Genomic DNA, 144,179 nt, shown 5'->3' with positions numbered 1-144,179 from the left:
GATTCAAAGGCATGTGAAGCCACACCCAGCTTAAAAAAAAAAAACGAACTCTTATCTGAACTACAAAGTTGGAAGATAAAAATGGCTTGAGCTCATCTTGGGATGCTATGTAAATCTGTGACTTTGAAGCAGAGCGTACCTGAACCAATACCTCTCAGACCTTTGACCTCTCAGACTTATGTTCTCTGAAAGAGTTTTAAGTATCAAGATGAGCACTACTAGCTACTCACAAGACAGATGAGCAGCAGAGGGCTGGGAATGCTGGTACAGAATCAAGAGGAAAACAGAAATTAAAAACAGAGACATTTAAAAAATGTAAAAGCTGTAACAGGAGCTGGAGAGATGGCTCAGGAGGTACGGGTGTGTGTTGCTCTTACAGGGGACTAGACTCTGGTTCCCAGCACCCATACCAGACAGATCATAACTGTCTGTAAATCCAGCTCTAGGGTATCTGAGGCCTCTGGTCTCTGTAGGCACTGGTACTCATGTGCACATACCCACATGCAGACATGATACACTCATACACATGATTTAAAATAATAAAACAATTTAATGTTGAAAGCAAGACCCAAGTTGCTTAAAGACATGACAGAAAATGTGGTGAGGCCTGGAAAGTACTGAGCATTTAGCAAGCAATAGCTTTTAAATGTTTTTAAAATTTATTTTTATCGTATAAATGTTTTGCTTGCATGTATGTCTGTTTGATATATGTGTGCTTGGTCCCTGGGGAGGTCAGAAGAGGACATCAGATTCCCTGGAACTGGAGTTATAGACAGCTGTGAGCCACTATATGGGTGCTGGGAATTAAAACCAGGTCCTCTTCAAGAGCAGCCAGCAGCTCTCAAGCTCTGGGCCATCTTTCTAGCCCCTGAAAACAATATTTTTTTGGTTTGTTTATTTGGTTAATTGGGTTTTCAAGACAGGGTTTCTCTGTGTAACAGCTCTGGCTGTCTTGAAACTCCCTTTATAGACCGGGCTGGCATCGAACTCACAGAGATCCTCTTGCCTCTGCCTCCTGAATGCTGGGATTAAAGACGTGCACCAACATCGCCTGGCAAAACAATGTTTTTAAATCATTACCCAATTTTAATTTTTTAAAAATAGATAGACCTGGAAATTAAAATGTATGTTATTGTTGTTCACTTTTGAGACAGGGTCTTGCTCTGTAGCCCGGGCTGGCTTAGAATTCATTGTGTAATAAAGGCCTCCCTCACACATATAGCAGTCCTCCTGCCTCAGCTTCCTGAATGACCATGGGTGTGCCGCCATACCTGGCTTTGACAAGTCCTGTTCCGATCGCCCATATGACACAGATCATAAATATAGAAGAATGAAGAGAAATAAATACTAGATTCAAGTGTGTGTGTGTGTGTGTGTGTGTGTGTGTGTGTGTGTGTGTGTGTGTGTCTGTCTGTCTGACTGACTGTCTGTCTCTGTGATGAAAGTAGAAAGGGAAATATAAGAAGGCGTGCAAAGAACAAGAGAGTCATGAAATAAAGACATTATGAAAATAGAAGAGAGCACTATGGGAAATAGAAAGGGGATCAGCAAGAGGGGAGATGGGACATGGGAGTGTGTTTTGGGTAAGGAAAGAACGTGTGTGTGTGTGTGTGTGTGTGTGTGTGTGTGTGTGTGTGTGTCTATGGAAATGTCACAGTGAAACTCATGCCTTCTGTCTAACCAAAATAGTAATTAAAAAGAATGATCTCAGCTCCTCAGGTGGAAGGTGGAAGGAAGGAAGAGAAGTGAGCGGTTCTGATCCTATTGTGACCCGTGCTTGCAGGAGGAGGAGAGGGAAGACAGCTTTACCCACATACACACCTGCCAGGTTTCATTGCTTGACATTAGCCTGTCTGTACTGTCGAAATTCTTTACAGAGAGAATTTAGAGGAAACTGACCAGAAAAATAAGACATGAGATGTTACTTGTATCGGTGGTATTTTGTACTGTTTGAATACCAAGGAAGAACATATTAGTGGCAACTGATTCAAAATAGGCAAAATATTGCCTGCTGATCGTGTGAAAATGCATCTTCTGAGCTAGAGGTGTAGCTCGGTGGCAGCTCCCTGACCTTGCAATTTGATTCCCACCATGACGACGAACAAACCAGAAAAGTAAAATGCACTGAAATGTCCCTTTGCATTTCAAATCTTGTCTGGTCAAAGTGCTAGTCTTTGTTCACTTGTTCGATTGGCTGATTGAGATGGACTTTTATTATATGGCTGTGGCTAACCTTGAACTCTCAGCAGTCTCCCTGCCTTGGTCTCCAACGTGCTGGGATTACAGGTATGAGACAGCACACTCGGCTCAAAAATGCGTTAAATCTGAAAAAAGAATATTTTCAAGACTGAAGAAGAGACCGAGGGGGCTGAGGCTAGCAACTTCGTGTGAAGGTGTCCCTACTGAGTATTCCTTAAGTGTAATTTCTCACCGTCTTTGCTCTGTATGAGTGTGTGTGTGTGTGTGTGTGCGCGTGTGCGTGCGCGTGCGCGTGTGTGTGTGTGTGTGTGTGTGTGTGTGTGTGTGAGAGAGAGAGAGAGAGAGAGAGAGAGAGAGAGAGAGAGAGAGTGAGCGCATGCACACATAATTCAGAAGACAGTTTAGGAGAGTCCTGTCTCTTTGCTCTACTCTGTGGGGTCCAGGATTGAACTGAGGTCATCCAGCTTGAGAAGGCAGGAACTACTGCTACCTGTGAAGCCGTCTCTCCAGCCCTGACTGAGATTTTTGTTGTTTTTTTTTTTTTTTTTTTTTTTAAAATCTGTGTGCATGAGTGCTTGTGTTTGTGTGTATATGCGCGAGTGTGTATATGTGTGTGCCTGCAGAAACCAGAAGAGGGTATTGGATTTCCCCAGGAGCTGGAGTCACAGGCAGTTGTAAGCCACCAGATGTGTGCTGAGAACCGAACTCCAGGCCCCTGGGAGAACAGCAAGTGCCCTTACCCACTTTACTGGGGATTTTTAAACTGTAATCGATGGTGTCACTGAAGGTTGCACTCGGTTTTCCCTCAGCTGTTTTCCCCTATAAACTACAGATCGGTCACACTGGTTGTAGGGGAGCAGATCACAGGCTTTCTGTAGCAGAGGGAGAAGATGGGACGCTCTTACCAGACACTTGATGTGATCTTGCCAACAAGACTTGAAGGAAGAGTGGAGATGACGGTTCAGATTCTGCAAAGACGGAAGGGACAGAACACGAGCCCCACGCCTTTGTCACGGCACTTTCTCTGCTGTTCCCAAACGACAAAGGATTAAGATGAGGGGGACCAGAGTGATAATTTCTAAAATATTTCTTTCTAAGCCAGAAGAGACACTTTTTTCAGAGAGTTGTGGGGCTGGGTGGTGGTGCACACCTTTAACCCCAGCACTCAGGAGGCAGAGGCAGGCGGATCTCTGTGAGTTTGAGGTCAGCCTGGTCTACAGAGTGAGATCCAGGACAGCCAGGGATACACAGAGAAACCTTGTTTTGAAAAAAGATGAAGAAAGAGAAGAAGGAGGAGGAGGAGGAGGAAGAGGAGGAGGAGAAAGTAGTGGTGTCACATGGATTATATGGTCCAGTCACTGTCCACAAATGTCCCCACCACTCCTTTGACATTATGATTTGCTGTTTAAGATGCTGACCTCACTTCTTCCCAAGTCATCAGAATAAGTAAAAACCATCTTGTGGCACAAGTATGGATGACTATTAACCCATCGGTTATCAGGTAAGACTTTCTGGGAACCACTGCCCAATCGCCTCACCAAGATGGCCAGTTAGGGGCACCAGTACTTCCTCACCTGTCCTTCAGAGGGGAGTGAGGGGGGATGGGAAGCACACACCTCTCGGCAGGGGAAGTAATGAAGAGGGTGAGTTTTGGTGTGCCTGTGAACGAACAATCATGCACAGTTATAGAAAGCGAGGCTTTCACAAGGCCTTCTGTCTGTCATCACCTGGGCTGGGAGACGGAACACTCACCTGAGCCATCCCTCTTCCTCAAGACGTTTCCCCATCCCAACTCTGAGAAGTATAAATAAAGACCACTGGGAAGAGCTTTGCTGTCTGACCTTTAACCTGAAATGAAAATAAAGCTTGGAGAATGTCGTCCTGACTCAAGGATGACAACTCCTTCTCTTACCTGATGACAAGCGCCTGCCAGACCTCGCAGTTACCTTTGATTTAGCTGGAATGGCATCCCCACACATAGCAGAGGTCTGTCCTGTAATCCTTCTGAAGCTTAGGTCAATTTGATGGTAACCCGAGAGCCGTTTCCTGCTTCGAAATGATGTCACTGTCTGTTAACACATACTAGAGTGGCCACCGAATGCTCTCTTAGGGCAGCAGAGCAGTAGAGTTGGAGCTGGCTAAAAATAAACATTATGTGAGCTTTCAAAATGCAAAAGGAGGTTTGAATCTAATACACCAATAAACCGCTAAAAGATATCTCAACAGATGTTTTCAAAGAGCCCAGAGGATTTTATGACTCAGAAATCTGCACCTCAGAGGTCTGAGAGTTTAGTTTTTGTTCAAATGGGTGCAGTTTTAGAACTGGGGTGGAGAATCAGGGACATCAAACCATCCACACCTGTAACTGAAGTTTATTTTACATTTTGCCTTTGTTTTGGTGTTTTCCATAGAAAAGAATGTCCTCTCAGCCGGGCGGTGGTGGCACACACCTTTAATCCCAGCACTCGGGAAGCAGAGGCAGGTGGATCTTTGTGAGTTCGAGGCCAGCCTGGACTATAGAATGAGTTCCAGGAAAGGTGCAAAGCTACAGAGAAACCCTGTCTTGAACCCCCACCCCCACCCCCACCCCCAAAAAAGAAAGAAAAAGATGTCCTTTCTTTTCTAATGGAATTTTTGTTGATGTCTGCTGGAGGGGGCAGGGTATGTGTGTGCCTGCATTGGAGTCCCTCCATATAGCCTGGGGTGGCCTCAGGTTTGGAATTATCCTTCTGCCTCTGTCTCCTGAGTGCTGAGATTACAGGTGGATGCAACAATACAGCACTTCTAATTGATTTGAAATCGTGTTTTTTTTTTTTTTTCCCAATTCAGTGACTTCTCCCCTGAAACTGGCTTGTATCCATACAAGGTACCTCAGGGCTAATATCCAGTTCAGCTAGGTGCTGTAGGGTGCACCTCCAAGCCCATCCCTTAAGAGAAAACGATGGAAGGATCAGGAATTCAAGGGTATGCTCAATGACACAGTGAGTTCAAAGACACCTTTGAGATCTAAAGCCTCAGCTGGGGGTGGGGCATTCCATGTGTTTTTCCTAGTTGTACCTCTGGAATAAACTTAATAAATTGAATAGTAATTTGTGTGGGTAATGGAGATTCTTTTCTGTTGTATTTTGCTCAAGGTATTTCCTCCCAAATAGGTTGAGAACCATGGTATTGAGAAGAGGGACCTCAAAACCAGGGCGACTGAGCACAAGCGGGGGAGAGGGGAGAGGAATGACTGCAACCTGCTCCCAGGGCCTGGAGAAAATTCAAAAAGAAAAAGAAAAGAAAAAATAGGGTTGGACTCCATCAGTCTTCTGCGTTAGTCATCCTGGCCTTCTTCCTCCTCTCCTTCCTCCCCTTCATCTTCATCCCCTTCCTCATCAGGATCTTCCAAGCCTTCCTCTTCTTCACCATCACCATCATCATCTTCTGCCTCTCCTTCGTCATCCATCTCAGAAACCCGATAGCATTGCAAGGGGTTTGGCCAATCGCCGTCTCTGAGGACCTCTCCTAACTCAGCTGCCCCTGCACCAGAGCGGTCCGTCAACTGGTAAAGCAGCTCTCCGGCTCTTCTCTTGGGCTGCCTCTTCCTGCTGGCCTTATTCTGCATTTGACTTGAGCGTTTTGTCAGATCCTTTCCAGACTTCCATTTGATTTCAGTGGGCTTTGAATAACGGTCACCACTCTCATTCAGAGGGAATTCTTTGGAGAGAACTTTATTTCCAAAGTAAGGATTTTCATTGAAATAAGAATCTATTCTGTAACCGGATTTAATGTCTTCAAATTCTGTCACTTCAGCTCTGGTCAAGTGAAGCAGGGCCTCTTCGTCTTCCTCCCCAAGCAGTGCAGACACGTGTGGACGGTTGACAAACGTTGTTATCCAAAATTTGGGGATTTTGGCGATCTATTCTGACCTCTTCTGAAAAAATGGTTGGCGGAGTTTGCTATATTTCTGTTCGACTTTCAAAAATGTCCTCACTGGCTTGTTCATCAAGTCTGTCTGTTTCATGTTCTACTCATTCAATTGCTCCTTCTGCTCTCTTCCTTCCTTCTGCAGGCTGGCAGAGGCCAACTTGTCCTCCAGTTCGGGGCAAGAGCCAATTTGGGTTTCTTGGGCTGAGGCAGGAGCGCACAGATTGCCATTTCGGGGCCATGGCATGAGGGAAGAGGCCAGGAACCAGAGGCCAGAGGCCTGATGTGCATGTGTGTGTGCGTGTACGTGTGCGTGTACGTGTGTATGTGTGTGTGCGCGCGCGCGTGCGTGCGCGCGCTTGCACAGTGTTAACCAGGAGCTTCAAAACCAGCAGCAGACAGGCATCTTTAACACCAGCACTCAGGAGGCCGAGGAGGGTTTTGAGTTCATACTGAGCTTCCCTAACCCATAGGCGCTGGCCTGCTCCTTGTGGAGATGACCAAAAGAACATTGGATTTGGGGTGACTTCACCACAGACCGGTTAAGTTCTTCAAAGAGCAGGAGGTCTCAAGTGTGGAAAGGAAAAGACCTGGAATCCACACAGCCTGGAGGAGAGCACAGGGCATCAGAAATGCTGTCTAAACTGTAATGGGCTGTGAAGGGTGGGCACATCTGGAGCATAAAACACATAACCAGGAGACCTGGGCGCTGCTAATGCTCCTGTCAGATGTGGTGTTCAGGGTTCCTGTGGCTTCACCTGGGACTGGGCTGTGTCTAGACACTAGGTATCTCAATTTTTTGACTGCTCAGTCATTTCCGTTACATCCAGCTGTTGTATATTGAGCCCAGTGGAGTGTGGTCTAGCATCTCTCAAAGGGCTCCATCAACACCACCAACCAGACTGTCCTCTTCTGCAATACAGTTCAACCAATAACTCAGGCCACGGCTTCACACTGTGTCCCTTTCTGCTCTATTTCTTATGACCAGATGTTGTTTCCCTGAAACTGACTAGATCAAACCTTAATGTGTTTGTTTTCTGCAGCTGCTTCTTGCTTGTCTTTTTTTTTTTTTAAAGACAGGTTCTCGCTCTGTAGACCTGGCTGTCCTGGAACTTGCCTGACTCTGGCTACGGAGTTCTGGGATTTAAGGCGTACACCATGATGCCCAGCCCTGCTTGTCTCTAAACTCAGCCAAAGCACGCCTTTCTCACCTCCAGGGCGATCAGTTCCAGGAAACTTCAGAAGCAGATGCGCATGTGACTGCATTTTTCTCCTTCGCGCCCTTCCCAGTCTCTCTCTTCCCTTCCTTGTAGATGGCATGTGTATGTTCAATTTTGAAATGTTCATTGCTAATATATATAAAAACATAATTGCGGTGGTTGTGGTGAAACACACCATATTCCTAGCACTTGGGAAATAGAAGAAGGATTAGAAAGAAGTACAAGATTATTGCCAGTAGTCTAAGGTGGGGTCATCCTCGTAGATTCCTGGAAACTTCCCCAGCACTCTGTTTCTCCCTATTCCCATGATGTCTTCATTTATTATGGTGTCTCTTTCCTTGCTCTCCCACTCTGTCCCTGTTCCGGCTTGAGCCTCCCGTTCCCCTGTGTTCTCATCCCCCATCCTTTGCCCTCCATTAACCACCCCCCCTTACCCCCAGTTTGCTCATGTAGATCTCATCTATTTCTCCTTCGCTGGGCGACCCATGCATCCTTCCTAGGGTCCTCCCTGCTAGCTAACCTGCCTGGAGCTGTGGGTTGCAGTCTGGTTATCCTTTGCTTTACATCTAATATCCACTTATGAGTGAGTACATACCATGTTTGTCTTTCTGAGTCTAGGTTGCCTCACTCAGGATGATATTTTCTAGTTCCATTCACTTGCCTGCAAATTTCATGATGTGATTGTTTTTCTCTGCTGAGTAGTACTCCATTGTATATATGTACCACATTTCCTTAATCTACTCTTCAGTTGAGGGGCATCTAGGTTGTTTCCCGTTTCTGGCTATTATGAATAATGCTGCTATGAACATAGTGGAGAGGATGCCTGAACCAGCCTACTCTGGTGATCAGATGTCTGAATACCCTAACTGTCATCACAGAGCCCTCATTTAGTGAATGATAGAAGCAGATGCATAGATCCACAGCTGGGTACCAGGCTGAGCTCCAGGAGTCCAATTGAGAGAGAGAGAGAGAGAGAGAGAGAGAGAGAGAGAGAGAGAGAGAGAGAGAGGATTCTATGAGCAAGGGACATCAAGATCATGATGGGAAAATGTACAGAGACAACTAGCCAAACTAGTGGAAATGCATGAACTGTGGACCAATAGCTAAGGAGCCCCCATGGTACTAGGCCCTCTGGGTAAGCAAGACAGTTGTTTAGCTTAAACTGTTTAGGGGACACCCAGGCAATGGGATCAAACCGTCCCTGATGCATGAGCTGGCTTTTTGGAGTCCAGTGCCTATAGTGGGGCACTTCGTGCAGCCTTGGTGCAGGGAGGAGGGGCTTGGACCTGCCTCAACTGAATGTACCAGGCCCTGCTGACTCCCCATGGGAGACCTTGCCTTAGAGGAGGTGGGAATGGGGGTTGGGTTGGGGGGGGAGGCTGGGGAGTGGGAGGAGGGAGGAGAGGGGGATCTATGGTTGGTATGTAAAATGAATAGAAAATCTCTTAATAACAATAATAGTAATAAAAAGAAGTACAAGATTAAACTCAGCTACATAGCAAGTTTATGGCCATTTTGGGCTACATGAGGCTAAATCTCAAAAAACAAAACGAAGATTGATTTGTATGTTGCCTTTTTAACCCTATGACTTTGCTAAATTTTCTTGGTTATTGGTACATAACTGTGAGTTCTTTGGAATTTTCCCCACAGGTAATAATGTTATCTATAAAGAACAATTTTTATTTCTCTTTCTCAATATGTATACATTTCATCTCTCTATTATTTTTATCTGTTTACTTATTTATTTGGGGGATTTATTTGGAGGTGGGGATAGTATCTTATACAGTAGTACAGACTGGCTTACAGCTCACTATGTAGCTGGCACTGAACTCACAACAATCCTCCTGCCTCAGCTCCTTGAATACTGAGATTACAGGTATAAGCCATCTATTGGTCATGCCTGGCTCTTCTTTCTCTTGTCTAATTATGCCATATTGGATCTCTAGTCTGATTTTGAATGGGGGTGGAAGTGGATACTATTACTTCTCTCCCTCCATCCCCCAAAACTTAGAGGGAAGGCTTGCAGACTCATACTAGTTGAGGTAGGTGCTGGCTGTGTGTCTCATAGAGAGCCTGAGAATATAGCTCAGTTGGTAGAGTGCTTGCCTACCATGCATGAAGCTCTGATTTGAGTCTATCACATATAAAAATGGCCATGGTACGACTAAGATGAATATGAACACACCATAGAGGATTCTTACCCAAAACAGGTGGTAATAGATAATGAGATCTGTTGGACATACTGGACACTGGTGGACAAGAGGAGTAGAGTGCATGAGAGGCAATACACAGGACAAGTGAGGGCTCTCTCTGCAGGCATTAACCTCTACAAGGAGCAGATTAGCCAGTGAAAGACTCTGATGGCCTACGGATTTGTGAACAAGGACTTTTGACACAAAGGAAGCCCATGAACTGGCCAAGAGTTCTGAGATGCCACTCTCTCGGCCAAGACAAGATCGTGTGTGAAGATGCTTTTCACAGACTGGTAAGGGAGAGTACCAAAGATAAGCCAGTACCAAATGAAAATCATCCCCAACGGTGATGGTGGCACTCCAGGTTGTGACGGGTTGCTCCTGAGTGATGGAGTGAGATACACAGGGAGCTCTGTCATCAGAAAAAAGACACCTGCCCCATATGCTGTTTCTAACTCCGGAGAGGCATCCCGCTGCTCTCTTCCCCTCTGCTCTCTTCCCCTCGGAGGAGCTCCTGCGATATCCCCAAGTCACTACAGATCTCCTCATGAAACTTCCTCACTTGCTTTCTGACCAGATAAGTGCACCTGTTACTCCCCGGGGTTTTTCTCACTTCGGTGTCCCCCCCCCCATCCCCAAAACAAACACCTCTGCCAGCCAGATTTGCAGCCGGCTGCACTCTGACACCGAGAACCAAGCTGTAGACAGGAAAACCTGTTGACAATTGGTCCTTACACTCTGAAATATCAGCTGCTGGTGATTTTTGTTTTCTTGTGGCTGACCTTGGACCTATGCTAATTTTTGGGAAAATGTCACAAACTACTGTTTTGCTGACAACATAGTTAATGTTGGTGATTGGTTTGTTTGTGGTGTGACCAGCTATATTCTAGGCCAGAAAAAGACATCAGCTCCCCTGGAATTGGAATTACCAATTGTTGTGAGACACTATATGGATACTAGAAATTTAACCCATGTTTTCTGCAGGAGCAGCAAGTACTTTTAACCACGGAGCCATCTCTGCAGCCTCTATTTTATTTTTAACTATGCGTCTATATGGGTGGCTGTGTATGGGTATGTGTATGCAAACACCAAGGACATCAAATCACCCGGAGCTGGAGTTACAGGCAGTTGTGAACTGATTGACCTATGTCCTGGGAACCAAACTAGGATCCTTCAGAAAAGCAGTACATGCTCTTAACCATGGAGCCATCTCTCCAGCCCAATACATTCTATTCAACATTCTAATAGCAAGGAATCATTTAATAGGCCCCATCCTGGGAGGGCCCTAATTGACTTTCAGTGTATTTGAAACACAAATATATAGGGGAAATATGGGGGGTATCAGAGGATGCCTCCTGGGAAGATGGCATTTGAATTGGTAGCCACTAAAGAAAGATGATTCATTTAGACCAATGTTTCTCAACCTTCCTAATGCTGTGACCCTTTAATACAGTTCCTCATGTTGTGGTGACCCCCAACCACAAAATTATTTTCATTATTACTTCATAACTATAATCTTGCTACCGTTATGAATTGCAATGTAAATATCTGATATGTGACCCCTGTGAAAGGGTTGTTTGACCCCCAAAAGGGTCTCAACCCACAAGTTGAGAACCACTGATTTAGACCAAATGGATAATATGGACATAAAAAGAGACGAGCCGGGTGGTGGTGGCGCACGCCTTTAATCCCAGCACTCGAGAGGCAGAGCCAGGCAGATCTCTGTGAGTTCGAGGCCAGCCTGGGCTACAGAGCGAGTTCCAGGACAGGCTCCAAAGCTACCCAGAGAAACCTTGTCTCAAAAGACAAAAACAAAAACAAAAAAAACAAACAACAACAACAACAACAAAAAAAAAAAAGAGACGATCTTGTCAGGGGGAATAGAAATGGCAGATGGAGTTGGAAACGGGGGTTACTCTAAATCAGTCAAGGTCTTTCTGTTCAGCAGTGGGGCTGGGTCAACATATCCAGCATCTGCCAGGGCCCATACAGAGATAATATCTTACGTTGTATAAATCTACATTTGATTTGTTATTATTTTTTAAAGGTTATTGAGGTTTCTGCACCATTTCAACAAGGGTGGGCAGTGATCCGTGCACAAAGCAAGCCCGTGAGAAGACTGATCGCCCTGGGAAGCACTCTGTTTATCCACAAACACCTCCCCCCATGCACTGCACGGTGTTGGAGAGCCAGGTGACATGTCAGGAGGGACATGTCAGGAGGGATGGCCTGGTGATGCTTCTCTCAACTCTCTCACCCTCCTTTGTTCTCTTCCTTGGTGTTTCTACAGCTCTGGGTCGGCTCGACTCTCTGTGAGAACGGCACTAACAGAGATCCTGTCAAGGCGTCTCTTTGGGCAGATGTTTGCACCCTACCCAGATATAACCCAGTCTGTTTCAAATCCGGGAAGAGAAATAGGGATAACAGAAGTGCTGGCTAGTTTTATGTCAACTTGACACAAGCTGTAGTCATCTGAGAGGAGGGAGCCTCAGTGGAGAAAACGCCTCCGTAAGACTGGGCTGTAAGCAGACAAGCCTGTAGGGCAGCAGTTCTCGACCTGTGGGTCTCGATCCCTTTTGGGGTCCAATGACCCATTCACAGGGGCCACATATCAGATACTTATATTATGATTCATAACGGTAGCAAAATTACAGTTATGAAGTAGCAACGAAATCATTTTATGGTTGGGGGGGGGTCACCACAGCATGAGGAACTGTATTAAAGGGTCACAGCATTAAGAAAGTTGAGAATCACTGCTATAAGTCATTTTCTTAGTTAGTGACCAGTGTGGGAGGGCCCAGCCCATTGTGGATGGTGCTATCCCTGGACTGGTGGTCCTGGGTTCCCTAAAAAAGCAGACTGAGCAAGCCATGGGAGCACCCCTTCATGGCCTCTGCATCAGCTTCTGCCTCCAGGTTTCTTCCATTCTTGGGTTCCTGTCTTGACTTCTTTGCTGGTGAACTGTGATGTGGAAGCATAAGCCAAATAAACCCTTTCCTCCCCAAGGTGCTTTGGTCGTGTGTGTTTCGTGGCAGCAATAGGAACCCTGACTAAGACACATGCCTTGATATTGCTGTTTCTGGCTGTCATTCGAAGGGATACTTAAGAGCTGGGAGTGTAGGTCGGTGATGGAGCACTTGCCTAGCATGCATGAGGCCTTGGGTTTGGCCTGAGCAATAGAAAAAAACAAGTCCCAAGTACCAAAAGTACTATAAATGTCCTTTTTTCACTTAACCTAGTGTACCTCACAATTTCATATTCAATAAAAAACGGTTTTGTGAGCCGGGCGGTGGTGGCGCACGCCTTTAATCCCAGCACTCGGGAGGCAGAGGCAGGTGGATCTCTGTGAGTTCGAGGCCAGCCTGGGCTACCAAGTGAGTCCCAGGAAAGGCACAAAGCTACACAGAGAAACCCTGTCTCGAAAAACCAAAAAAAAAAAAAAAAAAAAAAAAAAACGGTTTTGTGGACTGGCGAGATGGCTTTGGGGGTGAAGGCACTTGGCACTACAAGGCTGCCAAACTGAATTTGATTCCTCAAGCCCACATGGTGGAAAGACAAACTGTCCTCTGACCTCCACACATGGACCACAGCATACACATGCTTGCACACATAGATCCCAATTTCTGAATGAATAAATAAATACATGTAATTTTGAAATAGCTTAAAACATGGTTTCTATGGTGGCAACTTGCGTCAGTCTCAAGTTCTGAGTTCCAGCTCTAGATCCATTTACGGGTACTAATTGCATAGGTCACACCCTTGCTGCAAAAGCAATCCACCCTTTACCCGAGAAAATAAAAGTTGTAGGCAACGTAGCCATATCTTCAGTTAGCATTTACAGGGAATTTTGAATGCTTCACTTACAGTGTAACATTTCATTGGCAAGTCAAAATTTGATGAGTAACATGGTTTTTATGTTCCCTAAATCACTTAGACATGCATTATGTTTATGTAGAATACACAAAACTCTGGACAAAACTCTGGATTCGCTCTCCAGCATAGCCGCCCCCCCCCCCCCCCCGTGTGTGTGTGTGTGTGTGTGTGTGTGTGTGTGTGTGTGTGATAAAATGAATGCTCACTGATGATCTACTAGGGTGAAGCCCTGGGGTATGTCAGAATTACCATCTGCTTTGTCCAAGGTCACTCACTTAACAAGTGATTCTGCCCTTCAGAGCTGTGCAGAGTGTCAGCAATCCTTCAGATAAGGAAACTCGGGCAGGGCAGAGGATTTACCTATCCCGCCCAAGGTCATACAGGGAGGAAGTAGCTCAGTCCTTGACTCATAACTCCACATGTTCAGCCTCATCTTCCTGGCCTGACCTCACTTTGCATTCGGTCCAGGAGTGCTAGTGCTCTCACTTCAAAAGATGTTTATTCCATCTTTAGCCAAGGCTTCAGTTGCTAACGCTTATCATTATTATTTATCATCATCACAACTTAAGGCTGAAAAAGTAGCACAGAGTATATAATATCAGGGAGAGCTTGATTTTTTTTCTCTTTTTCTTTATTATGTAACTATGGCTGTCCTGGAACTGATATGTAGACCAGGCTAGCCTCAAAGTCACAGAGATCTGCCAGTTTCTGTCTCCCCAGTTCTGGGATTAAAGTTCTGTACCACTACACCCAGGCAAGCTTGACATTTTAACATTGTCATATAATGTTTTAATAAGTATTTGACAACTGCAACACACATGCACACACACACACACACACACACACACACACACACACACACACACACAGAGTTGGTGAGATAGCACCACAGGTAAACACTTGCCTCAGGAGCCTAAGGACCTGAGTTCGATTCCTCAGACCCACACCAAGGTGGAAGGAGAGAATTAACTAGAAAAAGTTGTTCTCCCCCTGTGTATCATGGCATGTACACCCACACCCACATGCGATGTACATATGGACATACATAATACATAATAATTAAAAAACAAAATGAAAATTTAAGAAATAAATTGAAAGGAGCTCTAAGCATGCACAGTACACGCTGTAACTCCAGCACATGGAAGAGGGACAAAACAAGCTGGGGACCAGCCTGACACACACTGTGAGTTCAAGGCAAGAGGGCTGCATAAAAGACCCTAACCAAGACCCAAACAAAATAACAACAGTAGAACCTTCAGTATTCGGTTAGCACCAGATTCTAAAATGGAAAATGTTAGCTCCGTACTCCATCCACCTACGCTTGTTTTTGTTAAGAATCGCTCCAGCCTGCTTTTGCTGTTAGGTAACCCAAACCCACCCGGAAAACTAAAAGCCACAGTTCTAAGCAGCTGCCTACTTAAACTGACACACCAGCAGGGTAAGACCTGGCCTTTCCCCCGAAGAGATAATTAAGCAACTGGGCTGTTTGGGTTTGTGTCAAGAGTCACCTGTCCCCTTGATCTGTACTTCAGCTAAGGTGCACGATAGGCCTCAGAGGTCATGGGAGAAGTGGGCCAGGGCAAGGGAGAAATTTCAGTCCCCCTTGAAGTGCCAAGTGTTTGTTTTCCCCAGGTCGGCTCATCTGACTTCCTCTCTGGTGAAAATCTACCCTCCGTATTCCTTCATGAAAGTACCTTGGCATTCTTCAACTGCCCTTCCGCAAACTTAAAGGAACCCAGCCCGGGACCATGGCTTTCCAAAGGCTTCTGGTGGCATCTTGGAGTCTGTTGGGTTCGGAGACACAATGTAGAGGATTTTTGTTGTTTCTGTGGTTGTTGTTTCAATGTAACAACATGTGTTTTCTGCAGTACAGGGACTTGACATCTTTCACCCTTCAGGGGAACTCTCTACCCATGAACTCTGAATCTAAATACGACATCGCTGCCTGATAAGGAAATTACAATCACAGTCACGTTCACTGGAAGTCACAAGGTTTTCTTCTACTCCTTAACAACTTCCCTTTTTGTTCCTCGCCTTGTGGATAGCATCAAGAATTGAAGATCTAGAAGATTCCATGAATGCAGGACAGGCTTTTATCTGATTTAGGAGTCCTGTCGTTATTTCTATCGGTTTTAAAACCTCCTTCTTATTTTTTCTTTTGTTTCCCTCCATACCACTGGTAATGCAGTGAAACCAGAAATTCTCTTCACAAAGTTTTGGTACCACCCCTAAATGCCACCCCCCCACCCCCCCACTCTCCCCACCTTCCCCACACCCCCACCATGTCCCCACCTTCCCACCCTCCCCACCCCTCCACCTCCCCACTCTCCTCACTCTCCCCACGCCCCATCCTTCCACCTCCCCACCCCTGACCCCACAACCAGGAGCAGAGCTACTATCCTAGGAATTCTGACCACACTCTTATTGATATAAATCAACAGCACTTTTTATCCTGATTAATAAGTCAGGAATCTTAGAAACGAGCAAGGCTGTCACCAACAGCTTCCCACACAAAGGGGCTGTAGACACTCAGGTCGATTCAGTAGGACTCTAGGCTTCAGTTCCCCAGCTAGCGTAATCATGAACCAAATAAGACAGTTACCATTGCATTTTTGTTGTTGTGTTTTGGAGACAGGGTTTCGCCCTGCCTCTGCTCCCCAAATGTTGGCATGAAAGGTGTCAGTTGCCATTACAATTTGACGATGATACTGAGGCAAGCAAGGAGCTACTCCAGTTAGACCTCACAGACTGAAACAAGGAAGCATGGAATTTTGGTTCACAGGTGCACTGGCTTGGGCCGTGGAAGACAAACTTCCAATGGTCTGATGGTTCTTCTCGTAGAGTCAAGGGCAGAAGAGACGTGCTTGATCCTGGCCTCCACAGTTTCTGGTCACTGCAGGTAGCAAAGCCCCTGGGATTCTGCAGACTCCAGTTGCCACCACATTTATGACAATTTCATCTCTGTCCAGAGTAGCTGTACAAAAGATTGCGTGGAAGATGGTGGGCTGGGGAGATGGCTCAGAGGATAAAGCACTCGTCACGGAAGCGTGAGGACTGGGGTTCTGATCCCCAGAACCCACCAGTCGGGTAAATGCCAGTTGGGCTCCCACCTGCCTGAAATTCTAGCTTTGCAAGGCAGAGACTGGATTCCCAGATCTAGCTAGCTAGCAAGACTAGTCATATCGGAGAGCTCTGTTTGGACGAGAGACCCTGCCTTTAATGAGTAAGGTAGAGGGACAGGAGAGGATGATCTTCTCATATCAATCTTAGACCTCCACAAGACCATGTACTTATGTGTGCATGCATATACACATATGCCCACACATATGCAAACCACACATACATGGAAAAAAGGAAAAAAGAAAAAAAAAAAAAAGGAAAATGGGTCTGCTCATTCAGAGGGACCTCTTGCTTCCTCCAAAGCAGCTTACATCTAGAGTAAGCTTTAAGGATAAAGGACTTTCTTGGGCCAAATATGGCAGCACCTGCCTTTAATCCCAGCACTCAGGAGGCAGAGGCAAATGGGTCTCTGTGAGTTTGAGGCCAGCCTGGTCTACTACATAGGGAGTTCTTGGGCAGCTTAGGCAACAAAGTGAGACCCCGTCTTAAAATTAAAAACTGATAATGATGATGATAATAACAATGATAATAATAGGCCTTTCCAACTTCACTTTTGACTCTAGTACCAAAATCCCTTTCCCTCTACCAGAAGGTCTACCCCAGGTCCAAACCAGAGATAGCTTTCACTCTAGGCAGAAGAAACAGGTTTGGATATTGTACCAGCACAGGAGACAAAATTAAAGTATCTCCTGGGCGGCATATATTCTGGCTTAACAGAGAACGACTAAGAGGAGTTTGTTTAAGGAGATCGCAGGGAAGCCAGAAGTGGGCCCTGCAGCTTCTGCCTACATCACTCTCAGTGTCCTTCTGAGGGTCTAGACAAGGAAATGGTTATGACAAAGAGTTGACTTAGGCCCACATTGCACACAGTTCTTTCTTGCTTAGAATGTCACATGGCAATGAGAAGCCGCTAGGATAGATGGAACAGCAGGAGTTCGGAATCCTGCGACAGTGTGTGTGTGCTCTGCAGTGCATTCTCTGGCATCTTTTCTCTTTTCCTTTTGGTACTGGGGATCTTTATCTGAACTTGTCACAAGTAATTTATGAGGAATCTGTGTGATTGAATGTATCAGCAGGATGTCATTGGGCTTCTGTGCTTTGATACGACCCAAAGACCAGTACGTCTCTAGTCTTCCCGTGGGCTTGAGAAGGCTGAAGTGTGAGATGGAATAGAACAACCTGAAGGATGTTAAGAGACTGTTGGGGTAGTTCAGTTTGCATGTGATCGCTAGGGTAGATGATCAGAACTTCTGGTTTTCTTTTTCTTCTTAAAATTTTTACGTCTATTTTTTATTTTTGTGTGTGTGTGTGTGTGTGTGTGAGAGAGAGAGAGAGAGAGAGAGAGAGAGAGAGAGAGAGAGAGAGAGAGAGAGAGAGAGAGAGAGACCATGTGCAAGAGAAGGTCAGAGGACAGCTTCTGAGAGTTAGTAGGTAGAGTTGATCTCAGGGATGGCACTCAGGTCAGCAAGTTTGGCAGCAGGTGTCTTTTTTATGTCTTGCCAGATTTTCTGTTTTTTCAAAAATCTACAATAAAGGACATTTTGTTGTTTTGAGACTGGGTTTCTCTGTGAAGCAGTTGTGGCTCTCCTGGAGGTCACTCTGTAGACAAGGCTGGCCTTAAACTCACAGAGATCTGCCTGCTTCTGACTCCTAAGTGCTGGGATTAAAAACATGTGCCACCATCACCCAGTAGATAAAAGGAGATCCTGATGTGTTATTTCATTTTTAGTTGTAAGCAAATGTATATAGAACTGAAACAGAAAGGAAGAAAAAAAGAAATAGAGAGAGAGTGTGTGCTAGGTGTGATGGCATGTGCCTGTAAGGGAGAGGGAGTCAGAGGATCACAAGTTCAAGGCCAGCCTGTTCTACTTATCAAGATGCTGTTGAAAACAAAATGTCTGGGGCAAGAGCTCAGTGGCTAGAATGCTTGCCTAGCGTGCACCAGTCATGAATTTGATTGCCCAGCACCACATAAAGTGATATGATGCCTCATGCTTGGGGCCCGTACTGGGAGATGGAAGCAGAAGGCTCAGAGTCATTCTTGGTTTTCTATTGAGTTTGAGGCTAACCTGGGCTGCATGAGACCTGTTCTAAGCAAAACAAAATAAAGAACCAACCAATCAGATTGGGAGTTCCAGCCTCTTAACGGGGTGTCCCCATCCAGAGCACTGGGTAGAAACCCTTCCCTGCTCTTGAGTCACAGGCAGAGGCCTTTTGCTGCTTCTTCCACCCCACTCATCCCTGGGAACTCCCTGGCTCCGTTTCTGTGTGCGGCTCACTCCAGCTGAATGGTTCCTACCTCACCCCCTGCCCCCGCAGCCGCCCACCCACGCTGGCCCCGCAGCCGCCCACTCACACTGCTTTCCCTCCGGGTTCCTGGTGAAATGTCACCTCCTCTGAGAGGTCCTCCTTCTGCGCACTATTTTATATGAAATACTTATTTTCTTCCCCGCCCGAATTATGCCTCTTATGACCGTCCTCTCTGTCCTCTCTGTAACTATTAGTGGCGCTCACCCTTGCCTCCAGCATGGTGACCACTGTGCAGCAGGGGCCAACAGAGGAATGAACAAGGAGAAGCCCCGTTGTCTCTGAAGAGGGCACTGTGAACAGCATTGTACTTATGTGTGCAGAACCCGATTCTACAGGGGAATTCAAGGTGCCTTGCAAAAATACAGACAACGCAAAGAAGAAAAAATAAGTAAGCAAGAAAAGATAGAGCTAGGAAAGCTGAAGCAGGCTGAAGAGGGGTCACCTATTTATAGGGTGGAGGGCTGGCCAGACTGCTAGCAGCCTGTTACCAGCAACCTGGAGAATCGGAAACAAAAGGACACAGGAGGAGAAGGGCATGAGAAAAAGAAGTTACCCACAGTCCAGTGGTTTGCAGGTTTTGCAGGGTCTATGAGATTAAAGCCAACCCTGTTGGGTCTGAGAAAGTTAATCCTGTTTCTACGAATTGAAAGAAAACTTTAGCATGGAATTTTCTGAGACGTGGTCTCACTTTGTAGCTCAGGCTGGCCTCGAACTTCCTAAGACAATCCAGGCTAACTAACCCTCTGACTTGTAGAGATTCTCCTACTCCTGCCTCCCTAGTGCTGGAATTACAGGAGTATGCCACCATGCCTGTCTCCTTTCTTCAAAAAAACAAAACCAAAAAACTTTTTAGTTAACATACAATACATTCACCTTTCATTGTGAATGTGTTCATAGATAGCTCACACCACACACACACACACACACACACACACACACACACACACACACACACACACACACACTTTATGTTATACTTTGTTCTCATCTGCTACTCCCACTGCACTCTCCTCGCGTATCTCTCTTCCCTGAATAGTTCCTCTATCTGCTTTCATGACACCTACATCCCATTACCCCTCTTGTTCCCCTTAGCAAGGATCTTAATATTTTTGTTTCCTTGTTGATTTTTTTCCTGAAAATGGTCAGACCGAGGAAAATAACATCAAAGAACGGGACAGAGTCTCCTTGTCCTTTGGAAGCTTGTGTCGCAGAGGAAACAGGGCCCAGCTATTTATGAGGGCCCCATGCACCCCCACACTCTGTTGCATCTTCCTGCTGGAGGACTCAATGAATTGCCCAAGGAGACACAGTTGCCTAGTTGCCAGCAGGCTGAGCCAAGAAAATGAGTGCTCAGCTAAGGGCCTATGGCCTTTCTACCAAACCCGCCCGTCTAGATAACCAGGTGCTGGAATCCAGGCCCCGGAGGACCCCACAACCTTTGCTTATCAGTTAAAATCCTCCGGTTCGAATGAATATCAAAGGGAGCCTCCAGGGAAGTGAATGGTTCTGCAGGGCGGCTCGCCTGCTGAGAAGATGTGAGAGGCGGCCCCTCTCCCGCTCCCTGCCTGGCACTCGGATTCCCTCAGGCATGCAATCCGCCCTACGACCTCCCCTACCTGCCTCCCAACACTGCTTCTGAGTTTGAATCCCTCTGAGTCAGCCCTCTACAGCCTTTCCCCCTCTACAGCTATATTATTTATTTCAATGTAATTAAATTATTATCATTTTAAGGCCATATTTTAAGGCCGGGTCTCATGTAGCACAGGGTTCATGACCAGGGCCTTCTCTTCTCTTCTTCTAATAATTTTATCAAGGGTAATTTTCCACTATCTCCCCACTTCCCCCTGCCCCACCTGCTACCCTGTTTTTCCTAATCTGACCGTTTAACAGCCCTTCCTTGAACTTGCTATGTTCCCTTGAGGTGTCCTTGAATTCTGGATCCTCCTGCCTCCTCTGTTCCAGTGCCTCAGGCCTGCACAACCATGCTTTCCTAGGTGGCCTGGAGAAGCACCCGGTACTGAATCCTGAATAGTCTAGCAGGGCCTGTTAGTCAGAGTATTCAGGAGAATTGCTCAGGGCAGCAGGGGGGTGTCTTCTGCAAGACCCCTATTGTTAGGATCCTGCACCAGCGATGACGTTTACCTGTCACCTATTCTAAAGAGACATGGTGGACTAAGCCTCCCTGCCCCTATTTCATGTCCACTCAGCACCCCAGATGGTGACTTTCTTTGGAAATGGGGCTTTTACAGAGCTATAAGTAAGGTAAGAATCAAGCTGAGGTTATACAAACTGAGGGCAGCCCCTAAATAATACCAGAGCATCATCACAAGAAACAGGAAAGGACAGAGGGGTCCTTGGGGAGGACAGCCTTGCAAAGATAGCCAAGCTGAGCAGAGAAGGCAGCTCTGCCCTCACACATCAAGGGACACGTGGGGATACCAGACCCTGGATGAGGCAAGTGCGGGAGAGGTCTGCACACCTTGGAGTTAGACTTCTGGACTGCAGGACTGTGACTGAACAGGTTTTTTTGTGGTCTTAGACTAGCAGCCCCGGGAAGCATACAAAGACACGCCAGTCCACATGAATTTTTGTTCAATGTTTGTGTGTGTGTGTGTGTGTGTGTGTGTTGCTGAGGGTTGAATCCAGGGCTTCAAACATGTTAGGCATTCTGTCTTACCAATAAGCTACGTCTCAAGCCCTCCTTTATTTAGAGACAGAGTCTCACTATGTAGACCAGGCTGTCCTCAAACTCTAGAAGATCTACCTGTTTCAGCCTCCTGGAGCTGGGAGTAAGGGATCACACAACAACAACTGGCCCCTTCTCCACTTTTTATTTTGATACACGATACAGTTAAACTGTCTCAGCTGTCCTTGAATTCACTCTGGTGTCAAACGATCTTCCTGCTTCAGCCTTTCAAGAGCTGATATTAGGGCTGGTGCCATGGCTCTACGACACTGGCTGCTCTTCCAGAGGACCCGGGGTTCAATCCCCAGTACCCACATGGCAGCTCACAACTGTCCATAACTCCAGTTCCAGGGGATCCAACACTCTCTCTCACACACAGATATACATGCAGGAAAAACATCAATGCACATAAAAAATAAATAGATCTTAAAAAAAAAAGAATCTGCTATGACAGTCACATACCATCAAGTCTGCGTTTTCTTCCTTCCTTTCTTCCTTTCTTCCTTTCTTCCTTCCTTCCTTCCTTCCTTCCTTCCTTCCTTCCTTCCTTCCTTTCTCTCTGTCTGTCTCTCTCTCTCTGTCTGTCTGTCTCTCTCTCTCTTTCTCTCTCTCTCTCCCTTTCTCCCTCCCTCCCATTCTTTCTTTCATTTATTTATCTATTTATTTGTTTGTTTATTTATTTTTTGAGACAGCGTTTCTCTGTGTAACAGCTCCAGCTGTCCTTGTCCTAGCTCTGTAGACCAGGCTGGCCTCAAACTCAGAGATCCGCTTGTCTCTGCCTCTCATGTGTTAGGATTAAAGGCGTGTGCCACCACTGCCTGGCCTGAGGTCGGAGTTTTCTAATGTATGAGACAAGATCTTCCTGTTTAGCCCTGAATTCTTGACCTTCTGCAAGCGCTCACCTTGGGAATCACAGGTGTGCCCCGAGGATCTTTTACTGTTCCAGCCATTGCAGTATACACAGGAGCTGGTTAGGACAGGAAAAATTAATCTGATGCCTCTGAGACTCAATACCCAGGATAGCTGAGGGCCCTAGTGTGGAGAATATACACAAATACACACACACACACACACACACACACACACACACACACACACACACACTCTTTAATAGTTAAGGCATGCAGCCTCATTTTGTAAAGCGAAATGTTCGAAGAAGATCAGATGATCAAGATTCATTACCACCCAGGTGTGGTGGCTTGCACCTGTCCTCCTGACTATCTGGAGTCTAAGCATCGGGCTAGCCACACACTGGAGAGCAGCCCGGGCTGCATGTTGTTGAAATCCTGCTTCAAACTAATGAACAGATGAATGAACTGAACAACTTCTTTATAACTAGAAGAAAATCTACAGCATCTGTGAGCAAGTGGCCTAAGAGGGTGGTACTGGGGGCTTGGGACAAGCTGGGCTCATTGCAGCCTAGAACAGTAGGAAGTGGGACAGGGTCTAGGCAAGAAGTAGATCCAGCCAGATGTGGGGGCACATGCCTGTGACATCAGCACTACAAAGGCAGAGGCAAAAGTAACCGCTGTGAGTTCAAAGGCAGCCTTTACATAGTGAGTTGGAGGTACATATTGAGACTTGGTCTTGAGTGGGAGGGAGGGGAAGAGAGAGGGGAGGGGAGAGGGGGAGAGGGAGAAAAGGAGAGAAGGAGAGAAGGAGAGGGAGAGAGAAAGGCTGGAGAGGTGGCTCAGTGGTTGAGCTCTTAGTGTTTCCTGCTCTTCCAGAAGACCGGAGTTCCGTTCCCAGTTCCCAGCTTCCATGTTGTGCAAGTTCAGAGCTGCCTACAACTCCAGCTCCAAGGGATCTAGTGCCCTCTTCTGGCCTCTTCTGGCACACACAAGACAGACTCACACACAAAGCTACACACATATAAACACAAACCAAAAACAAAACAAAGAGAAGGGAGCCCAGGCCAGCTCTGAGCCTTGCTAAGGCCATCCCTGTCCTGTGAGAAGAAAGTGAGTGGGTATCCTTTCGTGAAATCGATAGGCATATATCCGCTCTGTGTCACCCTTGGAGGCAGCATGGGGTATTGACGGCACATGTGGTTCTTAACTCTCCTATGCTGATGACGACGTACACGGAAAATTTTGGCAGCCTCATGGTGGTTTACAACCATTGTAACTCCAGTTCTGGGAGGTCTGACACCTCCTGACCTCTGCAGCAATGCACATGGCATACAGACATACACATAGGCAAGGCAAAACACTCACCTGAAACGAAACTAAATCTAAAACATTGTTTAAAGATGGCTGCCGTGATTGTGTGTGTGTGTGTGTGTGTGTGTGTGTGTGTGTGTGTGTGTGTGTTTTCTCTAAACGTAGCAAGAAAATGTATTCAAAGGAAAGAGGTAGAGGACAGATACATGTTCAAGAGCAACAGCAGGGGTTGGAGAGATGGCTCTGTGGTTAAGAGCACTGGCTGCTCTTCAGAGGACCTGGGTTCACTTCCCAGCACTCACATGGTGGACCACAATTATCTGTAATCCCAGTTTCAGAGGATCCTACATCCTCTCATGGCTTCCAAAGACACCAGGCACACCCATGGTACACAGATATGCATCTATACATATGAAATACAATTTTTTGTTTTATCAGCTGGGTTTTTCTCTGTGTAAACCTGGCTGTCCCGGAACTCTCTCTGTAGACAAGACTGGCCTTGAGCTCAGAGATCAACTTTCCTCTGCCTCCTGAGTGCTGGGATTAAAGGTGTGTACCACCATAGCTCTAACTTATAATAAATAAATACATAAATAAATAAATAGTGACGGCAGAGCAAGTAGATGAACTATATGTGCGTTTTTTCATGTATATACATATGGCTTTGGTTTTTCTTGGAGAGGGTAGACCTCTGCATCTATTCAGCTTTGCTTTGGAGCAGGTGATCGTGTGTGTGTGTGTGTGTGTGTGTGTGTGTGTGTGTGTGTGTGTGTGTGTGTGTGTGTTTATTTTATTTTATTTTTAATTTCAGGGCTGAGGACTGAACCCAGGGCCTTGCGCTTGCTAGGCAAGCGCTCTACCACTGAGCAGGCATCTTATGTGGATTATTTCTAAACCTCTCACCTAGCCCATTAGAGACATTTTAATTTGCCTTTTCTTTTTCTGAAAATTTAATTGATGTGTGTTGGGGTGGGGGTGTCACAGTACTGGTGTGGCAGTCAGAGGGCTACTCCCACCGTGTGTGACAAGGGTATTCAACTCCTGTCATCAGGCTTTATAGCAAGTGTGTTTACCCATTATCCGTCTCACCCCCAACCCCTTTCATTTTAAAGACAAGGTCTCTCTATGAAGCCCTAGCTGTCCTGGAGATTGCCATGTAGAACAGGCTGGCCTCCCAAATGCTGGGACTGAAAGGTGTGGGTCACCACTCCTGCTCACCAGCCCCTTTATTTGACTTTCCTATAAGAAGACCCAAAACTAAACGGACCACCTAGAATCAAACATGAGAGTGTTAAAGTACTGAGGTTAAACCCAAGTCCATATGCCCTGCATGAAGGCAGTCTGCTTTCCCAAGCCACAACTCTGTACTCTGTTATATTTGTGTGATGTGACAGAGAGATCTTGCCCAAAGGTAGGGCCATATCCTTGTTCTCTTATATGTCCTCAATGACTGGTGTATAGTACATTCTTACTAAGCACTGGAATGAAGGGAGGGAGGGAGGGAGGGAGGGAGGGAGGGAGGGAGGGAGGGAGGGAGGGAAGAGGAGAGAGGAAGGAAGGAGGAGGGGGGGGAATGGTGTAATCTTCGAGGTGATGTTACACATAGATAGCTAGTTGACCTTAACCAATGACACAATTGCCCTCAAGATTTTGTTGAGAAGAAAAAACCCAAGTTTTACCTGTTTATTTTACATATTATAAATGAATGCAAATAAGGAAGGAATCTCTGAAAGTGAGAGACCAAATATACACACATACATATATGCACACACATGTTTAACATCTGAGACATACAGTAGTAAGCGTTTGCTAACAAAGTGAATAAGTAATGCACATGGATCTATGCAATTTTTCTTGGAGTTTTCTTTATATTATTATCACTTTTTTGGCATTATGTTTGATATTGCTGAAATAGAGAGAGGACACCATTTAAGACCAACCTCAAATTATTATTATTATTATTATTATTATTTTTTTTTTTTTTGGTTTTTCGAGGCAGGGTTTCTGTGTAGCTTTGTGCCTTTCCTGGAACTCACTTGGTAGCCCAGGCTGGCCTCGAACTCACAGAGATCCGCCTGCCTCTGCCTCCCGAGTGCTGGGATTAAAGGCGTGCGCCACCACCGCCCGGCCTATTATTATTATTATTATTATTATTACTAGCTGTTGTTGTTGTTCCTCTTCTTCTCTCTGTTTTTTGTAAGTCCTGGAACTCATTGAGTGACCCATGCTAGTCTTGAACTCATGACAGTCCACCTGCCCCTGCCTCCCAAGCACTGGGATCATAGGTGTGAGCTACCACCCGGGCTCTTCTAATTATTTTGTATTCCAAAGTAGTAGAGCAGATCTAGGGTTTCATGTGTGCTTGTCAAAGATGTAATCAGACACAATGATGTCCTGAAAGACAGGACCATGGCAGATACCACCAAGATTGCCTTCTGTTGATTGCAGACTTCAGTGTGCTGAAGAGCTCCCGAAAAATCCCACCGATTTCCAGTTGGGCATGGTGGCATATGCCTTTAATCCGAGTACTCGGGAGGCAGAGGCAGGCAGATCTCTGAGTTAAGAGGCCAGCCTGGTCTACAGAAGGAGTTCCAGGACAGCCAGGGTTACACAGAGAAACCCTGTCTCAAAAAACAACAAACAAAAAGTTAACTTCCATGTCTTTCCCTATCCTTCCCCATAAAATTCTAGTTTGGAAAGATCTGGGCTGGGGCAAGGGAGTCTATACTCTCCCCATCACTGAAGGAGACCATGTGTAAAGACCCTGACTTCCAAAGTTTCTGTGACTCAGTGTCTTTTCCTCAGCCTTCTGTTGCCAGTTCTGTGTTCCGACGTGCAAGCAGGCAGGCTGACCCCAAAGTGACTGGCCAGTCTGTCAACACCGCCCTGGGAAGATGCACCTTTCTGTGCCTTATTCCAACGTGATGGCATAAAGGGAGATGCTCTCCCAGATTACACGTGCGGAGCCAGGGCGAGCACGCAGAGAATGGAGGTGTGACTTACTGATCACCTTGCCCTTTCAACATCTAAATGGCCTGACCCAGCACTGACCCTGGACGCATGGCCCGAAAAGCATTGGAAAGAATTTAGGAAAGTTGACAGAGGAATCAGGAGGCAAAATAAGCTCAGCTAATATATTGCAGTAATTGTTGGGCTAAGCTCTCTTAGGTGCTTTCAGCTCTTCGTGGCATAAACTCCCCTCCGTTATCTCTGCCATCAGCCCCAGCAATAGGTCCTTAGTGACCACCCACAGGACAGACACATCCTACACATTATGGGGTAGAGATCCTGACAGCTACCATTTCCCATTCCATTTCCAAGCTTTCAGGCAGAAAGACCTCGTCCATCTATCTTCAGAGATATCACAATTGCATTTTAATATCTTCATGAAATGGTTTTTCTTCCTCCATAGCAGTCCTTACTTTAACTATCACTAGTATTTTATGGTATGTATGCATCTAAATTATTTTATCAGTTTCTGTTAATGTAGATTTAGGTGCATTCAGGTTCTTGTGATTTCAAGTCATTCCTGTCTTCGCATAGGAGAATCAATTGTTGCTGTAAGACCACATCTAGGAAGCCAGTTGCTAGGTTAAAGGCTTGATTTGGGCTCTTGGCATTTGAGCAGATGACGCCAATCACCTTCAAAGGTTATGCCAGTTAAGACATCTGACAATAATGTATAAGGAAGCAACAGCTTTTTCATTCCAATAGTGGAAACTATATATCAGAAAGTAGGTGTAACTGGGATTGGGTACTTTATTTGAGACAGAGTTCCATTTAGTTCAGGCTAACCTGGAACTCACTTTGTAAGCTGAAGGAGTCCTTGAATTCCTGATCCTCCCGCCTCTACCTCTCAAGTGCTGGAATTAAAAGCATGCACCATCATACCTAGCTTCTTTGGTTGGATAGCTTTTTAAATTTTATCTTATCATTAATAATTAGTATACTGTTATATATATTGATGTGTGTGTATAGTTGAGTATTTATTCACCTGTGTGGTCAGAGAACAACTTTCAAAAGTCCCTTCTTCCACCATAGGAGTTCTGGGTATCAAACTTGGGTCCTCAGGCTTGGCATCAAGTGTCTTTACCCAGAATCATCTCACTGCCCCTGTGATTGGGTTAATAATGTAACCATCAGGCAGGAGCAGTAAGCTAAACATAAAGACACAGCAATCTCCTTTGGTAGAATAGGAAGCTATTTGGTTCATTTGTGTGTCTGTCTTAGACAATGTCCATGCTGGGCTGGAGAGGTGGCTCAGTGGCTGCTCTGGCAGAGGACCTGGGTTCGGTTCTAGCACCTACATGGTGGCTCATAACCATCCAACTCTGGTTCCAGGGGACCTCACACCTTCTTCTGGTCTCTTTGGGCATGAGGCACACAATGCAGTACATATACATACATGCGGACAAAACATTCATACACATAAAATAAAATAAATACATCTTTATAAAATGGTAGTGCCCATGTTTTCTCTATGTTGAGACATACTAATGATGGGGTATTTATTTATTATTTTGCAATACCTAGTATTGAATTGAAGGTCTCATGCACACTAAGCAAGAACTTTATCCCCAAGCATTATTTTTACTCCCCCCCCCCCAAGACAGGGTTTCTCTGTATCCTTGTCTGTCCTGGAACTCATTCTGCAGACCAAGCTAGCCTCATACTCACAGAGAACCATCTGCCTCCCAAGTGCACAGGATTGCCCTGTCTGGCTTGAACTCATTGCGTGGCCCAGACTGTCTTTGAACTTGAGATTCTCCTGCCTCAGTCTCTAGTAGTTGGGATCACAGGCTTGCCTAACCAGGTCTGGTTCTGATACAGATAATCTGTGAGATTAGTTATTCTTGATAAGAAAATACATAAATACGTAGCTCAGTTGTGGATGGCAGGTAACCTTAAGCTAGCCACCTGTTGTGGCTAACTCAGTATAACTGGGCTAAGGGATGCCCAGCTAGCTGGTAATACATTATTTCGGTGTTTTTCTCTGAAGATGTATCCAGATAGTAGTAGCACTTCACACTGCAGACTGAGAGGATTTCCCAGCGTGTGAGCTTTAAATACATTTTATTATGGTCTGTTATTCTCATCTCTTCATTTTATTGTTAGGTGCCGTTTTTAATCCTGCACGGTGTCCAATTTATAGATAATACTTTTATCATAGATGTGTCCAGGTAAAGAGGAACTGTATTTAGGGTGTGGTGCTCAGTAATTCAGGCCTCCACTGGGGTCTCGGGATGTGCCTGTTAGACATTTTATTGAACAATGAAGTGAGAGGCCCTGAATTCTTATGCCTCTTTAATAATTTCAGGGGCTTTTGATAGTATTTTCTCCTCCGAAGTGAGCTCCCCCCCCCCCACACACACACACACCTGTCCTGCATAGTCCAAACTCCTGGAAAACTCTGGGCCTCAGCTCTCTCCTCTAAGGACAGTAGGGGGCGACCGTGACAACACCGTTTCTTGTTTCAGTCTTAAGAATCCTGAGTTGTCGGAGAAGCGTCTTTAGAGTAGATTATTCTCGGGTTGGCACAGAAAAAGATGACGACAGATAGCAGGCCAATATCATGGATCCCAGGCAGCTGTGAAGTAGATGTCCTTTGGCTCCTCCGGGAGAAACCTGTCCTTTGGGGACCGTCAGACTATGCTTCAGGACCGGGAAAGGACAGAGCCTGTGTGCTCCTGGTGCAGCAGCATTGCGTGGGGAACAGACAGATCGCTCTGGACTAACTCTGTCATTTCCAGAACTGTCTCCTTGAACGCTCATGACCCACCACTATGAAATGGCACAGCATCCTCACTAGATAGCACAGCCCCTCCTAGAGATGGGGCAATCTCACGGGGATTTTTAACTAGGTCGCTTCCTCTTGCCCGGCTGTAGTGTCAAAGATCTACCTTACCTGGCTGGTTGTTTTCGAAGTGAGGGGGGCTTAATTTGTGCTGAGGGCCCTGACCGAGGCCCTTCTTTGGGAAATGCCTATTTGATAAAGAGTGCCACCTGCCCGGCCCCAAGGCTCTAGGAGAGGGCGTGGTACTTTGTAATGTGGCCTGGCTGTTTGTGTTTCTGGTGTTCAGGGAAAGGCTGCTCCTAATTAAAGGCGTAAATGCTTTAATCCCTGGCCTGGGGGCTTCCCATGGCGCATTAGCCCTGTTAGGAAGGAAGTGGATTGTAATCCCTTTAATAGAAGCCTGGAGGAACTGGGGCTTCCGAGTTGAGAGAATTTCTTCCTGTGATCTAACAATATTAACAAGCTGAATTTGCATAGACAGAAGTTTGGGGGCCTGGCTCTCCCTTCGGGGTACAGGGGTTGAAGTGGGATTCATGCTAAGAAGGGCTTTGGGAGCTTTCTGCAGCAATAATTAAAGTCCTACAGCATACTAGACCTGGAGTGAAGTAGCTAAATGCACATCACCTCCTTTGCTTTTCACAGTCAAGCCTGTGAGTGTGTATTTGGGCAAGTGTTTTTATCAACGTGGAGGTGATTATTTTCACTGGAGGACGGAGGGGAGGACTGAAGAACAAATGATGTCCTGGGAGCACTGGATCCTGTTCAGGCAGTTTCTGTCGCTCACTCCCCCCATTTTGCAACCTTTTAAACATGGTTTAGTGTAGCACAACCGTGCTTCTGCAGTCCTATTGGTTGCTAAATTTTTATTTAATACATCTTACCCTACACCACACAATGTGCCTCCCACACACACACCCAAAGCGAAGTATCTGGAACCCTAGAGGTCAGGATCAACCTTCAGAATTACAGGAAAAGCTATACAAAACAAAACAAGGCAAAATTTACTTTCCAGCATATTTCCCATCCCTTACAAATGTAGAAAACATGTTTGCATGTTAATAAAGCAGATACTAGAGAGGCGTATAACTCTGGGTGATGGTGGTACATGCAGAGGCAGGTGGATGTCTGTGAGTTCCAGGACAGCCAGGGCTACAAAGAGAAACCTTGTCTCAAAAAAACAAAAGAGAAAGAGAGCTATATAACAATGGGGACTGTGAGGAGAGAGAGAGAGAGAGAGAGAGAGAGAGAGAGAGAACAGAACAGCGAGGTCAGTGGAAATGGCTCAATTAGTTGTTACAATGTTTACCACACTAGCATGAAGACATGAGTTCAGATTCCCCATATCCCCATAAAGAAGCCAGGGCATGGCTGACCGTATCTGTGCTCTCAATGCTGTGCAGGCAGAGAGGTGGATCCCTCCAGCTCACTGGCCAACTAGCCTATTCAAATTAAGTTCAGTGTGAGACCCTTTCTCAAAAAGTGGGGAGTGATGTGGACCTCTAGTTTCTACATGCATGCAAGCATGCTCCTGCACACACACACACACACACACACACACACACACACACACACACACACACACACACAGATACATAAATACCACACACATACAAAGGAACATATTGTGTTCCGTTGTAAAATGTTAAATTTAGTACGATGTGACGATGTGTGTTGTAGTCTTTGGTAGGAAAACCGAACAACTCGGGTTTTCCGTCTCCAGCGAAGGACTCTCTGGAGTGGAGCTCCCTGCCAGGCTGCAGGGACAGCTCCCAGTTACTCCTGCAGGCTGCTCTCCCAAGTGCCAAATAAATAACAAATAAATTTGCATCCTGTCTTCTCTCTGCACTTGGCAATCTCATTTGTCTTTTTGTGACTGGTTTTTGAACTTAGCATAACATTTTCTAGTTTCATTCCCTCTGTAGCATGGGTCAGAACTTTCTGAGTAATGTTCCACACTGTGCCTGCACCACAGTTGGGTAACCCATCCAGCTGCTGGTGGCCATTCAGGCATCATGAATTCTGCTGCTACGAGCAGTGGCATCCCGTGTCTCTGATCCCCTGCTTTTAATTCCTTTTGATTTATGACTAACAGTGAACTTTCCAAGTCACATGGTCCTTCTCCATATGTTTTTTTAAACATTTATTTATTTATATTTGTATGTGCATGTGGTGGTCAGAGGGCAACTTTCAGGAGTTGGTTCTCTCTTTCCACCATGTAAATCCCAGGTTCGAACACAGGTAGTGCCACTGGGTGGCAAGAATCTTTCGCTGCTGAGCCATCTTGTGTGCCCCCTGTGCTTAACTTTTGAGAGACTTCCAACCCGTTTTCCCTAGCTGTACCGTTTTCCATCACCACCAAGAGTGTGTGAGAGTTTTACTCTCCCTGACTCTCTTCTGCTCTGTGCTGTTTGTTTTTAAATAGCCTTACTAGTACAAGTAAAAGAGAGTAAGACTTTGACAAATATATGAGCTGGGCTCTAAGGCAGTATGAAACCCACAGAGACATGGGTTTAGCTAAACCCAGGCTGATGTCTGTAGATGTAACCAACCGTCTTATTAAAATAAGAAACACAGAACCAATGTAAAAGAGAAAGCCGAGAGGTCAGAGCTCAGAGCTAAAATCTTACCTCCTGCAGTGCTCCTAGCTTCCTGAAAAGAGAGCTACTTCCTGTGTGTCTGTCTTTAAATAGTCTTTCTGTTCTGCCTTCTCATTGGTTGTAAACCCAAACATATGACTGCCTTGTCACTGCCTGTAAGTACCGCCCTCCAGGTCTTAAAGGCGTATGTCTCCAATGCTGGCTGTATCCCTGAACACACAGAGATCTACCTAGCTCTTCCACCAAGTGCTGGGATTAAAGGTGTGCACCACCACCACCACCACACTCTTGCTATGGCTGTAATAGCTCTGACCCCCAGGCAACTTTATGTATTAACATACAACGAAAATCACATTTCAGTACAAATAAAATACCACCATAGATGTCATCAAGCAACTATCTCTCCTGGCAATAGCCGGACCCGCAGAGTAGTGACAAGCATCTCCCCTCCAGTACCATCCCATCAGGTTTGTTCTGGCCCGGTTGGTCCAGATGTACTGAGACTCCAGGAGGGCTAAGCCAGGGACAGGGGAACTGACATTCAGGGAGCGGAACAACCAGCTACCCACATCACAATGACCAGGGCCAATGACCCAAACAGTTTCAATTGTGTAGGTCAGGGCTGATCTCAGGGGCAGGCTTGCCAGCGAGACAGTGCCAACAGGACTTTCCACAGAGCAGGGCCTCCTGAGGTTGGAAGGGCAGTCTTGTCAAAAGGAAAGGAGGTAGGCTCTGAACCAAAGTGGGCCCTGGGCTGTCTGTGTTCAGGAAGGAGGAGACATGGACTATCAGCTGAGGTCTGGCCAGTACCTCGCCAGGTCACAGCTGGCTGATCAGCATGGACCGCAGGGCAGAGAGGTTCCTGGTAGTGAAATGAAGGAGTGGTTGCTGGGGACGTAGCTCGGTTGGTGGGGTGCTTACCTAGTATACACAAGGCCCTGAGTTCAATTCCTAGCACCACATAACACAGACATGGTGGTGCACACTTGCTTTTTGGGTTTTTGTTTTGTTTTTGGTTTTTGAGATAAGGTCTGTCTATGTAGTCCTGGCTGGCCTACAACTCACTATGTAGACCAGACTAGCCTTGAATGCCAGAGAGCCACCTGCCTCTGCCTCCTGTGTGGTGTACACTTGTAACACTCGGTACTCAGAAGGCTGACATAGGACGATCAGAATTTGAGGTGATTCTCAACTGCACAGAGGTTTGAGGCCAGCCTGGGCTGCCTGAAACCCTGTCAGAAAGGTGAAAGAGAGAGAGACGCAGACAGAGACACAGAGACACAGAGACACAAGTAGTAACAGAGACAGACAGACCTACAACATGGCTTCCCTCAAGATTTCAGGGCTGGGCATGGGGGACATTGGACCTTCGTGTTCGTCCTTCATCTGGGAATGCCTCACAACTTTCTTTACCTTGGACAGCCTGCTTCTGGACTGGAGTGCTGGAGCCCCAGGCCTGGGCCTTGCCTCCTCCGGGCAGGGCGAGCCCTGGTTTACACTGGCTGGGGAGATCCCACATTGTGCACACCTCTGCAACTCGGTGTCAGCGATGTGTTAGAAGCTCAAAGTGGCCATGCTGGGGGATTTACTTCCTAGGGATTGGCAGATGCTGTAAAGTCACGGCTTCTGTTCCTTCCAAGTTTGGTTATTAAGCTTGCTTTGCTATTTGATGCACCTTTTGGAGAGGTGGATCATCAAATTAGTGAATTCTAATTCCTCTGAATTCTGTGTATAGTCTCCTTGTCACACAGCCCCATACACCCATCCCTAGTGCCTCCACTGGCTCCAGGGAAAATGCAAGGTAGAATCTTAGGGAAGGTGGAGCGGGGATGAACTAAGGGGACCAGAGCAGTCCTGCTTGCTGGTATAGCTGTGGAAATAGTGGGATATTGCCTCTGCTTGAGACAAAGCAGGGCTAACCGACATGTCTTTCTAGGTCCTTGGCCATGGCATGTATGGTGAACCCAAAAAAGGTGAGTAATGTAGGTTTCTGTCCTTTATAACAGTCTCAGAGTGAGCTACACAACACAAGGGAAAGTCTGAACCATTCTGGAGGTTTATTTGTTCATCATGCATTTACGGGGCACTCATGGCATGATGTACCAGGCATTGGCGCTGAACTTCAGAGACTGAGGGAGCTAAAACAAGGTCTCAGTCTAGAGCACTTCGTTAAGTTTGTTATTGTGGTGGTTGCTTTTGTTTTTGAGTATGTTTATTTTTTGTGTTTTTGAGACTGAGTTTCATTATGCAACCCTGGCTGACCTGGAACTTGTTATGTCTTGCTGTGTAGACCAGGCTGTCTCAAATTCACAGAAATCAGCCTGTTTCTGCCTCCTCAATGCTGAAATTAAACCACCACACTTGGCTAAATAATTCTTTGTTTGCTTTTTTTTTTTCCCCAAAAGATTTGTTGATTTTTATTTTGTGTGTGTGTGTGTCAGAGTGTTTTGCATGTATGCATGGTATGTGTGTGCTTGGTGCTCACAGAAGCCAGAAGAAGGCATTGAATGCCCTGAACCTGGAGTTAGGGATGGTTATGAGACTCTATATGGGTGCTGGGAACTGAACCCAGATCCTCCACAAGATCAGCAAGTGCTCTTAACTGCAGAGCCGTCTTTCTGTCCCAGCTTGCTTGTTCTTTGGTGGTTTTTGTTCTTTGGAGCCAGTGTTTTTAGGTTTTGTCTGTTTGTTTTTGTTTTTGAGACAAGATCTCTCTCCATAGTCTTGACTGTCCTGGAACTCACTGTGTAGACTAGGCTGGCCTCAAACTCACAGAGATCTACTGTGTCAATTAAGCTTTACTTCCTCCTTTCCCAAACCTTACCTCTAGTTCCAGATCTCCCTTTAACTATCACCAGAGGCATCTAGCTGTGCAGGTTGCCTAGCGACCGAGCACACTTTCCCCTACCCTGCAGAAAAATGGCAGATAGCTTGGACAGATATGAGTCACAGGAAAAAAGAAGACAGTTTTATTTTCTCCCATTGACCTAGCAACTTATAGATTCTTAACATTTTCTACCAATCACGTTTAAGATTATAGTTGAGCACATAAGAGTCCTCTTCTTAATATTACCTAAATTTAGCCTTTAGTTAATTCATTTCCCCATTGGTTACTTCCCTTTGGGATTGCAAATGATAATTAACAGTTATTGCCTCCCTATGTGATTCTTCTCTCTCTCTCTCTCTCTCTCTCTCTCTCTCTCTCACACACACACACACACACACACACACACACACACACACACATCCGTTTGACCCTGGAAGCCTGGCTTTGCACTGCTAAGGGAATGCTGCTTATAAGTATATATACCAGAACTTCCAGGGCATGTGGAGGACAGAGAAGAGAATGGAAGAACTAGATGGGTAAGAACTTGAGAGGAACAAACTGAGATGGGGAAGAAGTAGATTGAAGGGCTAGAAGAGAGTACTAGAGGAACGAGATAAAAGATGAGGAAGAGCCAGATGGGGAAGAACAAGATGAGGAAGAATGAGATGAGGAGAGAGAAGGAGATGGGAGAGGAGATGATATGGGAAGGAACAAGATAGATGAGAACCTAGAAGGGGCATAACTAGATGAAGGAATTAAGATAGAACCTAGAGGGGGCTGCAGACAAGTGTAGAGAGAAATCAGGCTAGAAATGAGCTAAATATGAGAGCAGAATATAAGCTTGTAACTGACACAGAATAATAAAGTATATGGACTAAGGCATTTCATGTACATAGATTCATTTCTTCTCATCAAAGATTAATTATCAGCTGGTTGTAGATTCTTCCCGGACCCTGGGAGGGGACTATCGAGGGGCTGGACCCCCATTGTCCCTGATAATATACCTGCCTCTGTCTCCCAAGTGCTGGGATTAGAGGTGTGTGCCACCATGCCTGGCTAACAGCCAGTGTCTTCTGTGGTCCATGTGTCTTGTATTCCTGAACTTCCTGCTTCTACCTCTCAAATGCTGTATTATAGGTGTACCACCATGCCCAGCTACTTCATTAAATTATTCTCTTAAGATTTATTATTTATAGCCGGGCGTTGGTGGCGCACGCCTTTAATCCCAGCACTCGGGAGGCAGAGCCAGGCGGATCTCTGTGAGTTCGAGGCCAGCCTGGGCTACCAAGTGAGCTCCAGGAAAGGCGCAAAGCTACACAGAGAAACCCTGTCTCAAAAACCAAAAAAAAAAAAAAAAAAAAAAAAAAGATTTATTATTTATTATTTGTGTGTGTGTGTGTGTGTGTGTGCGTGTGTGTGTGTGTGTGTGTGTGTGTGTGTGTGTGTGTGTGTGTGTGTGTGTGAGTACAGATGCCCTCAGAGGTCACAGGCATCAATCAGATCTCCCTAGAACTACAGGTAATTGTGGCTGCCTCATGTCAGTCCTGGGAATCGAACTGTGGTCTCCTGAAGGAACACTTGCACAGTGTATTACTGAAGCAGATGGGAAAGGAGGAAGGTTTTTGTTCTTGAAAGCTGGGGCATGAAGAGGTAGAGACTGACTGGAGAAAGGGACATTTGATCTGAGTCTTAGAAGATGCTTGTTGGCAAGGGGAACAGTTTTTGTTTTCATCAGGTAGTGAGCATGTGCCAGGCTCCTGTGATGGTGGGAAGAGGGCCCTGAGGGACAGAAGCCACATCCCACACAACTCCTGATGCCAGGCCCCAAAGCTGCCTGTGATTTTATAGTCAAGAAGTCTTGAAAGAGCCTTAAGTTGAAGAATGACAGGGCCAGGCTCTTGTTTTCTTTTCTCACTTGTCCTCTAGAACTACGTGGACCTAGACATATACCAGAGCTCGTACATGGTCGACTATAAGCCCTTCACGAAGCACAAATACTCCAGAGTCACGCCACAAGAGGTAGGGGTAGTTGCAGGACTGTTATCCATTCTATGAGTCCCTGGAATGATCTTTATTTATTATTTTACTTTATATGTGTTTCACCTGATTTATTTGTGTAGTATAAAAACTGTGTGTGCATACAGTGCCCGAAGAAGTCAGAAAAAAGCGTTGGAGCCTTTGGAACCAGAATTACAGATGGTTGTGAGCCATCAAGCCAGCGCTGGTGACCGCACCCTGGTCCTCGGCAAGTGCAGTGGCTGTTCTTAATCACTGAACTATTTCTCCAGGCCCATGACTTTTACTTTAATGTGGGCATTGTGGCTATTAAACTAGCCAGTGACTGGGGACTTCTCATAGTTGTTTTTTTGACTTCCACATGTACCATGTACCATGGCGTGTGTGTGTATACCTCCACATACGCCATGGTGTGTACACGTGCATGCACAACAAATAAATGTAACAAAAATTGAAATAACATTGAGAAAACCAACACTAATGTACCCATTAGTAACCAGCTTAAGCATGGCGCATGTATTCCTCCTCTTACATGCATATTCTGAATGTTAGCCTAATCCCACGTGTTTATAGAATTCCTTTAATTTTTCTTTATTTTGAAATAAAGTCTCACATGGTCTAGCACTGAGCATGCTATAGAGCCAAGGATGCCCTTGAACTTGAATTTCCTGCTTCCACCTCTTGGGTACCGGGAAGATAGGCATGTGCACCAGGCCGGGTTTAATGTTGCTGGGGATTGAACTCAGAACCAAGCAAGCACTCTCTCAGTGAGCTATCTGCCCAGACCCAGACCTCTCCTTCTCCCCTGTTCCTCCTCTCCTCTTTTACTTGAAAGAGAGGATTACTTTAGCTGGGGAGATTTCTCATTTGATAAACTACTTTCTGTACAAGCATGAGGACCTGAGTTTGACCCCTAAAGCCCATGTAAAAAGCCAGGCATAGCGGCATGTGCTTATAATCCTAGGGCAAGGGAGGCAGAGACGGGCAGATCCCTGGAGCTCATCGGCCATGCGGTCTAGCCAGATGGGCACCAGTGAGAGATGCTGTTTCAAAAGATAAGGTGGAATCTGAAAACAACATATGAGATTGATCTCTGGTCTCTACAAGTACTTGTACAGATGTGCACATGACCCCACCCCTCTCCCTGTGTGTCGCTTTCATGAGAGCACACACACACACACACACATTCTCACACTCACACAGATTAAATAAAAATAAAATGTACTATGTAATGAGGAACAATTTGTATGTGTTTGGGCCTGCATACACGTATGTGCACCATGTGTATGCCTGGTATCCACGAAGGCCAGAGGAGGGCATCAGATCTTTTGGTACTGAAGTTAGTTGGTTTTAAGCTGCCATGTTGGTGCTCGGAACCAAACTCCAGTCCTCTGCAAGAGCAGCAAGTGCTAATAACCACTGAGCCATCTCTCCAGCCCCATTAGTATGTAATTTTTGAAAAGTGAATTATTCATATCCTTCCGTAGCTCTCATTCTCGCTAAGCATTGTGGGTATCACTCATTTTCTGTGTAGTATTGGACCATTACACTCTACTAACCTCCACAGTGTGGGTGCTCCTTCCCTTGGTGGACATGAGCTGTTTTCTTCCCACTTGGATGCTTCTAAGAAGAAGAAGCCCATCCTAATGTGCAAGAGTTTCTTATGCCAGGAGTGGGGTTGTTAATTCTCAAGTGTGTGAGCAACACGGTTTCCCCTAAAAGCTTCTAGTTCGTACCATTGTTAGCACTGGGTGGCCACGGTGATACTGCTGTCTTGCGCAACTTGAAAGGGTTCGAAAATTCGGTGAGTGTGGAATCATATGGTCCATGGTCATAATGTTCCTATTTCAGTTTTTGTGTTGTTTTTCAAGACAGGGTTTTTCTCTCCATGTAACCCTGGCTATGCTGGTAATTCCTCTATGACTGGTCTAGAACTCAGAGCTCCACCTGCCTTGCCTCTACCTCCCAAGGCTGGGATTAGAGGTGTGTGCCATCACTGTCCAACTTTTTCTTTTTTAAATTATTTATGTTCGTATGTGTGTAAGGTACATTTGTGCCAGGATGCCCCCAACACACAATTGAACAACCAAGCACACACAGTAAATAAAAGTGCTATAAAAAGAAATCAAGCTGGGCGCCTTTAATCCCAGCACTCGGGAGGCAAAGGCAAGCGGATCTCTGTGAGTTCGAGGCCAGCCTGGTCTTACAAAGTGAGTTCCAGGAAAGGCGCAAAGCTACACAGAGAAACCCTGTCTCGAAAAACAAACAAACAAACAAACAAACAAACAAACAAACAAACAAACTGGCTGGGCTGGGCTGCAGGACACCTTTAATTCCAGCACCCGGGAGGCAGAGGCAGGCAGGTCTCTGTGAGTTTGAGGCCAGCCTGGTCTACAGAGTTAGTTCTAGTCCAGCCAAGGCTACACAGAGAAACCCTGTCTTGAAAAACCAAATGTGTCTGGGTCTTTTGCCTACATATATGTCTGTCCCACACGCATTCCTGGTGCCCACAGAGGCCACAGGGGTGTCCAGTCCTCTGGAACTGGAGTTATAGATGGTTGTGAGCCACCACATGGGTGCTGGGGACGGAACCTTGGTCCTTTGCAAGAGCAGCCAATGTTCTCAATATTCAAGCCATCTCTCCAGCCCTGAACTTCCCATTTTTCAAAAGTAGTATGGCCTTTTCTGGAGTGCTTTGAGGGGCACTGCCTCGGGGACCTCTCTCAGTCTTCCCTTTGTTTCTACAGCAGGCCAAACTTGACGCTCAGCTCCGAAACAAAGAGTTTTACAGGCCAGTGCCCAACCCTAACCCGAGGTTGGAGGATGGGTACCCTGCCTTCAAAAGACCTTACATGACTGCAAGAGACTTGGGACTCCCTGGCTTCTTCCCGCCCCAGGCTCCGGTAGCCCCTGTGAAGAACGAGAGCAGGTTCACCAGCACCTGCCATGCTGCGTACCCAGCTTCCCTGGCTCTGTACATGGCCCAGTTTGAGCCCCACCGGCTTCACCAGAGAGCAGACTTCCCATGCCTCATGGAGCCTGAGCTGCAGCCTGCTCCAGATGTGGCCAAAGGCTACCTTCTACTCCCTGGCTGTTCCTGCCCTTCTCATCAGAGAGTCAAGGTCCCCATCTTGAACAGGTGGGGCCCCTTGATGCCGTTTTACCAGTAGAGGTGTGAGAATGCCTGTTGTTTCAAAGCATGACCGAAGTTCCACACCAACGCTCACAGAGAAGGCACCAAAAATAAACCTGGGAAGATGTTCCTTATGGCAAGCGGTATTGTATCATCATAACCATCGGCACCATCTCAGCGCAGGAGGAGGGAGGGAAAGGGAGAAGGAGGGAGAATTTGTGTGTGTGTGTGTGTGTGTGTGTGTGTGTGTGTGTGTGTGTGCGCGCGCGCACACAACTGGAATTAGTGTCATTCTTTTTTTTTAGAGTTTTGGAGTGTGAGTATAGAATGTATGCATAGCTGTGTGAATGGGGGCGCCTGCATGCCATGGTACATGTGTGGAGGTTGGAGGACCATCTCAGGTGGCTGTCCTTATACTTTAAGATAGGGCCTTCTGCTGCTTACCCTAGGCTAGCTGGTCATAAGCTTCTGGGGAGGGGGCGTGTCTCCCATCTCTGCTTCTATTTATCTGTAAGAGCACTGGGATTAAAGGTGCACAATATTTTGTACCCAGCTTTACATGGGTTCTGGGGATTCAATCTCAGGTCCTTGTGCCTACACACTGTGGTAGTTTGAATGTAATCTCGTAGGGAGTGGCACTATTAGGAGGTGTGGCTTTGTTGGAGTGGGTGTGGCCTTGCTGGAGGAAGTACGTCACTGTAGGAGCAGGCTTTGAGGTTTCCTATGCTCAGGATACTGTCCAGTGTGTCAGTTGACTTCCTGTTACCTGCAAGAATAAGGACTCTCAGCTATGCTAGCACCACATCTGCCTGGAGGCTGCCGTGTCCCACCATGATGATAATGAGCCGAACCTCTGAAACTGTGAGTCACCCCAATTAAGTGTTTTCTTCATAAGAGTTGCCATGGTCATGGTGTCTCTTCACAGCAATAGAAACCCTAACACACACACAGCAAGAGCTTTATGCCTTGAGCCATTTCCCGAGACCATCCTATTTATTTAGTTTTGGTGGGAGTGGTTTTTGTTTTGTTTATGTTTTTTTCCATGTATTTTGGTGGAGCCCAGGGGTGGAAGGCTTGCTTGCACCTTAAGACCTGAGATGTATAGTGCTGGCTCTCTTGGCTACCTCATGATCCTGGATGCTGGATTGCAGACCAAATCAGAGTTCTCCAGAGAACTATGTTGGCCTGCACCTTGCCTTTCCCGGATTCTGTAACTAATCCATTTGCTGGTTGTAAGTCACCCCAAAATAAACATCTTTTGACTACTATCAGATTAACTACGTGGAATTGCCTCATTAATTGCCACTTTTACCTTACTTTATAACTTAGGCTGACCTTGAATCTTATGGGATGATCCAGTTTAGCCTCCCAAACTCTGGGATTATAGGCAGGAGGCACTATGTGTGGGTTTGTATCATATTCTATTATAATTAAGAATCTTTCTTTATAATAAATAGAACTCATCTCCTGTCCTATGTCACGGGTTTAACAATCTCAAAGTTTGTGTAAGTGCAGTCATGTGGGGGTCACACTTTTAACTACAGAAGCCAACTCAGGCAATAAACTGAAAAGATCCATAGCAGCAGACCTCCTGCAGAGTCTTACTGTTTCAGGCATTTTCTGACAGATATGATTTTAATGTCTTTCCAGAGAGCTTGGTTGTTGGACATTAACTCCTGAGTTCACAGGTTATTGGTATTTGGACTTGAGATTTGGGAAATAATGAGAATTGGAGTTAATGATGAGGGGGATCATGATGACATTTGTGGCTTTATTTTTCTCTCTTGTCCTGCAACTTGAGGACCTATAGCCGAATTTCTAAGTGGTCTTATTAAATAAAGAACATGGAGCCAAATATAGGGGTGAAAGCCTTAGCGATCAGGGAAATAGTGAGAGCCACCAACCACCTTACCTTACCAGTTCTGCAGTTCCCAAAATGCCACGACTTCCTGTCTACCCAGGCTTTTATTGCCTTGCTGTTCTGCCCTCTCATTGGCTCTTAGCCCAGCTACCTTACTTCTTTGTTACTGCCTGTCTGTACAGACCTCCAGGTCTCTATGGTTGGTACTGGGATTAAAGGCATGTGTCACCAGCTTGGCTTTGTTCCCTGGTGTGACCTTGAACACACAGAGACCCTGCCTGCCAAATGATCAGATTAAGGGTGAGTGCTACCACTGCCTGACTTTTGTGTTTACTTAAAACGGCTTGCTGTTTCCTCTGATCTCCAGGCAAACTTTATTAACATACAAATAAAATATCACCACATTTCATTTCAGCACAAATAAAATATCACCACATTTCCCCTTTTTGTCTAATAAAAATTAAAAAAATAAAGTTATAACTAATATAAGAAAAACTATATACAATAAGTATAATAACTATATACAGTATATACAAGCAATAAATACAACAACAATGTCTAGTCCATTTGCATTTGACTATTTCAGAGAAAATATTCCATTATCTATTCTATTTTGGTAAGTCCAAAATGTACCTAATTCACTTTCTATCCTAACTGGTATTATCAACAGAAAGCTATCCTATGATGTCTTTCAAACTTTTTACATTTTATACCTCCTTAGTGAGTTTCTTTTTTTGAATTTCTTAACAAGGAAAACTGTAACTACAACTATCTAATCTTCAACTCCCTCAGAGACCCAAGAAGGAAATAATATTACTTAGTAAAACAGGAAGTGCAAACAAGCGACTTCCAAAAAAATGTGAGTTGACAGAAACAACCAGCTGCCTGAACAGTCACCTGAGGTTTCTCTGCAAGGTTGGGGCATCATCTTCGGCCTATAGGCTTAGCGGATCTGACAGACTCATTTTGTGATAAAGGATGTACTCAAGGTCTACAGCTCAACCTCACATTCAGTGTGAGAATTCCATGTACCAGATAAACCTGAATTCCACCAGTGTCCTGTCATGATTCAGGATTTTAAATTCTGGAAATTGCTGGTGTTTTTGGAATTCGGCTGCTTATTCTTCTTGGCTTGTGGATGGCTTCATCTCAGCATTTCATTCTTCTCCACATCCCATTCTTCTGGGCTTGTGGGCGGCTTCATCTCATTTACTAAATACCAGTCTACCATTGAGAGGTTAGACTCCATCAGCCTTGTTACTCTTTCAAGAATAACTGTTTCAGCTACTGTTCCACTGCACATCAGAAGCCATCAATCCATTGCCTGTTCAGCTGCCTTTGAAGAAATGGGCACTATACTTTTCTGGATTGCAAAACCACTTCGGCAATGGTGCCATGTTGTCCTGGCCTCAGAGGACACCTGCTGGCAAAGCTGTAACCACACTTGTCTTGGCAAGGATCAGTAGTCCTTTGTTTTGTGTCCTGTTTGTCCATTTTGGATAGCATACTGTCAGCAGTTGATGTGAGGGCACTTTGTTGCCCAGTGGCTAACTTTTGCCACAGTGAAAGTTAACTCCGTATGTAGTTTCTTCAATGTCCATATCTTTTCTAAAGTAGATTGGTGCTGCCAGGAGCTGACATGTCTCATAGCCATTAAAAAAAAATTCCAAGTTATTAAAACATTTTAAATGCCATATTCTGTAGATCTCTGGAGAGTTTGAAGATGACCTGTCTATTTAAAATATATCTTTGCTTAACCTTGAAAACACCAAATGTGACTACAAGTTCGTTGTAATGTCTAACTACTAACTTTCATTTCTTTATATCCTAATAGTTGGTAATAATAACATTCAAGGATTAGCAAATTGCATGACATTGTTAAATGAACAGGATAAGTACAATGTCCTGAACAAGATTAGAAATATACTTACAGCATTTTCTAACAATATCAATCTCAATCTATATATATATTAGGTATACAATATATAAAAATCCAATCCAATGTAAAGTATTTAAAACTAGTAGTTGTCTTAAAAGTAGATTCAATAATCTATCTTGTAGCTAGAGTTTTCCTGGTCCTGTCTGGCCCCCGGTAAGGACAAATCTCTCTCACCCGCCAGTCCCACAGCTGCTCAGACCCAACTAAGTAAGCACACAGAGACTTATATTACTTATAAAATGTATGGCCACGGCAGGCTTCTTGTTATCTAGTTCTTCTATCTTAAATTAACCCATTTCTATTCATCTATATCTTGCCATATGGCTTACCAGTATCTTACATGTTGTTACTCATGGCAGCGTCTGGCAGAGTCTCCTGACTCAGCCTTCCTCTTCCTAGAATTCTCTTCTCTGCTTGTCCCACCTATACTTCCTGCCTGGCTACTGGCCAGTCAGCATTTTATTTATACAGAGCAATATCCACTACACTACCTTTTTATCTATATCATATCTATATCCTCTCTTTTCAGAGTAGATTCAATAATCTACCCTTTATTCTATCATTTTTATATCTCTTTTTTCAGAGTAGATTCAATAATCTACCTCTTATCTATATCCTTTTTTCTTTTCTTTTTTTTTCAAACAAGAACCTTAAATCTAATCTCCTTTGTTTAGACCTTTTCCTGACCATTAACAACAACTTATAACCAACCCTCCTAAACAATGACAACTATTCCAAACCTGAAACCCATTGAAAGACCAATAACCACCTGCCCCACCCCACCTCTTGGGAATGTGGATGTTGTGTTCTTAAAACTGCTTCCTGCTGTTTGTGGGCCAAGGCATCTTTTTTTTATTTTTAAAGATTAATTTTATTATGTATGCAGTATTCTGCCTGCATATATGCCTGTGGGCCAGAATAAGGCACCAGATCTCATTACAGGTGGTTATTAGTCACCATGTGGTTGCTGGGAAATGAACTCAGGACCTCTGGAAAAGCAGTCAGTGCTCTTAACCTCTGAGCCATCTCTCCAGCCCCAGGGCAATCCTGAAAAGAAAATTTTTAGGTTAATTTTCAAGTTCTGGGAGAGGAAGCTATATCATTTGTTGTCCAGTCTCTGCTTAATGCCAAAGTGCAGGGCTTATCTCAAGTCTTTGTTTGAGTAGTCTGTGAAGCTGGATCATCTCAGCTAGTCATCTCAAAATTGATCTTTTTTAAACCTTTACTATTGACTTTTTTTTTTTTTTTTTTTTTTTTTTTTTTTTTTTTTTTTTTTGGTTTTTTGAGACGGGTTTCTGTGTAGCTTTGCGCTTTTCCTGGAACTCACTTTGTAGATCAGGCTGGCATCAAAATCAAACTAATAGAGATCTACCTGCCTCTGCCTCCCGAGTGCTGGGATTAAAGGCATGTGCCACCACTGCCCTGCAATTTTTTTTAAATGAAATTCTGAAGCCTCAAGCCATTTCTTTTCAGTAATTTATCCATCTTGTCATTACCTTGTGCTAGAGGGCCTGGCTGACCCGTATGGGATTGGATGTGAGTTATATATACAGGATGCTTCCTATTCCTGATTATATCTTGTAACTGAATAAATAGTGAAGTTAATTCTGACTCATTAGGGATAAATTCTGCATTCTCAATATGTAATACCAATCTTTCAGCATACTGAGAGTAACTATGTTGAGAGGTTCTGAAAAATCCATTAATACCAACAGAATAGCATATAATTCTGATTTTTTTGAACCAAATTATGAGGACTTTGAACCACTTTACCTAAATTTTCTTATTTGCAACCTGCCTTTCCTTGTTTGTTTGCATCTCTATAAAATGTACAAGTTCCAGATATGGGTGTTTCCCATAATGTGAAGCAAAATCCAATCAGCTCTCTTTATAAGTTCGATTCTATTACTTTTGGGATATTTGCTGTTAATCTCTCCCAAAAAATTACTGAAAGCTCTTTGCCAAGGTTCACTTTCTGCCCATAATTTGTCAATGTCCTCCTTAGTTAAAGGTATGACAATTTCTGTTGGGTCTATTCCTTCTAATTGACAAAGTCTGAATTTTCCTTTTAAAATCAAGTCAGAGATCTTTTCCACATAAGTTTTTAATTTTTTACTCTGTTCCATTCTAATATAATATCTTCCCTTTGCATTAAAATTCCTGTAGGAGAATGCTTAGATAGTAAAATGACCAAAATGCAATCCAGCTTTGGATCCACATGATCCACATGTCCATCTTGTACTTTCTTTTCCACCAAGGCCAATTCTTTCTCAGCTTCAGGTGATAATTCTCTTGGACTATTTAAGTCCTTGTCACCTTCTAAGGTCTTGAACAAATTACTCAGTTCATCATTTTTCACCCCAACAACAGTTTGTAGATGGGAAATATCTCTGAATAATCTTTGAAAGTAATTAAGAGTCCATAATTGATCTCTCCTAATTTCACCTTTTGTGGTCTAATTTTTTTTGTAGACCTATTTTATATCCTAAATAATTAGTAGAATCTCCTCTTTTATCTTTTCAAGAGCAATTTGTAATCTCCAACAAGGCAAAATTTTCTTTACTTCTTCAAACATTCTTTCTAATGTATTTGTATTTGAGTCAGCTAGTAAGATATCGTCTATGTAATGATAAATTATAGATTTGGAAAATTGTTTATATATCACTTCCAATGGCTGTTGTACAAAATATTGGCACAAGGTTGGGCTATTCAATATTGCCTGTGGGAGAACCCTCCATTGATATCTCTTAACCGGTTGAGAATTATTATAAGTAGGCACCATAAAGGCAAATCTTTCTCTATCATTTTATTGCAAGGGTATTGAAAAGAAACAGTCTTTTAAATCAATAACTATTGGAGGCCATCCTTTAGGTAACAGAGTAAGAAAAGGAATTCCAGATTTTAGAGAGCCCATTGGCTGAATTACTTTGTTAATTGCTTAATAACAAATACAGGAAAATTCCAAGGGCTGGTTGATTCTTCAATATGCTGAGCATTTAACTGCTCTTCTATCAGCTCTTCTAAACCTGCAGTTTCTCTGTTGTTAAAAGCCATTGCTGAACTCATACAGACTTGTCTGTTAACTATTTTAAAGGAAGAACTGTTAGTGTCTTTGGAAGATTATCAGTTGTTGTGTCCTGTTCTTGTACAATCTGGATGGCTGTTGACTACTCATTAGAATAGTACCTTCTAATATTTCTCTCAGAAACATGTGCTAGTTTATGATTTGTTTCTGAGGTTGGAAGAATGCTCATCTGAGTATTCCATTTTTTGTAATAGATCACGGCCCCATAAGTTCATAGCTATATTAGCCACATATGGCTTTAATTTTCCTCTCTGTCCTTCTGGACCTATACATTCAAGCCATCTTGCACTCTGTTTCACTTGAGATAATGTTCCAGTTCCTAACAGTTGAATGTTTACCTCCTGAAGAGGCCATTTTGGATGCCAAAATTCTGGTGCAATTATTGTCACATCTGCACCTATGTCTACTAAACCTTCCAAGAAAACATCATTTATTCATATTTTTAATTTTGGTCTTTGTTCATTTATAGAAGTTTGCAAAAAATTCACTTTATGCTTTCTCCTGAATTTCCTATTCTCTCTGCTACAGCTGTTCTATCAGTCCAAGCAGCATGGTTTATTCTAATAGGCATTTGGTTATTTAATTGCTCTAAGAAGGGGTTTCTTCTATGATGTCAGGAAACGTCTGATCTGAGTTTGCTGTGGGGGCCTGCATGAGGCCCCTCTGGGAGTTTCCTGGGGGCAGAGGCAAAGGATTACCTTGTCTGTCCCTTGTTGACCTATATTCGTTGGTCCAAAGTTTACCCTTACCACACCTCTTGCATAATCCAGAAGGGAGGGGCATTCTGTTGCCATTGTTCCTTGAATAAACATTCTTTCTAGGAATGCTCTATTTATACTCCCTTTTCAAATGACCTTGCTTACTACAACCAAAACATCTGACATTTTTCTTCAAAGCTCTCCTATCCACATATCATCATGGTCACGAGACTCAATATTAATTGTGTCTCTGATCCAATCTTTCAAGGGTGCTGATTTTGCCTTTAATGGCCTGATTATTCTTTTGCATGCTCCATTCACATTCTCAAAATTCAAAGATTCAATTATTATCTGTCTAGCTTCTGAATTTGGTATCATTCTATTTACTGCTGAAGACAGCCTTTGTAAGAAATCTGTGAAGGATTCTCTGGGACCCTATATAACTTTTGTGAATGATTTGATTTTTTTTTTCCCTGCTTCTCAATTCTGTCCCATGCATTCATGCCTTCCATGCAGCATAGAATTAAGGTTTGGTAATCATATAAACATTGTCTTTGTATATTAAGAGTATTTGCCTTCTCCAAAAAGCTGATCCTGTGCTGTGGGATGTCCTGCATGCTGTGAATATATGTTGCTATGATTGATTGATAAATAAAATGCTGATTGGCCAGTAGCCAGGTATGAAGTATAGGTGGGACAAAGAGAGAGGAGAATTCTGGGATGTGGAAGGCTGAGGCAGAGATGCTGCCAGCCTCCATGAGGAGAAGCATGATATAAGATATTGGTAAGCCACAGGCCACATGGCAAGGTATAGATTTATAGAAATGGGTTATAGCAAGAAGCCTGCCACAGCCATACCGTTTAAAAGTAATAAAAGTCTCTGTGTGTTTACTTGGGGGATGCAAGTGGGAGAGATTTGTCCTGAGTGCTAGCAGGCCAGGACACACACACACACATACAAAATCAGCTACAATCCTGGGAAATTTCCACACCTCTAGTTCTACATTGGTTTTCTACTGTCTTAGCCTCCTCCTTAAACCATGCTTGCCAGTGTAATTGTGCTCTGGATTCCAGGACAGCTGTTACCAGTTCTTTCCAGTCCTGATGAATAATCCTATTACAAGTTGACCATTAGTTTAACATTTGCTTTATGAATGGAGAATGTATGCCATATGATACTATAGCTTCCTTAAATTTAACATTTCCACTGGAGTCTAATTAACTTGTACACGCCCCTGAGCAGGTAGTTCCTGTAGGCTACCGGATAAATTAAGTTTGATTGTTTGTAAACAGGCTGTCTCTCTGTAACCAATAATTCAATCCTGAAATAATTTCACCTTTAAATTCTTCTGTCTAGGTCTGAATTTCCCTATAATTCATTTTAACAGATTTTTCTAAAGCTTTTATCTTGGCACTTAAATTGATGAACCTTTTCAAGACTAAAAGAAGGATAATTAAACAAATAATTTTCATAATTGATGTTACATACATCCCATCAACATTAATTATCCTCTCATTTAATTGTTCCATTTTTAGACTGCCTAATGTGTTGTCAAACAAAGACCAATTGGAAGGCCGTTGTAAAAATGTTTCCCATTTTTTTAATGTGGGAAAAAAATCTCTTAAGTAGTTTCTACCTTTAAGATATCTTAATTGACTTACCAAGTCTGTATAGAACAGTAGAAGTTCAAGGAAATTTCAAAGCATCTACCTAGTGTGGTGGCAGTCTGAGATGGGAATTGAGAGAGACAGGGAGAGAGAGAGAGAGAGAGAGAGAGAGAGAGAGAGAGAGAGGAGAGAGGAAAGTACCTACTACCTACCAGGAGAAGGAAACAAGCTAAAAGCTAAAGAAAGTCTGGCCACGTGCTCAGGCCTGAGCTGTAAACCCACAAGCAGTCTGGCCACTTGAGCAGCTATGGCTACTTATAGCTTCAGCCCCTTGCAGCTATGGCTTTTTTTTTTTTATGAATTCCTGCACCACAGCTGGATACCAAGGACCAGATGTGAGCTCTCAGCTACTTCTCCAGCACCATGCCTGCCTGCCAGCACCCCCACCATGACGATCATGACGACCTGTAAGCAAGCCACCAGTTAAATGCTTTCTTCTATAAGTTGCCTTGGTTATGGTGTCTTCTCACAGTAATGGAACAGTAACTAAGACAGGTGCCTTTCAGGTCTGGAAAATTAAGATGTGCTAGAGGTGAGTTGGGTGATAAGGACCAGCTAGGTGAGCTGGCAAAGTGTTTCCTGAACAGGCATGCCTTAGATTTTTATTGCTGTGAAGAGACACTATGACCATGGCAACTCTTAGAAAAAGAACATTTAATTGAGGTGGTGACTTACAGTTTGAGAAGTTCAGTCCATTATCATCATGATGGGGAGCAGGCTGTGTACAGGCAGATGTGCTGGCTACATCTTAACCAGAAGGTACCAAAAGTTGACTGATGGTCACACTAAGTGAAGCTTGAGAAAAGAGACCTCAAAGCCCACCCCCACAATGACACACTTCCTTCAACAAGACTATACCTACTCCCGAAAAGCCACACCTCCTAATAGTGCCACTCCCTTTGGGGGCCATTTTCTTTCAAACCACCACAAAGCATGAGGATCTGAGTTCGAATTCCTAGCCCCTGTGTAAAGCCCAGCATGGCAGTGTGCACCTGTAACCTCTGCACTGGGGCAGACCTAGGCAAACCTTGGGGGCTCACTAGCCCTCTAATTTAGTTTAAATGGTAAGCTCCAGCATCATTAAAGAGCCCTGTCCCCAAGGATAAAGTGGAAAGCGGTAGAGGAAGAGACCAGTACAGGCGAGAAGGTGTGATGGCTTGGTATTTGTAGGATGGAAAATGACAGTTAGGGGTATTCAATAGTCTCCCCCTTTTCCAAGCTTGTGCTTTCTTTGTTTTCATTGCCTAGAGTCCACTGTGGCCCCAAAATATCAAATTTAAAAAAATCCATATATATTCAAATATTTTTGTTTTATATTACTCTAAATACCATGATGAAATCTCTTTCTGTTCTACCCGGGATGTGAGCCAACCCTTTGGCATCCTGTGCCAGTTGCCAGCACCACGGACTCACACACTTTAGACTCCTTAATAAGTGAAATTAATGTTAGTTGAGCACAGCTACTGGGAGCCTTTGGCAGTCAGTCTAATAACCAGCAAGCTTCTAATAACCAACGGCGACCCCCTCATAGTTCTGGGAACCATGCTGCTCAGAAGGCTAGAGGCAGATTATCACTAATCATGACTAGAGGACACTTCTGACAAGACTCCAGCTAGTCTCGTACAGCTTTGAACCCCGTGTACACAGCACTATCAACAGGCTAGGCAAGCACATATTGGTGCATGAGTCGGCTTTGGGGATAACTACATACTTGTGATTAGATCTGAGGCGTGATCCACAGGATAGAATTCAGATCTGGTACTGGACCCTGTGTGAGGAGGTCCTAGTAGGCCCTGGGAGGGAGGCTACTGATGTTTGTTTGTCAAATTTGACACACCAGTCCAATTAAATCCCAAATAATTATGCTTATATCTATAAATTAGTGTTGCTGAAAGTTTTGGGCAGAGTTTTGTTTTGTTTTGTTTTTTCCAGCGGGCAGTGTAACTGCCAAGACTCACTGACAATAAATGACCATCGAATGCTCATGCATACATGGGACACAGATATCCCACCCTCTCCAAGGCTTAGGGGACACTGAGGAAGGAGGGTGGAAAGGATGTATGAATTGGAGGAGGGGGTGGAGTGTTGGCGTTCTTAAAGATCCAGCCTTTCAATGTGCTGCCAAAGGCTAGAAAAGATAACCAGAAAAATTAAACAGCAAGAGAACAAATCATCCAGTCAGTAGATGGGCTAATGAACAGAATACACAATTCTTAAAATAGGAAACAGGATGAAAATACTTGAAAAACTTCAGCATCCTGGTCATTGGAGAAATGTGAGTAAGACCTGCTTTTGAGATTCATCTCACCCCGGTCATGATGGCTGTCACCAAGAGAACAAATGATGCTGGAGGCAGAGGCAGGTGGATCTCTGTGTTTGAGGCCAGCCTGGTCTACATAGTGAGCCACAGGCCAGCCAGAGCTACATAGTGAGACCCTGTCTAAAAAGAAGAAAGGAAAATTCTGGTGAGGTTGTGGGAGAAAGAGGAAACTTATTCACTGCTGGTGGGAATCTGGATTTCAATGATGGAAATCAGTGTGGAGGTCCTTAACTATGAGTGGAGCTACCACATAATCCAGCTATGTTATTCTTGAGTATATATCTTTACTTATTTATTATTAATTACATTTATTCATTTATTTTACATCCTGACCACAGTTTCCTCCCCTTCCCCTTTCCCATCCCCTCTCTGGGTATAGATCTTATGGACTCTAAGTCAACTCACTACCAATAGACTTGTTCATCTATTTTTATTGCTGTGCTATAAGCAATAGTTAAGAAGTGGAACCAGCCTTTGGTCCTATTAGTAAATGAATGGACAAAGAAAGTGTGAGGCAGCTGAGGCTGCAGCTCAGTTAGCAGGCTGCTTGCCTAGCACGCAGAAGATCCTGGGCTCAAGCCTCAGCATTGCAGAAACCAGACATGGTGACATGTGCTGCAATCCAAGCATTCAGGAGGCAGAGGCAGGAGGGTCAGGATTTCAAGGTTGTTCTTGGCTACAAAATGAGTTCCAAGCCAGTCTGGGATTTGGGGCGTGGGGGAGGTGGAAGAAAGAAAGAAAACAACAAAAGGTGGTACACAGTGGAATTTTAGGCATCTCCGAAGAAAAATAAAATGACATTTGAAGGAAAACAGATACAGCTAGAAATCACTATGTTGAATGAAGTAAGCTAGACAGACAGCACATTTTCTCTCATACGCAGAACATAAACTGAAAATTACAGGTGTCTGTTTGTATGTGTGAAACTACACAGAGCAACATGAGAGGGAAAAGATCTTAAAAGCAGTGAGTAAATCTTTAAAACTTCTGCTGTGTAATAGCAGGAAAAGAGTATTTCGTTCTTTTCATCTGTATTTCACACACACACACACACACACACACACACACACACGCACGCACGCACGCACGCACGCACGCACGCACACGCACACGCTCGAGTGCTCCCACATTTGGAGGATAGACTGGATTGGAGATTGGACTGCCTGGAAGCCCTGATGATGGGATGTGGGCATTTTGCCCTCACCTGGCCAGAATCAAGCCTGGCAAGACAGGCTATGGACTGGAGCCAGGGCCTTGGGGTGTTGTATTCCGGGAACTTACACTTTCTACCCCCCCCCCCCCCCCCCCCGCATATATAAATGTTCCAGACACTGGGATGTGAAATTCTTTGTCATCCCAGAATGTACCTTGCTAAAGGGAAACCTGAGATATCCTGAGCTCCCTGCATTCCACAGCCTGATGCCCTTCACTGACTTGGTTCTCTGCTTCTCCACCTAAGGGGAATAAAAAGAGCTGTGCAGATTTGCTGGCTTGGGTCATTAGCCCTGGCAGCCCTCCTGACCCCTGCGTTTGAATCTTCCCTTTTGTTATCCCTTTATGCACCCCCCCCCAATCTGGTCCCCCCTGTTGGGACCCTGTCTGGTTCTCTTTGTCTGAGTACACCCATTGTGGGTACATTCTTAGGCGTGATAATCCTCTGTGTGCTGCTCCATAACGGGAGCCATAGGGTTATCAAGGAGACTAGACGGGGATTTGTCAAATGTTACCTACCTATCTGCTATCTGTTTGTGCATGTCTGGTCTGTCCGTCCACCGGTCCATGCAGCCATCCTAAGATCTTAGGATGGAATTTGGTATGCAGCACTCATACCAGAAAGAAACCCACCCAGGAGCCCACCCACTGGCCGCTCAGCAGGTGTGCGCCTGGGATAGAGTCATTCAATCCAAGGCAGAGTGGTAATTAATGGAAGGAGCTTGCTGTTCCAACCACCTACCTGCTCGCCAGGTCCCCCTCCCAGACTCTCCTCACACCCTATCTCTGTCCCAAGGCCACCCTCTAGCTTCTGTTTCACCAATGGTCGGGTTGTGTTACTACTGTTCGCTTGAGTGAGTTTCCTCAACCCGAAGGCGCCGCAATTCGCGTTGTTTCGCAGCCTTTCCCCAGTCTGTCGTCCCCAGGTAGCCAGTCTGAGTCCTTTTCCCTGCACCTAGTCTTTATACCAACAATTCCTGGCGCCACTCCTGGCTGAGCTGGAGCCAGATTCCCGACACAACGGGGAGAATCGATAGAGCATCCCCTCCCCCCCCCCCCCCCCCCCGCGTATTTTAGATCTCTGCAAACTCGGAGGCTACGCTGTGCCCCCGACTCCAGGCATAGTCAGATGGGGGAGGGGGAAATGACTGACTCGCTAAGTAGCTGTATCCCCTGGGTGGTGGTGCTCCTCAGTCTAGGGCCAAAATTCTGGAAGGAAGGAGGCACTCCAGTCCTTTTCCTCAACCCCCAGTCCCCCTAACTCCCCAACCTCATCCCAACCCCCACCCCTCATCTATTTAGTAGGAACTGAAGGGAAGTCTCTGTCCCCCCACCCTCTCTCCCCGCTACCACGTTTCTTCAAGGTTAGTTCTCCACTACTTCAATAACAACCACACGCATAACAGGTTGGCTTCCCCTAACCCTGATGCCAGTCTGCTCGTCAAGTGCATGCGTTCCCACTCTGCCACCCGCTTTTCTCTGTGGCAGGTTTAAGTAGGCTCGGTTTTGTTTGTTGAGACGGGACCTCACTACGTAGCTCTTGCTGGCTAGGAACTCACTATGTAGACCAGACAGGGCTGGAATTTACAGAGATGGGCTGGACCCTGCTTCCTGAGTGCTGGGATTAAAGCTGAGCCCACAGAAGACATCTGGCCTTTACAGGTCTGTGTTCTTCCCCTTTCCTCCCATCAGTTTCCATTTTTGTCCTTTCCACCTGAGAATAACCAAAGGGAAAAGCCCGGAGTTCATTTTCTACCTTTCTAGCCAACCAGACAGAAGGATACTCAGTTCTCTCTCTCTCTCTCTCTCTCTCTCTCTCTCTCTCTCTCTCTCTCTCTCTCTCTCTCTCTCTCTCTCTTTTTCTCTCTCTCTCTTTTTCTCTCTCTCTCTCTGTGTGTGTGTGTGTGTGTGTGTGCGTGTGCGTGTGCGTGTGTGTGTGTGTGTGTGTGTGTGTGTGTGTGTATGTACAGTTAAGCCACAGTGTGTGTGTGTGTGTGTGTGTGTGTGTGTGTGTGTATGTACAGTTAAGCCACACTAGCCTTACTGGGGGGAATGCACTCCCCTTTGAACCGAGGGATGTGAACGCTGACTTCCTTCTGAGTCTCTATTGAACTCCAGGTAGGCATCAGCTCCTACCATAAAGGTCACATCTCTTATTTAACCTCCACCCTGTGTTAGTTGCAGGAGTGGAAGGAGATTAGAGAGCTGAAGGACAATCGTAAACAAGAAGCCAGAGGCTGTGATTCCAAAAGACACTGTCCTGTCACCTGTCTGCCCTCCTGACAGAAATGCCCTCAGGCTTTCCGAGACATAAGAAGGGGACTTGTTATGCAGATCCGATGGCGCTGTGGCCAGAGGGTTAGTACAAGCTCCTGTTAGGCCACTGTAGTTATGTTGGCTGTGTGATTTACTGTGTGTAAAATAGCAACCACGACAGTTTTTTACCAAGACCTAGGAAAATTAGAGGTCATGCCAAATTCTACGAAACTACAAATCCAAGATTACTTAACATACTTACAAATGTTTCCTCCCTTCCCTCCTTCCTTCTTTCTTTTCTGTTTTGTGTTTTTTTGAGACAGAGTCTCAGGTAGCCCTGGCTGCACTCACGGTTTTCTATGGAACCAAAACTGGCTTTACATTTCTGAACCTCCTGCCAGCGACACATGCGGAAGAGGCTGGATCTGAGTGGAGCCCAGCCTGCTCTGCTGAGTTCCAGGTCAGCCAAGCAGACTTAGTGAGACTCCAAAAGAAAATAAAACTCTGAAAAATCCTGCCTCCACTTCCCAAGTGCTCGGATTTCAGGTGTGAGACTCCTGGTCCTGGTTTTCGTCATTTCGTTTATTTGCCGTGGTTGGCAGTGGTAGAACACAAAGAAGTCACTGTTCCATCCTTGAGGAAGTTCACCCCAAGCAGACGTTTGGGAATGGCTCCTATAAACATTCTACACCCATGAAAAGTTTCATCCCGTTGGGTCCAGGGTCTCACAGTAATGGGGGACAGAACACCAAAGTCTATTAAGAAGCAAACTTTATTCCAGAAAAAAAGAAAAAAAGAAAAGAAAATGAACATCACCGTGGGGCACAAAAGCTTATCAGCTAGCTGAGACTATGACCGGAGTTGGATTTTTAATACTGTGGTAGATGGAGGGGGTTATGAGCCCCTTTTTATAGTAAGGGGGAAGGCATTAGGCACAGTGCTAGGAGTCACATAGAAACAACTATTAAAAGTTAACTTTGGTCCAGGCAGTTGTTGGCTATAAGGGGCAAGGGGGTTAAAAGTTAACTCCCGGCCGGGCGGTGGTGACACACACCTTTAATCCCAGCACTTCGGAGGCAAAGACAGGTGAATCCCTGTGAGTTCAAGGCCAGCCTGGTCTACAGAGTGGGTTCCAATTAGCCAGGACTGTTACACAGAGGAACCCTGTCTCGAAAAATCAAAAGAAAGAAAGGAAGGAAGGAAGGAAGGAAGGAAGGAAGGAAGGAAGGAAGGAAGGAAAGAAGGAAGAAAGGAAGGAAGGAAGGAAAAGAAAGAAAGAAAGAAAGAGAGAAAGAAGGAAGGAAGGAAGAAAGAAAGAAAGAAAGAAAGAAAGAAAGAAAGAAAGAAAGAAAGAAAGAAAGAAAAAGAAAGAAAGAAAGAGAAAAAGAGAGAAAGAAGGAAAGAAAGAAAGTTAACCCCTGGCTGTTGACAGAGGAGCTGCTATAAAGCAGAGAGTCATTGTTAGCAGGTTCATCTTTAGAGCTGATGACTGTCAGTTTTCATCTCTTAAGCCTATAATTTTATATTTCCATATTCCTGGACCCTTCAACCCACAGGAAACTATTCTGGTTGGTTGCTATCATAATGTTCCATCTCTGAGACTGTATTTGCCATTTGTCTTCCTAAAACATCATTTAAAAATTCCCCTTCTGGACAAACATGGTATGTACTCACTCAAGTGGATTCTAGATATAAAGCAAAGAACTATCAGACTGCAACCCACAGAACCAGGGAGGCTACATAGCAGGGGGGACCCTAGGATGACTGTGGCTTATAATAAGTTTTGGTTCTACTCAATCACTGGGCAAACTTCAGTGAAACATTTCACTATTAGGATAAGAATTTGTACTATATCAAGCTGATAATACAAAAGAAAATTCCCCTTCTGCTGCTGACTCATTGAACATACTACCCACAGCATGACTGCACCTCCCTTCATCCATCTAGCTGAGTAATTCTGTAGAAGAGTCTTAAGAGATGACCCCCTCTTCCCCTTCATTACATCTCAGTGTCTCCCCCTCAGTTTACAGTTCTGAGGAATGACCGGCATCTAGGGTTCCTGCTGGGAGACCCCAGAGCACCCTGTCTGCCTCGCATAGCTCCAGTTCCTATCCATGGTCCTGAGACTGACAAGAAAGATACTTTGACCAAAGTTGCTGTCATCTCTCATGACAGTGTCTCTTGACACAATTTGAACGCTAACTTTGGGCAGATGTTTGAGCCCTTGATGAAATGGCTCGGCATCTAACGTGCTTGCTGCCAAGCTTGATGACAGCGGAGGGAGAGAACTCTCTCGAACATGCCATGCTTCCGCTCACTCCTACACATACAGATATGCACACACAAAATATATTTTTAAAAATTTTACTTATTTTGTGGCAGGTAAGGGGTGGGCACATGTCACAGTGTATGTATGGGGGTGTGTATGAAGAATAACTTCATGAAGGTGAATTTCTCCTTCCTTGGGGCCCAGGGATCAAACTCATCAGTCTAGACAGCAGATGCCTTTTCCCATTGAGTCATCTTGCCAGCCCAATAAATAAAAAATTCAAAGTTAATATCACCTAGGAAGTCAATGAGTACTTCCAAAGTGGCAAGCCACTGGCCCCAACATCCCACGAAGTCCCTCTCTCACAACTGAAGAGTGGAGGGCAGTGACCGGGCCCAGCCCCGGGTTGCTGGGGCCATCTCTCCCGTAGCTGCTGGACAGCGATGTCTTTCAGCTCTGCTCCCTGGCTTAGGCTTTCTCGCTTTTCGCTGAGTAGTTTAAGGTTGTAGCCTTCCTGTCCAGAGCTCTTTCTCCCTCCAGTCAACCCACATTGTTATTAACCACACGACCTTAAAATTGCTCCTCATGCTGTCTCCAGCTCAGAAACTTTTGACAGCTTCTCATGTGCTAATAAGATCCCAACATCCCCCCAGAGAATTGTGAGCCTGTCTTTCACTAAAGGGATGCTTGGTCAGGCATAATGTGCATGCCTGTAATCCTGGTATTCAGGAAGTCGAGAGAAGACTGAAAGTTCGAGGCTAGCCTGGGCTATAGGCAAGACTCCGTCTCAAAACACTGAAAGAGGACCCTTACCATTCTTTCTGATCACAAACAGTCGCTGGTGCTTTGAGTATAGAAGCCTGGACTTGGGCAGTTCCAAGAGGTCGGAACTCAGAACACAGTCCCAATGTGTCAATTAAAGAGATAGTAATGGACAGGTAAACCAGGTCTATAGTAGGTAAAGGTCCTGTCACCAAGCCCGAATTTGATTCTTGGGACCCACATGGTAGAAGGAGAAAATCCAGCCCTGCAAGTTGTCCTCTGGTCTCCAAATGTGCACCATGGCATGTGTGCATCCCTGTCCCAACACTAAAACAACAATAACAACAACAAAAACAAGTTAAAAAGGAGATGAGTGATAGTGGGAAGCAGAGAAAGGAGATTTATTCACTGTAGTAACATTGGGAAGAGACCAATGTCCAGTGACCCCCAAATCTGTGAGGTTTAAGTTTTAGACAATGTCTCACTATTTTCTTCAGGTGTGGGGTACAGTGGAAGATCTGTCTTTGCAGGTACTTTTCTTTTTAGAATTCAAAGGGACCCAAAGGCAAGGCTAAGGATGATGATTTATCTCTGTGCCTTCAGCCAAAGTACTCAGAATGAAGGCAGAGGTGCCTGGTTTTCATTCCTCTTTTAGTGACCTTGTGGGCCCATGTGAGGAGTCCGTGGTTTTAACAAAAGCAGCTTTGGGGGACTACTTTCTTCTCTTTTCTTTCTTTCTTTCTTTCTTTCTTTCTTTCTTTCTTTCTTTCTTTCTTTCTTTCTTTCTTTCTTTCTTTCTTTCTTTCTTTCTTTCTTTCTTTCTTTCAAGATTTATTTATTTTCTATGTATACAGTATTCTGCCAGTATGTATGCCTGCAGGCCAGAAGAAGGCACCAGATCTCATTACGGATGATTGTGAGCCACCATATGGTTGCTGGGAATTGAACTCAGGACCTCTGGGAGAGCAGGCAGTGCTCTTAACCCTTGAGCCATCTTTCCAGCCCCTGGGGGTCTATTTCAAAATGACATCCTCCTAATGAAAGTCTTATACTAAAAACCCAGGGACCATGCTCTCCTCACCTACGGTCATAGCTAGTGTCCAGACCTCAGGGGTCATTTTCAAGTTATTAACCAGTGGTCATTCTACTTCCCTTTAGCCTTTCTTGAGAGGTGCATTCTATACCCCACCCCTTCTTATGCCATTGTCTTCCCCTAACTTTTATTTTTTCTTTCTTTTTAGATTTCTTTTTTCTTTTCTTTCTTTTCTTTTTTTTTTTTTTTTTAATGTACATATATGTGCCCACAGAGGCCAGAAAAAGGCATCTGATCACTTGGAGCTGGAGTTACTAGTGTTTGTGAACCAACCAGTGTGGTTGTTGGCAATGAACTTGGGTCCTCTGGAAGAGCAGCCAGCATTCTTAAACCCTGAGCCCTCTCTCCAGTCCTTCTTTTTTTCTTTTTCTTATCTTTTATTGTGTTTGAGACAGTTTCTCTGTATAGCCTTGGCTGTCCTGGAACTGGAATTAAACTCCAAGCTCCTCCCACTTCTGCCTCCCAAGTACTGGGGTACAGGTGTGGGCCACCGTGCTAGTTATCCACAGTTTTCTTAATCTCTCCAGAGCAGATAGAAGAGCCAGGGAAGAGAGCTAGCTATTTTGCTGTCCCTAAAGGGGAGGTGCTGAGGAAGGGCCTGGGGACTGGAGTTGATGGAAGTGGCGGGCTACCTCCTGTGTTCCCATCTCTGTGGTTGTAAGTCACCACACACGAGGAATTAATCAAGTGATTGGTTGACTTTTTTGAAACTGGCTCTCACATGGCCCAGGTTAGTCTCAAACTTGCTTTGTAACTGAGAGTGACCTCGAAGTCCTGGTTTTCACGCCTCTCTCTCCAGAGTGCTGTGGTGACAGCCATGTGCTTGGTTCCCGAGTAAAGAATTTAAAGGTTCATGGCAAACATGCTCTTGGACTTGGTGTGGGTGAATTTTGCAAAGTGTGACCTGTAGAGTTTGGTTGCCTGTTGATGAAGTTTGGGCCTTCGGGTGTGAGGTGTCCTGGGTGGAAATGGAATGTTTACCGTGTTTGCAGGAATGGAATATCCCGGGAAAGGCTCCAGAAAACTGTGCTTGAGGTTGTAGTTACAGGGACAGCAGATGTTCTTAGCGTGGGCCAGAGGACATGCAGAGTCCCACTGAGACCTTTTCCAGGAGTAAGACTGAGTCACTGTGGCTGCTAGCTGAACTGGGAATTTGTTTTATTCCCTCAGAGAAAAAAGCAAAACAATAAAACAGTTTTTTGTGGTAAGTATATCCCCAGAAAAAGTAGACAGAAGGGAGAGGAGGGGAGGGGAGAGGAGGAGACATGGGGGTGAGGGTAATCCCATTCTAACACCAGAAAGAGGGAAAACATGTAGTTAATTTAAAACTTTGTGCTAGGCTCCTTGACCTCACCAGCACTCAGTTCTGGACCATTCACTTCTGGGAGGTGAACCTGGAAGGTGCAGGGATGTTGTAGAAGATTTTAACTAGGCAAAGATGTATTACATTTGTTTATGCTGCAGAATATTACTTTAACTGTGTAAAGGTATGTTACATTTGTTTATGCTGCATTTGTTTAACATGTAAGGATGTGCATTTAATTATGTAAAGATGTGTTGCATCTGTTTCACCTTGCCTGCCTAAGGCACCTGATTGGTCTAATAAAGAGTTGGATGGCCAATAGCTAGGCAGAGAAAGGATAGGTGGGGCTGGCAGGCAGAGAGAATAAATAGGAGAAATCTAGGAAAGAGAAAGAGAGAAAGGGAAGAACAAGGGGTGAGAGAGGAGGAGGAGGAGAAGGAGGGGAAGAGGGACATGCCTGGGGCAAGAAGCCAGGCAGACACCAGCCAGACATGAGAAGCAGTAAAAGTGAGATATACAGAAGAAAGGTAATAAGCCCCAAGGCAAAAGGTAGATAAACAGGTTAAGTTAAAAAAGCTAGCCAGAAAAGTGCCTAAGCTAGGCCTAGCATTCAAAACTAGTAAGTCTCTGTGTCATGATTTGAGAGCTGGTTGGTGGCCCAAAAGAAGAAACCTGGTACACAGAGATGATGCTCTTGTGGTATGGGGTCAGCAGGTATGTGTGGCTCTCGTATGTGATGTCAGGTGGGTGAACAAGTGTACCAGGCCATTGCTTCTCATCTAAATGAAAGTACATCAGATAAACTCCAGGATTTGAGACTTTTTGTCTGTCCTTAACATTAGAGATCTTAACACACCCTCCCAGTGGCCAGGCATGTGCTGCCACACCCAGCTTTCTCATCTTTATATATTTGAGACAGGGTTCTGTTATACAGCTTAGGCTAGCCTCCAACTTATAACCCCTTTCCTCAGCCTCCTGAGTGTGGGGACTATAGGTACAGCTGCATGCCCAGTTCCTCTACCTTTCTGGGATGACCTTTTTAGTAAGCTGCTCCTAAACAGGCATCTTGGGCATTGGTTGGTTATGTAGCATTGAACTTATTCCGAGCAGGACACTATATAGTCTAACCTTCCTGTAGCTTCTTTAGCTGTGACCAGTGAGTTTGGACACAGTGAGTACATATTACATCGGTCAGAGATGCATGGTCCCTGAGCCATGTTAAGAGTGACTGAGTGTTCAAGCTGGTGTGGTTTACAGAGCAGAATGCATGAGGTACACTTACTTGTGTGGCTGCTCCTACAATGAGAGCAGTGGTCCTATTGGCTGATGGGGATATTTTCAGTCATTGTTGGCTTTGGCTTTACTACATGAAAGTGTGTGATACTCTCTTCCCAGGTACCACGTGAGGGGCCTGTGTGGGACTGGGGCAACGGTGGAATTACAGCTCTTTATATAAAAAATTGCTAGTGACAGGTGCCTGGGCGCAGTGCTGGGAGACAGATGTGGGAAACCATGGGGGCCAGTGTGAGCCTGCATGTTCCAACACACCACTAGTCTTGAAGGGCAGTCTCCCTGATCCAATTCTCTCTCTCTCTCTCTTTTTCAAGACAGGGTTTCTCTGTGTAGCTTTGTGCCTTTCCTGGAACTCACTATGTAGACCAGGCTGGCTGTGAACTCACAGAGATCCACCTGGCTCTGCCTCCCAAGTGCTGAGATTAAAGGCGTGTGCCACCACCACCTGGCTGCCCTGATCCAATTCTTGAGGATGCCACCCTGCATTCCTGTTGTGGCATTTGTTCCCTATGGATAGTACTTCTCAGCAGGTCTGGGTCAGTCACTACAGCTGGGTGATCTCGGGTAAATCACGTCATCTTTCTGCATGGAAGTTTGGCCAGAAATAGAATGGTGGTCACTGTGCTTTTGATGGTTAGTTCCCAGCTGTTGTGGGGATCAAGGATATGAGTGGGGTATGTCAGGAAGAAACCAACTAGTTCCCTGACTGGCATAAAAATGGAGTAGGAAGCAGCAATTAGATCCATCTGCCCAGGAGATGGGAAAACAGGGCTGGCTGGGAGCCAAGCAGAACCTTGGCCAGCCATTGGGTATGAGTCTAATACAATCCAGACAGCTTGGAAGCATTTTCCCCTGTCACAAGCTGCTCCTGTGTAGTAGATGGAACTATTTGTACAATGGAGACACATTCGCCTTTCTTCATTGTGACGAAGTATCTGAGAAACAGCTTAAAAGAGGCAAGATTTATTTTGCCTCATGATTTTGATCCATAGTCACTTGGGCCCATTGCTGCGGACAGAACACCATGGTAGAGTGTGGACAGGCAGAACTGCTCACTTCATGGTGGCTGGAAGCCCAGAGACAAAGATGCCAGAGATGCAATGTACATGTACACCTGTAAGCCCACTTCCTCTGATCAGGTCTCACTTCCTAACAGTCCATTAAAAATAAAAATGTGGGGCTGGAGAGATGGCTCAGAGGTTAAGAGCACTGGCTGTTCTTCCAGAGGTCCTGAGTTCAATTCCCAGCACCTACATGGTGACTCACAACCATGTATAGTAAGATCTGATGCCTCTTCTGGCATAAAGTCAATAGAGCATTCATATACATTAAAAAAAAAAACTTTAATTAAAAAAATAAAAGTGTGTGTGTGTGGGTGCATGACTGAGGTTATGTATGTGTACCACATGTGTGCAGGAGCCCTAGGTCAGAAGAGAACACCGGATCCCTCCGAATTGCAGTTATGGGAGTCCATGAGCTGCTTTGTGGTTTTGGAAACCAAACGTAGGTTAATAGTTCTTAACCAGTGACTTGTTTCTTCAGGCCCCAGTCTATCTAATATGAATCAGCCCATTGATCAGACTCATGCCCTCAGGAGCCAATCACTTTTCCAAACCTCCCAAGTTCTGCCTCTGAATGTCAGAGACCGAGCCTTCAGCAAGCCCTTGGGTGTAGATATATCACGTGGCTGTGACTAGTTGGTTTGCATTTATCAGCTCAGAGTGCCACATAGTTTCATGGGCACTGTGATGGTGCTGCCACCTTGACAGAATCTAGAATCACTTGGGAGATGGGCCCCTGAGCATCTGTGGAGGGTTGTCTTGATTGGGTTTATTGATGTGAGAAGACTCATCTTAATTTGGGGCAGGAGCATTCCCTCAGTAGGGGATCCTGGGCTGTAATAAAATAGAGAAAGTCGGCTGGGCATCAGCATTCATGAATTCCCCTCTACTTCCTGAGCTGGATGTCATGTGACTAGCTATCCCCACGCCTGATGAGTTGACTTCCCCACTGTGAGGAACTGAACCTTGGGACTGTGAGCCAGTTTCTCCTTGAGGGTTTTATCTCAGCAACAGTCAAAGACAGGCAGGCACAGTTGGGAATTAGGCCCATTGACCTAAGTAGCAATACCACCTTCCTTTTCTCTTTGAGCTCTCACTTTGGGGTATGGTCCTCTATATTCCCAGTCCTTGGCATGGAGTGGGGCACAGAACCTATCTTTGATTATGAATCCTGTGACCTTGGGAAGTAACAGAAAAGACACTTGTCTTGAATAGCTTAAGAATAAGTTGTCATGGAGCTGGAGAGAGGACTCAGCAGTTCAGAGCATTTGCTGCTCTTCCAGAGGACCTGAGTTCGGTTCCCAGCACCCACATCAGATGGCTCACAACCAGCTCCAGGGGATCTAACATCTTCTTTTAGCCTCTGCTGGCACCCATGCACACTGGGCAGATATACATACATATACGTTAATAAAAAAAACTTTAAAAAAAATTAAAAGAATACCTTGTCTTGAAAGTAAGGGGCATAACCTTTCAGAGCCTTATGATCCCATTTTGTAAAGTCAGAAAATCATTTGAGAACTCTCTAAAATAAGAGTCAACTGTAAATATAATTTAAAAAATTTTTATTAAATCATTTAGACTTGAAAGAAGTCATAATAGTTAACACACTTATGTGTGTTCTGTACACCACCAACCCAAATGGATTGATTTCAGAATTTTTATAAATAAAAAATAAACATATTTACAGGAAAAATGAAAACATGTTAGCAAGTTGAGATGATTAAACTTACCTATAATCAGTTTGGGGATGTACCCACTTGTATTACATATAAGATAGGATTCTATGAGGATAAAAATTACATAATTGAAGAAGTTAGTTGTAATAGAAGATCCATTTCTTACTACAGTTTCTTTTTTTTTTAAACCCTCAAATCAGATCCTTAGACCAATACCTAAAAAGCTTCATTTTCTCATTACTGGAGGTAAAAAGTACAAAAAGCTCATGACACTCCTATAACCACCTAAAGAATGAAGCTACTCAATGCTGCAGACAGACTAGGTCAGCACCGACTCGACCCTCGACCCAGCTTGTGCTCTGTGCCTTCCAATGGTGTAGACACGTCAGGTCCCCACCTGGGACAAAATGGACGAGTCCGCTTTCTAACAGTCTCTAGAGAGCGCGTTTCTAGAGCGGAGTCACCATGTGGGAAGTCTTGACTCTTCTGTGCTATAAAGGTATTTCTAGTTCAGATCATTTCAGGGGTCGCTTCTACCTGCTGGCAAAAGGTGAGGTTTCTAAAGCTTGACCTAGTTTTGGGACACCAACAAGGAGCAAGTCCACATGTCATTACATAGCCCTTTCCTGGAAGTGTAGTTAAGAGAAAACTGGATTAGGCCCATAATCCAGGCTGATTTAGAAAACTGGTCCCAAATCAAATTGATCAAAGAATGAAGTCTGAGTCCACCGCTGTGGAGAGCCACATTCCTCCAGGTGCCTGCTCCTTGCCACCTTCGAGGTGCTGGCACAGCTGAAGGCTAGTTGCCGGGCAGCGGGCTGTGCGAGCAGCTGGGCTGTCTGGAATGCTTTGTTCCGGATGAACTCATGGAGCGGGACCGCTGTCTAAGAACCGTTTTCCCGGGAAACTCCAAGTCCGCAAATACAGCATTTTCAATGATGTTTGTGGCTTCAGGCCGCTCCGTGGGGGATGGAGAGAGCATGTCTTGAACCATCATATGCTGAGACATAAAAATGGTTTTGTGTTAAAAGTTCTAGCTTTAGATTATCAAGCAGTCCTTTAAGTCATGGGAAATAACAAACACATAGATATATATGTGTATACTCACATACTCACACTTGGGTGCATATATGCAACCCTACACACACACACACACACACACACACACACACACACACACACACACACACACACACACTCAATTTGCAGTAGAGGAGCTGGGACACAGGGCTCTGAAGGTGGGAGGGAAATGGTCTTTATTTGCCTATAGCCTCAGCTCCAGCAAAACGTCTCTGTAACCATTTGAAGTGTGTGAACCACATCTGATTAGTCAGCTGACACTCAAGCCCCAAAGCAGCACAGCCATCGAGAATATGTAAAGAGCATCAGTGTGTGTGTGTGTGTGTGTGTGTGTGTGTGTGTGTGTGTGTGTGTGTGTATGCCCTTGAGCACCCGCAGAGACCTGGGGAGGATGCCAGGATCCTGCTCTGTCACACTCCATCGTATTCCTTTGAAACAGGGTCTCTCACTGAACCTGGAGCCAGGCTGGCAGCCAGCACGCCCCAGAGGCTCTCCTGTCTCTGCCCTCTACAATGCTAAGTTAAAAATATGTGTGTAGGCATGTCCAACTTTCTGTGTGGTTGCTGGGGATTCAAAGCTGGGTCCTCGATAAGCACTCCTACCCACTGAGCCATTTCCATGGCCCTCGCTGCCAAGCCTGATGACCTGAGCTGTCTCCTTAAAACCCACATGGTGGAGAGAACTAAACCCCAAAGTTGTCCTCTAACTTTGATATGTACACACACACACACACACACACACACACACACACACACACACTAAATTTACAAACAGGCAGACGGATGGATTTAGCCTATCAGCCGGGCTGCAAATGCACAGAGACTATCTGAGTGTAAACGGTGTTTTTATAATGAAAGGAAAGGTTTTAGAATCACATCCTTGAGGTGCAGATGTCACCTGATTCTAAAAATAAATTCATCTTACGAATACACATGATCTACAATAATCTTGATAAAGCATTTTACAAGTCAGGGTTTATCAATGTGTAAATATTAAAGCAATAAGCTTGTGGACCTAAACACACTATGGGAAAAAAGTTACAAAAAGAAATGACAACTTGAGAGTTTATTTTTAACATGAAGACCAGCTTAATCTTCCCCTAATCTTCTAAAGCACTTTCTGTGTGGCCTACTCCCACACCTGGAGCCAACAGCCACTGGGGCCTTTTGTTTAAGGTAAGCCCTTTTTAAATGTAAAATTCTTAATTTTTATGTGCATTGGTGTTTGTTTTGCCTGTGGAAGGGTGTTGGGTCCCCTGGTACTGTAGTTACAGACAGTTGTGAGCTGCCATGTAGGTGCTGGGAATTGAACCCGGGTCCTCTGCAAGAGCAGTCATTGCTCTTAACTGCTGAGCCATCTGTCCAGCTCCCAAGATAAGCAAGTCACCAACAGAAAGAGTTAATGTAACATGGCTGCTCCTGTGAAGGTACTTTATGAAGTCAGCCTGAGGGATGATGAAGGCAGTCTGTCCTCTGCAGGCCCCTGGGTTGAGGGCAGTCCTAACAAATGGTCTTCTAGAGCCGTGGTGCCCAGCCTTCCTAAGGCTTCGACCCTTTAATACAGCTCCTCGTGTTGTGGTGGCCCCAACCATAAGATTATCTTTGTTGCCACTTCGTAACTGTAATTTTGCTACTGTTATGAATTGTAATGTAAACATCTGTGTTTTCTGATGGTCTTAGGTGGCCACTGGGAAAGGGTCCTTTGACCCCAAAGAGGTCACAACCCACAGGTTGAAAACCACTGCTCTAGAACATCAAGTGTCTCATCTGAAAAGGGGAAGCTGACCAGTTGACTGCTAAGGACCCTTTGTGTTTATGGGTGTCTTTAAGAACAATTTAAGCACTGAATACAATTTTGGAGAAAGAAGCTGAGAACTATACATACCTCTCGGGGATATTTCTGAGTAAACAGTGGTGGAAACTTTAGATTTCTTACATCGGTTAAGGTCTAAAAAGAAAGAAAAATAGTGTTTAATCTTTTAACTTTATTTTTCCTATGGATCCCTTTCTCACGCATGCTAGGCAAATATTCTCCACTGATAGCACCCCAGCCCAACTTTTCACTTTTTACTAATGTACGTGTCTATGTGCATTACGTGTGTGCATATGTCTGTGTGTTTGTGCAAAGGCTTTCAACCACTGAGCCTTCCCTCCAGCCCAAACTCTCCACGTTCTCAATAGTGTCTTCGATGAACTGATAACTCTACAGATTTGATTCTGGATTTGGTTGGATCTCTTTTTTTGTTTTGTTTAGACAGAGCTCACTAGGTAGCTAGTAGCCCTGACTGTCCTGGAAAGCTACGCAGATCAGGCCAGCCTCAAACACAAGGAGATCTCTGCCTGTCTCTGGTTCCCAAGTGCTGGGATTCAAGGTGTGCACCACCACGCCCAGCTAGTACTGTGAGCCTGAAAACCTATGGTCATGATTTGTTCTGAGAAGGAAAAACCCAGCCATGTGTCATTTGCCACCACTGAAGTCTACGAGGGCACAGCCACTTGTCCTCTGGACTAGTGTCCTCCAGCTGACTGTCACTGTGTCCTTCTCCCTTCATGTCACCCCTGCAGCTCCCTCTGGCTTTGCACTGATCACAAAGGTACCAAATGCAAAACACTGGTAAGATTATGATGAATTTATGCCAAGGAACAGCTCAGACTAACCCTGTTGTCCACATGATCCCTTCTGCTCCCAGCTAACTATCTGATGGTGCTGGAGAGTTCGGCTGAGCTGCTTACAACTGCATGTAACTCCAGCTCCAGGAGGATCAGAAGCCTCTGACACCGGGGTCCCTGCGCTGTCACACTCAGACGCACACGCATACACATAGTTTACAGATTTAAAAATAAACATAACCATCTTTAAAGACTCTTGTACATGTTCAATGATTTTCTCTTTCCATCCTTTTGGGAGTCAGATGTACTTACCCTGACTCGCTCCATCTGGGTGCTGAATGGGTAAAGTAACTCAAACAGAATCAAGCCCAAAGAGAAGATGTCCACTTTATGGGAGTAGTTGTTTCCATGAATCTGAAATAGCATAAAAATACGTAAGAAATTACCCCAGAGGAGCACATCATCACAGCATTAACACAGAGACGAACACAGTTGCTATGACAGCATCACTGAGGCCCAGAGCTGACTTAGTACCTCTGGGTAGAAGTGTATGTGTCAAAGTGCTAGCAAAGAGTTAACTGCTAAGCCCCTCTCCCCGGCCTCTTCCACTGTGGGCAGGTGTAATTACACCACTCAGCATTACAGAGGGACAGCCCAGGTAAGGCTTGAGATATGCATCAGCAAAATCGGCAGAAACCTGGAGCCTTGTGTGTTGGAGCCTCTAAGGGCTGCTCGGCCCCCCTGAGGTGAAGCTTTTCAAAGCGACCCTATCTGAAGCCAATCTCATTTCTAATCACCGTAGTCCTGACGACTCCTGAAGATGGTCATTACTCCAAGCCACTAATCAACCTGGGAGCCTTCATTACGCACTTAATTGCAGACTGCTTTGTATGCATAGCTCTATTTTTCATGCGCATATTTCTTTTTCTTTCCCAGTCCTGGCAGGGAAGAGACCCGCTGCCTTTGTGTTCCTTTCTCATCTTTCAGCACTGGGCTAAGTATAGAGGAGGCCCTCAATAAATTCCTGATACCACGAAGCAATGAATCACAACTGGTCTGCTCTATTAGGGAAAGCCCGGTTCAAATGCAAAGCGAACTCCTGGTGCCTCAGGGAGGAGCCCTTTCATTTATGAACACTTCCTTAGGCCAGTTCCTTGACGGCAGGTAAACAGCTCTGGACCTGGCTCACCTCAGAACTGCTCCACTAGGGGAGGGAGAGGGGAAACGTGCTGGGTGGCGGAGCAGCCGTCAGGGGTGAGGCCATCCTCTCCTCTCCACCACTCTAGGTATCTGCCTCTCTGGTTCCTTCTATGCAGATGGCTTTGCTTCGGCTCACAAAACAGCAGGTGGAAAGTTCCAGGGACTGTATCAGCTCGGTCACCCTACTTCTAAAGTGACTAGAGCAATCCATCTGCACAGTCCCTTGCCTGCCCCACCTCCCCATCTCTGTGGCTTAGGAAAGGTTCAAAGAAAATGTGTTCAAGGACATTGCCCACAGGGGCACAGGGAAGAAAGATACCTCAGACTATTTGGATAGTGTAAATTGACCGTTCACTGGAGGCACCTGGACAGCTGATGAGTAATCCCATCCAATTCTGTCCATGGCAGGGTGGATGGAGATGTGACAGAGGCTGGGGCAGCCTCTTGTCCAAGTGACAAGCCTAACAGCAAAACTGACACTAACTTTAATGTCTGAAACAAACACAGAGCAATCTGAACGGAGTGAATGCTTCAGAGCTGAGAGTGCCATCTAAGGATATCCAGGAATATGTGAACAGTCCCAGTTCACAAACTAGAATCCCAGTTCTGGTTTCCAACAAAACATTTTTTTTTTTTTTTTGCTTTATATGAGATAAATGTATGTGCATGTAGCTGGAAATGACAATGTTTTATGTGTATTTTTAGTAAATGCCCTTTTCTTTATTATAAATTCCTATATTTTCCACATTCCCTACATAGAAGACAGATTAACATATGAGAAAAAAAACATTATTAACCCATTACTGGATCATAAAATATTTGAGACTTACAATTCGTTGTATATATTTTAATTCTACGAATTGGTGGAGCCTGAACTATTGTTTGAAGAGACCTTTGAAGAACGGTTTATTGCCCAGAAGAGGGCAGCAGGTTGGGCAACAACTAGAGTATTGCCGGACATGGCCTTTGAAAGAAAGAGTCAGGACAGTTCCCAGTCACCACATTCCTTTTGAAGGCTTGCAAAGCTGAACCCCGACTCCTGGTTTACGACTGGACTGGGAGACCCGGGAATCCCGGCTGCATTTTAATTGCTGTGTACTTACTGCATAACATAGTTTCTCCAGCTAGCCTACATTTGTAGTTTTGTCTTCTTTCCCTCTCTCAGACCCTTCTTCTGTCTTTGTGACATGTTTTGTTATGTCACCCAGGCTGGCCTGGAACTTGCTAGGTAGCCTAAGCTAGACTTGAACCTGCAACCCTGCTTCAGTGTCCTGAGTTTGGGGATTACAGGCGTACACTACGACTACACCTGGTGTTTTTCAGCATTTTCAGTAAGAGCAAGTAAACCATCATTTGTCCTCAATCTTGTCTTTTGAGTGGCAACCTCTGCCCATCCTACACCCACCCCTCCCCCACATCTGTATCTGGAGACAAAGCATAATCACAGAGTGGTGCCCACCTGCTTTTATTTATTAGAAGATGTATTTATTTTAATTTATGTGCATGTGTCTGGGGGTGGTTGGTGGTGCCTGCTGAGGCCAAAAGAGAGCATCAGGTCCCTAAAATTTACCGGCAGTTGTGAGCCACCCTGCATGGGCACCGGGACCTAAACTCTGGTCCTGGGAACTGAACTCTGGTTCTCAGAAAAAGCAGAGTGTTCCTAACCTCTGGATGATCTTTCCTGTCCCTTTCTTACCCCTGTTTTAGATCCCCTCTCCTCTGGTCACGTTACAGTTATTCATCTTTTTGTGTGAGAAAAAGCATACATGTGCACATGAGGAGGTCAGAGGGCATCCACCCTCAGTGGATCCCGGGGATTGAACCTAGGTCCTTAGGCTCTGTGGCACCTTCCCCTGTCCGCTCATCCACAGATGTAAACTCCCACCTGTTCCAGTCCAGGCACTGTTTTAGGCAGCAGAATTTAAAAAAAGAGAAGGCAGGCAACAACGTTTTGTTGTTCTGTAGTTTTCCTGCATGGGACCTAATTATTTACTCCTCTCTGTAAATCTACACCTACCTACATACATGTGTGTATATATTCTTATTGATATAAATACTGTTACGTAAAATTATCTGGTAGATTTTTTTTTTTGCATATTACCATGATTAAATTCCTTGTGTTTGGCTCCCCCCCCCCATGTTCTTCAAGGAAAATAATGATTTGAAATTAACTTTAAATTTTTTTTTTTATTATCAAAGTATCCTGCTTCATTTGTTGACCCGCCCCCCCCTCAACTGTCTTTTCCTGCTGGTCTCACTAGTTCTTCCACGTAGACCCCACCCTGCCTTCACGTAGTGTGGCAAGAGACTAACTTTAATAGCATATGTTTTAGACAGGGAGGGGAGAAAGGATCATTTCAGAGTTGGAAACGCTATGAGAAGAATACACGTACATGCCAGCAGGGGGTGAATGGGTGGGTGGGTGGGTGCTCCGGCTGTCAGGGTACCCTTTTGTAGTGAGCTCCCCACTAAGAAGCACCCAGAGTCAGTAACTCCTACTTTGCTTCTACAATATTTAAAGGTAAACATCATTTCTGACTCTGTAAACAAGGGCTAATCATAAATTATTTGTTAATTTTTGAAGTTTATTTATTGTTGTGGGTGCACACACGTCACTGTGTTCCTGTGCAGGTCAGGTGACAACTAGTGGGACTGGCCCTTCATTCTACCACGTGGGTCTCAAGGACAGAAACTGGGTTGGTGGCAAGTGCCTTTACCCACGGAGCCATCTTGTCAGTTGATGATGGATGTTTAAAAAGCAATGAAAACGCTTCTTATATCAATTCTGGTAATGTGCTGATGTATAAGAATAGAGAAGTGAAAAAAATACACAATAGGTTGAAATTCCAAGTTCCCTCACTCAGGTCAGAAGTAACGGCTGTGGATAGTTCATGGTTCTCCTGGTCCTACCTCCCTGGGACACAGATGTATACTTAGAAGATTTTGATATTCTACTGTTATTTTATCTTTCTTTCACTAAGTCTTAGCTACATCATTTGATGAAGACAGTCCATTTACTTAGCCAACTGATTTCTCCCTCTCTCTGGCTCATAAAATCTCTGCTGTATCCTTTTAAGTTTACTTTTGCTTCTCTTAAGTCGATCTGCTAGAGAAACCTACTGTTTTGATTCAAAACAGTTAAAACAATCTGGTGATGCTGTTTTATTATCTTAGGTTGGTTTGCTCTCCTAGGGCTCCTCTCCCCATGCTGAGTACAAACCGCTACTGTGCTTCAGCAATGAAGGCTCACGCAATAAGACAAATGTACGAGGTAGAGGCAGGAAGTAGGGGGTTCAAGGCCTGAGCTATACGAGACCCTGTCTCAGAACCAAAACAAATACAAAGTCAGCAAATTTAAGTCCAAACAGAACTTTGAAAACTTCTATACATTTCAGTATTTTTTCATTTCTTTCATTATTTGTTTAACACACTGCTGATGTCCTCTTCCTCACACTCCATCTCTTTCTCTTTGGGTTTTTGAAACAGGTTTCATTCTGTGACCTAGGCTGGATTTGAACTCATGGCAATCCTCCTGCTCCAGCCTCCTGACTGCTTGGATTACTGCCATGAGCCACCATGCCTGGCTCTCTAAGTCTCTCTCCAGGCTCTTGTTCAGAGGTGAAAGCGTGTCTCATGATGGTATTTTCTCACTCCAACCCCAGGTGGATGGAGTTGTGCCCCCTAGGGCAGAATTACTTTCATAATTTTTAGGCTGTGCATTCCTGGATACTGTACGGAGGACACGGAGAAGACTCATCAGCCACAACTATCTCACTGCCTGGCTTACTACAAGTCTGAAGACTCACCTGCTCTGGGCTCATGTAGAGCTTGGTCCCCACTTGTCCTGTGTGTGTGGCATAGGCTGGCATTGGAGTCAGAACAGTCTGCTCTTCTTCATCTTGGTCCATGGCAGTCACTAGTCCAAAGTCCCCAACTTTGACCACATCATCCATGGTGAAGAATATGTTGGAAGGCTGGGGAAATAAGGGGCGGGGAAGCACAGTGAGTACACACAGAGAAGGGAAAAAAGTCAAAAGAATTTTATGATTTCAGAAAAGAAACAGAAGACGCAGCAGATACTCTAAAGTATATGATTCTTTAAAATGAGCCATTGTCCCCAAGAAGAGGAGCAGCCGATCAACACAAATTAGATTCCATCTTTCGTTTTTTGCTATTAAGAGAGAGTAATGCCGGGCAGTGGTGGTGCACTGCTTTAATCCCAACACTCACAGAGGCAGGTGGATCTCTGTGAGTTCAAGGCCAGCCTGGTCTACAGAGAGAGAGAGCTCCAGGACATCCAGAGCTATACAAAGAAACTTTGTCTCTAAAAACAAAACAACAGAGAGAGAGAGAGAGAGAGAGAGAGGGAGGGAGGGAGGGAGGGAGGGAGGGAGGGAGGGAGGGAGAGAGAGAGAGAGGACAGGAGGTCGGGTGGGTGGGTAGGGAGGTGGAGAAGGCTCTGGGAGGAGCTGGGGGAAGAGGAAGAATGTGATGTATGTTAAAGGAAGAAAACCAAGTGCTGTCTAATCAGTTTACTACTAATGCATGTAACACAACCCTTTGAAAACCACTGTTTGTCCTCCACTCTCTAGATGTGGAAACCAAAGCCCCAGCCGGCAAGCGCTAAGGCCAGGAACTGAACTCAGGCAGCCTGGCTCTGTCTCTGCTGCCATATCCTCATGCCTTACTCTATGGTAGATGATCACGATCTGACCTTCTTATAAATGTAACACACCTCTCATCCGGTCTGTGTCCGAGGGGGAAACAGCCCATCAAGGGGAATCACAACTTGTGACTGCTGTATACCCTGCTTCTAAATCCCCCCCCCACCCCACTCCTATGCCATCAATCACACTTGGGCCTCTGTCCTGAGTTCTAAACTCCCACTTGAATCTGCATATTAGATGCAGCTATCCAGCTGTCACGTGAGCTCCTCCAACTCCAGGTCCTCTACATGACATCTATCACTTTCCCCCAGGCAACAGTGATACAAGTGAGAGAGGTGTTGAAGCCCAAAAGAGGGGCCACCTAACCCCTAAAATCGAACCTTTTACTAAAATAATACTTCCGACACTGCCAGGAAATAACACTTCCCTTGGTTCCTAAGACGCCATTATAAAACTCGGACCGTGAGGCGACGAGGTTCCTGTAACTGGAATCTGGAGAAATAACCCAGAACTTCTCACCAACAGCCCTAGAGCAGAAGCAATGAAGGGCCCTGGCTCTCTCCCTCCCTTTCTCCCCCTTCCCCCTGCCGGGCCACAGATCCAACCCAAGGCCCTAGGACTACCATGGGAGAGCTACCAAAAGTGGGACTTGTGTTGGAACTAACACCCTTTGCCTCTGTTTCTCTTGAGTCTCAAGTAGCCCAGGCTGGTCTCAACCTCACTCTGGAGCTGAGGATGACCTTAACATTCTGGTGTTTCTCCTCCCAATTCCTTTCACGTGGTGCTGGGGATCAAACACGGCTTCACGCATGCTAGACAAGCACTCCAACAACTGAGCCACATCCCCGGCGCCCTGCTCCCATTTGCCGACAGCAATTACTGACTGAACTCTTAAGAGGCCGCGCTTGTCTCCCTAGCATCCCTCCTGTGCTTCTCCTAGAAGCATCCTGACTTTGTGAACTCCCTTCTTTCCCAATATGTAGCAACGCCAGTTTGCCCAATTCCTTTTCTGCCGAGGAGTCCAGTGGAGGCATGGGCTATGGTCCCTGGTTTCCTGAGAACAAGCCTTAGGATTTCTGGCCAACTTGGGGGAAAGAAAAACTTGTCTTACCACCTCCTACCAAAAGCCCTCCAGAAAGCTTAAAAGGCAAACATGTCCGAGAGCCACTGGCTGCCATCCTGAGTCTGTAACAGGAGAGCCTGGCTAGAAGTGGAAAGAAGAAACAGGGAGAAGAGAATGTGTGCTCCCCAGATGGTCTGATCCCGGCTGACGCTGTATCCGAATCCCCAACAGTTTTGTCGAATGGCTGACAGTCCTGTGGGCTTAGTCAGTACTAATGCTTTCGGGGGCAAGCAAAAGAAAATCCAAAATCAAATGAAGCAAGAGTCCAGAGCATGCCAGGCATTGCTCTGAGGCTGGGGTGAGGGATCTAGGTGGGCGTGGTTTGGGCCACCATGGCAACCAGAGGACAAATGACCTGGGAGTGATGAGGCTGACAAAGGAGAAACAGGTTCTCCAGGAAACAATGAGACAAGCTCAAAGAAAACAGAAGGCTGGAGGGGCAGTGTCAGCTGCCGATGACAGACATGTGACCAAACTGTGTGTGGAGGGAAAGCCTAGAAGACTTAACATCGACGCCTTGGGTCGGAACACAGCAAGGAAAAATTCAGCCAGGGAAAAATTCCTGGTGGTGTTTTTTTCAGCATTCTAGACATCTTTGAAATGGCTGCCTTTTCAAAGGAATAAATCATTTTATATTTTTAAAAAAACTAGAGGGAAAATTAACTTTCGTTTGGGAATTTTTCTGGCACATATACAAATAGGGAGGAATCTTTCCACAACATCGGGAGTGTTGAGTAAACCTTTCACCTACACCTTGCTCGCATTATAAAACCAGCAGGACATTACTGTTAGCAAAGGCATTGGCTGTGGCTTTCATCCTGCTGCTTCTGTAGACAGGCGGTAAAGCCCACGCGGACCGTGCACACTTGTGAGGAAGGTTGACTGTACGCACACCTCAACAGCTTCTCAAGCTCAGGCTCTCTCTGAGTAAGACATCCTCTCCATTCCAACCAAAGGAATCACCCCTAAACTTTTCATTTCGTGCGGAACAATCCATGGCCCCCAGTCTGGACCCACACCAAACTTCCGAAGCACGGTGAGCACTTATAACAAGTGGCAGTTACCTCGGAGCACAGGGGTCCTGTCCAGTTCTTATTCCTATTTTCTCCTCAAACTCTTAAAACACATTAAGAATTTCTTAAATTTTTGATGATTTTAGAAGAAAGCAACTTTGTATTCCAAAGATAACGAGGATCTCATGTAGTCCAGGTTGGCTTGAAACACCAGTGGCCGACAGTGGGGATTGAACTCGGGGCCTCCCTGCATGCTAGGCAAGCACTCTACCAATGGAGACACACTCCCAGCCCCAGAAACCAATGCCTGCTATAGCTGCTCTAGTATCTGGAGCAAAAGTTTGTAGTTACATAACATAAAACTTAACACACTTAAAAATGAAGCCAAATCTGCCAAACAGTTAAGTCATTTCCCTCAAAAAATGTTTATGGGTTCCGTATACACCTACTGGGGGCCACCAGGAGCATGTGGATCACGGCAAGAAACACTCAAATAAAAACAGAAAAACAGAATCAGCAAACTGGTTACAGTCCTGTACACTTGTTTTTAGAAATGTATGCTATGGCTGGGTGGTGGTGGTGCACGCCTTTAATCCTAGCACCTGGGAGGCAGAGGCAGGCTGATCTCTGTGAGTTCGAGGCCAGCCTGGGCTACAGAGTGAGTTTCAGGACAGGCACCAAAGCTACACAGAGAAACCCTGTCTCGAAAAAACAGAAGAAAAAAAAAAAAAAAAAGAAAAGAAATGTATGCTATGGAAACACTGTGTGAATATATATATTCATTACTGAGTCAGGCTCTCACTTTGTGACCCAGACTGGCCTTGAACTCACATCAGTCCTCCTGTCTCAGTCTCCTAAGTGCTGGGATTACAGGATGCTCTACCACTTGGATTTGGAATTTTATGCAATTCAGCACAGGGTGTTGCTGCACTGTTCGATATTGTATACTCTGAGACCAGGCTTTAAGTCTCACAGCTACAGCCACAGGGCTAAGCGTTTACCACCTTTCTCTAGTTGGCTTCTCCCTCAAAGCCCTCCCAGTCAGCAATGCGGCAAAAACATGGACATCTACTGCCCCAAATCAGAGCTGGCCGGGGAAGACTCATCTCCCTTTCCCCCAGGTTCCTCTCACCATGTGCTGCTATAGAGACCCAGGGCTACCTGTGTCAAGGTTATTCAAAGCCGTAAGAAGTATCCACACAGTAAAAGAACAGAATTGACTCTCACAAGTTGTCCTTTGATTTTCACACATATACCAAGCATACACACGAGTGTGCACTCTAAATAACTATAATAAAAGAAAAAAAACTATCTATCTATCTATCTATCTATCTATCTATCTATCTATCTATCTATCTATCTATCCATCCATCCATCCATCCATCCATCCATCCATCCATCCATCCATCCACATAATTTGGTTTTTCCAGACAGGGTTTCTCTGTATCCCTGACTGTCCTGAAACTCACTCTATAGACTAGACTGGCCTCGAACTCAGAGACCCACCTGCCTCTGTCTCCTGAGTGTTGGGATTAAAGGTGTGTGTCGCCAATGTCTGGTGGTTTTTTTAAAAGATTTATTTATTTATTGTGTATACAGTGTTCTGCCTGCCTGCATGCCTGCACGCCAGAAGAGGGCACCATGGTTGGGAGCCACCATGCGGTTGCGGGGAATTGAACTCAGGACCTCTGGAAGAGCAGCCAGTGCTCTTAACCTCTGGGCCATCTCTCCAGCCCTGTAAAAATATTTTTAAAGCATAGGGATTACGTAGTATAACTGCTCGTGGTGGACTTGAGTCAGAGACTCTTTTCCCCATCAGGACTACTGGAAACCCTTTTCACAGTAAAACAAAAAAGAACAGGCTATAGAGGAAAATGCGTTTGCCTGAACCCTTCAAACATGAGACTTCTCCTTTCCCGTTTCCTTCCCGGACTGCTGCTCTCTAATGCCTTTACATCACTCCACTCTGGTGAAAGACTGACAACTGTAAGCCCCGCTCTGAACCGCGGACGTCACACCCGAAGCCTGGTGTGACGTTCTCCGACGACAGACAAACCTTGAGGTCCCTGTGCATGAGTCCCTTGCTGTGCAGAAACTCCACGGCCTCTGCGATCTGCAGAAAGATGTGCAGACACACACTGTGTTCCCTCTCCTCCATGCTGCAGCGCCGGTTCATCCAGTCTTTCAGGTTCTCCTTCCTGCACAGCTGCATCTGAATGTACAGGTACACCTTCGGGGAGCTGGGCTGCAGCTGGTCCACAGTGTTCTTGGTGAAATCTAAACTCAGAGTGGTTGGCCTGGTGGGAGAGGTAGACAGGGTGCCTTCTGAAGAGGATCTGCTGCTAGAGTACTTGAAGTCAGTTAGCTTATTCACATAATGGTTGCCATTGTGCAGCCGGGTCGTTCTGGGGTCTTCCTTACTGGAGGCATTGTCGCAGCCAGAGTCTTCGAACACTATGGAAGAGGATGTCCCCTCCCTTGACCTTGTGTAGGGAGACGCTTCAGAAGGACAGAGTTCAAAGGAGTGCCCCTCATCATTGCCGTCCATGGTACCGTCTTCCACGTCGCACCCCGTCAGGCAGCTGTCGTGGAGGTTGCGGGCTGCATCCACTGACTCGCTGTTGTCTCCACAGTCTGTTCCTGAGAACTCCAGTGGAGAGAACTGGCTCTCAGATGAACTTGTCTGGCCACAGGAAATGCCCACTGAGAAAGACCGACTTCTTTGAGGTGAAGGAGCTATGACTTCAATATGTTCTTTTGTAGAGAAAGGATCCATTCTGCGGATCTTAACGGATGGGGCATCCATTGGGCTAGGAGAGCTGAGTGGCCAGTCTGTGCTAAAAGTGGGAGAAATACAAAGATTTGAATAAATATATGTCAATTAGGTTATCTGATCTGTACCTTGGCTTAAAATGTTTCCATTATTATAAATACACTTACCAAAAACACATAGGGGAAATAAAATATGGCACATGGGACAAAGAATATCTCATCCCATCTATTCCTTGCTAATTTTGTTTTAAATTTGTGTGTGTACCTTCTTGTCTGTGTGTGCACCTGTGTACGCAGTGCCTGTAGAGTCCAGAAGAGGGCACTGGATTCTCTGGAACAGGACTTACAGGCAGTTGTGAGCTGGGAACTGAACCCAAGTCCTCTGCAAGAGCAGCAAATGATCTTCACTGCTGAGCCATCTCTCCAGTCCTGAGAGCTTAATTACATACTTGAAATAGTTATTCTGTGTATCAGCCTTTTGTACAAAGTGTAAAATAGTAGAGCAACACCCATGACAGGGTTTTTTGATGGCCACAATTCTGAAGCCCCTGTGCAAACTACAGCAGCTCACAGGCTTTGATACAAGAGGCCACTTCCCTTCATCCTGGAGTCTATAACAGGAGTTACTTAACAAGATACCTCCAGGGACTGAACACTCTGCGGGCAGGTTGCTTCATCATTCTTCACTGTGCTTTTTTTTTTTTTTTTTTTTTTTTTTTTAATTACAAACATTACTTTATTGACTCTCAAAACAAAACAAAACAAAACAAAAAACCAACCCCCAAAACAACCTTAGAGAACAGGAATTGAGTGCTGTGCCAGCAACTTAGCTCTCTTCAGAAGCTGCTTCAGGGCCACAGGCTCTTTGTGTAACAGGGCAAGGTCCCCTTGGGCATGGAGTTCAGCTGCTCTCGCCATCACTGCTGATGATGCCCCGCATATGGGACCAGTCTGGAGGTGCCTGGCGTGGTCGCTCCTCTTCTGAGTCCAGGGTTCGGCGATAAAGCTCCCCTGGGGGGACTCCTTCCCCTGAAGGGTTCCAGGCATTACTTCTTCGTGATCGGCCTGAACTGCTGATGATATTGGCAACATCCAAGGAAGCCACCTCAGCTGCCTCTTCTCGCTGCTCCTTCAGGGCCCGACACTTCTCCAAGGAAGGACCTTCATGCCCAGCGCTTCCAGCTCAGCCCTGAGGACACTCAGGCGCTCCTTGTGGGAGCGACAGGAGCCCAGCAGCTTCTTGTAGTTTCGATGGGCACCACAAGCCCGAATATAACGCTTTAGTCTCACCACAGCTGGATGGTCCTCTGCACGACGAGACCCAGCCTTCTGGCTGGTGGGCTCTGGACTGGAATCTGATAAGGAAGAGGAACTTCGTGCCTTGCCTTTCTTGGAGCTCTTCTTGGAGGAGCAGTTCTTCCTCTCCTCTCCGGCGCTCTCTCCTGCCTGGCTGGCGCTCTCGCCATCAGTGCCGTCTGGTGTGCGCGTCTCTGCAGTTCCTCCCGCAGTGGCCAGCTCCTGTGTGCTGCCTTCCCCGTCCTCACTGCTCGCACTCTGCCTTCTCCCACTCGCAGTCTGGGCCCTGTCCTTGCTCCTTTTCCTCGGGGAGCGCCCTCCTTCCTCCCCGCTGCTGTCCCCACTACTTCCCGCCCCGGGTCCCTTCTCGTCCTCACTGTCTCCCGAGCCTGCCGCTTTCTGCTTGTAGCTCACCCTCTGCCCGTTGCTGCCCCTCGGTCTGGGCCCCCGGTGCCCCCTCTTCTTGGCTAGGGTCTCCTCGTCGCTGTCTTCACTTTCCCTGTGGCGGTCAGCAGCCGTGCCTCCCCCCTGCACAGCCTCCTCCTCACCGCTCTCACTTTCTCCCCTGCCCTGCTTCTTCCTGGCTGCCGCTCGGGCCCGGAGCTCGCTTGTTCTTGGCCCCAGCTTGCTTCTTAGCCCTCCCCTTCCGTGCCTTTTTGACAGCATCCTCTTCCTCGGTGTTCCCTCCCTTCCAGACCTTCCTTGCCCTGACAGGACCCTCCCCTTCCTCCTCACTGCTCTCCTCTAGTCCCATCTTGGCAGCCCGGGCTGTTGGCTGCTCTTCATCTGTGCTCTCAACTGCTTCCTTTAAGGCTCTCCTGGAACATGACTTCTTGGTGGTGCTGTTCTTGGTTGGGGGTCCTGAGCAGTCTGGGCTGGGTGGTGTAGAGCTGGAGTCTGGAACATGGGGACGGGGCTGGGATAGGTCCTCCTGCCCCTGCCAGTCGGGATGGGGTACTTCTAGCTCCGCTCGAGTCAGGAGTGGAGGAAAGCTGCAGGCAGCAGAGCTGGGGCTCCCTGGTCCCTGACTCGGTGCTTGCCCCCATCGACTGCCTGGCAATGCAGAACATGCACACTGCCTTCTGGAGAAACCAGGGGCGCAGACAGGAGGGGGGCGGCACTAACCTGACTCTGAACTGAAGCGGAACCTTTTTCTCTCGGGGTCACCGCGGGGAGACGGAGACCTCTTCCCTCTGATAAAGTCTAGCTTCCCTTCCCCGGTGCCAGCATCCGCCTGTGGGGGCAGCATGAGGGCAAACCGAAGCAAGGCTGTGTCCTGTCCCAGCCCCTCAGCAACAATCCCTGTCTCGCCTGGCCCAGGCGCACGCCCACACCTGCATCCGCAGCAGCTCTTCCTCTGCCAGCCACTTCCACGCCTGCTTCTCCTCGGGTTCAAGGTGATCCCGGCCCACGCGGTTCAAACGTCTAAGTGGCACCGTGGAGTGCGTGACCGTGCCACACAGACACGTGCCAAGACAGGAGTCCCAGTCCACCCCAGACTCTAATACCCTACGCCCCCGAGGCCAGGGCAAGCTCGGAAGAAGCCGCGCGTGAGCGCAGGAACCTCACCTCCCGGCGCCATTTTGCGCCTCTCTTCACTGTGCTTTTGAGGGGCTTCCCACAACACATCATACACAGGGAGTGTCTGCAGACTACCTAAGCACATGTACTTTTGAAAACTGAAATAGCCACCCAGGCAGTGGTGGCGTACGGCTTTAATCTGAGCACTTGGGAGGCACAGGCAGGCGGATCTCTGAGCTGGAGGCCAGCCTGGTCTACAGAGTGAGTTCCAGGACAGTCGGAATTACAGAGACAAACTGTATCTCGAGAAACAAAGCAAAACCAAAACAAAAACCCCTGAAATAACCTAAAACTATTTAAAATGAAGTTATAAATTGTTAACTGCCAAGATAAAAACCTCATAAAAAAGAAAAAAAAAAAAGAAAGAAAGAAAAAACGCAGAAGCATTTCATATTGAGAAAAGCCACTGTGGGTCCCTTGAATATTATTCATACTAAGCAAAAGCCTAAATCTCAGGTACTTAACAAGGGGTGAGAAAATGACATGGTGATACAGGAAGAACACTACCATACTTTCTTTTTCAGGACACCATGTTCACAGTGAAGCGCCACCGAGGAGGAGACGCTCATTTGTTAGTCGGTCTAACCAAGCTACCTTTCGTCCTTCAGCCAGATCTCATCCATCTCCTCTTGCCACTTCTCCGGTGGTGTCTCCAGCCAGGCATTGAAGTACCTCACAATGCCCGGGTGTTCCAGCTTAGCCAGGGCTTTGACTTCCCGCATCACCTTCTCCCGCGCCAACTCCCTGAAACACAGAACATAGGAGGGTCTGTCAGTAGCTGAAATATTCTATGTCCAATGGGGAAAACCAAAGAATGCAACAGAAGTCTCTTTGGATATAAAATCAAGAACATAGTTAGCCTTCGGCACATATTAACTACTAAATTACCAACAAAACAAAATGTGTAGTGTTTTTTTGTTTTTGTTTTTGTTTTCACCTTTCTGGAAATAATGGCTACTGACATACCTACTTCCTTATCTAAATAGTTTCTTAGCTGAGTGAAAGTCACTACTGACTCTTAAAGGTCTGTTGGTCCATGTGAGGAAGAGTCACCCAGGAGATAAGTGTCTGGCACACAGTGAGGGATGATCTATGTAGATTAGGTTAAACGAGGTAGAAAGACTTGTCAACTGTCAGACAAAAGGAAGGATGGAAGCCAAGCAGCAGCATCCTTCTCCCTGTGCTCCCTGACTGCAGACACAATGTGACCCGGTACCTCACACTCCCGTCCCAGCGCCTTCCCTGGCATGGTGGACTGTGTCTTCAAACCGTGAGGCTAAACAAACCCTCCCTTCTGAAGCTGATTTTGCCAGGCATTTGTTACAGCAGTGAGACACAGGACCCTCCCACCTCAACCTCCTGACTACTGGGATGAGAGGCATGCACCGCCAGGGCCAGGCCAGTTCTTATTTTCCTAGCGGTAAGCCACAAATTGCAGTTTGGATATGGAACATCCCTGGGAGGTGATGGCAACTATGCAGTGGTCCACTGGGGGTGTGCCCTTGAAGGGGAGCTGCTGAGTTCTGAGTCTTCTCCTCTCTCCCTAGCCACGATGAACTGTTAAGCTGTTTTCTACACCACACATTCTCTCCCTTGTCACGGGCTAAAAAGTAACAAGGCCAACTCATCATCAACTGAAACCTGGGGACCAACAAGCCAAAACGAACAACCTTAAAGTGAATTATCTGCTCTTTTGTTACGTTAGTGGAATACCAACTAATACATTATAACAGAAGTGATTCTGAAATGCTGTGACTATAGTTCCTATACTTACCTCTGGAGAAATATTAAGAATTCACATATATTTCTGTGTATATATGTTGTGTGATCCTGGTAAATGCTCATATGTGTATGTGGACACATAAAGGCCTAAGGAAGGAGTTGGGCACCCTCCTTTATCACTCTCACTGTTCATCATATTCCTTTTAAGGCAGGGTCTTTCTGACCTGGAGCTTGCTATTTTTTTTTTCTTTTCTTCTTCTTTTTTCTTAAATCTAGGCTAGAAACCAGGGAGCCTCAGTGATCCTCCCATCTCCATCCAATCTGGCACTGGTGTTACAGGTATGTGCAGGATGCCCAGCTTTTTATTTGGGTGGTGGGATCAGAACTCTGGTCTTCAGGCTTGTGCAGCAAGTGTGTTTAACCACCAAGCCATCACCTCTCTATCCTAAAGACCACACTTTAAAGCAATCTACAGCTCACAGTTGACAAGTCTTTGGCAGCACTCGGAAGCACGGAGCTGGAAGAAGAAACTACACTGTGACGATGGAGCACAAGGAAAGGCATTTTGCCTGTGAGATGAGATCCAATTTACTGAAAGCATCATCCATTACCTATTGGGGAGACGGATCCGCTTGATAGCATAATTGCAATCATCTACTTTGTTTTTAGCTTCAAAGACGACTCCAAAGCCACCGCGACCCATGCACTGAATTGGCTCAAAATCTGTTAGATATCTTAAAAAAAAACCAAAAAAAAAAAACCAAATTTTTAAAGCTTGAAATAGTTTTAAATGTTATAGTAACGTTTCAATATTGAACAAAAACAGTTCAATATTACATTATCACACACAAATGCATAAACTCTGTAAACTCTCAGAATGTGTTTCATAAAAAGCACAGCATAAATATTACTAGCAGTATTCTAAGTTTATCTGTGTGCATAAATAAGCACACACACATAAATTCCATACACATAAGTAATGAATGGCTTTGCTTAGTTGGTAACCACTTGTTCTTATAGTAATTGTACTAATATCCGTCCTTCCCAAAACTTTCTGTCAGCTCCGTAGTATCATCTTGTCCATTCTCTCTACGCTTTTGTTTTCTTTAGCATTCTGCCTCTGTTAAAATGTCTTTCACTGTCTTCCATTGCTTGTGAGTGTTCTCTGAAGAGAGTGAATCAACCTTACTATATGTAAGTGCACCGTTAGCCGGAACTCTCAGTAGGCAGCAAGCCGACATTGGGAACATAGCGTCATCACCCAGTACACCCACCGTGGAAGGTGTTCAGAGAAGCTCAGTTCACCACTGTCATCTCCCGCAGCCCGTCACTGTCACCCGCAGCCCGGCTCCCTCTGATGACTCATGGTGGTCCTCCTGCTCCAGCCTCTCTCCACTGTCTGGATATTACTGCCATGGGCCACCATGACTGGCTCTAAGTTTCTCGTCAGGTTCAGAGGGGAAAGCGTGTCTCATTGTATTTCCTCACTCCAAAACCAGCTCAGGTTGGGGTTGTGTTCCCCACGGTGGAACTAATTTAACTAATTTTAGGCTGTGTACACTGGGTGTGAGATCACAGAAGTCAGGGGTCCGACCTACGCTGTGCATCACGCTCTCTCTCAGGTTCAGGGTTCTTGTTCCTGCTCTGCGCTCTCCTGGATAGCTGCTTCTTTGCACTTAATGAAATCCCATCCTTCCTCCATCCTGCTGATCTCACCCGTTTAACTGTCCCCATTGCACCGTCCACACAATGCTTTCTTTGACGGTTACAATGACGCTCGTGTGTCTCAGCACCGCTGCATCACAGGGACCATAAATGTGGACGAAACACTTTTCTTTCTCTCTGTCTTTCTAGAATCTGGACACTAGCTGGCAAATGAAAGGTCTGACAAATGTCTGTTGAGTTTCTCTGAGAATTCATGCATGCACGCTGGAGAGTCCTCCAGCCCCACGGATGGAGACTCAGCTGCTCCATGGAGTGGCTCTTAGGACTTGAACACGCATGGTAATTTAGCAGTTGCCTCAGCTGTTCAGAGGACAGCTAAGGAGGAGACATAATCGACGCCAACCCTCCCTGGGCCAATTACCTTCACAGAGAGGGAAGAGCCATCATCTGAATCCCCCAAAATAGAGTCAAGGACCTCGGTACAAATCCGCCTCCCCAAATGCACAAGCCCTCAAGAGTTCAAGGGCCAATTGTACCACCTTCCTATCTTCTGAAAAGAGTGACATCTCACCCATGATTAGAGACATAAATCAGTCTCATTTTGCTAACGTCTCAGCTGGTGGACGACAAAGCTGGGGTGTGGATTCACAACTGAACACTCCAGAGGCTGTCTGTGTGCATCCACATTTCCTGAGACTCTTACCGGGACACGTAGCCTGAGTTTTTAACGTCGCTCCAGCTACTGTCACTGGTATCGGCACTCACAGGGTCGTATTTATTTTCAGTCTGACACTGCGTTTCAGACTCCTTCCTTTGCTGAGAAGGCAGAAAGCAGAGTTACTCACTGTTAGTACAAAGCTGATCGGAAGTCAGCCGATCATCTTAGATTATGAGATAACATTGAAAAACAAACAGCACTGGGAAAAAAATGAAAAGCATCTATACAAGAAACAGCAATTCCCTTTCCTGCACTTCAGTAGGTTTACGTTTCCATTGCCAGCCCCCTTGTCAGTAAATGGATTCTTTTCTCTTTCTAAAAAGATTTTATTCTGTGTGTATGAATGTTGGCTTTCATGAATGTGGATGCACCATGTGCATACGTGTGTGCAGGTGCCTACCCAGGCCAGAAGAGCATGTCAGATCCCACAGAAATACAATTACAGATGGCTGTGAGATGCTCTGTGGCTACTGGGAACTGAACCTGGGCCTTCTTCAAGAGATGTAAGTGCTCTTAACCTCTGAGCCATCTTCCCAGCCCAGGTAGATGCTTTTAAAAAAATATTCTGACTACAGGAAATTGAACTTGGCAATGTCTCTTTACCAACCTCAAGAGGACTTTCTAGAGGATATTAACTATTATCACGGTAAAGGGCAGAGGTAATAATGGCTCATCTATTCCCTGGTTCTTGTCCTGCTGGGTGCTGTGTAAGGGACTGGAGAGCTGGACAAGTAACTAACTGGTTCCAGAATGTTGTCAACAAGCAGAGAGAAATGAGACAGTCTCTATTAAGTGCATCGGCAAGGGGCAGAGGGTGCTACTCATTTATTTACTTGTTTGTTTATTGTATATATAGTATTCTGTCGTCATGTATGCCTGCAGGCCAGAAGAGGGCATTAGATCTCATTATAGATGGCTGTGAGGCTCCATGTGGGTGCTGGGAATTGAACTCAGGACCTCTGGAAGTGCAGCCAGCGCTCTTAACCTCTGAGCCATCTCTCCAGCTGAGGGTGATTCTGACATAAGCAGAGAGCCTAATTAAGGAATCTAAGGTGCGGGGAAAGATAGGTACAGAGCAGGCAAGGCATAACTCACTCAGAACCCTTGCATATTTGAAGAAGGACAAACTTTATTCTAACAAAAATGTGAAGTCAGTTATTAGAGGTTCTAGTGCCAGGAAATGTGTTAAAATGGAGCTGGAGAATGGCTTTCAGACAGGGAGTGGACTAAGGGTATGAGCCCAGTCAGAGGATATTTCAGCCATCAGAAGACGAGCAATGGTATTTGTACCGAGGGAATGGAAACAGAGATAAGGAAATGAAAATTGAAGATATTACGAAGAAGACCTTGACAGGACTAGGGACTGGTGAGGGAGAGAACAGCTTTGGCTGTGGTAAGAGAGCAGAACACTGCAATCTGAGACAGAAAATGCCAGTGGGACAGGCTGGGGACGGGATGGGATGGATGAGCACAGTCTGAGATTAGGCTCATTTGAGCTATTTGTATAGTTCTAACTGGACAGTTGCTCCAGAGAAAGGATTTGGATCTGGGAGGAAACCTTGATCCCAGCACCCAGGAAGTGGAGGCAGGCAGACTAACATCAGTTCTGGTCAACATGGTTACAGGGTGAGCCCCTTTCTAAAAAAAAGAAGAAGAAAAGGAGGGATGTGGGATTTGGGAATCAACAAGATGCTTGATGCTGGAAAGAACAGGAGAACATGTGAAGAGACTGTAGAGCCCTGAGGTGTACTGTGGTGGCCAGGAGGAGCTGAGGAAGGTAAAGTCCTGAAGGATCCACTCAACTTCCAAGGAGACAGGGAGGGCCCGGGTCAGGGAAGTCAAAATGGAAAAGTCAAAGAGAAGCACACAACAATGTCATCACAGAGGCTCAGCTAGGGGACAGGAAATTGTCCACTACATTTAACAAAAGGTCATCTAGAGGTCTTGTCAAGGTCGGTTTTGAGAGTTGTAGGAATGAAAGCCAGAATGCAAAGGACAGAGGACTGAATAAAGAGAAGGAAGCAGAAATGGGTGCAGCCATGCCTGGCATCACAGCCATCCAGTCCTCTACAGCACACGTACACAACAGTGTGCTCATAAATATGTTATTATTATAATTTAAAGATATTTTATTTTTATGTATGTATGACCCTATGCCAAAATACATGTGGACACCCATGGAGGCCAGAAGAGGCTGTCAGGTTCCCTGTAGCTGGAGATACAGGCAGTTAAGAGCTGTCTGATGTGGGTACACAAGAGCAGTAAGTGTTCCTAACCACTGAACCATCTCTCCAGCCCTCCCGAAACATCATCATAGACTTGCAAAGCAACTGCGGCTAGTATGCTTTTTGACTGTGCGTTGTCTACTTCAGATACAGAGACACTGACCACTGTGCTGTAAGCACACACTGTACAAGACTGCAGCCTAGCAGTAGCAGGCTGTGTCATGCTGTCTAGAATGCAGCAGCCTTGACCGTCTCGAGTGGAAGTACACTCTAGGACTTGGTACAGTGATAAAATTGCCTAGTGACACATTTCCCAGATTGTTCCTTCTCGGTTAAGTGATGGACAACGGTATAAGCATAAGTGATCCTGTGGTAAAATCAGAATACATTAACCTCCCCCCTCCCATAAGCTTTCTATACAGCAGACATTTGGAAACGCATTAGGTTGAAAGAGCATCTTACCCTGTGGGGCTGAGGATGGAAAAGCCTGCGCACGATAAATGTCGTGGCTATGATGCAAAGCAAGATGGTTGCAAATATTTCCTTCCACCAGTGCAGGAGGAGGACGGGGTCCTTCTTGCGGATGTTCTTGCTGTAATGTGGGCTCTCCAGGAATCTGACTGTGATCTGTGTGCTCCGTTTATTCCTTTCTCTCTTGTAGTACGGCAGATAGTAACCATTATCTGAGACAACAAACACCCAAAGGGGTTTCCTGTTAAGACAACTATAATAGCTATTTCCCCGCCCCCCGCCCCCCCACTTTTTTTCAAGATAGGATTTCCCTGTGTAGCCCTGGCTTCCTGGAACTCACTCTGTAGACCAGGCTGGCCTCAAACTCAGAGATCTGCCTGCCTTTGCCTCCTAAGTGCTGGGGTTAGAGGCGTGAGTCACCATCGCTCGGCAATAGTCTTATCTTTTTTTTTTTTTTGTTTTTGTTTTTGTTTTTTGGAGACAGGGTTTCTCTGCGTAGCTTTGTGCCTTTCCTGGAACTCACTTGGTAGCCCAGGCTGGCCTCGAACTCACAGAGATCCACCTGGCTCTGCCTCCTGAGTGCTGGGATTAAAGGCGTGCACCACCACTGCCCGGCAATAGTCTTATCTTTAATGGCCAAAAATCAGGCCATTTTATGGTTATGACACCAATTCCTTTTCTTTTCTTTCTTTCCAGACAGGGTTTTCCTGTGCAGCCCAAACTCAGACATGCCTGCCTCTACCTCTCAAGTGCTAGGATTAAAGGTGTGTACTACCACGCCTGGTACCAATTCCTTGACTCTCGTGGACCCAGGTCTTCTGAATAATAACACATAAGCTTCTTAACAGCTCAGTCGTTTCTCTACCTCAAACAGAGCATTTTAAATTTATTGTAAATAATGATCAGGGAAAGCCCTTCCAAGGGCTGCCTCATTAATCACCTTACTGATAATTAAGTTAGTACTCAAGCTTCCTTCAAGGGGTCTTCCGTTTTCTTTCACTTGGGATCAGTTAAACACCAGATGCTACCACAGTCTTTCCTTACAGCTGCAGGACAACCTCCATCATGCTCTCTCGTTCACTTTGGGATGTCAAAGTGAATCTGTGCTGGCAACCAGCATGTCTTATTTTATTTATTATTTTAATTCTTATGTGTATGAACATTTTAACTGCATGTATTTACGTGTAGCATGTGCATGCCTGGTGCCCGTGGAGGTCAGAGGAGCATTGCAGATCCCCTGGAACTGGAATTATGGATAGCTATAAGGCACTGTGTGGGTGCCGGGACAGGACCCGGGTCATCAGTAGAACAGTAAGTGTTCTAACCACTGAGCCATCTCTCTAGTGCCCGTACATCTATCCTTAACCTTCCACTTGGACTACACAGGGACAGACTAAAAAATTCTCTTTTACTGGTTTTTGATCCATTTTAGGTGATGTCTACTATTTCTAGTTCACAGCCTTCTGTTTTCTTACTGATTTGAGTTATATAATAAATTTTCAGTTCTAACATCTAAAGTGACTAATGTTTTTGTCTGATACCAAGCTGAGGGTTTTAAAACTGTCAAAAGACTTCCATGTGTGAACATACCCCAATTTTATTTTATTTACTGATTTTAAATTATGTGTAGATGTGTGTGTTTATGTTTTGGTATTTGTATGTACATGAATGCTGGAACTACAGAGGCTAGAAAAGGGCATCACATTGTGAGTCACCCCATGTAGGTGCTGGGAACCAAACTCAGGTCTTCTGCAAAAGCAATATGCTCTCCTAACTACTGAGCCACCTTTCCAGCCCCTATATCCTAACTTAAAAAAAATTTGCTGCTGCTGGATATGGTGGCCCACACCTTTGGCACAGGTCTTTAATTCCAGCACTTGGAAGGCAGAGGCAGATGGATCTCTATGATTCTTAGGCCAGCCTGGTCTACACAGCAAGGTCCAGGCCAGCCAAGGTTATATAGTGAGACCCTGTTTCAAAAAGACAATAAATAAAGTTTAATTGCTGCTGCTGATATGACACATTATTATTTTTGACTTGTGCATCAATTTTTCTGAGGATAAAAGTACATGATCTCATCTTAGATCATTTTCATGTAGCTCCCTGAGAAATACCCATTTTCTTTTTCTGATCTTTTAAAAAAAAATTATGCATTTATTGTGTAAGTATGTGTACATGTATGCCATGTGTCCATGTAGAGGTCATGGGACAACTTGCAGGAGGGGGTTCTCTCCTCCTACCACATGGGTCTAGAGCAACTCATGTTATCAGGCTTGGCAGCAAATCTCTTTATGTACTGGCCTGTTTGAGACAGGGCCTCACTAAGTAACCTAGGCTGGCTTTGCATGATCCTCTTGCCTCTGCCTCCTGAGTGCTGAGAATATAGGCTTGTGCCATCACGCTCAGCTGTTTTCATTATAGAGTTTATTATATATAGTCTATATTTTATAGTCAGATAAATGGCAGAGGAATGAATCTTAACCATTAGAGCAAGGGGAAGCATCGAGCAGATTATTAAATTAGAGCTAATAATAAAACATAATACATATTTATGGATACTTAGGATGTGGTCGGAAGAATGCTAGTTCATATTGTGACCCATGATCTCACAGGTGTGTCCAGTGACTATGTGCTAGTTACTAGTGGTTTTACAGATATGAAAACCCAGACACAGGGAAGATAGCGGTGCCCAAGCTAGTGTAGTGGCCACTGAGATTGGACCCTTACAGTCGAGCTGTGAAGCTTGTACTGCTTATGGCCTCCCAAATTTATTTTTCACTTTTCTATATGTCAATCAACTTACCTTCATCTGAATTCTATTGATTAATTTCAAACAACTGAATGAGGCAAATGAAACGAGTAATTTCCATTTATGAGTAATGACACTTACCATATGGATACTGTAGAATTGAAAGTGCACCATTACTGTATTCGTCATGGGAAAACTTATCATTACTTAGACATTTGTCAAATTCATCAGACCCAACCAAGACAGGAGTCCTAGAAGGAGAATCTGAAAAGAATGTAAACTATTAACCACGTGACTTTGACGAAAGGCATCACTTAGCCGATATTCACTCACAGCTTAGTTCAAGAACACAGGTCAGAGAGCCCAGCGTCCTCGCTGCTGAGAAGCAGACAGTCCTACACAGAACACGAGACTCAGAAGATGGCCCAGCTGCAGTCCTAGCTATTGGGGGGAAGGAAAGACTGGAGCCCAGGAGTTGGAGATGAGCCCGGGCAACACAGATCATGTCTTAAGACAACAGACACAGAAAGTCTGTTCAAAGAATCACATAAGTTCAGCAAGGTGGTTAATTGGGTAAAGGCATTTGCCAATCAAGTCTCAAACTTGAATCTGATCTTGGAACCCACATAACGGTGGAAGGACAGAATTCCTCTACAGCTGTCCCCAGACTGATACATGTATACAGGGCATGCATGCCCATAATAAAATTAAACTAAAAAATTTTTTTAAAAGTAATTTAAATAAAATGTTTATAAAAAATAAACAAAAGGCGTGGAAAGACAAAGAATTTGGCCCAGTTCTTCAATTCAATTCACTTATTTTTCTGGAAAATATGATGTGATAACCAGATAACTTTTTTACTTATTCCCTTTCTCTCTCTTTCTCTCTCTCTCTCTCTCCCCCCCCTCTCTAAATGCTATTAATGTTTGTTTGTTTTGAAGACAAGGTCTTACAGTGTAGCCCTGATTGGCCAGAACTCACTGTGAAGATCAGGCTAGCCTTGAACTAACAGAGATAGGACTGCTTCTGTCTTCCAAGCACTTGGATTAAAGGCATGCTTGTTCTTTTCTTGAGATAGGGTCTCTTGTAAGTTCAGACTGACCTCAGACTCACTATGTAACTGAATAGGACCCTCAACGCCCCCGAGCCTCCTGCTCCCACCTTCCAGACACTGGGAAGTTGCAGGCCTGTGCTACCACACCTGGCTTACTTAGATACTTTGGTGGTACTTGTAAAGTTTTTAAGTGACTTACGGATTAAGGGCTTCCATTTGATCGTCGGCAGAGGAATAATAGCATTTTCGCTGTTGACAGACTCCAAGGCCTTTGGGCTTGTAGGGAACTTTTCTGAGACTCTGACAGATGACTGCAGGTATAGCTGGCCTCTGTACATCCCTGGGTCAACCACAAAAACATGTTAGTCACACAATGGAGTTCTTAAAAGTTTGCTTTGATTTAATGCACTTAGATAAATTCCACTTACTTCTTTGTCTGCTACAGTTCTTTCCAGAGAAGAAAGATGCTCAAGGCATCTACAGCTGACTCAACAAAACCCAAGATATATAAGGCCTCTACATTGTTAGGTTGTGGGATAATCTTTTTGTACACTGTAAAGATCTGTCTTTGCCAAGGCACCTTCTGATTGGTTTAATAAAGAGCTGAATGGCCAATAGTTATGAGGGAGAGAATAGGTGGGACTTCTGGGGAGAGGGGAATTATGGGAAGAATCTGAGGTGCAAGAAATTTGCCAGCCTGACACGGAGGAAATGGAATGCACAATACAGAGGAGAGGTAATGATCCACGTGGCAAAACATATATTAATATAAACAGGTTAATTTAAGTTTTAAGAGCTAGTTGAGACAAGCCTAAGCTAAGACCAAGCTTTCATACTTAATAAGAAGTCTCTGTGTCATTATTCCGGAGCTGGCAGTACAAAAAAAGTCCAACTACATACATTGTTTATATATGGCCTCTACAATGTTCCTCACTGAATAAATAGCACCTTTACAATAACAGAAAAACCATTCCAATCAAATCATTAAATAAGACTCCCTGTACTTTGAAGAGATGAAATGACTGTCTCCATAAGGGAAGTTTATCTATACAACTGTAATTCCAGGCCCATGACTAAGAGTTTGGCCAAATGCTATTGCAACACATGCATGATATTTTCATTTATTTTACAAAGAGGAGGGCATTCTTTATTTCCATGAATATATTATTTAAAGATATATGTGACTTGTTCATATTGACAAAGACATTCATATTACAGTTTTTCATGGAGACCAGGTTGAGGTATGGGTGGCATATAGTTTATATAATTTTATGACAATTTAATAACCCAAACTAATCCAAACATAAACAAAAAATTTATATGATATGCTCAATAGTCCAGAAGTGCAGGAGAACTTTGTTTCTGTTTTTCAGAAAAAGCTGTAAAGATGCCACAAAATAAAAAACTACAGCCTATAAGGGGAGAGCAAACCTATATAGATGCGAGGGAAGGATTTTATCTCTACACAGTAAGAGCATTTCTGTTTGTTTGTTTGAGTCAGGGTTTCTCTGTGTAGTTTTGCGCCTTTCCTGGAACTTTGTAGAGCAGGCTGGCCTCGAACTCACAGAGATCCGCCTGGCTCTGCCTCCCAAGTGCTGGGATTAAAGGTGTGCGCCACCACCACCCGGCAGTACGGCAGTAAGAGCATTTCTAAGCCTCTCTAACATCAGTCTCAGATGAGAGAATAGACTATACTAATTAGACTGCAGAACCAGACAAACGGAAAAACTGCAGGAATGCAAATCGAGGCAGAGATGTCAAGGGACGGCTCATCAGCGAAGGATTCTGGGACCGCTCACGAGCTACATCTACCCACCTAAGTACACGCTGTTCTCTGTGGCTCCTCGAGCAGCCTCCACAAGATCTTCTTCATCCTCCAAAACTTCCTCATTAGCCGTGTAACTTGTATCGTCGAACAGACTGATGGGGATGACTTTGCCGTCCCTCACCAACCAGGCGGACGCAATCGGTGTACAAAACTAGACAAGAAGGGAAAGCATTTAGGAACTTAAGTGGCATTTAAGAGGTTTCAACTTGTAAATATCATTTACTTATAACTTCTTTCTGGGTGTGGATGGGTGGTGTGAGCATGCGAGTGCACATGGAAGCTAGATGTTGATGCTGGCTGTCTTCCTTAGTTGCTTTTATTTAGTTAATCTTATTTTACGAATGTGAGTGTTTTGCTTGCATGTACGTTTGTGCACCACTTGCATGCCTGGTACCTGTGGAGGTCAGAAGTGTTGGGTCTACTGCAAATGGAGTTACAGGCATCTGTGAGCAGCCATGTGGGTGCTAGAAGTCTAACCTGTGTCCTCTGCAAGAGCAGCAACCGCTTCTAACCACGGAGCCCTCTACCTCTTCAGCTCCCCCATCTTATTTTTGATACAGGGTCTCTCACCAACTACAGGAACTCACTGTTTAGGCTAGGATGGCCAGCCAAGGAGCTTCATGGATCTGCTCTTTTCTGTCTTTCCAGGGCTAGCTATCGACCTGGATCTCCAGGCCTGGCTTTCCATGTGGGTGCTGGAGACCTGAACTCAGGTCCTCATGTGTGTGCAGCACGTGATTACTGATGGAACCATTTTGCCAGCTCCACAAAATGTCTCTTAAGATCAGTTTTAAAGCAGAGATGAGTTGAGCACCCAAAATGGAGTTACCTCCCTCTAGCAATGTGTGTGGTTAAACAGGGACTGGGGGACACAGCCACTGAGTCAGAGTCTCAAATACCTGATACTCCCATTCCAGGTGGCCTCCCTTCTTATTAAACGCGATGACCTTCCAATCGGCAACGGAAACCTTTATCACCGTGTCCAGCATGGAACCTTCCTGTTCTTCCACATCTGAAATAATTTTAGAGTCTTCTTTGTTTCCACCAGGCTTAAAGGTGCTCTCAATAAATCCCGCTCAGCCGGGCGGTGGTGGCGCACGCCTTTAATCCCAGCACTCGGGAGGCAGAGCCAGGCGGATCTCTGTGAGTTCGAGGCCAGCCTGGGCTACCAAGTGAGCTCCAGGAAAGGCGCAAAGCTACACAGAGAAACCCTGTCTCGAAAAACCAAAAAAAAAAAAAAAAAAAAAAAAAAAAAAAAAAAAAAATAAATCCCGCTCTAGTTTCCATGTCTGGAATATACCGAAGTTCAAAGTGGCCAACACTGAAATTCCACCTTAAATTTACAAAAGCATGTTTTAGAATCTTATAGTGAAATGAAGGGACCGAATAATATAACACTGTTTTTAGACTGAAGAAGAAAATAGAACAATTTTGTGATGACGAGAACATGTCACCGTAACTTTCTGGAAAGGCATGCAATGCTGATTTCCACCACAAGAGGGCCTGAGAGAACTGTGGCTGACCCTTTGCAAACACTCATTCTGAGGTGGTAGACTAGAAACACCTAGGGCCAGATGGTCTCTCAAAAATTAACACATTTCATAAAGCACAACAAAACCACCTTAAAATGAACTGACATGCAGCCTGCCTCAATTTCTTAATTACCTGAGCACCTTCTATTCAAGTGCAATAAAATACTGCCCAACAAACCAATATATAAGACAAGGTATAGGCATCAGTTTTAGATTCTAATGAAAAGATGGCCTTGCAGAACAACTTCAACTTTTTTCAGTCACCTAAACTCTACTGTCAGCTCTCTACTAACCAAGATATGGTGGGTCATTTACTCTGTCCTAGGGGTCTGTGTTCCTATCCATAAAGCAGCAATGTTTCTTCTAGAGTTATCAAACAGGAAAGCCACTTAACTACTGACTTAACTATGTTATGTCGCTTAGATATAAAATGGTCTAGCTAAGAATTCTGAAATCTAGTAATATATGTACACTCACACATATACACATATATACGTATGTATAAGTACATATACATATATGTATATGTTTAAGGAACATGGAGCTTAGAACACACGAACACATACACACACACACACACACACACACACACACACACACACACACTCTTCAGTAACTTCAGTAACACACTTCTTCTGGTAACTCACAAATCTGCTAAGCTGCACTTCCGCTCCCAGGTGGCTGAGCTCCCACTGAGCTCTCAGAGTTAACAGCCTCAGCAGGATAATGAGTGGCAGATAAATGCAAAGCTCTCTTCACAGGCCAGAAAAAGTAGAAAGGAGAAATACATTCTTTATCGGGTTTGGAAAAAAACAGGAGAGACACCTGAAATCTATTTCATCAGATGACAAAATCTGCAAGTCTGGTTTGGTTTCAAAAGATCAAGATGGGATCTAAAATGATTTTTTTTCCAAACTACATAGACAACTCAGAGCTTAGTGTTGCAGGCTGAAAAAGCCTGGGCATGACAGAAGATCAGCATATCTAGCATTTGAATCATATATTTAAGTGGAGAAATTAGATAAATCACATTATTTGAAGAAACAAGAAGTTTTAGATCAAATGAACGGCTAGTACTTTTAAAGAAAACAGAGTAAATGATTCTTCTAAAACTGGGAGCTGGGACTGCAGCTCAGGGATGGAACACTGCATGTGCAAAGAGCTGGGTTTGAAATGAAAAGACAAATAAAATAGACTAACAAGACAAACTATGAAACTACCCACTAGACACTCAAAGAGTACACATTAAGTTTGTCTTGAGAGTTTCCTGCCATCAAATAATTTCTCTCAGTCATTTTACTATGCCAAGTGTCACTGACCTAAGACTCCTGGCTACCACACCCTGAAGCACACAACGTGAAGCCATTTCGTGTCTGTCAATATAAGCGGGTGATGAACCAGCCTGCCTCCATCTTAGGCTTAAAAGCTACCTTCTAGTAAAGACAAACTAGGTTCATTCCGTTTATGATTAAATCTGTCTCTCAAGGATTGGGTCGTGCCCCACCTTTAACCTTAACTACAAATGGTTCTGAACTGCCTGTTCCAGGTAATGGCAATCATGGCTTTGCTTCCAAAGTTGTTATAGCCATCTTGCAACCCTACCTTTGCTTCACAGTTGTTATGACTACCTTGTTATGACAATCTGTTGTTATGACTACCTTGTTACTACCACCCCGCAATCATGTCTTTGTTTCAGGAGGTTGTTATGACTCACTTGTTATGTTTATGTTCTGTTCCTCTAACTCCCGCCTGTTTTGCACGCCAAGTCCCCCATTGGAAACTCCCTACTCCTGAGCTATAAAATCCTTGTCTTCTTTAGGTCCAACGCTGACCTCTCAAACCCTGTCTTAGGGGGAGGCAGCCCATGTACACGAATAAAAAAGCTTGATTTAATTAACTGCTTGCTTTGATTAATTTGGCCATGATGATTTGGGTTGGTGGTCTTTCTCCTCAAACCTTTGGGATTATTAACACAGGAAGACATTTGTTTCTCTTAAAAGTACGTTATGCTTTCAGATTAATAAACAGTTCACAGAAACTCTTTAAAGGAAAGTCTGTAGTCGGGCGGTGGTGGCGCACGCCTTTAATCCCAGCACTCGGGAGGCAGAGGCAGGCGGATTTCTGTGAGTTCGAGGCCAGCCTGGGCTACCAAGTGAGTTCCAGGAAAGCCGCAAAGCTACACAGAGAAACCCTGTCTCGAAAAACCAAAAAAAAAAAAAAAAAAGGAAAGTCTGTGAAAAATCTTGACTTCAAAGGAGTCTGCCCAGATATCCCCCAGGGTTTCCCTGCATCACCGGGACTCAGAGATCCACCTGCCCCTGCTGGGATTAAAGGTGTGTGCCACCATGCTCAGCTACTGAAGAAACTTCTAAATAATGCCATCACCAGTATTCTGATACCCACTTCTCACTGCCACTGCGAGGCCCAACAGCTCGCACGGTCTTCTGCGTGCGCTGCAGAAGCAAGATGTCTTCCTCTTCTTCCATGTCATCGTTATCCCATCTGCGACACCCCAGGGCAGAACAGATATACCTCAGCTGAAAAGACAGACAGAAAATGAGTCAAGGAAGCAACATGCATACATGCATGCATGCCTCTATATAGCCTTGGTCAGCCTGGAACTTGCTCGTGTAGACAAAGCTGATTTTGAACTCACAGAGATCTATCTGCCTCTCCTTATAAATGTTGGGATTAAAGTGTGTGTCACCATGCCCAGCACAAGATCGATGATCTCTCTCTCTCTCTCTCTCTCTCTCTCTCTCTCTCTCTCTCTCTCTCTCTCTCTCTCTCTCTCCAGTGTTTCTCTGTGTAATAGCCCTGGCTGTCCTGGAACTCAGAGATCTGCCTGCTTCTGCCTCCCTAGTGCTAGGACTAAAGCCAAGCACCACACTTATTATTTTTAAAAAGTAAAATGAAATTTTAAAAATGCATAAGAAGTTCCCAAGTAAAGAGCATCAGTTTGATTACTAAATCCTAAAATGAGTGTTTTTTTAGAACCATGAAAGTTCCAACAATATTTATTTTAGGCAGTGAGTGATTTTAAGGATTCACATAATTTGAGCCCTACCTATTTGGGAGAACACCCACCATGGAATATACAAGAAGAAATAAATAACCAACGACATCTTCACAAAAACATCATTATTAAAATTCCAGATGAGTCCACAGTTTCCATCTAGCATTATGGATACAGTTTTGAAAAATCTGAACCTTTTCTAACATCTTTTGGCTTAAGACAAAAAGGAGGATCCTCAGTTTGATCCAAACTAAAATCCCCACAGAAGGTCGATGACATATTGGAATCCCAGACTTTTTGCAGCAGTACATCCAGCCAGAGAACCAGGTGACTGGGTCAATCTTGCTGTTTTACAGAGAATACTAACATAAAGGAGACTGAAGACTGACGCCCTTGCCTTTTAGAAAAAGCAACAATGGCCAGCCTGGATAGCATGGAATTCTCTGCCCCCAGATGCGGGTGAAAGGGGAAGACAAAAACAGGCCCAAGAGGGGTGTGACGGGCCCAGCACCTGGGTGAGGAACTGCTAAACTGTGGGAACCTAAGAAGTCACATTCCCACCCTTCCTTTTCAGAGTGTAAACCTACACAGAAAATGTTTATATATCCAGGAGCTAAGATGGGTTTAAAAATGATGGTTTAAATGACTTACTCCTAACAATGGATTTACATTACAGACCCGATCTCAAGAAGGCTGATTCTGGATTTATCCCCGAGCTCTTGTTAGAGAGAATCTAGGTCATTAATGACTTTGCTATCAGCCTGATCTAAGGCAAATCTGACCTTGGAGTTTCTGAATCTGCTAAAGTCTCAATTCCTTATCTGTTTAGTGAGCATAGGCTTTCTCCTCGGGCAATTTTATAGGACTAAACCATATAAACAAACAGCAAATATTCTTATCATCATGATGATTATTAAATTTTGAAGGTTTCTTCCCTTGTAAAGATGTGAATAAAATGCATAATCCTTAGGAATATTATGAAGATTTTTAAAAAATGCACTACAAAAGTGCCTAGCATAGCAGATCACATTTATTAATCCTCCTCCCCTCCTGTTCTCCTGGCTCTGAAGTTGACTCCCGTATTTTTTGTTATGAGCCTTTAACAGCTGGGCTATCTCTCCAGCCCTCTGATGTCTTATTAAAACAAATTCTATCTTCTGTGGGCAGATTTTTCTGTCCCGTCAGCCAGCTCCCAAATAATCACATGGAGACTTCTTATTAATTATGAAAGCTTGGCCGATAGCTTAGGCTTGTTTCTAACTAGCTCTTATAACTTAAATGAACCCATTTCTATTAGTTTATATGCTGCCATGTGGCTCATTACCTCATCTCTGACAGCTCATGCTGCTTCCTCTGTGTCTGGCTGGTGACTCTGCCTTCTCCTTCCCAGCATCCTCTCTGCCCCCCAAATCCTACCTAGCTATTGGCCATTTAGCTTTTTATTAAACCAATCACAGTGGCATATCTTCACAGTGTAAAGGAATATTCCACAACAACCCCCAGGGGAAAATTACAATCAAGTTTATCTGCCAACTCAAGATCCTGGCGAGTTCAAGGCCAGCCTGGTCTACACAGCAAGCTCTAGCCTAGCCAGCTACACAGTGAGACTGACTAAAAACCCTGTTTCTTCTATTCCATTCTTTTCCATCACCCCCCACATATACATTGTCACTCACCTTCCCACTATATGCACTGAGTCCATACGTAGTAAGGGATTTTCCTCCAACCAAAACAACGTCATCTCCAAATTTATATGACGATTCGAGAAGGGACTCCACAGTGAAAGGAACGGTCTCCATGCTCTCTCGGTCTCGGTCCCACTGGAAGAGGTCCCCGTCCAGCGAAGGAATTATCATCTTATTCCCAAACACCTGAAACAAAAGCTGGCTTTTAAAAGCCTCGTACCTTGAAGAGTAGTAACCAAGGTCTCAGGTTTGAGCAACACATAAAACAACACAGTCTATCAACCAGAAGTGGCTGACAAGAACCGCCATCACTTCATGGGCCTACAGTCCCTTGGCCTGACAGTTTAGTATAGTTTTTTCTCAAACTCCACTATAGGTCAAGAAAGTTTCATACTGATGAGTAAGTAGCCAAAAGAGAGCCTGGGGATGCAGTGAAGTCAGAAAAGGTTACTGTAGTCTTATAGCCATTAGTACACTAAGGAGCAGTATGGTTTTCTAGTAAGTGGATGACACGCACTATTTTCTAGGCCTTCGTTATTCCAGCCAGTTACTGCCAGATCAACGGAACATAGGGTGAGGGATGTTAAACACAGGTGCTAATCAACCAGCGCCCCTTTTCTTCATTTCTCAAAGCTGCTGTGAGTAGGACGGCTAATAACTAGGCCTCCTAAGTGTTTTATTGGGCAGTCATCCTTCCTTCTTTAAACAAAATCTATCTTTTGTTTGTTTTTGGAGACAGGGTTTATCCTCATAGCCCTAGCTGTCTTGGAACTCTCTTTGTAGACCTGGCTGGCCTCAAACTCTGAGGTCCACCTGGCTCCATCCCCCAAAAGTGCTGGGATTAAAGGTGTATGCCACCATGCCCAGCTACACAAACTCTTGATAGATGGCTCAGGAAAGGCAAGTAGACAAACAAAAATCCCCGCCACATGGAGCTTGAGTTCTGGTGTCTAGGGACAAACATCGTAGTACAGGATTTATAATATGTTAGTGATGGAGATCACTAAGAGGAAAGTGGAATTAAAGATTAAGGGGCAGAGGAAAATTTGGGCTGAGTGACAAGGAACTGTCAACAAAGAACTCATGGCAGATCCTGCTGAGAAAGTTAATAACACCAGGCAAAGCTCTCAACATGAGACAGTAGATCATGTTGACATTTGGCAAGCAAGCTTGCAGAGGTCTCTGGGTAGAAATGACCTGGTCATAACTGAGGCAACAGGAGGAGAGAACAGGCTGGGGACAACAGTGGAGGCGTGGACAGCAGGCGGAAGATGAAGATTGGTCAACTGAAGGAAGTGAGGAAGTAGCCAGAGAGGTGTTGTAACAGGAAGATCTCAATGGTGGGTTCTCTGGGCAGCACGGGCAAAAGAAAGGAAATTGGTCATGACCCAAGGTCTCTGGCCAAGAATGTCTTAGGAATTCTAGTTCAGATCTTCATGGCATAGCCCTACTGTTGGCATTAAAAATAAAATGTCACCAACTCCAATTAATGACACATTTCTGTCTTGATCAATCAGGCTTAAAACTCTGGGAAGAGAGAATATGAAAGCGTTAAAGACTGCAGACGAACCCCTCAAACAATGCCAGCCTCAGGCTGTAACCCAGGACTCCCCTGCATGCCTTGGTTCTGAAGCAGCAGTCTTTCTTTATGTAGTTCTAAGTCGGCACTCAACTCACTCTCTACACTTCCTGCACCTCTGCCTTAAACTTTGGGGGTCTGGAAGACATGTGAAGACCACTGTCCTAATTCACTTCTTTCATATGCTAGTTCAAATCCTTAGTAGGTGTGACCTGAGCTATTATAATAACCTCTTTACAGATCTGAACTGGAACCCTTCAGTCTAAGCTGATCTATCTTTTAGATTAATCACTCTGGGCCCAATAAGCTTGTTATGACAACACTGAAAAATCTTCCATGGCTCTTTATTATCTTCTTACTAAAAACTCCCGATCCTAAGGACCTGAAGTCCTGTAGGACATTCAAAGTCTGTGTGACCTCCAACAACCTTTCTGTCACTTGTCTTTCCCTTTTCCCTGTGTGGGCAGAAATCTGGCATGGTTACTTAACCAAACAATTACCATTCCTGTTACCACTCATTAATTCACTGGCAATGTGTTTCTTCTCCCCGGAACACTTTCTATTACAACTGCCCACTGAAACTACCTGGCCTTCTACCTGATCACTTATCTGTTTCAAAGTCGAAGAAAATACCGGCAGAATACACTTACTGACAGAAAATTTTCCACCCCACAGTACAGCACTATTATTTTTTAGGAGCTAGGGACTGAACCAAAGGTCTCGGGCACCCAGGCAGTGGACTAGTGTTCTACTCCCCAGCCCCTCTGCTTTACTTCCAAATCTCTGTTTCCTTGAGATTTATCCATTTGATGTGTTTATGTGCCTGTATATGTGTGTGTGTGTGTGTGTGTGTGTGTGTGTGTGTGTGTGTTCCACGTGTATGCAGTGCCCATGGAGGTCAGAGGAGGATGTTGGAGACCTCTTGGAGTTGGGTTACAGATGGTTGTGAGTTGCCATGTGGGCACTGGGACCTGAACCCAGGCCTTTTGCAAGAGCAGCAAGTGCTCTCGAGTTCTTTCTCTGTCTCTCTCTCTGTCTCTCTCTCTCTGTCTCTCTCTCTCTCTCTCTCTCTCTCTCTCTCTCTCTCTCTCTCTCTCTCTCCGTTTCTGAGACAGGATTTCACAGTGTAGCCCTGGCTGGCCTGGAACTCACCCTGTAGACCAGGCTGGCCTTGAACTCACAGAGATCCGCCTGCCTCTGCCTCTCAAGTGCTGGGATTAAAGACGTGCGCCACCACCGCCCGATGCAGCCAGTGCTCTTAACCACTGAGCCATCTCTCCAGCTCACTCTGTATCAAATTTTTCTGGGATGAGGATGGAACCCAGGGTCACGGGCATATTAAGTGAGGGCTCTGCCACTGAATTATGTCATTCTCAGCCCTCTACCTCCCTTCCTGTGGTAACTAGAGCTGAGACTCTATTATGTTCTCAAAATTGTTTATTACAGAAATATTTACCAGGCAGAGCAATGTTTATACTTAGTTTGTATCCAGTGACTGTTAATGTGCTCAACCCTAAAGCCCAGATTTTCATTTTCTACCAAAAAGGAAACGTCTGAGTCTAGGGCTGAGGTGGAGTCAAGTACAAGATGAGCCATTACCATCTTATTACAACAAAAGGCAAAAGTAAGTGCCATTAAGAAAATAAAAATAAAAAGAATTCCTGAGTTTAGACCAATAAAAAAAAAAGTACCAATGAAAAATGAGAAGATTGGAGTTTGGAAAAATTAGCATTTTATAACCAGGGGAGTCAAGTGTAGATCAGACAAGAATTATCAATGTTAATTCCAGGCAGAAATTTTGACAAGGACATCTACATGGTCTTTCTATTGTAGTTTTGAGAGAGTGTTCATATTGTAGCCCAGGCTGCCCTCAAACTTAGAGCAACCCTTCCACATGAGTCCCAAATCCTGCGATTACCAGGCATGTGCCATCATATCTAGCTAATATCTGATCTTTTTTATAAGTTCTCCAAAGATATTGGAATGTATGCCGCCTGATATTACTGAGTTTAAAATTACCATTTATTCTTAGCTTCCTTATATCTCTTTTTCTTTCTTTTAAATGTTATTTTATGTGTATTGGTGTCTTGCCTGCATATATATCTCTGCATTACCTGTGTGAGTTATGGCAGCTTGTGAGCTATCATTTGGGTGCTGAGAATTGAGCCCAGGTCCTCTGGAAGAGCACTTAGTACTCTTAACCACTGAGCCATCTCTCCAGCCTCCTTCCTTTGTTTCTTGATAACAGCATATTATATTTAAAACAATTAATTTTGTATTTGTAGAATGTCTGACTTAAAGTTGTCATTAAAACAAATTTGTGTTGTGATATAGATACTACGCAATAACAATATGTAGATGATATGTATGCCATTTTAAGAAACCAATAAAAAATTCAAGTACTTACTGTTGTCTTCCAGCATATGTTAGGAATTTGACATTCTACACAATAGAATGGCAGATTTGAATTACAGTAAATTCAAAGGGGGTGGGGTGGGGCACTGTCACCAAAGAAGAATCAGTGGGTCTGCCGCAAGCAGGGAGCATTTCCTTTGACATGTTTCCTCTTCCCCTAAAGGAGCAGCTACTTTGCTGGGAATGCACAGGCTCCTAACTGCAGAGAGCAAACTGATGTGGACTGAAATTCAAGGAGGACCTCTGCATCCCCAAAGTAACAGAAAATTAATCTTCAATTAAAACAAAGGTTTTAAACAACCAAGAAGGTTTGAGATGACTGACCACACTGGGCAGTTAAACCCTCAATGGTGGTAACTCAGTAAACACAAAACATAAAATAGAATGATTGTGATTCTGAATTGAATCATTCTGTCACACTTCTGGATGATGATTTTAGAAGTTTAGTTTTCAATAGCTGCTCTTCGCTGATTGGCTGCCTATGAGTCATACTTGAGAGGCCAGTGACCTTTGCACCAATCTTTGCAAAGCCTTTCAGGCTGTGGATATGAAAGCAGATGGTGCTTTTCCTGGAGAGCCTGAGCAGTGATCTATATGCATGCAGTTCAGGTAGAGATGACATCACCCTTCACAATAGCATTACCTCATCCTCTAAGCAAAGGAATGAGTCATTCTGATAGTCAGCTCAGAATCTCTAGACAGAAAAAAAAAACGGAGGTTGCATGCCATGTGATGTACGACCACATTCCTCCCATCTGTCTCTGTGATCGGCTATTTGTTCCGACCCGCCGCTTTGCAGCCGAGCTAATTATGGGACTTCGGTTTCCCTCTGGTCATTTAAAAAACATACATTCTTGCTGTCCATCATTCCCTCTATTTGTTTTCCCCTGTTCATAATTTTAAAACAAAGGATCTGTCACACTGGCTAGCAAGCTCAGTACAAAGATCTAGAGCCTTTTTTGTGCAATTACCAAGAATCAGCAGCTGAGCAAAGTCGTTTGACTTCTGCGACCGAACAGAAAGCTAAGCGGCACCGTGTGCACGTGTAACTGGAGCTGCTGTCTGCAAGACTGCGGTGGAAATGGGAACTCCGATTTTCTCTGGAAAAAGGAATCTCGGTTGAAGAAGAGAAAAATAAACTTTACAATGAACATCAGGGAAAAAAAAATCCTCCAGCCGCACGGGACTGTTTTTTTGCTTAGTTCTTCCTCACGTTCTATGTGGCCAAATATTCAATTTTAACTTACTATGAAATATTTCAAACATGAAATGTAACAAGGCCAGTGCGGCAACCCTCACGTAATGATTTCCAATAATTACTGATACTTTGCCAGGCGGTTCAAAAAGCATCAGGACATTTCCCAGATTGTCCCAAAGATAAACTTTACAACGAGGAATTCCACATATATATTCTACTGATTCCTCACACCCCAGTAAAAGCCTCTTTCGTTCCTCTTTTTCTTTCTTTTCTTTTTCTTTTTTTTTTTTTTTAATTTTTCCAGACAAGTTTTCTTTGTGCAGTCTTGGCTGTCCTGGAACTCACTCTGTAGACCAGGCTGGCCTTGAACTCACAGAGATCCACCTGTCTCTGTCTCTGCCTCTTGAATGCTGAAGTTAAAGGTGTGTGCCACCACTGCCCGGCTCATTCCTCTTTTCTTCAATTCTTTTTTAAAATTATTTTTCATTTTACTCTATGGGCATTTTACCTGAGCATGGGTCTGTGCACCACATGTATGCCTGGTGATGAGGAGGTCAGAGGAGGGCACTGGAACCCCTGGAACTGGAGTGACGGACAGTTGTGATTGAACCTGGGTCCACCTCTTTCTAGTCCCATCACTCCCCTTTCCAAGAAAGGATTCTGTGTCCTATAGAAGGTCCAAAGTCAGGACTTGGACCTCACACATTGTTCAACTTCTTCTTTTATCCCATGCATTTCCTTGAATGGGTACTTCATACTGGTGCTATTTCCTATTATAAAAATTAGGAGTCCGTGAACTGCATAGGCTAAGTCTTGCCCAATCAGTTTCATTAAGAAAAGTCTTGGGTTACGGATTTAGCTCAGTGGTAGAGCGCTTGCCTAGCAAGCACAAGGCCCTGGTTCGATCCTCAGCTCAAAAACCAACCAACCAACCAAACAAACAAACAAACAAACAGTAGATTCAAGAAAAGTCTTATTATAACCCAGTCATACATTCTTTTATTTGCCTATTATCTATGATCACTCCTGAGCTCCAACTGCAGGGTACACACACACACACACACACACACACACACACACACACACACACACACAACCTAAATAATTAAAATGTATAAGATAAAACACTCTAGAAATGATTTGGCATTTATTATCTTCAAAACTGTGAATTAATCTCAAGAACAGACCTGTAAAATGTCACAAAGAAAATGACTACATTATCTATTTCAGCATACCTGTCTCATGCTTAATGAAAGAACAGTCATTTTAATAACCATCTCTGTCTTCCTAACTAATCAACACTTATAGAATAGAAAAACAATGCACAGGAAGAGTCCATTTTCTAAACGATAACTGTGGGGTAATCTCAATTTCTCATTTGGCAGCATGCGTGCTAGAATAAATTAGTTTAGTTCACAGAATTGCTTTCAGCCACACAGAGGGCTTAATAAAAATGACATCAAAACAGTTTCATTTCTATAATTAAAAGCAATTAAGCATTTAGATATTGGCTTGCTGCATAATTGACAGTCACTCTTCAAAATGGACTTCATAGCTGATGACTTAGTCATTCAAAAAGCACCTTTTAATATTCAAATCAAAAGAAATGTGGGTCAGGCACACAGGTGCACGCTTGTAAGCCCAGCATTCAGAAGACTGAGAAAGGAAGAATTCAGAGGTGGCAGCCAGCCTGGAATACTATGTTCCAGGCCAGCATAGTGAGATCCTGTGTCTGTGTGTCTGTTCTCTGTGTGTGTGTGTGTGTGTGTGTGTGTGTGTGTGTGTGTGTGTCTGTCTGTCTGCCTCTCTCTCACATACACACACACACACACACTCAATCAATCAATCAATCTTTTTAAAGAACTTGAACAGCTTTTAGAATGAATTAGACAATCTTCAAAGATTTGTTTATTTTTATTTTATGAGTATTTGCATGTATGTTATGTGTGCCTGGTGCCCATGGAAACCAGAAGAGGGTGACAGATATCCTGGAATGAGAGTTACAAATGACTGTGAGCTGCTATGTGGGTGCTAGGAACCAACCCTGGGTCCCTCTGCAAGAGCAGCCAGTGTTCTTAACTGTTGAGCTCTCTCCCTAGCCCTAAATCAGGCAACCTTTCAGAGACTGCAGAGGACTCAGTAGTGGAGCTCTTGCCTACTGTGGACAGAAGTAGAGTTCATAAGGCTTGTCTTAGTTATTTCTCCATTGCTGTGATGAATCACCATTATCAAAAGCAACTCGGAGAAGTTTATTTCAGCTTCCAACTCTCAGGTCATAATCCATCACTGATGGACCATGGAGGCAGGGCTGAAGCTGAGGACACAGGAACATTGTTTACTGGCTTGCTCAGCCTGCTTTCTTACATACCCAGGACCACTTGCTTAGAGGTGGCTCCACCCACAATGGGCCGTGCCCTCCCATATCAATCACTGACTAAGAAAATGCCTACAGGTTTGCCTATAGACCAGTCTTAAGGAGGCATTTTCACAATTGTGGTTCCCACTTCTCAGATGCATCTAGGTTTGTATCAGGTTGACAGAAAGCTGGCTAGCATAAGGCCTACGTTCAATCTCCAGCATTACATAGAAAAGAGCGAGTTCAGCTTGTCTTCTGTTTTTGAGGGGAAATGGGGTAGGGGTTAAGACAGTGTCTCGCTTTTCAGTCCAGGTTGATCTTAAACCAAATTCTGAGATAACAGACGTGCCCCACTCATGAGTTCTAATAAAATAATATTTAGTTTCTCTGAATGCTTTGTGAACAAATCATAATTAGTAACTATGAAAGGTGCACTATTTGTGTGGGCGTGCATATACACTTGCTTTCCTATGTTTGTGATTGGATCTCAATCATGTATGTAGCCTATGCCGGCTTCAAACTCATAATCCTGCCTCAGCTTCCTAAGTGCTGGGATTATCAAGAGCATGGAATATAGAAGTCTGCCACCATGCCCAGCTCCACATACATCTTTTCAAAGGTATTCCACCAAACCAGTGTGGTGGTGCACGCCCGTAATCCTGGTACTGTGATGGCAGAGGCAGGAAGCCCCTGTGCTAGCCAGAGTGAAGGCAAGTTGGTGAAATACCCTCTGTTCCCCACGAGCACCATGTCATTGCTGTCTGTTTATGCACCTGTCTGCTTATGCACCTGTCTGCTTATGCACCTGTCTGTTTATGCACCTGTCTGCTTAGACACCTGTCTGCTTAGGCACCTGTCTGCTTAGGTCCCTGTCTGCTTAGGCACCTGTCTGCTTAGGTCTCTGTCTGCTTAGGCCCCTGTCTGCTTAGGCACCTGTCTGCTTAGGTCCCTGTCTGCTTAGGCCCCTGTCTGCTTAGGCACCTGTCTGTCTGCTTAGGCACCTGTCTGCTTAGGTCCCTGTCTGCTTAGGCCCCTGTCTGCTTAGGCACCTGTCTGCTTAGGTCCCTGTCTGCTTAGGTCCCTGTCTGCTTAGGCCCCTGTCTGCTTAGGTCCCTGTCTGCTTAGGCACCTGTCTGCTTAGGTCCCTGTCTGCTTAGGCACCTGTCTGCTTAGGTCCCTGTCTGCTTAGGCACCTGTCTGCTTAGGCACCTGTCTGCTTAGGTCCCTGTCTGCTTAGGTCCCTGTCTGCTTAGGCACCTGTCTGCTTAGGTCCCTGTCTGCTTAGGCACCTGTCTGCTTAGGTCCCTGTCTGCTTAGGCACCTGTCTGCTTAGGTCCCTGTCTGCTTAGGCACCTGTCTGCTTAGGCACCTGTCTGCTTAGGTCCCTGTCTGCTTAGGCACCTGTCTGCTTAGGTCCCTGTCTGCTTAGGCACCTGTCTGCTTAGGTCCCTGTCTGCTTAGGCACCTGTCTGCTTAGGTCCCTGTCTGCTTAGGCACCTGTTTGCTTAGGCACCTGTCTGCTTAGGCACCTGTCTGCTTAGGCACCTGTCCCTGTCTGAAACAGAAAGGCTCATCTCCTAGGGAAAACCATGCTTAAAATAAAATAAAATAAAACTCTGAATTCTAACTTAGTATAGACTAACAATAGAGTTGTTTGCTCTTTTTAGGAGGAAATGAGGGCACAGTGCAAAAACAGAAAACAATATGATGTATCTATAGTCTAAGTAACAGAAAGATAAAAGTAGCCATCTGAGTACAAGTTAGCTGCATAATAGACACACTTGGAATACTCTTCATAAAGGCATCCTAAATAAAAATAAAGATTGCCTGTGTATTTATAAAAGTGACCCAAGCCACAGAGAAATAAGAGCTCAAAAACATTTAGTCTATTGAAATTTATTTATTTGGTTGGTTGGTTGATTAAGACAGGGTCTCACTTTGTAGCCCTAGCTGGTGGCTTGGAATTCACTATGTAGACCAGGCTGGCTTTGAACTCACAGATTTCTTATTTGCTTCTGTTTCCTGAGTGCTGGGAATGAAGAAAACTGTGTGCCACCATGCTAGCCCATCAAGTGAGATTTTGTTTTTTACTTACATTCATTTAGTGTGTGTGTGTGTGTGTGTGTGTGTGTGTGTGTGTGTGTGTTCGTGTGTGCATGCACATGCCATGGCATGAGGGTGGTGGAGGTCAGAGGACAACTTGAGGTTCTCTCTTCTCACTATATAGGTTTAGATCAAAGTCAGGTCCTCGGGCTGAGCAGTTGGTAAAGGACTGAGCCACCTTGACAGCTCTAGTCTATTCAGATTTAAGTGTGGCCCAAAGGTGCCCAGAGACCTCAAACAAACAAACAAACAAACAAACAAACAAAAAACCCCACTACAGAACAAATTGTTATTTATTAAATAAAATTTTAAGGCAATCAGTGAGGAACCATAGTCAAATATCCACACTTTCTCAAGGTTGAGCCTGTATTTAGATTACCAGAGAAAAAGAAAATCAGACTTCACATTAGGAGGTCCTTCTGAAAATTTAAAACACAAGTCTTAGCTACTGGCTGTCCAAATGACAGTGGGGTCATTACCTAGGGAATGTGATCCGCTAAGGCTCAGAGTGGACCCGGGTTCCCTAGTCATCTTAACACACACTCGGAGGCGCAGTCACAGCGTGGTTTCGTATGACGATTCTTTTGAGGAAGTTTTGTAGGTGCCTTGTAAACAGGAAGGAGTGGTAAAGGAGATGTGTGTCCCAAGACACCTCAGCCTTCCTGCCACGTGCGCTCTTTAAATATCATACGAAATATTTGTTTCTAATGGAGCTATCACTCTCCCTGCACACACGGGATTCCATGGACATGGTCAAAACACAAAGCGACACACTAAACACACCAAACGAGAAAACAACACACTAGTTCATAGACCCTTGGAACAGAAAGAGTTCATGGGCTGGAGAGATGGCTCAGTGGTTAAGAGCACTAGCTGTTCTTCCAGAGGTCCTGAGTTCAATTCCCAGCAACCACATGGCGGTTCACAACCATCTGTAATGAGATCTGATTCCCTCTTCTGGCATGCAGGCAGAACACTGTATCCATAATAAATAAATAAATAAATAAATAAATAAATAAATAAATAAATAAACAAATCTAAAAAAAAAAAAAAAAATGAGTTCATGACATCAGAACAAGCCAGGATGCAACGAGACCTGAACCTAGTGTGATAATGTGTAATGAATGTATACTTTTAATAAAAAAAAAATAGTGTGTGTACATACGGGTTATGTGCATGTATGTACTTGGGGTGTTCAGGGGGGAGTACACATCTGTGTGCACGTATAAATGGAGGCCAGAGGTCAACCTTGAGTATCTTCTTCAATCACTGTGTACTTCCTGTTTGAGACAGTTCACGGATTCAGCGAGAGTAGCTAACCAGAAAGTCTCAGGATCTTCCAGTCTTCACTCCCCCAGCCCTGGGATTATAAGATTTTATCATTACACTCAGCTATCACCCGGGTGTTGGGTGATCCCAACTTAAGTCCTCATACGTATGCAGCAAGCACTTTACCCTGCCAGCTTATATAAACTTCTTTCTTGTCTCTGTTTATTTTTGAGACAAGGTTTCGTGTAATCCAAGCTGGCCTTGAAGTCACTACATAGCCAAGGATAACCTTGAATTCTTCTACACCCCCCACCCCCATCTCCGCCCCAAGTGCTGGGGTTGAAAGCACAACCACGTGCCCGGCTTTGTCTGTGTCTTTTGAGACAGATTCTCACTGTATGACCCAGGCTGGTGTAGAAATCATTATTCTCCTGCCTTAGTCTCTGGGACTCAGAGACTACAGGTGTGTACCACTGTGTCTGGCTGCATACAGCAAACTGAAGGAACTTCCCCGACTAATACAGAAAGTCCCATGTTCTGGTCCCTCCCCCACAATACCACAAAGTCTAAAAAAAGCTTCAACTTCTAGTCCATGTACATGTGATCCACAATCAATTCTTCAACCAATAAGAGCTGGAGTGATCAGTCTACCTGGTCCTTTACCGTCCACCTTAGCAAACCAAGAGGATCTTTAATATTTAATAGCTGCTGCACGGACAGCAACTCAGGTCTTGGGAGTTAAACTTGCTGCATCTATATATGAAAGCTGAGAGAAACCAAGCATCTAGCACAGGAGGACCCAGGTGGAGCCACACATCTGTTTATTGCCACTGGGGAGATACCTACTGTATTCTTCCTGCCCATTGCAATAGCCCTCCTCTTATATGATGGCTGCCCATTGAACACTGTATTTAAAGTAGGAAATAATAGCCACTAGGAAGACTAGGGTCTTCATAAAACATTGCTCCAGACGTTCTTGGAAAATTTGTGACCTGTAGTTCAGGGTATTTTTGTAGTAGTAGTATTTTGTCTAACCTTTTTTTTTTTTAAAGACAGAATCTTACTATACATGTAGCCTTGGCTGGAACTCACTATATATAGACAGACCATGCTGACCTTAAACTCAAAGAGATCCAAGTGCCTCTGCCTCCCCAGTTCTAGGATTAAAGGTGCCCACTACCACGCCCAGCCCTTGTCCAACTTCTGAACATAACTGCTAGTATGAGTGACAGATGGATCCAACTCATAGTGCATTACTGTCTCTTGGAAAATGTTTATAATCTCAAATGTCCTTATAATATTTCTATCATCGACTAAGTTAGCAACCCTTAAAGGATGGTCTGTGATTTTTTTTTTTGCAGGTCAAATAGTCTTCAAAATCAGGTGTGACTGCTCCTGTACTGCTGCTACTGTTCTGAATGTGTAAGAGCCACACATGCTGACACTCCGAGTGCTGAACAGATCTTGTGTTCCTCTCTGCTGCACACTCTGAGCAACAGAAACTTTATTTTTGTTTTTCCTCGGGATTTTTGAGGCAGGGTCTCCCTATATAGCCCTGGCTGGCTTCAAGACTATGCTAGCCTTGAACTTGTAGTGATCCTCCTGCCTGTGCCTCTTAAATTACAGGATTACAGGAGGGTGGCACAAGGTCCAGCTTAAGAATGTTCTTGGCAGAGGCAGGTGCCTCTGAGAGTTCAGGGCCAGACTGGTCTACATAGTGAGACCTTGATTCAAAAAAACCAAAACCAACCAACCAAACAAACTGTTCTTGATGGAGATAAAGCCCAGTGGTAGAGCACATGCCTAGCATGTGCAACGACCTCACATTTAATCCTTAGCACTAAGATGCTTGCCAGAGACTGTGGTGAATGCCTGTAAATGCAACATTCAGGAGCTGAAGCAGGAGGATTGTGATTTCTAGGAAAGCCTGGGCTCTCCAAGACTTTGTTGAAAGAAGGTGGGGGTGGGGGCAAGGGAGAGGAGGAAGGAAAAAGAATGTGTGTGTGTGGGGGGGAGATACAGAGATAGACAGAGAGAGACAGAGATAGAGAGGAAGACAGAGAGAGACACACAGAGAGAAAAAACATTTGAAGCTACAAACAGGACGAATTTTATTAAGTCTTGACCCTTAGAACTATCTTCCTCCTGGTCTTGTCACTAACTAGGAAGTGTGTCAAGCACTTGTGCACATCTTAAATGTGTCAGAAACCTGTCTCGAGAGCAGCACTTGTGTGTACTAAATTATTTGTTCTGTTTAAACAGCTTCATTTTGTTCAACAATCAACTGAAACCAACAATAGCAACGAGAGTATATTCTAGACATTTCCTCCAAAAGAACAAAGTAGGCTTTTTTCTTCAAAGAAAACAACTGACAGTATTTGTGATGAAATTCAAGTTTGCAAGTGAAAATCAGAAAACTAGGTAGGCTGTATCCACAGGAGAAACCCTGCAGGGCTGTGTGGGCAGCACAGTGGCAGGCTAGCTTAGTGTGCAGGAAGCCCTCAATTCCCAACACCAAAAACCCAAGTCAAACCAACCCAACAGCCTCTGATTAAATCAGTGATGTTAGTGACGATTTGAATTTTTTTCCAATGTACTGTGTATTAATAATAACTCAATGAGTCAATATTTCCTAGTGAAGTCAGAAAACCATGATGTTAGAGTAAAAGGCAAGATGGCTAAGGCAACAGAGTATAAAATGCTCATTGCTGGAGCTGGTGACATGGCTCAGCCATTGAGAGCTCTTGCTGTTCTTGCAGAGGACTGGGGTCAGTTCCCAGCATCCACATTCAATGGCTCACAACCCAGTTCCAAGGGATCCAACACTCTCTCTGGTTTCTGTGAGTGCTGCACAATTGAGGAACACAAGCAGGCACACATATACACATAAATAAAAATAAGGTCAGAGTGATGCACACCTTTAATCCTAGCACTCGAGAGGCAAAAGTAGGCAGATCTCTGTGAGTTTGAGGCAGCAAGTTCTACAAGCAGGTCTACACAGCAAGTTCCAGACCAGCCAGGGCCACATGGTGAGCCCCTTACACAAAGAAAACAAAATAAAAACCCAACAATAAATAAAAAACATTTAGAAAATGTTAATTGCTTTGGTTTCAGACTCTTTCAGAAACTTACATTTGTTTGGGGGCAGTGCCAAAACAAAACAAAAGGCCACTAAAATATTCCTCCCTTCTCCAACAACCTATGTGTGGGGTTGACTTTTCTTCATATAACTGAAACAAAAAATGCAATATAATTTTTGTTTGTTCGTTTTGTTTTTCTAAGATGGGTCTCATATATTTCAGGCTGGCCCTGAAGTCACAATGTAGCCAAGGCTGGCTTCCATCTCCCGGTGCTGGGACTACAGTCATTAGCTACCATGCCTGACAACAATGAAATATATTTAATAAAGAAGCAGATATAAAAATCTAGTTGTCTTCTACTAAACTGAAAATTAAAGAGATCTGCCAATGTGTAAAAAGTGTGCCTCTTTTATCTTGATAACATGTCACGCTATCATGTACTGGGTTTATTATTAATTAGTAAGTCTTTTGGAAATTCTCTTTCTTTCTCTCTTTCGCCCTCTCCTTCTCCTCCTCTCCCCTTGTTTTGCTTTAATAAAGGGTCTCTCTGTATAGCTCTGGCTTTCCGGAAACTCAATTTGTAGCCCAGGCTGGCCTAAAACTCAGAGATCCAGGCGCCTGAACAATTTATTTTAATTTTTAATGTTATAAATATAGATATGTAGCTGGGTGTGATGGTACATGCCTGTAATTCCAGCACTCAGAAGGCTGAAGCAGAAGGATAAGGAATACAAAGCTGTCCTGGGCTTATAGTAAGACTCTGTTTCAGATAGGTAGGTAGGTAGATAGATAGATAGATAGATAGATAGACAGACAGACAGACAGACAGGTGATTTGAATAGCAATGGCCCTTATGGGCTCATAGATTTGAATACTTGGTCATTAGGAAGTAGAGCTACTTGATAAAGATTAGGAAGTGTGGCTTTGTTGGAGTGGGTGTGGCCTTGTTGGAGGAAGTGTGTCACTGTGGGGAAGGGGCTTTGGGGTTTTTAAATGCTCAAGCCAGTCCCAGTGTCTCTCTCTCTCTTCCTACAGTCTGCCAATCTAGATGGAGAATTCTCAGCTACCTCTCCACCATGTCTGCCTGTGTATTACCATGCTTCCTGCCATGATGACAATGGACTAGATATCCCAGACTGTAAGCCAGCCCCAATTAACTGTTGTCCTTTAAAAGAGTTGCCATGGTCATGGTGTCTCTTCACAGCAGTAGAATAATGACTAAGGCAGACAAATATAAAAGAAAAATGCTCCTTAGCTCCCTTAATAAAACTTAAGAACTGGGGGCTCAAAGAGTGACAGCCCTTGTCTACAAGCCTGCCAACCTGATTTGGTGCCTGGGACCTATATGGTAGAAGGAGAGAACCAAGTCCCGAAAGCTGTCCCCCGATCTCCACACTTGCACTGTGGTATGTATGCCCTTCACAATACACATAATGAATAAAAAAATGTAATAAAGAATTTCAAAATAAATGTAGAAGGCTCGTCAGACCAATAGTTTGAGACTTGCCATATTTTATGAACAGCCTGTGTCTATACAGGAAGTGTACATACAAACATGGAAAAGGTTCCAGAGCAGATACACAAAGTACAACTGGGAAGTCTTTATCACACAGTAGGACTGCAACTTCAAGGAAATCACAGCTCTAAGATTTGATTTTCAACATTTTATAAAGTAGATTGACTTAGCAACATCAGGAGGGTTACTATAAGGAACACCAATTACACATTATGATGCTGAGAATAACATCATTAACATATCTATATATTAAGCTATCATGTTGTCACAAATGATCAATGCCTTTAGAAAATTAAAAATGAGATAATGTAAAGAGGTCTCAGCTCCCCACACACACTTTAATTTTTTGGGGGGCTGGAGAGATGGCTCAGCAATAAGAGAACTTTCTGTTATTGAGTTCAGATCCTAAGTTCAGATCCCAGCACCCACACAGAGTAGCTCACAACCTCTTGCTACTCAAGCTCCAAGGGATCTAACACCCTCTGGACGCTTAAAAATGAATTATATTTATTAATTAATTGATTGATTGATTTGTGCATGGGTGAGGCACAGCCACCGGGTGCAATGTGGAAGTCAGAGGACAACCTTTGGGAGTTAATTCTTCTCTTCCATCATGTGGGCCCAGGCTTCGAACTCAGGTATTCAGGCTTGGAAGATTAGCAACTTTACCCACTGAGCCATGGATTTTTTTTTTTTCTTCTTGCATGAAAAGTATCTACTGAGCTTTTTTTTTTTTTTTTTTTTTTTGTCTTTGCGTGGGGTGGGGTGGAAGGCCAGGACAACCCAGGCAAACCTTAAACTTGCTATGCAGCTGAGGATGACCCTGAACTCTTGTTCACAGCTGTTAGCACTTTGGTTAGTACAGCTGTTCACATTCTACTTGGTCATGCCATGCAGCCCACCCATTGCTGTGTGCGGATTTTCAGTTTGCAAATACACACATGCTCTGAATCACTACAACACGCTGAAATGATCTCAGATAGAAATGGCTTATAATCTCATTTTGCTGATCATCTTCATGTCTAGTTTAAAAATAAGGAAAATCCCACAAGAGAGAGCACAAATAAACATCTGAATACCATTCCTAAAATCTGACTTCAGGTTAAAGACAATGAACTTGCTATTCACACCAGTAATTCTTAACAACAGAAGCTCACGAATCCCAAAACATGCGTCAGCATACGGTTTGACAAACCCAAAAGCATCGTACACACTGCTTGCCCAAAGTCTAGCGCACAGGAGATGTAGAGACTCTGCAAGACTGTTTGCTTAAGTCCCCTCCTCAGAGCCGCAGAAACGATCCAGGCTGGGTTTACTGGAACACACGAGAAGTGCGGGTACGGAAAGGAGGCTGGTAGCAGTGTTCCCATCCCGGAGCTCCACCAATGACAGTAAGACTGTGGGCGTGTCCACAGTTAGCAATGACTAGATGTGGGAGGAGACTGAGGGCGTTCAGCAGGCGACTGACTGCAGGTCCCCTCCCGCGGCTCTCAAGATGGACTTACTTAAAATACAGACTAAAGCTCAGGAGACAGCCCAGAGTCAAGGTTAAATACTGGAAAGTAAGCTTCTCTCTTCCACTCCTCCCCACGGCACCACCCCAAGATGGGCAGTTCCTCACCGAGGGGGAACGAACCTGCCAAGGGGTGGAGCTGAAGCACGGGTCTCAATGTTTGTTGCTCTCTATAACCCAGAGCTCAGAACCAGGAAGCACAAATTTTCTGCGATAAATAGAATTAGATGAAACGTAGTGTACTTAGGGCTGGTGAGAAGGCTCCTGCCACACAGGCCTGATGACTGGAGTTCAGTCCCTGGAACCCACAGTGGAAGGAGAGAACTGAGTGCATCAAGTTGACCTACAACCTCCGTATGTGCAATATTGGATGCGTGTGCCTGTGTGCCTGTGTGCCTGGGCCTTCTCTCCTCCACCTCCTCCACTCTAATAAAAGATATTATTTTATATATAATTACCATAATATATATATATATATTTAAGTGACCTGGTTTGGACCATACAAAAAACAATTAGGATTTACAATACTTAAGAAAAAATTTAGAGAATAACAAAGCATAGGGTTCTGCAGCATGGATTTCTAACCAGAAAATCTTAATTATTGCTCCTTCTTGGGGATCCTATGATGGTAATACGAAAAGATGACCACATCATCAACCAGGTAATGTGCTATCTGGATATAGCAGACATGGCTTCTTGGTTACTTATGTGATTAACACATGTAATGCCTGCAGCAATCCTAAGAAGCGGGTGCTACCATCCACCCCATTTTACAGAAACGTGAAGTGACGCTTGACATCTCCAACCCAGGCAAAGGCTCCGAGCTCAAGCTTCACAAGAAGACACAGCAGCGATTCTCACCACAACTTGAGTTTTCTTACCTCCGGCTTGCTGAGGCTAGATGAAACCAAGGAACCAGATCCCACATCCAAATCCCACTGCTTTTTCCCATGATTCTCAGCGTCCAATGCAGCAATTCTTCCATCTAAAGTGCTGATAATTACTAAGGATCTGCAAATGAAAAACAAATAGAACAAAATTTGGAAAGCAATCTAAGACAATGTGCACTTATTCAATCACTTGAAAGAAAGTTCGTCCCATCAGAAAGAAAAGAGGGGAGACCACTGCCCCTCAACCTTTAAGGTCTTGTCACCTATCTGTCTCTAGAGCAAGACAACTAACTTCACCACACCCTTTGTCTGCTCAAGCCTCTGATGAAGAGCCCTCGATTCCTAGGTCTCCCCTCCTTCCACATCCTCATCACCTTCCATCACCTCATCATCCTCAACATCCTGGCTGTGTCCTCTCCTGCTCTTTCCTCACCTCCTGAGATCCACTCCTTTGCAACACATTCCTCTGCAGACTTTCTTGTGTGTGTGCATGTGTATGTGTGCATGTGTGTGTGTGTGCATGTGTATGTGTGCATGTGTGTGTGTGTGCATGTGTATGTGTGCATGTGTGTGTGTGCATGTGTGCATGTGTGTGTGTGTGCATGTGTGCATGTGTGTGTGTGTGCATGTGTATGTGTGCATGTGTGTGTGTGCATGTGTGTATGTGTGCATGTGTATGTGTGCATGTGTGTGTGTGTGCATGTGTATGTGTGCACACGTGTGTAGGTTGGAGCCCCGGGGGGTCTTCCTGTCTCTGCTTCCCCAGGGCTGGAATTACAGTAGTGTACCACCACACCCAGCTTCTACCTGGGCCCTCGTGCTTCTGCAGCAAGCACTTACCTGAATAAGCCCCGACCCAGCCCTCTCGCTACCTTCACTCTCAGCCCCCTCCCCAAATTCTCACTCTGCTGCTTGCTTTCCTAGAACATTCCCTAAGAACACTACTTCCCCAAGGAAGGGAGAACATTCTCCTACCGTGACTCTTGACTACCAGGCCTTTCATCTCCTTGCTACTTCTGGCCCATTTCCTTCCTCTTCTCCCTCAAAATTCTTGGGATCAGAATTCCGTTCCATCCATCAACCTTCCTAATGGTCCTGTGCTGTCCCTTTCATAGGTCACCAGCTTATTCCTGGAAGAGTTTAGTTGCTGGTGACTGTCACTAACTCACATGACTTTTCCTCAGTTCTCTGGGTTTTTACTGTGTCTATCTTGTATCGGCCTCTCCTGTCAGGCCCTCGACTCCGTCAGGACTTCATTTCAAGCATTGCACTTCAGCCACCAAGGCTTTTCTTTCCTGCTTGCTGTTGCTGGAGGGCTTCTCTCCAGATCCCACCAAGCCCCGCAGTCCCACAACCCACGTATAAAATAATCACTCAGACGCTTATATTACTTATAAGCTGTATGGCCATGGCAGGCTTCTTGTTAACTGTTCTTTTTTTTTTTTTTTTTTTTTTTTTTTTTTTTTTTTTTTTTTTTTTTTTTCTTTTTTTTTTTTTTGGAACACACACCTTTAATCCCAGCACTTGAGATCTCATGTCTTGCTTGGGTAAGACACATGCCTTTAATCCCAGGAAGTGATGGCAGGAAGCAGAAAGGTATATAAGGCATGAGGACCAGGAACTAGAGGCTTTTAAGCAGCAGTTCAGCTGAGGTCCATTCAGGTGAGGACTCAGCTTTCAGTCTGAGGATTCGTAGAAACAGGATCGGATGAGTTGTCAAGGTGAGTTGGCTATGGCTTGTTCTGCTTCTCTGACTTTTCAGAATTCACCCCAACAGCTGGCACCATGTTTTTTTAATAAGACCGTTTACCAATTACACTCTCGCTTCCCTGCATACCTCTCCTGCTTGTATCCTTCTCTCAATAGATCCTATTCCATTTTCATGTTTTATGTATTCTAATGCCCTTAAAAGTTTCCCCGCAGTTTTTTTTGAGACCTCCAGCCTTGCTGGAGATTAGCAAGCAGCCTGACTAGGGATATAATTATCCCGAACAACAAGCTATCTTCCACTTTCCTTTTATGTTCTTTAATACTCAATTAGTATAAGAATAATTTCCTGAAAATTGGCAAAATGTCTTAGCTTGTCAAGATTTTTGCACGTCTTTTTTTTTTTTTAATGTTATTTTGCCTACACGGCCTTGAGTTCAGTCCTCCAGCCTCAACATTCTTCTGAGTGTTAAGATTATAGGCCTGTGACACTACGCTTGGCCTGAGCATCAATCTTAAGTATATCTGTTTTCAGTAAAATTACCAAAAAAAAAAACAAAACAAAACAAAAAAATGAACAAGCCCCCAAAGTTATCTATTTCATTGAAAGCATCACCAAATGAAGTCTTTCAAAAAAAAAAAAAAAAGAAAGAAATGAGATTTATGAATCTAGTTATTTGCACTTATTAGTTCTACTCCTCTGTAAAAAAACTAGCACACATCTCATCCTTGGCGGCTACATAGAGCATAGAAATAGAGCTTTAGGTGGCATATTCATGACCCTGATTCTTTTAGACTAACTTTAAATCACGTACATGTTTTGCTGAGAATCACTGCACTGATTTGAAGTGACTTTTTTTCCCCTCCCTGAGACAGGGTTTCTCTGTATAGTTTTGGTGCCAGCCTCGTCTTTGAACTCACAGAGATCCTCCTGACTCTGCCTCCTGAGTGCTGGGATTAAGGGCATAACCACTGCCTGTCTTGAAGTGACTTTTGAGACAAGGTCCATTGCTTTCATACCTGCATGGCCACTATATGAAGCACAGCGCTGTACAAAACTGATATTCACAGATGCTTGAAATGAATGATAAGAGATTCTGGTTCCAGTTCTGACGTGAGATTACATTAGCCATTCAATATTTTCAGTCTCACACCAGAATTTCTAGTATAAAGTATCTACAAAACACATGGGCACATGGATATAAAATTAATGCTTGACTCAGAACCTTGTTTTATTTAAATGTGTTCTTCATGCTACAATACAACCCTTCAGAGTCAATCAAATACGTAACGTCAACAGTTTCCTCAAAACTCTTAAAAACTCACAGCCACAGTCCTACACCTCTATAAGGCAGCTTCAGTATGCAAAAGATCACAACACAGTAATTGTGGAATTAAATCCCATTTTTATGCAAATCAAAAGAAAAGCAAACAAGAGTATCAAATATCAAACTACCAAAAGCCAGTGACATTACTCAGTATGTGTATTTCTCAACCCCTTAAACTTCGTTCTCAACACTGGGGAGTTGTTCCCTGCCAAGTTTTTAGAGACAGGGTTTCTCTGTGTAGCCCTGGCCGTCCTGGAACTCACTCTGTAGACCAGGCTAGCTGCCTCTGCCTCCATAGTGCTGGGATTAAAGTTATGCACTACCACCACTACCACTGCCTGGCCTTTTTTTTTTTTTTTTTAATTCCCCAGCAATTCTCATGACAGCTAGAGTTGGAAATCACTGCTCTAACAGAACATCTAATTAAGCAAAATCACGATTAATTCAAAAGCACAGCACAGGAAAATTGCAGGCACGTGGGGGATAGACTTAGAACCAACACACTCTGCTTTTGAACAGTCTTTATCTCTTCTAAGGCTCAAAGATTACTAACAGCATAATTTACACCATAATCCTACCAACTACTACAGCTAGGGGCAGTAGTCAGCAGTAGGGTGCTTGTTCATCATGCAGGAGACTCTGTTACTAAAACAAAGACCCCAGAAAACACAACCTGGACAGAACCTTGTCAACTATCATTTATCATCCATCGTTATAATACTATTTGTTGGTGAGGGAAGACTGAGATTTTTAGGCGTAAATAAGAAAGACACAGTCTCAGGGTACTGGAAGAGGGTGAGACCTTCTGGTGCTGGATTGTCCTGGTCCCATCCCGGAAAAAGCTAAGAGCAAAGGGTCACCTGTGGCAAGGGACTGAGCACTCAATTTCTAAGAGCCTTGCTCATTTGAGCTCACTGGTCTTCCTTCCCTTCCAATTTCAGATAACAGAAGACCAAATAAAGGGAGTGGGTCACGGAAAGTGCGGGCCCTTGTTTTTGACAGCAACAACTGTCCTTCACCATGGAGCCACTCCTGGATAAAATCATGAAGAGACCATTTCATTTTAGATAGGTTCATGATATGTGTGCTATAGCAAAGGCTGGTTGTCGTGAAGTTTCACTTCAAACTTTCACTCATTGACAAATCAGACATCATTTTGGAATGTTTAACTTCTGCTAAAATGTAGATTTAACCCAATATAGTATGTACTTTAACATTTACTTGTAGGCCCTATATTAGAAGTTGAGGTTAAATTCATCACCAAAATGAGAATATTCTTACAGCTACTACTAAGGTAATGAGCTACGAAATTAATTCCCTAGTATTGCTTTGAAAATATACCCCTAGACATTAAAAGAAATCCCAATTCCATCCCAAGGCATTGTTTAACTCGGATTCTTCAGTCATCATCTACAGTTGGCTTAATGGTCACTCCTCTTCTTATCTGACCCCAACCAATTAAACGCCAATGTTTCTCAACTCTTCGGCTAAGGGCAATTTTTTCTCCTACTTCTGTGCACACAGGATTAGTCAAAACAATCTTGCCCAAATCAGCCTTGACGGCACTAACTCTTCCTCCTGTTGACAGGGATCCTATGTTGACCATAAGCACTTCATTCTTAGACAGCTTTTGGACCTTTGCTGCTTTCTTGTCTCCTTCAGTTCGGACGCCCAGAAGACGTCTAAGCAGGAAATAGGAAATTTCCAGTTCTGTGAATATTTCAGGCAAAGCTCCAACTGCACCAAGCACTTGTCCCACCATTCTGTCAGCTCTGCACAAAGTGGGGTCAATCTTTGTGCCAACTCCAATGAGGCCACCTGGGGCAGCATACTGAAGATCATTATGTTCCGCAAAAAGTGATACAATTTTGGAAAAGATTGGTTTACACATGAGTTTTCCTTCACTATCTTTGGAAACAATACCAGGTCTCACTTCTATCTCCTGGCCTACCTTCAACACTCCTTTTAGAATACTACCACCAGCTACACCTCCCTTAAGGTCATCAACTTCACAGCCAGGTTTGTTGACATCAAATGACCTGATAACAATGAGACGGGGTTCTGAAGTAAAGTCTCTTGGGGGCACTGGTATTTTCTTCACTATGTACTCACAGACAACTTCAATATTATATTTCAGCTGAGCAGAAATTGGAATAATTGGTGCTCCTTCTGCTACTGTTCCTTGTACAAATGCAAGAATCTGCTCATATTGTTCCTTAGCCTGACTTTCTTTTACCAGATCAATTTTATTTTGTAAGATCAAAATATGCTTGAGTTTCATGATTTCTATGGCAGCCAGGTGTTCAGAAGTCTGAGGCTGAGGACATGATTCATTACCAGCTATCAACAGAAGAGCTGCGTCCATCACTGCCGCGCCGTTCAGCATCGTAGCCATCAAAATATCATGGCCAGGGCAGTCAACAAAGGAAACATGCCTGACTAGTTTGAAGTTCCCTTTGGTCCCTGGAATGTCTGTAGGAAACTCATCTGGTGTACTACTTCCACATGACCTGTAACATTCTGGTCTAGGACAACTTGGGTCATCAAGTTTATAAATCTTAGCATTAGCATATCCAAGCTTGATGGTAATATTTCTTTCTAGTTCATTTTTGAATCTGACGGTGTGAACTCCAGAAATAGCCTTTACCACAGTGGACTTCCCATGAGCTACATGACCAATTGTACCAATATTAATTGTAGCTTGTCTGCTGATAACTTCATGTGAAAGTGGTGTCAACTTGGTGACATCCAATGTGGCGAGATCCTGTCGGGAAAGATGTGGCTGCCCGAGAGTCACTCCAACCTCACCCCCAGCCATCTTGCTCAGAGAGGAAAGCTGTTAACTGTTCTTAAATCTTAAATTAACCCATTATTATAAAATCTATACCTTGCCACATGGCTCGTGGCTTACCGGCATCTTTACATGCTGCTTGTCCTGGTGGTGGCTGGCAGTGTCTCTCCCTCCTTCTTCCTGTTCCCTCAATTCTCCTCTCTCCTTGTCCCGCCTATACTTCCTGCCTGGTCACTGGCCAGTGTTTTATTTATATAGAGCAATATCCACAGCAGCTTGCTTCTTCTTTGACTCCAACAAACCTCTGACTCCATGAGAAGGTATGAGTCACTGATCCTACAACCCTCCATCTCTCTTATCCACACTGTGGAAAAAAACATTTCTGTTGTTTCTAGCCTCCCAGTCTACGGGACTTTATTATGGCAGCCTGAATACACAAAATGAGGATTCAAATCTCCTATAATTCCCAACTTAAAATCAGAACCAGCTAGGCCTAGTGGATATGCCTTTGTTCCCAGCATCTGGGAGGCTGAGGTAGGAAAATTAAGAGCTTAAGGCTAACTTGGACTACAGTGAAAGACCCTGTCTCATAGCCCACTCTTAAAAAAACGCAAAAGTCCAACTACCAAACAAACCACTCTTATTTCTAGCCTCTAATCCCTTTCTTGTGTCTTTCTACAACAAAACTCCCACAGTATCAAAGCAGTTCTCTCTGGAGTCACTGTTGACCTTCACAATGACAAATACTCAGGGCCAACTATCACTCCTGCACTTTGTGAAACATACTCTTTATGTGGCTTCTGAGATACCACTTTCCTGATTTATGTATTCATTCATTTTTTTTTTTTCCAGAGGCAGGGTCTCTCTAAGCCCTGGAAACCCTTATAGCCCTAGCTGTCCTGGAAGTCATTATGTAGACTAGGCTGGTCTCGAACACAGAGGTCTACTGCTTCTGCTTCCCGAGTACTGGCACTAAAGGCATGTGCCACCATTCTTGGATATTTTCCTAATTCCCCGCCACACATAACAGACAGCAACTATTGCAGAAAACCACAGCCAATTAAAATGCAGAGGACAAGAGACCAAGAGATCATGTGGTACTCAGCCCCAATCACTACATCTCAATATAACTCCTAAGGCTCAGGGATCATTTCAGAAGAGGAAGTGGAAAAAAGACTGTAAGAATCAGAGGAACAGGAAGTTTGCTGTGAGATTGTATCTCCTAGAAATGTCAGAGAAGCTACATCCCTGAATGCTCATCAACACAGCTGTCTAAAGAAGACCTGGACAATAACGACACCAACGGACACGGTAACTTGGAAGGCGGGGCTCAGAGGGCCTCAACCCTAAATAAAAAACAATCGGCAACTGGGGAATGCTGGGAGTGGGAGGAAGTCTTCCCAGGGGAACGAGCTCCCCCAGCCCCTCACACTTGATTATCTAATACCAAGTGGTCAGCCCTGAAACAAAGGAGTGACTTTATATGGAGTGGACATATATTTTTATTTATTTGGGAGAAAGAGGATACAATCAAAGAAAAAAAAAAGGCCATGAATTTGAGAGAAGAGGCGGGGAGGTAAGTGGGAATGACTGGAGAGAGGAAAGGGACTATGGGAGATTATGTAATTATATTATAATTTTGAAAAGTAAAAGATAAAAAATTATTTTTTCACTCAATTCTCTGATCTTTCTCAGTTCCATTTTCTGGTTCCTCTTCATCTTTCTTGCCTCTTACGATAGTCTTCCCTATGTTTAACTAGTTGGGTGATCTCAGCCAGTCTCAAGATTTTAAACACACCTCTGTGCCGGCAACTCCAAAACTTTTATCTCTGGCTCTAGGCCTCTCCCCTGAGGTCTGGACACACATGTCTGAATACTATAATGCAGTGCCCTAACAGGCTCCTTGGTATATCAAAGTTGACATAGCCAAAGTCAAGACTACTCTGAGAAGAACCCCTCAAATGATTTTTCTTGCTGTTATTATCTTTTTTTGCATTGGACATACACCCCTGGTACTAGCAGACTGTAAATGTCACATTGGAAGAAAGCATTGAACACTGGTTTCACCTGAGCTGGCTTCAATTCCTAGGAATTCACGGGGCTTATTTGCCTGCTTTAAAGACCGTGCAAGAGTCGGGCATGAGGGTGAGCGTGAGGGCTCAGCTGGTAAGGTGCTTGATGCCGAGCCCAGCATCCTGAGTTTGAGTTCTTGACCCCATACGGTAGCCAGGGAGAGTTAACTCCTGAAGGTTGTCCACTAATCTTCAAATGTGTGTGTGCAAGCACACACTGCAGGAGCACATACACACAAAACAAACAAACAAACAAATAAATAAATAATAAATAAATAAAATTTTTTTTTTTTTTTTTTTTTTTTTTTTTTTTTGGTTTTTCGAGACAGGGTTTCTCTGTGTAGCTTTGCGCCTTTCCTGGAACTCACTTGGTAGCCCAGGCTGGCCTCGAACTCACAGAGATCCGCCTGGCTCTGCCTCCCGAGTGCTGGGATTAAAGGCGTGCGCCACCACCGCCCGGCTAAATAAATAAAAATTTACATCTTCTTAAAAGACCACACAAATTCCAACTATGCATAAATCAGTATGTTCCTGGTTAGGAATATAAGGTACAATTTCACTCCTTGCATTGCATTTGATGTACAATATGCACAAAGTAAAACCATAAGTTAATCAGGGAAATAAGTTACTATAAACTCATTTGAAATCTCTCCAAGCACAATTTGTGAGGTGTTGTGGTATACCGTGTGATCTCAGCACTCAGGAGACAGAAGGATCTCAGCCAGCCAGTCTGGGTAACACACCAAGTTTAATGCCAGCCTGGACTACACAGTAAAACCCTGTCTAAAAAAGCAAACAACACATAAATGTAATTACCAAATTATACATTAATTTTCTTATTTTGGATTTTAAAGTGGTAACCCTTTATCTTATTTGTGAAAATAAAATTTTCACCACATAACTTTAGTTTATAAATCAAAGGAAAAGACCAGCTCAATTCCTTTTAAGCTTTCTACCTGTTGCTGGAGCTGGTCTGGAACTCTGGAGGTCAAGAGATTCTCACCCCCCCCCCCCACCTCCTGAGCACTCTGACAAGGGTTAAAAACAAAACAAAACAAAACAAACCCTATAAAATCCTCTGCCTCTCGTGTTACGGGGTAGGGTGTATGACAAGTTGGCAGTAACATACTAGGGGGTGCACTTTGACTCCTTCCTATAGCACGTGTTCTAAAGGGAGGGATCTCTTATGCCATAGCTGGAACTGAGCAGCAGCACCGGGACAATGCAGACACGAGGTTCCGGCGATCATCTAATTTACAGTCAAGATGGATGCTCACTGCCATTGACCAGGAAAGCAGCAAGTCGCCAGACTCTTGCAAAAGAGCTCCAGCTGAATGCAGGGACAATAAAGGACCGAGGTGACACAGGCATCAGAACAGAGAGATGACAAGAGGGGGGACAGAAAGGCATTTATCTCCCCATGAATGCGCTATTTCAAACAAGATGAAAACCCTTTAACTTATTCAAGAACCAAAGAATTCACAGGTAGGGCCTGGAAGTCAGACCTGGACACACCTCCATGGCTCTGCCTTTATTCTCCTCAAAGTTTCACTCAGTTGGGCTTTTTATAATTTTTATTTATGCATTTATTTTGCAATGTATATGTGTTTCATGCCTAAAGCTGGTGTCTTCCTCAGTTGTGCTCCATTTTATTTAAAGTTTTTTTTTTTTTTTTTTTGAACAAGATTTATTTTTAGCTGGGCTTGGTGGCGCATGCCTTTAATCCCAGCACTCGGGAGGCAGGCCGATTTCTGTTGAGTTCCAGGCCAGACTGGTCTACATAGTGAGTTCCAGGCCAGCCAAGGATACATAGAGAAGAAACCCATACCTCTCCCCTGGGTATATTTTTTGGTGTGTAGTATGTACATCCGTATGTTTTGCATGTGTAGGTCATGTTTGTGGGTGCCTGTGGAGCCAAAAGGCATTGGCGCCCCTGGAGCTGGAGTTATAGGCAATTGTGAGCTGCCTGACATAGGTGCTGGGAACCAAATTCGGGTCCTCTGGACGAGAAGCAAATACTCTTGAATGCTGAGCCATTTTTCCTGCCCCTCTACTTCCCTGATGGAGACAGAATCTCTTTCGGAACCCAGAGCTTGCCAATTCCCTCTAGTCTCGTTTGCCAGCTTGCTGAGGGTGGGAGGGGGGGAGGAACATGGTTCTAGGCTTCACACCTGCCGAGCAGCTGGTGTCTTATCCACTGGGCCATCTCCCAGCCCCTTGCCTCGTTTTTTTAAAAGGTAAAATAGAGCTGTTTCACTTCGCTCAATCTAACACAAACTGCCCGGTCATATAAAGCGATCACAAACTATTAAAGGCTCACAAGACAATGTATCGTGACATCCAGGATGAATTTCAAGCTAAGATCAGCTCTGCCAACTGATTTGTAACCGAGGAGGCAAAGAATTCACAACTCGCTAGAACACGATCTCTAACCGCTTCTGGTAGCCCTAGCTCCTTAGTGCAGCAGCGCATCTGTCTGGGATTCCCAGCAAGCACCATTCCAAACCTTTCCTCCCACAGAGGCCTCTGCCTCCGACAGACTCTCACCTTTCATTCCCATAGCTCTCCATCTCTTCCTAGCAGGCACTTTCTGTTTGTACTGCGTGCTCTTCCCAGAAAGCCAGGGCCCACTTTTCTCTCTCGTGAAAATGATGGTCCCAAACAAACCTACATGGCATTTGCAGTTCACCATCCCTTTCAGGACAGCTCCGCAGGTAGGTTCCACCCCTTATCAGGATGACATACTCAGAAAATTAAACCTCTCACCCAATTTCTTTCTCCTACTTTTTCCTCTCTTCACACTACACCCCTTCACTCTGCCACCTAACGAGTATCAGAGACCTCACTCCCACCTGCTCTCTCGCCCTCTTGAGACACTACGATCATAGCCACGTATTCCTGATTCTGTTTCCAAAGTTGCCCTTAAGTTTGTCTCTTCATTACCCCTGCCCTGGTCCCAGATTTTCATTTTCATCAAAACATTGTAAAAGCCTGTCTGACATATTTTCTGGCCTCGGGACCATTTCTTCCCATTTCTGATGAGTTTGAGTCCATAGAAGAGCTCTGATGAACTTCTGCTGTGCCCACTGCTTTGTAAGGGACAGAATGCTTTCACAATTGAGCTCCTGTGTACTTTCCTAACCTCATTCTGTCTCTGCTGCCAAGCTAATCCCCTCTCTTCACACCTCTCTCAACCCATGACAACACCCCCCCCCCAGGGGGTTCCAGCCCTTCCAACAAGCTTCCTTTGTTCATTCAATTTTCACCCTGTCTTCAAATATTTCATTTGCCAAGTGCTTGATACTCCATTAATTTTCTTTATATTTATTTTGTTTGGTTGGGGGGGGGCATACATGTGCCATAATCTGAATTGCAGATGTCAAAGGACAATGTACAGGAGTTGGTTCTCTCCTTTCACCAAATGGGTTCTAGGGATGGAGCTCATGCATCAGGGTTGGCAGCAAGCTCCTTCACATGCTGACCCATTTTGGTAGCCTACAGCTACCAAAGCCCCAGCTTTAAAGAAAATATTTAAAACTAGCCTAAATATTCAGTGTTTCTGGGAAGAAAGAAATATAATTATTATTGAAGGTTTGACATAGTTGGAGCTCAAAGCAAAGAAGTTCACTCTTTTGTGTGTGTTTGTCTGTTGAGACAGGGTATTTTACAGCCTCAGATACACTGTGTATATAGCAGAGGATGGCTCTGGATGTCTAGTCCTTCTGCCTCTGAGTGCTGCGGGGATTACAGGTATGTGTCACCACATCTGGCTTTTTAATTAGGGTCTTGCTTATTAAATGTCTCATTCCATTACATTATTTAAATAACCTATAGTCCATGGATTCCCACTGGATCTCAAAGATCCCTTATATAGGTCCACAGTGACCTGGGAACTCAGGCTTGGAAATCCTGCTAAGTTCACTGTAAAACTCCCACTGCGCCCTTGCTTGTGTGATTCTGTGGCCTATTCTGACCAAGAGAGTTTCTTTTTCAAATTAAACATTTTTAATTTATTATTATTGCATGTGCACACACACACACACACACGCCTATACATATGGATATCACAAGACAACTTTGGGAGTCAAGTCTTTCCTTCCTCTTTCTTTTGGAGCTAGCTGACCTGCAGGTAAGCACCTGGTGCCTCTCCTGTCTCTGCCTCCATCTTGATGCAGGAGTGCTGGGATTACAGATGTGCCACCTCATCTGGACTCCAGAGATCAACTGTAGTCATCGGGCTTCATGGAAGCCATTTCATCCACTGAGCCTTTTCTTTGGCGCTTCACATTTGTTTGAAAGACATATTTTATTTTATGTGTATGAGTGTTTTACCTGCATGTATGTATGTGCACCATGTGTATGTCTGGTGCCTGTGGAGGTCAGAAGAGGTTATCAGATCACCTGGAGTTATGGATGGCTGTGAGCCACCATATAGGTGCTGGGAATCAAACCTGGGTCCTCTGCAAGAGCAGCAAGTGTTCTCAACCACTGAGACACGTCTCCAGCTCCACCTGACTCTTCTATATTCAGGGATTTGATAGTATGACAGTGACACTCCCATTTTCTTCAGCTTCATGCCATTATAAGGATGCCTGACTATCTTCTACAATCTAGTTAATTCTGTAAACAAAGTTCTTTCTGCCAGACTCTGAGCTTCTCTCTACTCAGTGCCTGGCAGTGTCCAGCCTAGTAAAATAAGGAAATGTTTATTACACAAATTGAGTACATGATGTAAAGACATTATCCACATCAAATAGAGAGGCTAAGAAAGTTGCAAAGAAATGGAACTTGCCTAGGATCACTCACAAATAAGCTTAGGACAGGCCCGGGGAATACAGTCTTCCTAGCTCTGTTAGTCTATCAACTCCAAATCCACCCAAATGATTAGTATGCTACTGTAATATGCAATTTTTTTCTTTCTTTTTTGCTTCCAGAAATGACATCAAGGTGTCATTTATCTTGTAACCACTCTGATTACAGATTTAGCAGAAATGACTTTAGGCCAAATGAACACACAGACTTAACTGGCTCTGCCTTGATTTTAAAGAACCCTGGGCTCTGACTTTATCTACTGACAGTTAAGTTTGCTGCATTCTGGTAGATGCTAAACTCCTTCTTAAAGTCATTTCAAAGGAGTCCTGGACTTCCTGTGGACTTCCCAGCAGGTCACAGAAAGCATTATCTGGACTGAATAGTTTACAGATTAGCAACTGTTTACTTTCTGCCCAGTGGTGTGTCACATGCCTTTAATCTCAGCACTTGGAAGGCAGAGGCAGGCAGATTTCTGTGAGTTCATGATCAGCCTGGTCTACAGAGTGAGTTCCAGGACAGCCAGGGCTACCCAGAGAAATTCTGACGCAAAACAAACAAACAAAAACCCTGCTTACTTTAATATTTTCTATTTATTTTCTTCTAGTGAATATACTTTACAAACTAGATATACTTTACAAACTATATATATATATATATATATATATATATATATACATAGTTTGTAAAGTATATCTGATAGGGCCAAGGATCTTTCACCAAAACATATATGAAGCATGTGTTTTCATACAAAACAAACAAAACTAATACTGATTGGACTTGATGCCCTAGTCCTCATCTAGGTAAATCCTCCAACCATGCCTCCTATGTTTAAACAGATCCTAAGAACAGCCAGGCTTCAAATGAGAACAATTAATACCTAAAGCTGTCAGCTGAGCTTTGTTCTGATATATCAGCTAGACCTTGAGGAAGCTTAAGCAAATTTACAGGTAACACAAGAGTAACAGAGAGTCCTTTTTATGATAGAAAACATTTTTTTCTAGGTAAGATATGGTGGGGCATGCCCATAATCCTAGCACTAGGGAATCTGGGAGGGTCCTTGAGGTTTCTGGACTTCATTATAACACTCTAAAAAACAACCAAAAACAAAACAAAACAAAAAGCCCCAGCATTTAGGTGGTGGAGGCCGGACGTTCATGAGTTCAAAGCCAGCCTGGGCTACATGAGGAAAATAAAAAAGCATTTCTAATTTATACAATGAAACAGTTTTACTCAAAATGGTTACTCACAAATAGAACAGAGTTTTAAAAAACTGCATATTTAATTTCCTCCCTTTACATTTATCCTGTACCTTACAAATTCTTCTCTACCACCAGTTACTGTTGTCCTATTTGGTAGGTTTTGTGTGTTTGCTTGCTTGCCTGCTTTTGATGTTCCCCATTAAGCCCTAGGCCTCACTCATGCTAAGTATTTGCCTGTCACAGATATACACCCAGGGTCCCTCAAAGTGTTTTAAAACAATGTGTATAAATAACATGTATAAACAGCTGCTTTCATTAAAAAGAAAAAGAAAAAAGCAGGTGGAGATCCCAGGTGATTGGTACTGAAGAACCAAGTTCTAACTACTGTTCGTGGCAACTGACAGACAGGTCCCTTTGTAAAATGAACACACAGAGCTGAGTTCAAATAAGGAATGGTCTAGTCCCTGTCACAGATATTCAGAGTCTAGGCATCAATTAAGTTGAAGGCAATTGTAGAGAGGAAAGACAGTCCATTTACTGGCCCAAAGTATGTATAGTTTGGCTTACAACCTGTTTGGGAAGTTACGTGTAAATTCTTCTTTAAATGTGACTTTTGGTTACCCTCCAGTCTGGAGGGAAAAGTATACACTGACAGGCCTACATGATTGGCAATGCTCTCAACACAGTATTCAGACATACTATTTATTAATGGCCTAAAGGGGGGTTAAAACAACAAACAAAATATTATGCGTATGAATTTGAAAATCTGAGGAAGACCAGATTTCTACACCTTTACTTCCTATCCGCCCAGCCTGGGAAAAGGCAGAGTGGAAAGAGAAATGAAGAGGAATTAAATCATCTTACATTTGCAAAGTATTTGACGTTATCTCATTTAACCCCAAAACTTCTGTTAGTGGGTGAACGGTGTATAGAGACACCAGGAAGAAACGTCAAGTTCAGTAATACTTGTGTTAGGAAGTAGAGAGAACAAGCAAGAGCAAAAGGAAATACACTTCGCAATGAGTGTGACAAGCAAGATCAAGTCAGTTCTTTATAACTTCAGAACGTCTTTGGTGTGAAATGACCAACCCTCTGCAGGAACCAAGTAACACTTGGCAATCCGTTACATGTTAAAATTAGAGCTGGTAATATAAACTCTGCCAGTATCCATAAAATCCAACAGTTAAGTGTGTGATTGAGGCGTTCTTCCCAATTTTCTGTGTGTGTGGGGTGGGGTGGGGGAGGGCATACCATTTACTAGTCTAAAGCTTAGAAGAAAACTGCTACTAGAAAAACAACCGTACATTTTTGGGAAGAAGAAAAAAAAAAAAAGAATCTTTATCCAGCCAGTCACATGCCTGAGATGCAGAATGATCACGTGGAATGCCATGGGTAAAGAAAGGCTATCAAAGGGGAGGGTGAATCTCAGGAGGTCCCATCCGGCGGCTATGCATGCATCAAAAGACAAAAGACAGACCTTCAATCCCACCTCCCCCGTCCTGTAAGTGCCATAGTTCTTCACAGCTGTTTGCCATCAACGCTTGGTTAACTCAGCTCAGTCACTACAGCCCTCCCCTTGAAACAAACAGGATATCGTTCTATAATTATGGAACTGATGTTCACAGATTTTTGTTTTTCACTTGTAAAGAGCACTTAGAAAAAAAACTTTTACTAAACTTTGAATATTTATCTCCTGCTGACCCAACGCCCCCATGGCTTCTCACTCATTCACACCATGCTAACTTCACACCAGGAATCACACACTCTTCTCCCAGCCCATTTCCTCTATTTTCACTCTTGCTTCTGAGTAGGAAGAAAGGGGTCCTCCGACCGCTCCAGACCGACACACAGACCCTTTCCTGAATTCTGTAACCCAGAACTCACAGCAGTCCTCCTACCTTTGGCTCCCAGGTGCTGGGATGGTAAGGAAGAGCCACTTCGAATACAGAGCCATCTTTATTCTTTTCTTTTTCAACCTGTCTACACAGGCTCCCTCCTCGGAGACCACAGCAAGGAAAGGAGGGAGCGGGGCAGGAAGAGAGTAGGCCTCACCTTCTGCAATTCATTACTACTGCACTTAAACTGCTACTGTGCTCATCACCAAGTCTTTGCAGACTCAGGCCTACACTCTACCCTAGCGAGCTGTGCTTGTCCTCTCTAGAAGATAAAGGCATTTCCTGGGGCTTTTTCGTGAGCACTTCCTCCTTCTTATAACTGTAGCTATCTGTCCGGCCCTCCCTCTACCTCAAGGCATTCATGTCCACCTTGCCAAGCATCAGTCTGGATGTCCTGCATCTCCGGGGCATCAGGGCCAATACCAACACCCCTTCCCTTCCCTTCCCAGATTCCCTAAACCTCTTGATGTTCCCGTGTTTGCTGTCATCTTCTGGCCACCAACTCCCCATCAAGAGAAGAAGAACCAATTTACTTGCTGCAACTAAGATTCTGTTTCAACCATCTTTCCTAATGGCATATGATACTGAACTGCTACAATGTTCTTTTAGTATCCTCACCTTGAGTTTCAGTAAACCCTGTTGCTAGAGAAATATTTTAGCATAACTTTTGCTCAGGACTTCCATTCAAGATGACATTTCTCAAACTAATGTGCATATAAATCATATGGTGATCTATCACAATGCAGATGCTTGGTCAGGAAGTTGGGTGGCACCTGATTCTGGAGGTCTAACATGTTTCCAAGTGATGATGTTGTTAGGGTAGGGGTGAAAACACAGCACACACACACACACACACACACACACACACACACGAAAATGGTCTCAGCATAATTTCCAGCACCCATGCCTCTTGCTGTTTTATGTCCACTATCTATCAGAATTCTACCCATTTTTAAGAACCAAATCATTCTGTCACAGGAATTTCTTATGAAAACCACAAAAGCCTTGCATCACCCAGGACACTTCATTTGCACCGCTTCATCTTGACCTCTGGACTACACACTTCTCCCAAGGGCAGGGGCTACCTGCTCAACCTTGGGATCACCAGTGAGTCGTGGGCGCTGATCAGCTTTAGTGTACCTGCTGCTGTAGGTGTGTGTTCTAAGGAAAACAAAGTATTTCACTCTACTTCATGTAAATTTACTCTACACAGCTGCTCCACTCATCCAGGAGAGTCCATACATTGCAAATGTATGAAAATTGTGTTATTTACTACTTAAAAACCTTTTAAATATAAGCATTCAAATGGTGTATGGTGAATTCTAGGACTTGGCTTATTTCTAGTAGTCGCTGTAAGGTTCTGATACTTATTATAACATAGTAACTACTATGTTACAAACTTAAAATACTTTCTAATTTAGATCTGGCTCTCCCTGTCTTGCTTTACCTAATGCTCCTTTATCATTCCTTTTGTTAAATAGTACCACTTTCTCCACACGTGCTGCCTGAAAAATACTTAATCACTAAAGTGTTTTACATTTCTTGCAGACTTTGAAAATTGTTTCAAAACTTGTCTCTTGAATTTGCATGCTTAAAAGGCTAAGAAACACAACTGAAATAAACTATGGTAACCCCCTTTAAATATCAAAGAACCGCCAGAACCTATACAAGAACCTCACCAGAGCGCTTGAACTTCAGGGTGTTCAAGAGTTGTCGGGAGTGCTTGCTCAACACAACAGATTCCAGGGTCTTACCCAGAAAAGGTCTGGTTCAGTGGAACCGGGGCGGAGCCTAGAAAACTGTCTATTAAACCAGCATCCCCCAGGCAATTCTGATGCAGGTGTTCCAGCAGATCTCAATTAGAGAAACTGAAAATCAAAAGCCCTCGACTAGGAGCCACAAGGTACTTGTATTTGAAGGATACATGTAGACATCTCTTTCGAAAGTCCTTTCTCAAAACAGCTGTCGGAACGGCACCAGTATAAAACGAGTCACACACTTGGGAAGGAGAGTGTAAAAGGGACCAGGAGGATGGCTAAGCCCGAAAACAATGAAAGCAGGGAAGTGGACTTTCCTCTCTTAGCCAGGTGCTGGGTTCTCCAAGCAGCCCTCATCCTCCTTTGAGGATGCTGTTGCCCTCCCACAGCCAGGACCAGGGGAGGCACTCTGATCGAGCGAAGAAGGTGTCGCGGCTTTCTGCTTGTCCACAGCCACTCGTATCCCTGCGAGAGGCACCCGGATCCCGGTCCGCAACCTCTCACCTGCCGCGCGGCCGCAGCTCCACGTCGTCGTCGTCGGGCTCCGTCGCGCGTGACTCAGGTTCGCCAGCGGCGGCCGGCAGCGCCTCGGCGTCCTCCACGGTCACTTCGGCCGTAGTCACCGCAGGCACCCGCGCGGCCGAAGTCGGGGCGGCCGCTGCCCCTAAGCCGAACGCCGCGTCCGCCGTGGGCGCGGGCAGGCTGCGGGAGCGCGCGGCCGCCGCGATCCCCGCCGCGCAGCCCAGCAGCAGCAGCAGCAGTAGCAGCAGCAACGCGCGCGGCCCAGGCCGGGTGGCGCGCTCCATCAGCGGCCCGCCCCACGCGCGGGCATGGAGACCCGGCCGTCGGCGCCCGCCCGTCCCGCCGCTCGGAGCCTCGGAGCACCGCGAGCGCGCGCCACGGACCCCACCGCCACCTCCCAACTTCGCGCCGCAGCAGCAGGGCTGCCGGGCCACGTCTCAGCCACCGCCACCTGAGTGACAGCCTTGTGCGGACATCGCCCATTGAGTGAGCGTTCCGCGCTCCTGCTCTGCGATTGGCTGCGCGCCCTGCCACTCCGAACCAGGCGGACGCGCTCCCGGTTGTCAACATCATGCCTACCAATTAAATTATAGTTTTGCATGTGGAAGCCCGGCCCTTTTCCGGAAGCGATGACCAACGAGAAATGGCCCTCCCCAGAGTCCTCTTAACCGATTGGTGAATTCTTTCAGTTCCCGAATGCCTTCTCTGGAACAGATTGGCCTGCGCTGCTATTTGGCCTCGCCTCTCAAAGTGAGGCGCTGGAGAAGCCTTGGAGATCATTGGTGCAAGGGCATGCCCCTCAAAGGCCTGAGCTAACTGCTTCCTGATTGGTTGGAAGCGGCACTTAGTACGTGGCCGATTCTGACTGTGAAGAGGACGGTCCCCAGTGAAAGGGAGAGTGGGAGTGAGTCCCAGGTGGCCGGGAGGCGGCCGACCTTAAAGGGACCGATGCTTTGGCTCCTCCCAAGCCGGATCTATTTTGAAAGAAGAGGGGTGTGGGGGGAGTGACTGCACAGGTCATGTGCCCTTAGGTGGATAGAAGAGAAAAGACGAGTTCAGAAGTTGTCCAATTAGTGGCCAGCAGGGTACTAAGAATTACAATGACAGCTTTGCTAGAGTTGACAGTGACCTGTAGAACAGATAACCCAGTGCACCGTAAACGCCTCCTACCTCGTTATAACCGAGGAACCCAGGCTGGGCGCGCTTAAGTCATCTGCCCAAGGTCACATAGTCACAGAAACGTGACTTTATTTCAAGTCTACTGATTGGTCTGGCATGCTTTACACTGCCCTCAGGAGAAATAACACTACCAACAGCCAAAGTGGAAAAGGTCTGAATGTTTAACTAACGCGTCTAAAATTCTCTTAAGGCAGTTGAGAACAGCCTGATGATTTCTGAGCCGGTGTGTGGAACAGTAAGAAGCTGCGTCCATCTGCACACAGGCACACTCCGTTTCCCCCCAGTCCGGTCCATATAAACTCACTTCTCCCTTTAGTTCTTACCACATTCCTTTCCTCTTCTGTACAACAAATCTCTAAACGCCTTGTCTTTCTTCTCCCATTTCACACACACTGCACTGCATATTAGTAATCCTCAACTCCACCCAAATTGCTCAGACTCGAGTTGTTTCTGATGAATTTGAAGGAGAGTCTTGTTTTCTTTCATCCCAGCTGTCTTCAGCTTTGGAACTCAGTCTTTCCTCTGTGAAATACTTTGTCACTTGTTTCCCTGATTCCCTATAGGGCAGAATATGACCTTCAAATGACCTCCTGTATTGCTCCGGGTGGAAACCAAAGGCTTGAAGTTCTTACCCTGTGTATTGGTTGTCTAGGGTTGTCATAGCAAATCCCACAAAGCATATATTTTCTCTCTGTTCTAGAGGTTAGAATTCCACCTTCGGAAGCCATCAGGATGGGGTTCTTCTGAGGCCCCCTCTTTGGCTTGTGGGTGGCCACTCTATTGCCTCTTCATGGGAACTTTCCACTACTCAAGAATTCCTTTTCTCTTTTTATTTATTTTTAAACATCTTAAGTTCGTATGTGTACCAGTCTTGTTGTGTGTGAAGGAAACTATTTCCTTGGAGTCATCAGCCACTTCTGGCCCTTAGAGTCTTTCTGCTTCTTCTGCAAGGAAGTCTGAGACTTGAGGGGAGGAATTTGATACAGACATCCTATGTAGGGCTGAGTGTTCCAAAGTCTCTAACTCTGTGCACACTGTCCAGTTGTGGGTCTTTGTTAATTACTATCTACTGCAAAAGAAGCTTTCCTGATGAGGGTTGAGTGATGCTCTGGTCTATGGGTATAGCAATATGTCATTGGAGTTGTATTGCTGTTTCTATAGCAGAGTAATAGTACTGTTTACCCCTAAGCCTATGACCTATCTAGTCTCAGGTTCTTGGTCACTTCCACAGTGTCAGCTTTGGGTGTTATCTCATAGAGCGGGTCTTAAAGCCAATCAAAAAGTTGTTGGCTACTCCCATAACATTTGTGCCACTATTGCATATGAGGACTAACAGAGACGGTGACAGCATACAGAAGACCTACACAGGCTCGACCCAGACAAAACCCCAGCACTAACAAGGGGAAGTGGACATAGTCCCACCCCTAACGAGAGCTATTTGCAATTGATACCTGCTGGGAAAGGAAAGTTAGTTTTCTCCAGTGGAGTCTCACTGGGTATATCAACCACACTCAAGGGCAAGCCCCATGCCTAGGAGTAGTTAGTTGGTTAGGCAAAACATGTGCTGTTTTGTGTACTTTCTGTTTTGTTTTGGTGTTTTTCTCTTATTATTTTTTTCCAGTTTCCTTGTCTGCTTTGATTTTTGGTTGCCTCCCCCACCCATTTTTGTTTTGTGTTAGAGAGAAAGAACATGAAGTTGGGTGGGTAGAGTGGTGAGGAGGAGCAGAGGGAGAGGGAAGAATACCATATATATTGTATATATGTATGAAATACATATTGATTAGATATTGTATGAAAAAATTAGTAATTTTAATGTAAAGGTTTTTTACTTTATTTTTGATCATGTGTATATGTGGATCTCTGAGTATAGGGGCTTCTGAGCTGCATGGTGTGATTGCTGTGTACCAAATTATTGTCCTATGCAAATGCAATACATGCTTTTAAATACTTAGTGATTTCTCCAGACCTTCTTTTTATTTTTGGAAAGACATCAGCCATACTGGATTAGAGCTCCACACTAGGGCTTCATTTTAACTAATCACCTCTTGAAAGATTTTTATCTCCAAATTATATTCTGGGATACTATGGGTTAGGATTTCAACATACAGATTTGGGGGTGGGACATAGTTCAGTATATAACATCTGGACACCCATAGATGTGGTCTTTCACTCGATTCAAAGTTTTATTACCTTCCCAATGAAAGTCTTCTATCCATGTTATTTAAAATGGAAACCCTTATGACCTTACTTCCTATTCTTTTCCCCTTCTTTTGTAACATAAATTGCTAAACAGTCTTATTAATAATAAAAAACAACAACAACAACAAAAAAAAAAAAAAAACCAGGAGCCATCCTAGCTGGATCAAGAACAGAGAGGGAGAACAAGGAATAGGAGAGCATGGTAAATGAAGACCACATGAGAAAAGGAAGAAACAAAGAGCTAAGGAGGCCCACAGAAATCCACAAAGATACCCCCACAAAAGACTGCTGGCAATGGTCGAGAGACAGTTGGGACTGACCTACTCTGGTGATGGGATGGCCAAACACCCTAATAGTTGGGCCAGAAACCCCATCCAAGGACTGAGGAATCTGGATGCAGACATCCACGGCTAGGCCCCGGGTGGAGCGCTGGGAGTCTAATTAGTGAGAAAGAGGAGGGTTTATATGAGCGAGAATTGTTGAAACCAAGGTTGGATAAAGCACAGGGACAAATAACCAAAAGAATGGAAACACATGAACTATGAACCAAGGGCTGAGGGGCCCCCAACTGGATCAGGCCCTTTGAATGGGTGAGACAGTTGATTGGCTTGATCTGTTTGGGAGGCATCTAGGCAGTGGTACCAGGTCCTGGGCTCCTTGCATGAGTTAGCTGTTTGAAACCTGGGACTTATGCAGGGACGCTTGGCTCAATCTGGGAGGAGGGGACTGGACCTGCCTGGAATGAGTTTATCAGGTCGATCCCAGTCCTCGGGGGAGACCTTGATCTGGAGAAGTTGGAAATGGAGGATGGGCTCGGGGGAAGGGGAGGGGGGCAGGAAGGGAGAGAACAAGGGAATCTGTGGCTATTATGTAGAACTGAATAGTATTGTAAAATTAAAAAAAAAAAAAACAGGAGCCAGATATTGGGGTGAAAGCTGAAAGATCAGAGAAACAGAACAAGCCAGCCACGTTCTTGCCTCTACAAAATCCTCAGCCTCAAGAGAGATACTTCCTGTTTACTCACGCCTTATATACCTTTCTGTGCCCTGACATCTTACTTCCTTCCTAGTGCTGAGATTAAAGGCATGTGCCACCATGCCTGGCTCTGTTCCCAGTGTGGCCTTGGACTCACAGAGATTGGATGGATCTCTGCCTCCTGACTGCTAGGATTACAGGGATGTGCCATCACTGTCTGGCCTCTATGTCTAATCTAGTGGCTGACTCTGTCCTCTGATCCCCAGATAAATTTTATTGGGGTGCACAATATATCACCACATTCCTTATTTCTCTCAGACTTTAAATGCTACACATACTATTTTTATCTTGATTGCCTGTGTACCTCTACTTGTATGTAAGGTCTATCCTTTGCTCATTGGTGCATTTTGAAGTGCCTAACAAAGTTTAGATGTTTAGTAAGCATTTAATAAATATTTACTAGATGGATAAATAAATACTCAAGGTTGGAAAGGAAAGAAACAAGTGGACAGAAAGAGAGCGCTGTTGCTATGGATGGAGGGAACTATGGAAGCAACTATGGAAGCAATATCCTGGACTGTCTGAGGACACAGGAACAGCTCCGCTTTCCACATTGAATGCAGAGATGAGGAGGCATCCATGGAGAATAAATTACTTTGAAACATAGAGAAAGTAGATTAAAAAAAGCTCAAACAAGTTGACATCAGATTAAAAAATGATTTTTTTTTCAAGACTGGTTTTCTCTGTGTAGCCTTGGCAGAAAAAAAAATGATTCTTAACAGCTTGTAATAACCCATTTTAAATTAGCTGGTGCATATATTATTGGAGACTGTCTTGATGATTTCGTAAATTTTTTCACAAAGCGTTCATGGCATGAAGAAGGCTATTAATGTAAGCTAATGAGTTGGGAGTCTGCTTGCTCTCTGTGAAGTATGTGCTGTTTATAAATTTGTTTCTTTAGAAGTTAGGGAGTATCTCATGGCACCTGCATGCAGTAATTAATAAGAATGTGACCAAGACAGTTGTAGTGCTTATTCTTCTGAAACGTATCAACTATCCAGGTAGGGAGACAGACGTTCATGACGATGCATATGCTTTATTTATTTATCAAAACAAAGATAAGTGCTCTGATAGATAAAGTACCCGTAAAAGAACAGAGATGGAAAGGCTCATAAGGATCATTTCCTTTACTCAGGAAAATGACAAGCAAATCTTTCCATTTTGGAAGAAGAAAACAGTCATGACTCAGAAGCAGCTGACTAGGATAATGACTTGAAGGGCAGAAAAGGAAGTACGTCAGCTTTCGGTCAGCACAGCACATCATATTGAAAGATTGAGGCTCGGAACCTGGGTCTGAGCATCTTGGGCAAGTGAGAGGAAGTGGGGACTGGGCAGAGCAGCTGGTCAGGGAGTCCAGGCCAGGAAAAGATGCCTGGCACTGAAGTGTCCTGAGCCAGGGCTGCTCTGAACAGTTAAGATCTGAAACAAGCTTGATCTAGGTCTGTGAGATGGATCTGAGGTTTAGGAACTGCAAACTCAATCCTTTAAAAGAGAGAAGAGTCTGAGTCTTTGACATCATGTCTGGATACAAATAACAAAAGCCTTTCAAGCAGTGATTAAGTAAGGGGTTTATTGTTCTCCGCGGCACAACAGTCCCGCAATGATGTGGACTTGTGATCTTTCTCTTCCCTCCTTCCTGAATTCCCTCCTTCTTGTCACCTCACAATCTTGGGATGGCAACTCCAGCGCCAATTCTTTACTTCTGGTAAGGAAAGGAGAAAGACCAGGAGCACATGGCTACCTGAATTTGCCCTTTTCCAAGAATAGAAGCCCAACGAGGAAATTCATATTTGCACATCACAGATCAGACCATTTCCAACAATCACCCCAAGCTGCAAGGGAAGCACACTGCCACTTCAAATAAACACAGGGTTCTTCTACTGAGAGTGGAGGGGAGAATTGTAGTTGGTGTTAATAAAGGTAGTGCAGTACATTATATTATAACTGTTGGAAGCAAACACTTGGGTGAATTTCAGTAGCATACACTACAGTCAAAATACAGAGAATTTGGGGCTGATAAGATGGTTCATCAGGTAAGGGCAGTTGTTGCCTACTCTGTCTACCTGAATTTGATCCATGGGACCCATGTGGCAGAAACAGAGCAGACGCCTGCAAGTTTTCCTCTGACCTCCACATGCATGGCTCCTTTTGATTACACTATAGCAGCCAATTAAGCATCTCACACAAGTCCTAGCTGTAAGAAGAGAGCACCTTCCACACACCATGATGCCTCCCTGCTGCGTGATGCACAATTTTACGAGTATTATTAAATCCAATCCATGAGTAGTTATGCTCCTTGCTCCAGAGTGCAGGCTGTAACCTTTAGTCAGTCAAGAAAGCAAGAATTCCAACACAGCAATCATTTGAGACCTCTCTCCCTTCCCAGCTATAAATCTACAATTTTCTAGGCATCTCACCAGAAAACCCACGAACTAGAAAAAGCCATGTCATAAACCCTTTGTCCAACACTAGTGGTTCCCGGTTCCATGTTATCAGACTGTTATCTCATCCAGGCACCTGTCACTGCCCTATAATCTCACTTATGGAAGAGGGGAACAATGGTAAAGGGACATGGCCCTCAGAGACCGATCGAGCCATGACACCCCAGAGAACTCGAAGAATCCTATGTGCAGTCACCATGAGGACACTTAAAACACAACTCTTCATCAGAAGCCCCACTCACGTTCTTTGGGGTGCTCTAATTATTTTCTGGAGCACCTCTTTTGCTGTTTTTCATAAAACCCCAACTCTGCTTCACGCTGGCTACTTCCAAAGTTCCTTCCTGTGTTAAAGTCATGAATCCTGTGTTTGCCTGAGTGGAGATCTGGAAAAGATTAAGGGAACCACTCATCAAGGGTGACAGTGTAGAACTCTGCCTCTGTCTCTCGCCACTGACAGCAGAAGAATAACTCAACTGTATAGATATGAGATAGATCATCGAATCTATTCTGAGAAAAAAGATAAAGAAATAATAGGATAAATAGGTAGATCACTGAATCTACACTGAAGAAAAAGGGGAAGATATAAAAATGACAAAAGGTAGACTACTGAATGTATTATGAAAAGAAAAGAGAAAGAATATGGATATGATAAGATAAAAAGGGAGATTATGGAATTTACTTTTAAAAAGGAACTACTTGTTTTAAATAAATAATGAAAATTTTTTGGTCTGAGTTTATCAGATGTTACTGGACTGGACATTGTTAATATATATAATGGAG

At 44.5% G+C, this 144,179-nt stretch overlaps 4 protein-coding genes and 1 pseudogene across 6 annotated transcripts; 1 reads left to right on the top strand and 4 right to left on the bottom strand.

Annotated features, from left to right (window-relative positions):
• Positions 1-5,482: 5,482 nt before the first annotated feature.
• On the bottom strand, positions 5,483-7,700 carry LOC102917420 (protein SET-like; annotated as a pseudogene).
• A 24,989-nt stretch (positions 7,701-32,689) lies between these two features.
• Positions 32,690-40,172, top strand: Spmip9 (sperm microtubule inner protein 9). 3 transcript variants are annotated; one of them, XM_076566901.1, is made up of 4 exons: positions 32,690-32,787; positions 33,999-34,035; positions 36,816-36,908; positions 39,653-40,172. In XM_076566901.1, exons 2-4 carry the CDS (start codon positions 34,009-34,011, stop codon positions 40,073-40,075), a joined length of 543 nt encoding a protein of 180 aa, XP_076423016.1. In that variant the 5' UTR covers positions 32,690-32,787; positions 33,999-34,008; the 3' UTR covers positions 40,076-40,172. The 3 variants fall into 3 exon arrangements, with proteins under 3 accessions (XP_076423016.1, XP_076423015.1, XP_076423014.1); XM_076566899.1 differs by having other exon boundaries at positions 32,716-32,787; positions 33,999-34,504; positions 36,355-36,908; XM_076566900.1 differs by lacking the exon at positions 36,816-36,908 and having other exon boundaries at positions 32,706-32,787.
• Positions 40,173-64,406: 24,234 nt separating this feature from the next.
• Positions 64,407-136,950, bottom strand: Eif2ak3 (eukaryotic translation initiation factor 2 alpha kinase 3). The gene is made up of 18 exons (XM_042273441.2): positions 136,528-136,950; positions 118,454-118,583; positions 100,535-100,729; positions 98,246-98,379; positions 95,588-95,643; positions 95,210-95,388; positions 94,299-94,461; positions 92,682-92,822; positions 91,570-91,692; positions 88,671-88,891; positions 85,969-86,081; positions 84,212-84,334; positions 82,473-82,622; positions 78,286-79,066; positions 73,233-73,400; positions 68,539-68,640; positions 67,502-67,564; positions 64,407-65,537 (listed from the first exon to the last, which is right to left on the bottom strand). Exons 1-18 carry the CDS (start codon positions 136,827-136,829, stop codon positions 65,337-65,339), a joined length of 3,345 nt encoding a protein of 1,114 aa, XP_042129375.2. The 5' UTR covers positions 136,830-136,950; the 3' UTR covers positions 64,407-65,336.
• On the bottom strand, positions 79,770-81,882 carry LOC143272386 (HIRA-interacting protein 3-like). The gene is given in 6 exon segments (XM_076566898.1): positions 79,770-80,162; positions 80,165-80,894; positions 80,896-81,194; positions 81,423-81,531; positions 81,632-81,755; positions 81,818-81,882. Coding segments are annotated over 6 exon segments (1,584 nt in total). The 5' UTR covers positions 81,880-81,882; the 3' UTR covers positions 79,770-79,902.
• LOC143272385 (eukaryotic translation initiation factor 2 subunit 3, X-linked) lies at positions 121,372-124,327 on the bottom strand. Its single transcript, XM_076566897.1, has one exon. The coding sequence runs from the start codon at positions 124,313-124,315 to the stop codon at positions 122,897-122,899; it is 1,419 nt and encodes a 472-aa protein (XP_076423012.1). The 5' UTR covers positions 124,316-124,327; the 3' UTR covers positions 121,372-122,896.
• Positions 136,951-144,179: the final 7,229 nt, after the last annotated feature.

Source organism: Peromyscus maniculatus, chromosome 3, assembly GCF_049852395.1.
Source record: "Peromyscus maniculatus bairdii isolate BWxNUB_F1_BW_parent chromosome 3, HU_Pman_BW_mat_3.1, whole genome shotgun sequence".
Classification (NCBI taxonomy): Eukaryota; Metazoa; Chordata; class Mammalia; order Rodentia; family Cricetidae; genus Peromyscus; species Peromyscus maniculatus.
This window is presented reverse-complemented; position numbering and strand designations above follow the sequence as displayed.

What these genes read in the sequence shown, in the direction of transcription:
- Eif2ak3 (XM_042273441.2), bottom strand. Translation starts at nt 136,829, where the DNA reads ATGGAGCGCGCCACCCGGCCTGGGCCGCGCGCGTTGCTGCTGCTACTG. An exon ending in CTAGCCTCAGCAAGCCGGAG is followed by an intron (nt 100,730 to 118,453) that starts GTAAGAAAACTC and finishes CTTTTGTTTCAG; the next exon opens with GTGTTTGGGAATAAGATGAT. An exon ending in TCAGTGCATATAGTGGGAAG is followed by an intron (nt 98,380 to 100,534) that starts GTGAGTGACAAT and finishes CTGTCTTTTCAG; the next exon opens with CTGAGGTATATCTGTTCTGC.
- LOC143272385 (XM_076566897.1), bottom strand. Translation starts at nt 124,315, where the DNA reads ATGGCTGGGGGTGAGGTTGGAGTGACTCTCGGGCAGCCACATCTTTCC.
- Spmip9 (XM_076566901.1), top strand. Translation starts at nt 34,009, where the DNA reads ATGGCATGTATGGTGAACCCAAAAAAG. An exon ending in GTATGGTGAACCCAAAAAAG is followed by an intron (nt 34,036 to 36,815) that starts GTGAGTAATGTA and finishes CTTGTCCTCTAG; the next exon opens with AACTACGTGGACCTAGACAT. An exon ending in CCAGAGTCACGCCACAAGAG is followed by an intron (nt 36,909 to 39,652) that starts GTAGGGGTAGTT and finishes TTGTTTCTACAG; the next exon opens with CAGGCCAAACTTGACGCTCA.